A 144,179-nucleotide genomic window follows, 5' to 3' on the forward strand; every position below is an offset into this window, starting at 1 on the left:
TCCCTTACAACATTATCCCTGTCAATAGTTGGAGTAGGATGATTGCAGACTGTCAAGATGTTCATTTTATAGCTCAAACTACATGGCACAAAAATAAATGCAACATGTAAAGTGTTAGTCCCATGTAATAAAATACCCTAGAATTTTTCCAGACATATATATTTGTTTACATCCCTGTGTGCATTTCTTCTTTACCAAGCTAATCCATCCACCTGACAGGTGTGGCATATCAAGAAGCTGATTAAACAGCATGATCATTACAAAGGTGCACCTTGTGCTGGGGACAAAAGGCCACTCTAAAATGTACAGTTCTGTCACACAACACAATGCCACAGATGTCTCAAAGTTTGAGGGAGTGTGCAATTGACATGCTGAATGTTGGAATGTCCACTAGAGCTGTTGCCAAATAATTGATTGTTAATTTCTCTACCATAAGCCTCACAACTGCAGACCTACGTGTATGGCGTCGTGTGGGAGAAGTTGTGAACAGAGTGCTCGCTGGTGGTGGTGGGGTTATGGTATGGGCAGACATAAGCTACGGACAACGAACACAATTGCATTTTATCAATGTCAATCTGAATGCACAGAGATACCGTGACGAGATCCTGAGGCCCATTGTCGTGCCATTCATCTGCCGCCATCACCTCATGTTTCACCATGATTATGCAGTGTTCCATGTCTCAAGGATCTGTACACAATTCCTGGAAGCTGAAAATGTCCCAGTTCTTCCATGGCCTGCATACTCACCAGACATGTCACCCATTGAGCATTTTTGGATACTCTGGATTGATGTATATGACAGCGTGTTCCGGTTCCTGCCAATATCCAGAAACTTCCCCCAGCCATGGAAGACGAGTGGGACAACATTCCACAGGCCACGATCAACAGCCTGATCAGCTCTATGCAAAGGACATGTGTCACGCTGCATGAGGCAAATGGCGGTCACACCAGATACTGACGGGTTTTCTGATCCACACCCCTACCTTTTTTTTTTAAAGGTATCTGTATTTCCAGCCATGTGAAATCCAAAGATTAGAATTTATTTCAATTGACAGATTTTCTGAAACTCTGAAATTGTTGCATGTTGCGTTTATATTTTTGTTCATTGTAAATTATTTTGCTGTGATGATTTATTTAATTAATTATTGTCTTTCACTTTTGTCTCACAACCTATTTAGCTTTCCTGTGTTCTGCTCCCATTCATCATCTGGAGGAGAACCATCTTACTGCAGTTTGAACTAGCCCCTGTCATGTCACTATTTAGAAATTGGGACCATGTCTTTTCTTTGTGTATTTTGTCTTACACAGTCTAGTGCATTTTAGAGTTGAAGAACACCAACTACAGACACATGTGCTTGTTTGTATCACGACACAAGGCGAGACCCAGATGCCACAGGAGGCAGATGGTTTGAGCTCTGGTATTTATTGTAATCCAAGGGATAGACAAAAGGCAGGTCGGGGACAGGCAAGAGTTCATAGCCAGGCCAGAGTCCAAAACGGTACAGGGGGGCAGGCAGGCTCAAGGTCAGGGGCAGGCAGAGTGGTCAGGCAGGTGGGCTCAGAGTCAGGACAGGAAAGGGTCAAAACCAAGAGAGACTGGGGAAAAACAGGAGTTGAGAGAAAAACGCTGGTTGACTTGGCAAACAAGACGAACTGGCACATACAGACAGAAAACACAGGTATAAATACCCAGGAGATAAGTGGGGAAGATGGGCAACACCTAGAGGGAGGTGGAGACAAGCACAAGGACAGGTGAAACAGATCAGGGTGTGACAGTTCGAGCACCTTGAAGACTAAATTCAATGTAGAATCAGTTTAACTGGTGACAAACAGATTCTTTTACTATGGTAACATGCAGTGGGGAGAATTCCAATTGTCCCCGTCAGGAGCCAAGCTTTTGCCATAAAGTTCTCGTCTCTCGACCACACAATCTTTAGATTGCATTTGGCTAAGGCACTTGTCTCTCTTGACATCAGTCATCTACATTGGTGACCAGGGTGGAATCCTTTCGATACACCTATGAGGCCTGGGCACACAAATGCTCCTAGAGAGAAGGGGGAATACGGAAGCATCCGTTGATGACAGTTCTACAGTCTCCATCAGAGGCCCAGGCTTTTGGCATAGATGGTGAAGCTCTCATTTCTGGACCGCAACATTGTAAGATTGTGCTCTCCATGGCACTTGATATACATTGATTGGAATGTTACACTATATTTAGATTCTTCAAATACTGCCTGACACACCTTTGCTGTTTTTCTCCGTACTCAGTAAACGGTAAATCACTAATTGTGATGGTGTTCTTTGTTGGAATGTATGTGCATGAAACGTACATTATGGAAAACAGGTCTCACACTCCGTCATAGTAAAATAATTAATTCATTGGCAAGATTTTAGCACCATCAACTTTTACAAGGTTAGTAGGAAAGTTAATAATTCAAACCACCTCACATTGATCTAAAATGTTGTATTTTTAAACTCAAACATTCATTTCCCAACTGCTTTCTCTATAATCCTACAGGCTCTTTATAATTCTCCATACCTTATATTCCAAGGCATCCGATAGTATGCATGCTGACCACTGGTTATCTTATTTCAGAGCACATTGTACAACTGTTTTTAGAGAGCATTGTATCGCAAGGTATGCTATATGTGAAGGCTATGCCATATTGGCTAATTTGCAGATGCAGCTGTCATTTTTAAACCTCCATTCTAGGATACATGACACACACCATTCTATCTACATGCTTTTATTTCGGGTTTCTATGCAAAGAATATGATTGAAAATGTCTTTAAGACTGTAGCAAGTTACTTGAAATGAGACCGGGTGCACAGACGCTAGGTGAAAAAATTCTTTTGAATCCAATTTGTAACAATAAAATGTGAAGAAATCCAAGGGGGTGTGTAGACTTTCTATAGTGACTGTTAGTATTGGGATAATATTGTGAGGTCCCTGACAATTCCCAGCTTTACTTTTGATCTTTCTTGTTTTTAGGTTTGTTATTTAGTAGGCTTCAAATGTCACAGCTAACAGGAGATGAAATATGATAGTGATGTAAATGGTTTGTCTAGGTACAAACAGAGGCACATGGGAAATGAAAAGGAAAACATACCCAAACTGAAATGCTCCAAACGCGACAGTGCTACACAATTAACAAACAAGGGAAGTGCACTTACTGTTTATGTACAACACTCTATCAGACAAACATCTATAGTGCCTATAGAAAGTCTACATCCCTTTGAACTTTTTTCACATTTTAGGTGGAATTGAAATACATTTAATTGTATTTTTTTTAATCATTAATCCACACAAAATACTGCATAATGTCAAAGTGAAAAGAAAATTATACGTATTTTTACAAATTAATAACTAAAATAGTAATTGCTTAAGTATTTGCCTTTGTATAGGCATGCCTAAATTAGTTCAGAAGTAAAATTTGGCATAACAAATCACACAAGTTATATGGACTCACTGTGTGAAATAGGGGTTGATATGATTTTTTAAAATGACTACCCCTTCCTCAGTCCCTCATACATACAGCATCTGTAAGGTCCGTCAGTCAAGTATTACATTTCATGCACAGATTCAACTACAAAGACCAGGGAGCTTTTTGAAAGCCTCATAAAGGGCAGTGATTGGTACATGGGTAACAATAACAGATCAGACATTGAATAAATCTTTACGCATGGTCAAGTTAATAATTATGTTGTGGATGATGTACAATGCCTTGCTAAAGTATTCATCCCCCTTGGCGCTTTTCCTATTTTGTTGCATTACAACCTGTAATTTAAATTGATTTTAATTTGGATTTCATGAAATGGACATACACAAAATAGTCCAAATTGGTGAAATGAAATTAAAAAAACAACTTGTTTCAAAAAATTCAAAAAATAAAAAACTGAAAGTGGTACGTGCGTATGTATTCACCCCCTTTGCTATGAAGCACCTAAATAAGATCTGGTGCAACCAATTACCTTCATAAGTCACATAATTAGTCCACCCGTGTGCAATCTAAGTGTCACATGATCTGTCACATGATCTCTGTATATATACACCTGTTCTGAAAGGCCCCAGAGTCTGCAACACCACTAAGCAAGGGGCACCATGAAGACCAAGGAGCTCTCCAAACAGGTCATGGACAAAGTTGTGGAGAAGTACAGATCAGGGTTGGGTTATAAAAAAATATCTGAAACTTTGAACATCCCACAGAGCACGATTAAATCCATTATTTAAAAAAGGAAAGAATATGGCTCCACAACAAACTTGCCAAGAGAGGACCGCCCACGAAAACTCACGGACCAGGCAAGGAGGGCATTAATCAGAAAGGAAACAAAGAGACCAAAGATAACCCTGAAGGAGCTGCAAAGCTCCACAGCGGAGATTGGAGTATCTGTCCATAGGACCACTTTAAACCGTAAGCTTAACGGAAGAGTGGCCAGAAAAAAGCCATTGCTTAAAGAAAAAAATAAGCAAACATGTGGGAGACTCCCCAAACATATGGAAGAAGGTACTCTGGTCAGATTGAAGAATTTTTGCATTTTGGCCATCAAGGAAAACACTATGTCTGGCGCAAACCCAACATCTCTCATCATCCCGAGAACACCATCGCCACAGTGAACCATGGTGGTGGCAGCATCATGCTGTAGGGATGTTTTTCCATTGGCAGGGACTGGGAAACTGGTCAGAATTGAAGGAATGATGGATGGCGTTAAATACAGGGAAATCCTTGAGGGAAACCTGTTTCAGTCTTCCAGAGATTTGAGACTCGGATGGAGGTTCACCTTCCAGCAGGACAATGACCCTAAGCATACTGCTAAAGCAACACTTGAGTGGTTTAAGGGGAAACATTTAAATGTTTTGGAATGTCCTAGTCAAAGTCCAGACCTCAATTCAATTGAGAATCTGTGGTATAACTTAAAGATTGCTGAACACCAGTGGAACCCATCCAACTTGAAGGAGCTGGAGCAGTTTTGGCTTGATGTGCCAAGCTTATAGAGACATACCCCAAGAGACTTGAAGCTGTAATTGCTGCAAAAGGTGGCTCTACAAAGTATTGACTTTGAGTGTGGGGGGGGGACATTTATGCACGCTCAAGTTTTCAGTTTTTTTAGTCTTATTACTTGTTTGTTTCACAATAAAAAATATTTTGCATCTTCAAATTGGTAGGCATGTTGTGTAAATCAAATGATACAAACCCCCCAAAAATCTATTTTAATTCCAGGTTGTAAGGCAACAAAATAGAAAAAAGGCCAAGGGGGTGAATACTTTTGCAAGCCACTGTATTAAACTACCCAGACACATCAATGATGCAGTTGTCCTTCTAAACTGAGCTGTAGGACAGGAAGGAAACTGCTTAGGGATGTCACCATGAGGCCATTGGCTATTTTAAAAACAGTTACAGTGATGGGAATAAACTGAGGACGGATCAACAATATTGTAGTGAATCCACAATAATGACCTAAATGACTGAGAGACAAGAATAAAAATATACAGAATAAAATATTCCAACACATGCATATGTATGCAACAAGGTACTAATGTAATACTGCAAAAAAATCCTAGCGGGAAACCTGCTTCAGTCTGCTTTACAACAGATGCTGGGGGCATTAAAGGGATAGCCCCACCTCTCATGTGGATGTGATCTGGTTGATTACATTGACTGAGGTACGTACGGCCAATAAGGAGCAGGCTTCTGTCCAAGTAGCAGGGGAGTGGGAGGAGTTTTGTACACCAGGTCTGCGTTCAGTAACTTTTTACGTTCTGGAACGTTCAATCAAACGGAAACGGTGCTGGACTGAACGACTAATTGAAAAACGGGGAGGGGTTGGGTTGTGGGTTGGGGAATACTACAGCCCCACAGTGGAGGTGTCATAATACCCATAAAACCTAGTGGTCAAACAGGGAAATGGTTCCAATCGTTTTTCCACCATTCATTTTTCCCATAGGGGATTTTAGAAACACTTAAAATAAGGGCTGTGGTTCGTGTAGGTTTACCCTGGTGTGATGTTTTGATAATCATGTAAATCTCTCTCGGACTAGGTGATTTCTATCAATTAACTCATTGTTGGAAAAGGACACGTACAGTTGAAGTCGGAAGTTTACATACACCTTAGCCAAATACATTTAAAGTCAGTTTTTCCACAATTCCTGACATTTAATCCAAGTACAAATTCCCTGTTTTACGTCAGTTAGGATCACCACTTTATTTTAAGAATGTTTAATGTCAGAATAATAGTAGAGAATGATTTATTTCAGCTTTTATTTCTTTCATCACATTCCCAGTGGGTCAGAGGTTTACATACACTCAATTAGTATTTGGTAGCATTGCCTTTCAATTGTTTAACTTGAGTCAAACGTTTCGGGTAACCTTCCACAAGCTTCCCACAATAAGTTGGGTGAATTTTGGCCCATTCCTCCTGACAGAGCTGATGTAACTGAGTCAGGTTTGTAGGCCTCCTTGCTCGCATACACTTTTTCAGTTCTGCCCACAAATATTCTATGGGCTTGAGGTCAGGGCTTTGTGATGGCCACTCCAATACCTTGACTTTGTTGTCCTTAAGCCATTTTGCCACAACTTTGGAAGTATACTTGAGGTCATTGTCCATTTGGAAGACCCATTTGCGACCAAGCTTTAACTTCCTGACTGATGTCTTGACATGTTGCTCCAATATATCCACATAATTTTCCCACCTCATGGTGCCATCTATTTTGTGAAGTGCACCAGACCCTCCTGCAGCAAAGCACCCCCACAACATGATGCTACCACTCCTGTGCTTCACGGTTGGGATGGTGTTCTTCAACTTGCAAGCCTCCCCCTTTTCCCTCCAAACATAATGATGGTCACTATGGCCAAACAGTTCTATTTTTGTTTCATCAGACCAGAGGACATTTCTCCAAAAAGTACCATCTTTGTCCCCATGTGCAGTGGCAGTGGCTTCTTCCTTGCTGAGCAGTCGATATAGGACTCGTTTTACTGTGGATATAGATACCTTTGTACCCGTTTCCTCCAGCATCTTCACAAGGTCCTTTGCTGTTGTTCTGGGATTGATTTGCACTTTTCGCACCAAAGTACATTAATCTCTAGGAGACAGAACGCATCTCCTTCCTGAGCGGTATGACGGCTGCGTGGTCCCATGGTGTTTATACTTGCGTACTATTGTTTGTACAGATGAACGTGGAACCTTCAGGTGTTTGGAAATTGCTCCCAAGGATGAACCAGACTTTCTTTTAATTTTCCCATGATGTCAAGCAAAGAGGAACTGAGTTTGAAGGTAGGCCTTGAAATACATCCACAGGTACACCTCCAATTGACTGAAATGATGCCAATTAGCCTATCAGAAGCTTCTAAAGCCATGACATCATTTTCTGGAATTTTCCAAGCTGTTTAAAGGCACAGTCAACTTAGTGTATGTAAACTTCTGAGCCACTGGAATTGTGATACAGTGAATTATACGTGAAATAATATGTCTGTAAACAGTTGTTATAAAAATGACTTGTGTCATGCATAAAGTAGATGTACTAACCAACTTGCCAAAACTACAGTTTGTTAACAAGAAATGTGTGGAGTGGTTGAAAAACAAGTTAATGACTCCAACCTAAGTGTATGTAAACTTCCGACTTCAACTGTAAATAAACATTTCACTGTTAGTATACACCTTTTGTTTACAAAGCATGTGACAAATAACATTTGATTTGATCAACAACAAAAAAATGCGTTTTGTGTAAACGCGTCTTTCAGTATAAACTGTTCCGCTACGTAGCAAACGTTCAAGCGAATTAAACGCACCTTTGGCCTACAGTTGATCAGACTAATACAGGTTATCTGATTGCTAATGTTTAGGTAGGCTGCTACAACATTTGTGTAAAGAGCTTTTGCTTGTGGCTGGCAGGAGTTAGTTATTTTCCTGTTTGCTAAAATAATATTGGAGGGAAGTGGATGTGACATGTCCGACCTGTAATTTCCGTGAATCTGATTGGTAAAGACACACACACACACACACACACACACACACACACAGTCACTTCCTGACCAGTAAAGGGGTTATTTGTTATTGTAGTTTGGTCAGGACGTGGCAGGGGGTGTTTGATTTATGTGGTTCAGGGTGTGTTTTGTGTATGTGTTTAGGTACAGGGGTATTTGATTTATTAGTCCGGGGTTTGTTAGTCATTGTTCTATGTTAGTATAGTTCTATCTAGTTTTTTTGTATTTCTCTGTTTAGTTAATTGGGGTTGGACCTTCAATTGGAGGCAGCTGGTTATTGTTGCCTCTGATTGAGAGTCCTATAATTAGGAGTTTGTTTTTCATGGGTTTTTGTGGGAGATTGTTCTTGTTTAGCTGTTTGCCTGACGAGACTGTCCAGTTCGTTTTGTTTTGTATACGTATGTTGTGTTTTCCTTCTTCACCAAATAAAAAGAAGATGAGTGTACATTTTCCCGCTGCGTCTTGGTCTCTACCCTACGACACCCGTGGCACGCACGCACACATACACTGCAGAACTTTTGTCAGAAGGACATAGTGTGCGAGTTGACGAATGACAAAGGCAAGTCAGTCTAAAAACAGTAGGCCTACTTTGCACATTTTTTTCAACATTCTTGTGTTAAAATGTCTTATTAAACCAAATAAAACAAATGTGCTGGGGCCAATGCCTGCTTGCCACACATCACCCACTGGGCACACACTGGTTGAATCAACTTTGTTTTCACGTCATTTCAATGAAAATATGTTGGACCAACGTGGAATAGACGTTGAATTGACGTCTGTCTGTGCCCAGTGGGCATTGTCATTCATTTTGAGCCATGCTTAATAATTCACAAAAAGGATTCTGTGTTCACTTACAAAGTATCTTAATGAACACAGTGTGCTATATAATTCCTTTTGGGAATAGGTGTGTGAGTGTGTAACCGTTCAACTGTGTTCATTGGGTCCTCAGTGCTAAACCACTGGAGTGAGAGGGAAACTGTGTGTACTTCCAGGGTTCCTATGAAGACAGAGTGGTTGTGTGTGTGTGTGTTTTTGCGTGTGCACATGCATGTGTGTGTGAGGGCGAATGTGTGTTTGTGTGTGTACGTGTGTGTAAAGGGCGGCTTTCTGGCTACCCGGTGCTCTGATATCGCCACACCCTCCTCCCCTTCCCGGTAACACACACACACACACACACACACACACAGAGAGAGAGAGGGATTGTGTGTCCACGCCCCACAAGCAACAGCTTGAGAGTGTCTACACAAGGAGGCTAGTGTTGCATTGTCACCTTCTCCCTGCACCCACGTTACCTACTCATTTACCTAACGTAGCAGCCTTAAAATACATGCCTAAAAGTAGATCTCCTTCATACTGGTCTTCACGAATATATCAGTGGTAACAGTTGCCCAAAAAGTTACATATTGCAGCTTTATGGTAATATGCAGAATCAACCGCAATCCCAAAACAGGTTAGTGAAGGTGCCGATGGAAAAATGCAAAACCGGATGATCAGGAAAAAGTCCTTCCAATCAGATACACATTTATTTGAAGTCACCTGAAGGCACTCAGCAGAAACCCGAAGACTGGTGCACAGGAGCCTGAATAAAATTATAAATGCCTTTGCGGCAAGTGACAATTAGCTTTTTGAAAGTCCTATATCTTGAAAACTTTATTGCTGAAATGCAAAACATTTTGGGACTGTATCAACAGTGGACTAATAGTTTTTGAGTGGATTATTCCTTTAAGAGCTGTGCCTGCCTGTGAGTGAGCCTATGGCTGGCCCAGTCAGAATGCGTAACCGTTGACAACTTTCCAGCAATTTGACCAAGCTCTTGCAACATTACCGAGCGCTAACACATAGGAAGGAGTGGCATCCTGCCTCTCCAAGGTGACCGGGCGGATTTTACCTCCAGGAGCCACGTTGCCTTCTCAGCCGTCCTGCTATGGTTTGTCTTGTTTTATTGATTGAGGAGGGTTATGAGTTGCTCAGGAAAGGTTAGTTGGATAAATTGGACATGTTAGTGAAAGCACATTGTGGTCTTTTCTTGGTCTTGAGACTAAGTGGGCTTTGGCTGTTATGTGTGCATGAGGTTCAGTAAAGGCATGGTCAGTAATATTAAGCTTTATATTTCAGACAGGCTAGTCCGGTCATCTTGGTTGTCTTATCTGTATTTCGGCATTGTCAGTGTATTAGTAGCAGTAGCGTGTGTGGGTAAAATGTGGTGAAGTCAAGCCAGAAAAAAGCCATATTACAAAAGTATTAAGCCCCCTTGACTTTTTCCAGATTTTGTTACGTTACAGCCTCAGCGATCTACACACAATACCCTATAATAACAAAGTGAAAACAGGTTTTCAGAAATGTTTGCATATTTATTAAAAATAAAAAACCGATACCTTATTTACATAAGTATTCAGACCTTTTGCTATGAGACTCGAAATTGAGCTCAGGTGCATCCTGTTTCCATTGATTATCCTTGAGATGTTTCTACAACTTGGCTGGAGTCGACCTGTGGTAAATTCAATTGATTGGACATGTTTTGGAAAGGCAGACGCCTGTCTATATAAGGTCCAACAGTTGACAGAGCAAAAACCAAGCCCTGAGGTTGAAGGAATTGTCCGTAGAGCTCCGAGACAGGATTGTGTTGAGGCACAGATCTGGGGAAGGGTACCAACACATTTCTGAAGCATTGAAGGTCCCCAAGAACACAGTGGCCTCCATCATTCTTAAATGGAAGAAGTTTGGAACCACCGAGACTCTTCCTAGAGCTGGCCGCCCAGCAAAACTAAGCAGTCGGGGGAGAAGGGCCTTGGTCAGGGAGGTGACCAAGGACCCGATGGTCACTCTGACTGAGCTCTAGAGTTCCTCTGTGGAGATGGGAGAACCTTCCAGAAGGAGAACCATCTCTGCAGCACTCCACCAATCAGGCCTTTATGGTAGAGCGGCCAGACAGAAGCCACTCCTCAGTAAAATGCACATGACAGCCCACTTGGAGTTTGCCAAAAGGCACCTAAAGGCTCTCAGACTATGAGGAAACAAGATTCTCTGGTCTGATGAAACCACAATTGATCTCTTTGGCCTGAATGCCAAGCGTCACGTCTGGAGGAAACCTGCCATGTTTTTCAGTGGCAGGGATGTTTTTCAGTGGCAGGGACTTTGAGACTAGTCAGGATTGAGGCAAAGATGAATGGAGCAAAGTTCAGATAGATCCTTGATGAAAACCTGCTCCAGAGTGCTCAGGACCTCAGACTTGGGTGAAGGTTCACCTTCCAACAGAACAACTACCCTAAGCACACAGCCAAGACAACGCAGGAGTGGCTTTTGGACATCTCTTTAAATTTCCTTGAGTGGCCCAGCCAGAGCCTGGATTTGAACCCGATCTAACATTTCTGGAGTGAAGCAACGCTCCGCATCTAACCTGACAGAGCTTGACAGGATCTGCAGAGAAGAATGGGAGAAACTCCCCAAATACAGGTGTGCCAAGCTTGTAGCGTCATGCCCAAGAAGACTCAATGCTGTAATTGCTGCCAAAGGTGCTTCAACAAAGTACTGAGTAAAGGGTCTGAATACTTATGTAAATGTGATATTCCATTTGTTTATATTTTTGTTTGCAAAAAAATTAAATAAACAGTTTTTGCTTTGTCATTACAGGGTATTGTGTGTAGATTGAGGATGGAAAAAAACAATTGAATCAATTTTAGAATAAGGCTGTAATGTAACAAAATGTGGAAAAAGTCATAGGGTTTGTATACTTTCTGAAGGCACTGTATATACAAAAGTATGTGGACACCTTTTCAAATTAGTAGATTCGGCCACACCCGTTGCTGACAAGTGTATAAAATCGAGCATGCAGCCATGCAATCCCCATAGACAAACATTGGCAGCAGACTGGCCATACTGAAGAGCTCTGTGACTTTCAACGTGGCACCGTCATACGATGTCACCTTTCCAACAAGTCAATTTGTCAACTGTAAGTGCAGTTAATGTGAAATGGAAACGTCTTGCAGCAACAACGGCTCAGCCGCGAAATGGTAGGCCACACAAGCTCACAGAACGGGACAGCCGAGTACTGAAGCAAGAAGCAAGTAAATGTCATCTGTCCTTGGTTGCAACACTCAATACCGTGTTCCAAACTGCCAATGAAAGCAGCCTCAGCACAATAACTGCTCTTCGGGAGCTTCATGAAATGGGTTTCCATGGCCGTGCAGCCGCACGGCTGTAAGATCAGCATATGCAATGCCAAACATCGGCTGAAGTGGTGTAAAGCTCACCGCCATTGGACTCTGGAGCAGTGGAAACTCTGTTCTCTAGAGTGATGAATCATGCTTCACCATCTGGCAATCTGACGGACGATTCTGGGTTTGGCGGATGCCAAGAGAACCCAACCTGCCCCAAAGCATAGTGCCAACTGTAAAGTTTGGTGGCAGTGGAATAGTGGTCTATGGCTGTTTTTCATGGTTCGGCTAGGCCCCCTAGTTCGAGTGGAGGAAGGGAAATCTTAACGCTACAGCATACAATGGCATTTTAGATGATTCTGTGCATACAACTTTGTGGGAACAGTTTGGGGAAGGCCCTTTCCAGTTTCAGCATGACAATGCCCCAAGCGAGGTCCATACAGAAATGGTGTGGAAGAAACTTGACTGGCCTGCACAGAGCCCTGACCTCAACCCCATCAAACACCTTTGGGATGTATTGGAACACCGACTGCAAGCCAGGCCTAATCGCCCAACATCAGTGTCCAACCTCACTAATGCTCTTGTGGCTGAATGGAAGCAAGTCCCCGCAGCAATGTTCCAACACAGTGGAAAGCCTTCCTAGAACAGTGGAGACTTATAGCAGCAAAGGGGGGACCAACTCCATATTAATGCCCATGATTTTGGAATGAGATGTTCGACAAGCAGGTGTCCACATACTTTTGGTCAGGTAGTGTATTTGATCGTATACACATTTGTGTGTATATGTGTTGTGATAATTGCGTTGTTTGCTCTATAAATCCTGTTATATCACAGTCACTAGGCATATGAACTATATGCCTAAGGCCGAGACAATAAGAAGACACAGTGGCAGAATAAATTCAACCACAACTTTGTTTCATCACAAAACCGGATATCAACCTCTGTCCAGTGAAGTTCACAAAGCATATTGCATGTACAGTAACAGACAGGTCAAGAAAGTTTGTTTCTGACATTTTCAGACCACTAAACAACTATTGATTTAGAACCATGGAGAGTTATTGCAAGTTGCAAAGAAAACAGGAGCTGCCTCCATTATTCCAGCACCATTTCAACTACAACATTATAAAAATCACCTCTGTTTAGTCTAATACAGTGACAACTAAAAGATAAAACAAATTGAGTCCAATCAACGTAAACTGAATATGATGTGGCTGTCCATGGTTCTGATGTGTTTGTTTGTGTGTGTGTGCGTTCTTGCAAGTAGAAAAAAACATGGAACCCTACTTGTAGAGAAACGCCAATATCATCCTCCTCTCTTTTATGTTGACATATTGGTCTATGACTCTGTCAATCAATTCAAGTTGTTTCTGTGATAGGAGTGAAGCCAAATCCAAACTGTTTTCCCTTGACACTTTTTTTGGTGCGCCAGGACCATTTACAGTTGAGCTCACTCAGTTTAGCTCGACTCTGATTGGCTATTATTTAACAGAAAAAATTGTCAAGGGAGGCCAAATGCTTGTTGGCTTCCTTTTTATTCAATGCTACAGGTGGCAACAATGTCATACTCTTTACGACCAGACAGCATCACATAGATGGCATACAGAGACAGAGGGGTGCTGTTTCGCTCGCTCGGATGCTTTCCCCGGTGAGATACATTCAGCCTCATGCGAAGTGAAGGAAAATTATGACAACACAGAGACACAAAATATAAATTATTATTATAAAAAAAAAATATTGGTCAATGTTTTGGGGAAGCCTGGCTTCCCTTGGCATCTATGAATACACCCCACTGATTGGTAGGGTGGTATACACACTTAGAAAGGATAATGTTGGACAATATAGAAGTCTATGATTAAGTTCTGCCTCTCACTAGTTACTAGTTGTGCGATGTCTATTGTTCTGCATTACTGTTTGTTCAGAAGACATTGATTGTTATGATATGTACATTGCCATTTGTGCCGGTATTTCAAGTTAACATGTTGTCTGTCCTGGTCCGAGATCTGATTGTACTTTTTCCTAATTCTTTTTTATTGTCAAGCCAAATGTTTTGCATGACAATTCCAGAAGGAGTTGACAAGAGAGCAGAAACACCAGATTGCAACCAGGCTAGTCTCTGTTCTATTTCTGATATCAAACTTTTGGGGCATTCATCATGTGGCGGCTCCCGAGTCGCGCAGCGGTCTAAGGTACTGCATCTCAGTGCTAGAGGTGTCACTACAGACCCTGGTTCAATTCCAGGCTGTATCATAACCGGTTGTGATTGGGATTCCCATAGGGCGGCGCACAATTGTCCCAGCGTCGTCTGGGTTAGGGTTTGGCCGGGGTAGTCCGTCATTGTTAATAAGAATTTGTTCTTAACTGACTTGCCTAGTTAAATAAATAAATGTGTATTGCTTTCTTGTGTTCCAGGTGTGTGGGTTAGATCTCTGCATGCTGATGGTATGTGCTAATAACTGTGTAAAGCCTGAATACAATTGATTGTTAGTCATCCCACATCGCGGTGGGGCCATAATTGCGAACATAAGAAAAACGTGGAGTTTATTTGGATAGTCCCAAGTAGATGCTCTGTAGAATGTCATGATATCAACAAACGATCTGTTAGAATAAGGGTTAGGGTAAGAGTTACGGTTTGGGTAAGGGCACTCCAGTCTCATTTTCACCTCATTTAACACCTGATTTACTTAAGGCAAATCTCAATAGGTGGTCAAGGTAAGTCATGTAATAGCACATGTGTGCTCTACTCCTTTCCCCTTTTGTTCTCTATTGTTCCTCAAGTAAGGGGGAGGCTGATGACATCACCAACTCCCATCAGACCAACTCCTTGAATGCCCTACTCCTTTAAGTTTGTAGTTGTGTCTAAAAAAAAAACACTGTTTTGCTGAAAATATACAGTACCGGTCAAAAGTTTGGACACACCTACTCATTCCAGGGTTTTTCTTTTCTTTTTACTATTTTCTACATTGTAGAATAATAGTGAAGACATCAAAACTGTGAAATAACACATATGGAATCATCTAGTAAAATATATTTTAGATTCTTCAAAGTAGCCACCCTTTGCCTTGATGACAGCTTTGCACACTCTTGGCATTCTCTCAACCAGCTTCATGAGGTAGTCACCTCAATTAACAGGGAGTCACCTCAATTAACAGGGAGTCACCTCAATTAACAGGGAGTCACCTCAATTAACAGGGAGTCACCTCAATTAACAGGGAGTTGAGGGAGTCTCTGCCAACAACACAGGTGTCACAAGTGTTTACTTGTGTCACATGATACTCTTTTGTTCGGAGGTCTTGCCTGACAAGCTGTGAAAATAGCAAGTGAACAGTGAATTCAATTATTTTTGAAAGTCGCTAAACCATTGCAATCCCATTGCTTGACATATTATGATACCACCATTCCTCCTTCTGGTAGGTCCCGGCATCTGTTCATGACCAGAGAATCAGCCTGGCACCCAACTGTGCACTTTGTCTAATAGAAAAACAGGGTCATCATCCCTTAATTATTAACATAATGTAGCTTGAGAAATAACAATCTTGTTTGGGAGATAGTTCTATGCTTCAGAGATGTAGACTGACTGGCTCCAGATTGGAGTCAGGCCGGTGACGCCATTACACTATGTAACCAACTGTGACATGTTCGCTATGGCCCTGAGTTGGTTTGGGTTTGTTGCTGCTAGGTACTACACTCTTATAGTCAGATATAAGTTAGCTTGTACCACAATAGCTGCATCCAATATTTATTTGTGCCCTGGACATGGGTTGCACCTCAGGGGCTAATGTGACTGTTTCGTCCCAAATAAATAAATAAATAAATAATACTGTTTTTATTGTCACATACACAAGATAGCTGCAGTGAAATGTGTTGTTTTACAGCGTCGGCCATAGTAGTAGAGTGTCCCTGAAGTAAATTATGGTTAAGTGCCATGCTGAAGGGCACATTGACATTTTTCACCTTGTCGGCTTGGGTATTTGAACCGGCGACCTTTGGGTTACTGGCCCCACGCTCTAACCTAGGGGTGTCAAACATATGGCCAGGGGGTCCAATCCTGTAAAAACAAACATTAAATCATAATAGTAATACAAAACATTGTGGAGGGAAATGAACTCAATATACTTTAAAATGACTAAAACCAAATCGGAACTGTGTAGAAATAATAATGGACATATATTCATACAGTTTCTTGACTGTCCAGCTCGCTAATAATCCGCAGACAGTCAGGGAGTGTAGAAAATGTAAAAAAATATTTTTTGCTAATTTTTATGGCAAGGGAAATATTACAAAAATTCAGTCCGGTCCCTCTGGACCTCGTTGAAGACCGAACGCGGCCCCTGGGGCAAATGGAGTTCGACACCCCTGCTCTAATTACTAGGCTACCTTATAACTTATTGTGTCATGGAAATACGATGGCATCGCTAGAGTAGGCAAATAATTAGTAGGAAACAACTTTGCCATATTATGATGTTGTCAAATTGACTTTAAAGAGATGGCAATGTTGCCATTACTGTTACTAGTAAAGTTTGTCAAAAATAGCTAGCAATGGTAATGTTAGCTAGCTAAAATACGGTGGTCCCCTCAATCTGAGTTAGCTGGCTAAAGTTATATTGCCTCTACAGTCAATCTTGCGACATCACAATCATGACTAAATGTTTTCCTACTAATTATTTGCCTTCTTTTGAAAGGTCATTGTGTCATCCAAGACTTAAAAAAATAAAAAAATGTCACCTTTATTTAACCAGGTAAGCTAGTTGAGGATCGGTAGGATAGTCAGTTTTACTAGGGTAAGTTTGGCGGCGTGAGTGAAGGAGGCTTTGTTTGCGAAATATAAAGCCGATTCTAGATTTGATTTTGAATTGGAGATGTTTGATATGAGTCTGGAAGGAGAGTTTACAGTCTAGCCAGACACCTAGGTATTTGTAGTTGTCCACGTATTCTAGGTCAGAACCGTCCAGAGTAGTGATGCTAGTCGGGCGGGCGGGTGCAGGCAGCGATCGGTTGAAGAGCATGCATTTGGTTTAACTAGCGTTTAAGAGCAGTTGGAGGCCATGGAAGGAGTGATGTATGGCATTGAAGCTCGTTTGGAGGTTAGTTAACACAGTGTCCAAAGAAGGGCCTAATCCGAGTTGTATTGAGGTAGGCTAATGTTAGCCAGCTATGCTAGCGATGATAATGATGATCAAAATACACTTGACCAGATACATAAACAGCAGTCTATGGTCTAGCTACCGATATACTCACCTCCATTGGGGACCAACGAACTCCAACCACCTATACCGCACGGTAGGGTCCTTCAGCAGGGCATGCAAACAAACCATAGTTGGTGGTACATCCTGCTGGAAGCATGCATTGTTGAACCGGAGAGGGCTTTTCAGTCTCAAACGGCCTTGATCCTTTGAACACGTTGGGGGCGATGAAACAACGGTGCCCCATTCAATGAAGGGAAGTGAAGTGGGCGGAAGGGTGATTTCCACGTGGAGCTTGGCAAAAGGGGGCATGAATTGTTGACATAATTGTAATCCAAACCTCACCTTAATTTACTTGCTGTGACGCACTCAGGTTCCAAACTCTGTCTCAGGCAATACTGACTTCATGACCAAAATTATCCTATTGACACTTTGTAGTAAATTTTGACACTAGAATAAATGTTTCTGACTCATATTGATGACACACAGGCTGTTTCCAAAGGGATTAGTTGGTTTTTAGGGGCAGTCGTTCTTTAAACCTCTAAATTCAAGGTTTACTTTTGTTCTCCTTTACTTGGTCTGTCTCAAGTGTAGAGTGCCCATAATGCATTATCATCGCATCCTTGACTAGACTACTTATTAGCCTTGCCTTAGACAAATTTCATAAGACTAGTTTTCTCATATATAACTATATCCCAAAGTATTTGCTTATCCGTTTCACATACGTCCATGTGCTTTTACGGAGAAAATATAAAGGAGATCTGTATAATATCCAAGTAAATGCCAATAGAAAAAAAGCTCAAACAAATGCAGCTAGTGTATTGTCCAGGTTCAATGTTTGACGTGACTGAGTTGGCTGAAGCTGGCTAGCTAGCTAGTAAGTGACAAGAACGTTATTGATTCTATTTAGAATGGACGACCAGTACTTTTGCATAGCCGGTATGGGAAAATAATTAATGACTTGTTCGCGCCTGTAGCAACGTGACCAAAATAACAAACAAGCAGATTTTTATCTGAACTATATCTTCTGGTGGAAGAATGAAATTGTATGGCGTGCGAGGCAGTGTTATATCTTGAATACAGTCCCAGGTAAATGGGTTGACAACGCCATTTACCTGTGATTGTATTCATGATACAGCACTGCCTATTGTATTACTTAGTTCTAAAAAGTTCTGCCTACAATAATTTCTTGATTCAACGGTTAGAGTGAATTTGAAATAAGTGGGGAACTTTTTCATTTCTGTCTTCTGTAACCTCTTTCAACATCTAGCCCAACACATTATACATTTCTAAAATTTCTGATACTTAAGTATATTTAAAAACAAATACTTTTACACTTTTACTCAAGTATTATTTTACTGCGTGACTTTCACTTTTACTTGAGTAACTTTCTATTAAGGTATCTATACTTTTACTCAAGTATGACAGTTGGGTACTTTTTCCACCACGACCAGATTCAAACCGTTTAAGCGCCTCCCTTCCATTCACCGTATGGCTGGACCAATCAGTGTCCTCTGATAATCTGTGTGGGTGGTTTAGTTGATGACAACATCGAAGTCGAAAATCATAACAACAATGAGGAGCAAATATGTAACGAGATAACAATGAGGCCAGAGATAGCCAGACTTGTAAATTGGGCTAAGGAACAGAAGTTGGGTTTTCTGAAAAACACAATCAGTGTGTGCTCTGCAAGCCATGCAGCGGATGAAGGTGCACCAAGAGTGTGGTGAATGGATAGACATGGTTATGGACAGCAAGGAAGAAGGAGCACCATGCGACTTGGAACAAGTCGAATTGTGACTTGCTTTCCTCTCCGGAGCAGAGCACCCTTGAAAGGAGTGGTAACTGGAGTAGCGTTAAGTCTGTGACATCCACCGTTTGGTGCGACACAGACCAGGTGGAGAGCGTGGTGAAACTGAGAAGATACTGTCTGTACTACTGAGTTTTGATGCAGAGTCTTCACCAGATAAAGTCAAGTTACGATGTGTCAGTTATCCCGTGAGAGCTTTTGTCCCGATTCCATTACAGTGTTTTAGGTGTCAAGCTTATGGTCATGTGGAAGCAGTGTGTAGGAGGGAGATTTTTAGACGTGAGAAGTGTGCAGGAGGACATGAGACAAAGGAATGTGTAGTATCGTTGGGAAACGTTTTGTGTGTGTGTGTGTGTGTGTGTGTGTGTGTGTGTGTGTGTGTGTGTGTGTGTGTAAACTATAGGGGTAGCCATGGTGCTGGAGATCTGAGGTGTCCAATGAGAGAAATGCAGGTTGAGATTGCCAGGATCAGAGTAGTACAGAAGGTGTCGTATGTTGAGGCAGTGAAGAGAGTATTAGAGGAAGATGGGTCCAGGGTGAGGGATCCTAAGAAGACAACAAGAGGATCTTTGTTATTAGGCCAAGGCCAATAGAGTGTGATAGTATGGTGTTTTTTTGGCGTTCATGGCCATGGTTGTCAATTGTACCACAGGAATGTAACGTAAATCACAGAGGACAGATGTTGTGGTGGCAGCTGCAGAGAAGTACTTGTGTGTACGAGATTTTACTGCAGAAGAGTTACAAGACGTTTTGAACGATAGTGTCCCGTCCTCCCAGGCTGCTGGCCTGGAGTAGGATCAGATGGGGCCAAAGTAGTGGAATAGTGGTGAGGTTTTAATGGGTGTAGGGTTAGTTAATATAGTGGTGAGGTTTTAATGGGTGCAGGGTTAGTTAGTATAGTGGTGAGGTTTTAATGGGTGCAGGGTTAGTTGGTATAGTGGTGAGGTTTTAATGGGTGTGGGGTTAGTTAGTATAGTGGTGAGGTTTTAATGGGTGTAGGGTTAGTTAGTATAGTGGTGAGGTTTTAATGGGTGCAGGGTTAGTTGGTATAGTGGTGAGGTTTTAATGGGTGCAGGGTTAGTTGGTAGGGCAATTCATACTACAAAATAGTAGGCTGATACACAACCAATACAGTAGGTGGTGGCATGCACGTATAACATTTGTTTGCGGACCGCAATAATACCAAAGAGGACGAGGAGGTTGGTGTTGATGCTTCTATAGGAGCAGTTATATTGGAACTGGAGGGCATACCTTCATTGAAATAACAGCAAATAACTGCATTGAAGGCTTTTCTCGGGGGAGATTATGTTTTTGCTTTCTTCTCCTGACTTGGTTCGCCAAGAGCTTGATTTACCAGCTAGCTCCACTGGTAGTCAAGAAAATGGGATTCTCGTTGTTGTGTTGCCATTACATGGATTACATGGATGACCAGATCAGAGAGGCTGTGAAGCTGGAGATCACTGTGATGCAGCTCGGTAATATCTTTTTTGCACCATTGGTTAGAGCCTGTAAGTAAGCATTTCACTGGACGGTCTACACCTGTTGTATTCGGCGCACGTGACAAATCAACTTTGATTTGATTTGATATTAATAATGACCCGGACATCCTCCATGGATGTTGCCAGGTTGTTTTTCGGTATCCCAGAGTCTTGGTGGCTGAACGACAAGTGACAGAATATGGCATCAACAGTGTATGGAGAAAACCTAATGGGGATGGTTGTGGATGAGGTTCACGTCACATAAAATGGTAAATATAACTACATCATTTGAATGAGTTTCGCTATGTTGTACATTAATTGGACTCTGCTAGCTATAGTGCATAAGTAAAAATTAAATGTCCAACATATCTGAAAACGTATTCTTATTCTAGAAAACAATGAGATACTTTACAATTGGTTTACCATGTTATTATGTTATATTTTAATGTTATTGAAATATCATAGCTCTTTTGTCGTGTCGATTGCATTAAGAAATATGTGTACTTTTTTTCAATTTGTCTCAACCAGATGTCCCAGACTGTTTCATTCCCAACAAGATGTCCCAGACTGTTTCATTCCTAACAAAATGTCCCAGACTGTTTCACGGCAGTAGCAGTTCACCTTATGTGAAGAGGAGCTGGCTGCATGCCTCTGTGTCACAAATTGTGGACAGATTCGTCATGTTTGGTGACATCACTGACATTGCAACCGGCGTCAGAAATACATCCATGGGCCAACCTCTACAGAGGAAGCGTCTCCCATGCCATATGCCAGGTTGCAGAAATGACTACACTTACAAAGTAAAGCAAGGGAGAACCTTGAGAAAAAAACATCATGACTTGGTAGTACAGTGTCAGATGCATCCAGGGGTGTAATCATTATGCCGATTCTGTTGCAAAACGTTTCATCTGTTGCAAAACCGTTGACTCCAAACTGAAAAAGCGAACGAGAGATATACGGTGTCCGTCATGAATACACCCAGGTCTAGTGAGGGGGACCTAAAGAAATAACATACTGAAGCAAGACTGTAGCTCTGTTGCTCTACAAGGCCTATGGTCCTAGCCAATATGCCTACAGCACCCTTCTACTGACCTTGTAAGTTATTGCCACTCTTTCCTCACGGTTGGCACAGTGTCTTACCTGGACCAGGTTTTGGAATGGGAAGGGAAAGAATATACCCCTTGACTTACACCTGGGACACCTCAACTTCTTCAAGTCATTTTTGAAGGGTCCAACCATGACAGAGGAAGCAGCAGACAGGATTACCAAGTCCATTAGTGTCTTAATTTAGATTTATTAGGATAACAATTAGCCGACGCCAATGGCAACAGCTAATCTTACTGGGGTCCGACACATAACGAAAAAGACATTACAGACAAAAGACTTTACAATTTACATACATTTAAAAACATGAACATGTAGTGTGTGTACATCTATCAGTTCCACATACATGTCAGTACATACACACAACAAGTAGGTCACATGGGGGAGAGGCGTTGTGCTGTGAGGTGTTGCTTTATTTGTTTTTTTTAAACCAGGTTTGTTGTTCACTTGTGCTATATAAGATGGAAGGGAGTTCCATGCACTCATGGCTCTGTATAATACTGTACGTTTTCTTGAATTTCTTCTGGACCTTGGGACTGTGAAAAGACCCCTGGTGGCATGTCTGGTTGGGTAAGTGTGTGTGTAAGTTGACTATGCAAACAATTTGGAATTTCCAACACATTAAAGTTTCTTATAAAAACGATATGTTTTTCCTCAACTTACTTTTTAGCAAACACTCTTATCCAGAGCGACTTAAAGTAGTGAGTCATACATTTTCTTTAATTCTGTTCACCCAGGGGAATCAAACCCACAACCCTGGGGTTGCAAGAACCATGCGCTACCAACTGAGCTACACAGGACTGGCATGCATACCATTAATATTATCCCTCTGATTACAATGAAGAACAAGACATGCCACTCTGTTCTGGGCCAGCTGCAGCTTAACTAGGTCTTTCTTTGCATATGACTGGACAATAATCAAGATAAGATCAAACTAGAGCCTGCAGGACTTGCTTTTATACAAAATACAATGCTCTTCGTTTTAGAGATGGTCAGGAAAAGTTTATTTCTGGCCAGCCATTTCAAAACAGACTGCAAATCTTTATTAAGGCTTTCAGTGACTTCATCAGCTGTGGTTTCTGATGCGTGTATGTTTGAATCATCAGCATACATGGACACACATGCTTTGTTTAATGCCAGTGGCAGGTCATTGGTAAAAATAGAAAAGAGTAGAGAGCCTAGAGAGCTGCCCTGTGCTACACCGCACTTTACATGTTTGACATTAAAGTAGCTTCCATTAAAGAAAACCCTCTGAGTTCTATTAGATAGATGCTGTAGCTCTGAATCCATGATATGGCAGGGATTGAAAAGCCATAACACATATGTTTTCTCAACAACAGGTTATGGTCAATATTATCGAAGTCTGCACTTAAATCTAATAGTACAGCTCCCACAATCTTCTTATTATCAATTTCTTTCAACCAATCATCAGTAATTTGTGTCAGTTCAGTGCATGTTGGGTGTCCTTCCCTATAAGCATGCTGAATGTTCTCAATTTGCAGAAAGTCAGCCAGTCAGATGTGCAGCCAGACTTATTAGCCACTCCTTTTGCCCCATCTCTTTCTACCATACAGTTTTTCAATTCCTCATCAATCCATGGTGCCTTAACAGTTTTAACAGTCAATTTCTTAACAGGTGCATGTTTATCAATAATTGGAAGAAGCATTTTCGTAAATTCATCAAGTGCAGCATCTGGATGCTCCTTATTGATCACATCAGACCAACAAATACTATTAACATCATCTACATAAGAGTCACAGCAAAATCGTTTGTATGATCTCTTAAACACTATTTTAGGCTCAGCTTTTGGAACTTTGGCTTTCCTGGATGTAGCCACTATATTGTGATCACTGCATCCAATGGGTACAGATACAGCTTTAGAACAAAGTTCTATAGTATTAGTAAAAATGTGATCAATACATGTGGATGATCTTGTTCCTGTGGTGTTTGTAAACACCCTGGTAGGTTGATTAATAACCTGAACCAGATGACAGGCACTGGTTACAGTGAGAAGCTTCCTCTTGAGTGGACAGCTTTGATGCAAACCAGTCAATATTCAGGCCCCCAAGAAAGTAAACCTCTCTGTTTACATCACATACACTATCAAGCATTTCACACATATTATTTAGATACTGACTGGCCTATAGTAATGCCCCAAAAGAGAAGGCTTTACATGTGCCAGGTGATCCTGCAACCACAACACTTCAATAACACTTGACATAAGATGTTCCAAAGCATGACAGGGATATGGCTCTCTGTGTGTGTGTGTGTGTGTGTGTGTGTGTGTGTGTGTGTGTGTGTGTGTGTGTGTGTGTGTGTGTGTGTGTGTGTGATATATATATATATATATATATATATACACAGCAACACCTCCCCCATAAGAATTCCTGTCCTGGGTGAACTGCAAACTGTTCTTCAGGTCCCGGACCTCTCTGGTCAGGTCGTCCATTCTTTTATTAGTTGACTCCACCATTATTTGAACAAAACACTTGAAGCTATTTTCTTGTTGTTGTAACAACTGCTTGTAGAACTCAGTTTGTTCATTTGAAAGATCCTTCACCTTAACAGTACTCCCGCCGGCTTTGGTCTTTGTCATTGTAGCACCGAGGGTTACGCTGTTACTCCTCGCAGTTCCAGACAGTGCAGGTCGTTGGAAGATTGGAAATGACAACAACAAACAGCAGGGATCTAGACATTCACAAGCCCGGGACAATCCACGGTCACTGCTGCAATGGCTAACCGTGTTGTGGTCTGCATTCAAGCCCTCCATAAAACCCTGTTAGCTTGATAGGCAGCTGGGCTAACTGCTACGCCAAGCAGCTCCTCTGACCTGGCCTTGGACGGAATGATCACTGGACAGATAGTAGCAATCCCAGCAACTGATGCCAGAAAAGTCGCAGGATCCAAACACAAAAGGTAGCTAGCTAGAAACTAAGCTTTTCCAATAGACTTTCAAAACTTTCCAAAACAAAAAACTGAGCTCTCCTTCATTCCATATTCCATGTTCACCAGGAAGTGACAATAAACAGGACTTGATGGACGCCACAGACGCTGTTAGAGAGAGGCATCAAAGTCTATTGGCATCCATCATGCTGCTCTCCAGACCGGGGACATTCTAGCACTTGTGTGTGTTGTCAGGAATGCAGAGATGTTCAAAACCCAACCAGGTATAGAGTTCACATTCCCTGGTTTTAACAGAAACGTTCTCTCAAAGGTGAAGTACAGTTAATTGTGGGGGGTGGATGAGTTTCAAATTGAAGAAGTAGAGAAATGTTCCCGTTTGATTTGAAACAACTTAGGTACGAGGCTATCCGTGTTGCGAAACAGAATGTAAGCTCGCGAGATCAGGATGGTTTGTACAAGGCAAATTTTAGCTAGCTATGGTTTTTAAAGCGGTACAACAACAAACAATTACTAAATTACAAAATCGTTTTTTTTATGTATTTTGATGCATCAGTACATGTTATATTTACTTCACAATTTGGCACAGTGCAGGGTGAGCTTCCTGTTTGAAGCTTTCTTTGCCCCCCTCTATGATGTCATCAATGAATTTATGTATTTTGATCATGTGGTTTCTCTGCAAGGGCTTAGTAACAGTAGCTTTGGTTGTCTTTTGTCAGGATTAAGCTGTTCCAGTTCATATGAAGTCCCACTCTTTCTGAATTCACCCTATATGAACTGCAAAAAACTAATTCATAAACGTTTACTATTGAGCGAGCTACAATTGTTGAAAGACAACTAAGGAATAGAATTGGCTGGGGAATATAAATTGATAGACTGTTAGTTTTATGATGTTTATAGGATAATTTCAAGATCCAACCATAATACACGGTAAACCATTGACTCATAGTTATATTAATTTTGCAACATGCAACAATCCAGTACAGTAACAACTGTGCTTATTATCTATGGTGACTGCGTAAAGTCTTCAACATCTGATCCGCTGCCCTGTTTTCCCCAAATCTTAAACTAACCCTCAAATCCTTTCAAATAATTATGTCAAATAAAGCAACGTATATAATGTGCCAAATAAACACTAGGCCTAAAGCATAGGCAACAAATGGCAACAAAGGTGAAAATTACACTTCCATGCTTTGATGTGGTCGTGTCCGTGTGAGCTATAAATTTTAGCGGGTCACTTCATTTGAAATGTTCTATTTTTGGGGCGGATAAAACCATGATTTGGTCAAATATCCTTATTCCTGCATAAGTGTTTGCACTGCCCGTTTCTCCCCATGTTAAAGCGTTTGCCCTGTTCCTGTTTCTCCCTGTGTTAGTAGCCTAGATTGAGAGAAGGGGAGGAAGAGAAAAATGCAATTGCACGAAGAAACAGTGGTTTCTAGTTTCCCCTTCCCCAATAATTAGCCCCAATTGAATTCACCTATGTGATATTTTTTCACATCTAGATGTAAGCAAATTAATCTCTATTGAACAAAATAAATCTACAATTATGGAGCCCTATTTTGACAGTAAAATTATAGAAACAATAGCCTAATTGTCATGAAAGGCCATCACAACATTGAATTTTAAAAAGAAACAAGTGACATGATCTCACAGGAAATGTGGGAGTTTCTTAAATGCTCTAGAATTAACAATATTGGTATATCCAGAGACCAAAAAGCTGAACAGATAAACACTTATTTTTTTGCAGGAGGGTAGAATTGCATTGAATCAAATTATTCCTTTCCAATTATTTACCGACTGTAAGGGCAGGTTTTTGTTTTTTGTTCTTAACTGACTTGCCTAGTTAAAAAAAACAGGCACAATAATTTTGAAGGTACGTAGGGCACAGGATGTCATCACATAACTATAAGCTCCACTCCACATTAAATTCTAAATTCCTACTGCTTGCAAAATAAAAATGGTCAACTATAAAAATGTTTGTCCGGACTTTCAAGAATGCTTGAATTGCTTCGCCTTGCTTTTGTAGTTGGCTGGCAAGTTTCACCATCCAATTATTTCAGATCTACAAGAGTGCAAGTTTCACCATGGTACGGACCATGGCGCATGAGAATGATTAGAATATAGATAGGTGGAAGGGCATACGGGCTGTTGCCAATTTATGAATGCGCAATTTGGCTAAATGGGTAATGGAAACACTCAGGAACATCCATCTGTTTTTATAGAGACAAGAAAGTTATGCTGCATTCAAAAGAACTGGGAACTCTGAAAAATACAAGGTCAAATCATGATGTCAGTGATCTTCAGGTTGGAAAGTTAGAGCTCTAGAAATAGGCCTGAGTTCCCGAGTTGGAATTCCGAGTTGGATGACCGTTGAAAAAGATTTTTCCCAATCGGAATTTTGTTTTTCTTCAAGTTCCCAATCGTTTTGAACACACTGAAGTCGGAAGTCAGAGATTTAACTGTCTTGTATCGATTTAAAAACAGTCGATGAAAACTGCATAAAATGGAAACACACCCCAGCAGGCAATTGTCGCATCTGTTTTCTATGCGAACTTTCTAAATGTCGACAGACCTGGGTTCGATCCCAGGCTGTATCACAACCGGCCGTGATCGGGAGTTCCATAGTGCGGCGCACAATTGGCTTTACTTGGCTCATCGCGCTCTAGTGACTCCTTGTGGCGGGCCGGGAGCCTGCAGGCTGACCTCGGTCATCAGTGGAATGGTGTTTCCTCTGACACATTGGTGCGGCTGGCTTCTGGGTTAAGCTGGTGGGTGTTAAGCAGCGCGGTTTGGCGGGTCATGTTTCAGAGGACACATGACTCAACCTTCATCTCCCGAGCCCATTGGGGAGCTGCAGCAGTGAGACAAGATCGAAATTGGGGAGAAAAAGTTCCTCGTGAAGGGGGTGGCACCATACAGAGGCAAAATGATAATGACTATGTTGCTAGAGATTAATGTGACAGAAGAATAGAAACAAAGTAGATTCATTGTTGTAATGCGCCTTTGTGCGCACCAGTCTGTTGGTAGCTCTGCCAGCCTATGAAACCAGTAGGTCGATCTGTTCTAATTATTAGTTTTGGTCAAACAGGGCGAAAATGATCTTCTCCAAGCTGCAAACCGTTCTGCAGCTTTGCGAAGCACATGTGCATCAAGTACGGAAGATGCAGGTTAGACATCCGGCAAAAACAACGTATTGCAAAACGCATGTGCATCTGCTGGGCTTATGGCATAACCCAGCCTATCTCACTGTCTATCTATCTCTCCCACAGCCTAAACCAGGCCTTTCACGCCTCGCCTCATCCCCTGACTCTATGGAGGCATCCCACCTCGTTTCCATGTCATCGCCCTGTGTCTCCCCATCCCAGTCACAGCTCAAGTACATGTCCCTGGGCGTGCTGGTGCTGCAGACCACCTCACTGGTGCTCACCATGAGGTACTCGCGCACACTGCAGGGCGAGGGGCCCCGCTACCTAGCCTCCTCAGCCGTGGTGTCGGCCGAACTGCTTAAGATCCTCATCTGCCTGCTGCTCGTCTTCTATGACCACAGTAAGTCTAGTGATCCATCCATCTGGTTGGCTGGCTGGCTGGCTGGTTGGTTGGCTGTCTGTCTATCCGTCTGGCTAGCTGTCCATCTGGCTGTCCGTCTGGCTGGTTGGCTGTCTGTCTGTAACACAGTCAATGGATAAACAATGACAGCAGAGATAATACTCCTACAGTATCTTTGTCTTTCTAATGACAGCAGAGAGAAGACTCCTACAGTTTCTTTGTCTTTCTATCTCTGTCTTAGGCTTCATTGTGTGGCCATTACATTTCTGTCTGTCTTTCTGTCAGGCTTCAGTTTTTGTGTGTTGAATCGGGTGCTGAAGGAAGAGATTCTCAACAAGCCCATGGAGACGTTGAAGCTGGCCATCCCATCAGGCATCTACACACTCCAGAATAACCTTCTCTATATCGCCCTGTCCAATCTGGACGCTGCTACCTACCAGGTGAGAGATGTGACACCCGTGTGTGTGCATGTGCGTGTGTGCTGCAACATGTATAAGGGGAACAAATGGAGGGACTCAGTATAAGGGGAACACTCAGGGCCTTCATACTCCATTTCATGTCCAATTTCGACTGGCACGAATTTAAATTGATATTCTCCCCAACCAGGTGACGTACCAGCTGAAGATCCTGACCACGGCCCTGTTCTCAGTATCCATGCTGGGGAAGAGACTGGGGCTCTACCAGTGGCTGTCCCTGCTCATCCTCATAACTGGTATCGGTCTCGTTCAGGTAACAAGGCTAAACACACCCGACAAGTCAATAACTCATCATTCCTGTTTGCATGTGTTTTGTCCGATTAGTCGTTGATCTTCGAGTATCCACATTAGGGAGGCAGAAGTCTAAATTGTTCTAAAGTTCACAGGTTTTTCAGGATAATTTGAATAAATCAGTGGTAACATGATGTCCAGGAAAAGTTTATTGAATTTTTACCCAGGTTTATCCATACTGAGTGATGTAGTGTGTGTTTGTCTCCACAGTGGCCTACAGAGTCTCTGGGTGGGCCATCTCCGACGCCTCTGTCTGCAGGCTCCCAGTTAGTCGGTGTGATAGCCATACTGATAGCCTGCTTCTCCAGTGGCTTCGCTGGAGTCTACTTTGAGAAGATCCTCAAAGAGACCAACCAGAGTGTGTGGGTCCGTAACATCCAGCTAGGTCAGCATCACTGGAACCTGTTTGTTTGTTTGTTTGTTTGTTTGTTTGTACATGATTGGTTCATTGATTCATTTAATTCTACATAAATGGTAATCTCTTGGTATGTGTGAATATCTTTCCACTTTCTCTATAGCGATTACACCATTTATATAATTTATGGTCTCTCCATGTAATCCAGAGCTTCTAAAAAAAAAAACGTTAAATCATCGACTTCAATTAAATCGAATGTATTCTCACAACAGTATAGCAACTTTAGGTTGGAGGCACCATCCCATAGCCCTTGTAATTCCAATCCTTAGGCAATGTCCTGGTGCCAAAATGGTGATCTTAGCTCATGAAACCATAAACTATACAAGCATGTAATTATAAACCGTGAAAAGCAATGGAATACTTGACAATTATTTTAGAGTCCTCCCTCAAAACCTCACCCATTTCTCTCTCTCTTTCTCTCTTTCTTTCCCTCTCGTTCTCTCTCTCTCTCTCTCACACACACATATTGATGCACACACACACACATGCGCACACACTCAAAATCACCATATAGTATACGTTGCTTCTACAATTTATTATGTGTATCCTGCTGCTCAGTCACTTTTACCCCTGATTACATAACTATCACCAATATCCCTGCACATTGATATTGGTACTGGTATTGACCTTGTATATAAATCAAATACTATGTGTCACATGTACCAAATACAACAGGTGTAGACTTTACTGTGCAATGCTTACTTAGGAGCCCTTTCCCAACAGTGTTAAAAAGTAAAAAACATTTTCTAAATATGCAAAGGAAAAAGTAAGAAAAGAAGAGAAAAAGAAGAAGAAATAGTAACAGAATAAAATAACAACAACGAGGCTATTTACAAGGAGTACCGGTACCGAGGCGATGGGCAGGGTTACGAGGTAGTTGAAATAATATGTACATGTAGGTAGATGTAAACGTGACAACGAAAATCAGGATAGATAACAGAGTAGCAGCAGCGTATGTGAATAATGTGAAAGTGTGTGTGTGCGGTGTCAATATGCATGTAGTGTGTGTGTGTATGTGTGTGTTGGAGTGTGTGGGTAGAGTCTAGTGAGTATGTGGTAGAGTCTGGTGAGTGTGTGGGTAGAGTCTAGTGAGTGTGTGGTAGAGTCTGGTGAGTGTGAGGGTAGAGTCTAGTGAGTGTGTGGGTAGAGTCTAGTGAGTATGTGGTAGAGTCTGGTGAGTGTGAGGGTAGAGTCTAGTGAGTGTGTGGTAGAGTCTAGTGAGTGTGTGGTAGAGTCTGGTGAGTGTGAGGGTAGAGTCTAGTGAGTGTGTGGTAGAGTCTGGTGAGTGTGAGGGTAGAGTCTAGTGAGTGTGTGGGTAGAGTCTAGTGAGTGTGTGGTAGAGTCTGGTGAGTGTGAGGGTAGAGTCTAGTGAGTGTGTGGTAGAGTCTAGTGAGTGTGAGGGTAGAGTCTAGTGAGTGTGTGGGTAGAGTCTAGTGAGTGTGTGGTAGAGTCTGGTGAGTGTGAGGGTAGAGTCTAGTGAGTGTGTGGTAGAGTCTGGTGAGTGTGAGGGTAGAGTCTAGTGAGTGTGAGGGTAGAGTCTGGTGAGTGTGTGGGTAGAGTCTAGTGAGTGTGTGGTAGAGTCTGGTGAGTGTGAGGGTAGAGTCTAGTGAGTGTGTGGTAGAGTCTGGTGAGTGTGAGGGTAGAGTCTGGTGAGTGTGAGGGTAGAGTCTGGTGAGTGTGTGGGTAGAGTCTAGTGAGTGTGTGGTAGAGTCTGGTGAGTGTGAGGGTAGAGTCTAGTGAGTGTGTGGTAGAGTCTGGTGAGTGTGAGGGTAGAGTCTAGTGAGTGTGTGGTAGAGTCTGGTGAGTGTGTGGTAGAGTCTGGTGAGTGTGAGGGTAGAGTCTAGTGAGTGTGTGGTAGAGTCTGGTGAGTGTGTGGTAGAGTCTGGTGAGTGTGAGGGTAGAGTCTAGTGAGTGTGTGGGTAGAGTCTGGTGAGTGTGAGGGTAGAGTCTAGTGAGTGTGAGGGTAGAGTCTAGTGAGTGTGTGGGTAGAGTCTGGTGAGTGTGTGGGTAGAGTCTAGTGAGTGTGTGGTAGAGTCTGGTGAGTGTGAGGGTAGAGTCTAGTGAGTGTGTGGTAGAGTCTAGTGAGTGTGTGGTAGAGTCTGGTGAGTGTGAGGGTAGAGTCTAGTGAGTGTGTGGTAGAGTCTAGTGAGTGAAAGAGAGACCAGGTAGCCATTTGATTAATTGTCCAGCAGTCTTATGGCTTGGGGGTACAAGCTGTTCAGGAGCCTTTTGGTCCCAGACTTGGTCCTCCGGTAGAAGTGAGAACAGTCTATGACTTGGGTGGCTGGAATATATAGTGTGTTTTGTATTTCTCCTGTGTATTTTATCTGACTCAGCATTGATTCCGTGCTCTTTTTAGGACACTTTTCTATTTATTTCCATTTTGTTATATTGAATACTGCATTGCTGAGGAAGAACTTGCAAGTAAGCATTTCACTGTACTGTTTACACCTGCTGTATCCTGTGCATGTGACAAATAAATGTTGATTTGACCTCTCTCTCTCCCTCCCTATCCTAGGTTTATTTGGCCTGGTGTTTGGTCTAATGGGAGTGTTTGTGTACGACGGAGAGAGAGTGAGGGAGTCCGGAGTGTTCCAAGGCTACAACCCACTCACCTGGACTGTTGTGGCCCTGCAGGTAATGTACATATGCTTATATGTTTTAACTCATGCCATACAAAACTATGAAATAACACATATGGAATCATGAAGTGACCAAAAAAGCGTTAAGCAAATCAAAATATATTTTAGATTCTTCAAAGTAGCCACCCTTTGCCTGATGACAGCTTTGCAAACTCTTGGCATTCTCTCAACCAGCTTCATGAGGTAGTCACCTGGAATGCATTTCAATTAACAGGTGTGTCTTGTTAAAAGTTAATTTGTGGAATGCCTTTCCTTCTTAATGTGTTTGAGCCAATCAGTTGTGTTGTGACAAGGTAGGGGTGGTATACAGAAGATAGCCCTATGTGGTAAAAGACCAAGTCCATATTAGGACAAGAACAGCTCAAATAAGCAGAGAGAAATGACAGTCCATCATTACTTTAAGACATGAAGGTCAGTCAACATGGAACATTTCAAGAACTTTTAATGTTTCTTCAAGTGCAGTCACAAAAACCATCAGGCGCTATGATGAAACTGACTCTCATGAGGACCGTCACAGGAAAGGAAGACCCAGAGTTACCTCTGCTGTAGAGGATGAGTTCATTAGAGTTAACTGCACCTCAGATTGCAACCCAAATTGATGCTTCACAGAGTTCAAGTAACAGACACATCTCAACATCAAATGTTCAGAGGAGACTGCGTGAATCAGGCCTTTATGGTCGAATTTCTCCAAAGAAACCACTACTAAAGGACATCAATAATAAGAAGAGACTTGCTTGGGCCAAGAAACACAACAATGGACATTAGACCGGTGGGTATTTGTCCTTTTGTCTGGAGTCCAAATTGGAGATTTTTGGTTCCAACCGCAGTGTCTTTGTGAGATGCAGAGTAAGTGAATGGATGATCTCCACATGTGTGGTTCCCACCGTGAAGCATGGAGGAGGAGGTGTGATGGTGTGGGGGTGCTTTGCTGGTGACACTGTCTGTGATTTATTTAGAATTCAAGGCACACTTAACCAGCACAGCTACCACAGCATTCTGCAGCGATACCCCATCCCATCTGGATTGGGCTTAGTGGGACTATCATTTGTTTTTCAACAGGACAATTACCCAAAACATACCTCCAGGCTGTGTAAGGGCTATTTGACCAAGAAGGGGAGTGTTGGTGCTGTATCAGATGACCTGGCCTCCACAATCACCCGACCTCAACCCAATAGAGATGGTTTGGGATGAGTTGGACCACAGAGTGAAGGAAAAGCAGCCAACAACTGCTCAGCATATGTGGGAACTCCTTCAAGAGTGTTGGAAAAGCATTCCAGGTGAAGCTGAAGCTGGTTGAGAGAATGCGAAAGATTGTGCAAAGCTGTCATCAAGGCAAAGGGTTGCTACTTTGAAGAATATAAAATATAAAATATATTCTGATTTGTTTAACACTTTTTTGGTTACTACATGATTCCATATGTGTTATTCCATAGTTTTGATGTCTTCACTATTATTCTGCAATGTAGAAAATAGTACAAATAAAGAAAAACCCTTGAATGAGTAGGATTGTCCAAACTTTTGACTGGTACTGTATATAAAGTGTAATATTTGGATTTAAAATCAAAATTGAATACATTTCTTAAAAAAAATAATAATAATAATTTTCCCCAATTTTTGATCTTGTCTCATCGCTGCAACTCCCTAACGGGCTCGGGAGAGGCAAAGGTGGAGTCATTCGTCCTCCGAACAATGACCCACCTAACCACGCTTAACCCGGAAGCCAGCCGCACCAATGTGTCGGAGGAAACATCGTTCAACTGGCGACCGGGGTCAGCCCACAGGCACCCAGCCCACCACAAGGAGTCGCTAGAGCGCCATGAGCCAAGTAAAGCCCCACCGGCCAGACCCTCCCCTATCCCGGACCAATTGTGCGCTGTCCTATGGGATTCCCAGCCACGGCCAGTTGTGACACAGCCCGGGAATGAACACGGGTCTGTAGTAACCCCTCCAGCAATGCGATGCAGTGCCTTAGACCGCTGCGCCGCTCAGGAGGACAAAATGTAATACATTTCAAGTCTATATCTGACATGGTACAAGTGTATTCTTTTTTTTAAAAGCCCATAACAATAGCTGTGGGAAGCAGGGGTGCTGAGGGTGCTGCAGCATCCCCTGAAAAATCAGAATTAAAACCAAATATTAATAAATAAAAAAATATGGGACTTTTTTTTCTCTCACAAAAGCAGTGCACTGGGCCTTTACTAGTCCTGCATTAGCTGACAGATATCCACCTAATTTCCAAATGCTTTTAAAACACAGAAGCCAAATTCAGAAACTATGGATACAACTTCCTCCATGCTCATGCATTATCATAATTCATCTACTCGCCATTAGAAATCCCTGAATTTAATAGCATGTTTCTGTTAGCTTATACATCATGTACTACCCCCCCTCCCCTGTTATTAATAATAATAATAATAATAATACGCATAACAATAACACTATATTTTAGTTCTCAGTGTTTAGTATGATTTTAGTGGCAAAGCAGAATAAGAAAATCCTGATATGAGGTAAACTCCCAGCAGAGCCCCAAGTCCAATGGGTTTATCCTCTGTTGTGTTGATGTTAATGTGTTGATGTTCTCCGTATCCATAGCCAGAATGATTTTGCAGTGCATGGTGATCTAACAGGTTTCCTGTTTCATTCATCAGAGGTGTAGGGAGGGGGAAGTCTGAGAATCCACAAAAATGTAATTATACAGATGATTACCAAAATATGCACACAACAGTATTGTTACCTTGGTTTTTGTGGTGAATGTGAATGAAAAATATATATTTTTTGATAATGGTTTTCATACACATACCTTGTCCATAATGTAGAGGCCTATGGGATATTCATTGAAGAGGTAAGGAAGGAGGATGGTAAATGTGATCTGCATAACATACCAATACAAATTCACGCACCTTTGTATGCCTTCTTGTCTGTATACCTGCAGCTGGTGCTCAGCTGGTGCTCTCGTGCATGCTTCAGTGTTGCTTGCCTCGAAGCGAGCATTTTATTTTGTATTTTTTTACCTTTATTTAACTAGGCAAGTCAGTTAAAAACAAATTCTTATTTTCAATAACCTAGGAACGGTGGGTTAACTGCCTTGTTCAGGGGCAGAACGACAGATTTGTACCTTGTCAGCTCGGGGATTTGAACTTGCAACCTTTCGGTTACTAGCGCAACGCTCTAACCACTAGGCATTTAGCTCGTCTGGTAGGCTCGTGTCACTGGGCAGCTCGTGTCTGGGTTTCCCTTTGTAGTCCGTAATAGTTTTCAAGCCCTGCCACATCCGACGAGCGTCAGAGCCGGTGTAGTAGAATTCAATCTTAATCCGGTATTTACGCTTTGCTTGTTTGATGGTTCATCAGAGGGCATAGCGGGATTTCTTATAAGCGTCCGGATTAGTCTCCCACTCCTTGAAAGCGGCAGCTCTAGCCTTTAGCTTAATGCGGATGTTGCCTGTAATCCATCGCTTCTAGTTGGGATATGTACGTACAGTCACTGTGGGTACGACGTCATTGATGCACTTATTGATGAAGCCGATGACTGAGGTGGTGTATTCCTCAACGCCATTGGATGAATCCCGGAACATATTCCATTCTGTGCTAGCAAAACAGTCCTGTAGTGTAGCATCCGCGTCATCTGACCACTTCCATATTGAGTGAGTCACTGGTACATCCTGCTTTAGTTTTTGCTTGTACGCAGGAATCAGGAGGATAGAATTGTGGTCAGATTTGCCAAATGGAGGGTGGGGGAGAGCTTTGTATGCATCTCTGTGTGTGGAGTAAAGGTGGTCTAGGATTTTTTTCCCCCTGGTTGCACATGTGATATGTTGGTAGAAATTTGGTAAAACTGATTTAAGTTTGCCTACATTAAAGTCCCCGGCCACTAGGAGCACCGCTTCTGGATGAACATTTTCTTCTTTGCTTATGGCCTTATAGAGTTGGTTGAGAGCGGTCTTAGTGCCAGCTTTGCTTTGTGGTGGTAAATAGACGGCTACGAATAATACAGATGAGAACTCTCTTGGTAGATAGTGTGGTCGATAGCTTATCGTAAGGTACTCTACCTCAGGCGAGCAATACCTCGAGACTTCTTTAATATTAGACATCACGCACCAGCTGTTATTGACAAAAAGGCACACACCCCCACCCCTCGTCTTACCAGAGGTAACGTCTCTGTTCTGCCGGTGCATGGAAAATCACGCTAGCTCTATATTGTCTGTTTCTTCGCTCAGCCACGTCTCGGTGAAACATAAGATGTTACAGTTTTTAATGTCCGATTGGTAGGATAATCTTAATAGTAGGATAATTTTATTTTGTAACGATTGCATGTTAGCAAGGAGAATGGAAGGCATTGGGAGTTCCCCTTTGGCTTCTCAGAAGAATCCCCGATCTGCGTCCCCTTTTCCGGCGTCTTTTCTTCATGCAAAAGGTGTGGATCTGGGCCTGTTTCAGTGAAAGCAGGATGTCCTTCTCGGACTCGTTAAAGGAAAAAGTTTCTTCCAGTCCGCGATGAGTAATCGCTTTTCTGATGTCCAGAAGTTATTTCCGGTCATAAGAGACGGTAGCAGCAACATTATTTACACAATAAGTTAAAAAATAAGTTACACAAAATGCAAAAAAAAATTACAAAATTGCACAATTGGTTGGGAGAATGTAAAACATCAGCCATGTTCTTCGGCGCCATCTTTTCAATACAGCTAGCCTACAACATATTGTTATATCCTACATATTCTTACCTCTTTGTTTATTGATATCCATTGAATTGTGTCCATTTTCTGTTTTAGAAAGAAACAAAAATGAAAAGATAGATGGTATCATCATAAAACAATATCAATGTAAATCATACATTACCTTAAATTGAGGAAATATTTACATTTTTCAGTTAAGTGCCTGTACCTGCTGTCCTTTCAAATTCAAATCCAAATGTTTCAGTTGGGCTGTTAGGTTCCTGCAAGAACCCCACCAACTAAGGAGGTTCCTTGATGATCCCCACCTCCTATGGGGTTCTTGGAATAACCTTTTGGGGGCCGTTTTCAGTGCCGAGAACCCTAAGGTTCTTCAAAGAACTTTGAGGATCTTAGAAGAACCCTTGGTTTTAGAGTGTAGTGTAGGCTACCTTTGATTTCTTTATATTACAAACTTTTTTTCCTTTGACTGGATGTATTCAGTGCAGTATTAACTCTAACTGTCAATCGTGTATGTAGGTGGCAGGGAAGTCAGGCGCAGGAGAAACCAAATTGGTTAATCTGGAGTATTTAATGAAAAAACAAACTCAAAACCAAAGTACAAAATAACAATGGGTAACATATACCCGTCGCACACCGATACAAATACACACGTAACATAACATCACAAAACAATCACCGACAAGGACATGAGGGGAAACAGAGGGTTAAATACACAACATGTAATTAATGGGATTGGAAACAGGTGTGTAGGAAGACAAGACAAGACCATTGGAAAATGAAAAACTGATCAATGATGGCTAGAAGACCGGTGACGTCGACCGCCGAGCACCACTCGAGCAAGGAGGGGCATCGACTAACATTGAGCTTATGAATAATGGTATAATAATAATGGTATAATATACGCTTCTAACTTAGGCTATAGGCTACATGTTGTCTTTATTGTTCTGTTGCGCAATTACACACTTGGCCTCCCCGCTGCCACGGCTATTCCTCTTAAATCTTGTGGAGTTTTAAGAGGAATTTTTGGCCCATTCCTCCTGACAGAGCTGGTGTAACTGAGCCAGGTTTGTAGGCCTCCTTGCTCGCACACGCTTTTTCAGTTCTGCCCAGAAATGTTCTATAGGATTGAGGTCAGGGCTTTGTGATGGCCACTCCAATACCTTGACTTTGTTGTCCTTAAGCCATTTTGCCACAACTTTGGAAGTATACTTGAGGTCATTGTCCATTTGGAAGACCCATTTGCGACCAAGCTTTAACTTCCTGACTGATGTCTTGACATGTTGCTTCAATATATCCACATAATTTTCCATCCTTCATGATGCCATCTATTTTGTGAAGTACACCAGTCCCTCCTGCAGCAAAGCACCCCCACAATATGATGCTGCCACCCCCATGCTTCACGGTTGGGATGGTGTTCTTCGGCTTGCAAGCCTCCCCCTTTTTCCTCCAAACATAATGATGGTCATTATAGCCAAACAGTTCTATTTTTGTTTCATCAGACCAGAGGACATTTCTCCAAAAAGTATGATCTTTGTTCCCATGTGAAGTTGCAAACTGTCTGGCTTTTTTTATGGCGGTTTTGGAGAAGTGTCTTCTTCCTTGCTGAGTGGCCTTTCAGGTTATGTCGATATTGTCACGCGGAATGACGCTGGAGAGACAAAGCAGGTACGGGGAGTAAACATTTAATAAACAACTGACATAGACAAGACAGGAACAGCGTCAGAAACAAATACAAAGACAAAAACAATACAACGCAGCAGCAGGGTACAGAGCTGGGGAACTGACAATTATAGGGGAGGAAATAAACAGGTGATGAATGAGTCCAGGTGAGTCCAATATCTCTGATGCAAGTGAGGGAGGGAGGGCAGGTGTGAGTAATGGATGGTAGGAGCGTGTAATGCAGGGTAATCTGGCGCCCCCAAGCGCCAGAGGAAGGGAAGAGCGGGAGCAGACGTGACAGATATAGGACTCATTTTACTGTGGATATAGATCCTACCTGTTTCCTCCAGCATCTTCATAAGGTCCTTTGCTGTTGTTCTGGGATTGATTTGCACTTTTTGCACCAAAGTACGTTCATCTCTATGAGACCGAATGTGTCTCCTGCCCTGAGCGGTATGACGGCTGCGTGGTCCCATGGTGTTTATACTTGCGTACTATTGTTTGTACAGATGAACGTGGAACCTTCAGGGGTTTGGAAATTGCTCCCAAGGATGAACCAGACTTGTGGAGGTCTACAATTCTTTTCTGAGGTCTTGGCTAATTTCTTTTGATTTTCCCATGATGTCAAGCAAAGAGGCACTGAGTTTGAAGGTAGGCCTTGAAATACATCCACAGATACACCTCCAATTGACTCAAATGATGTCAATTAGCCTATCAGAAGCTTCTAAAGCCATGCCATAATTTTATGGAATTTTCCAAGCTGTTTAAAGGCACAGTGAACTTAGTGTATATAAACTTCTGACCCACTGGAATTGTGGTACAGTGAATTATAAGTGAAATGATCTGTCTGTAAACAATTGTTGGAAAAATGACTTGTGTCATGCACAACGTAGATGTCCTAACCGACTTGCCAAAACTATAGTTTGTTAACAAGAAATTTGTGGAGTGGTTGAAAAATGAGTTTTAATGACTCCAACCTAAGTGTAGGTAAACTTCCGACTTCAACTGTACATTGAAGTAGCCTATTATCTGCAGTGGTCACTATGACAATGAAAACACCATGAAAACACTGAATGGTCACTCTGAACCAGTAGCCTATCTGTGCATTAGAGACCTCATAAACAATGTTCCCTCTAAACTGTGCAGGTGCACACACAGAATAAATATTAGCCTGTGCAGAGAAGCATGAGATTGAACTTCACAGCTTTCCCCTTTAGTTAACACTGTCAACGTTTCAATCTACTGTGGGAATTGCCAATGTTAGCCACTTTCACTGAAACATACCGAAACAAAACAAACTGTGCACATGATTTTCTTGTAGACAGAACGCACTGGAGTAGGATTCTATTGCATTGAAACTAACTACTCAGCCCCTACTCTACAGACCAGTGCAGCAAAACCAATCAGAGCCAAATAGACCATTGCCATTTATGGATCTGTGCCATTTTCTTTGAACTAGACAGTGTTTACCGCATGAGTGGTTGCGAGTAGATGCACAAGATCAAAGCAAGAACTGCATGTAGTCATGTGTGCACATTTGTTCATATTCTTTGCTAGTAAGTGAGTTATTAGCCCAGTTATAGCTCATTTCTAGTCAGCAATGGGGGAGTGGCTGCTTCCTACAGGAGAACAAAATGTGTGCATTTCTAGCCATCTTTGAAAAGTGAGCCAGGGAAAAAAAATCTGTCTTAAAGGGGCCGTGTTGTATTTTGAAACAGGCTTGAATAATTTAAGTAGCCAATAGGCATTATTTGCCTGATTTTCTGTAATAATGGTATGGAAATAAGAATGAATTTCATTTTGTAAAGTGATTTCTTGCATCAAAACACCACATTGTTAGTCACCTTGTCTGAAGGACAAGTGGATAAACAAGTTAATGTCTGTCACGTTCTCTATCTTCAAATTCCCTGTCATATATGAGCCAAGGCGCAGCGTGCCGGTAATTCCACATCTTTATTTGAAGAAAACCGAACCAAAACAATAAACAGGTAAACAGCAAGAAACGTAATGCAACTGTGGCGTATACACACAGAAATAATAATAACCCACAAACACAGGTGGGGAAAAGGCTGCCTAAGTATGATTCCCAATCAGAGACAACGAATGACAACCTCTGATTGGAAACCATACTCGGCCAATAAAGAAAAAACAACATAGACATACAACACATAGAATGCCTACCCCATGTCACACCCTGACCTAACCAAACAGAGAAAAACGACTCTCTCAGGTCAGGGCGTGACAATGTCAAACCCTGCATATTTTTTCCAAAAGTCTCACGGAATGTAGGCCGACATTGAACACCACATATTGGCTGAAAAATAGAACATCTATTTCCATGTTAAAATGTTATGGGATGCATTTTCTCCATTGTTTTTGATGGTAGGTCACTCTGGTAGTCCTACATTATGGTAGTCTGGTTGTCCTACATTACATAAAATTGCCACAGTAGCCTACTTGGCCACTGTTATAACTGTAACTTAAAGCGGCTACAGCCTCAGTGTTCACAGTAAGCATGCACCAGAAGTTGCACAGAATTTTCACATCGTTCAAGTTTGCATTCAGCAGACCCTACATTTGCTCAGTGCCGAAATAAATGAGGGGGAACATTACTCATGAATGGTCATGTGTCACTACCTTATTACTAGGCAGCCTGCAGTAGGATGCTTTAATCAGTTGATTGACAGGTGTAGGACTGTAGAACTTTCCTCTAGTGTGGATGCTCACCAAAATGTTATAGTTATGTTGCCTATAGTTTATAATTCTAGTTATTGTTAGACTTATTGGCTTGGTGGACGGCCCGGGCCTGAGTTAACCTCTACCACAACACAACTAACGTTATTATCACAACAGAACTAGCCTACTAGTATGTCTAACTAACGTTATTATCACAACAGAACTACTAGTAGGTCTAACTAACGTTATTATCACAACAGAACTACTAGTAGGTCTAACTAACGTTATTATCACAACAGAACTACTAGTAGGTCTAACTAACGTTATTATCACAACAGAACTACTAGTAGGTCTAACTAACGTTATTATCACAACAGAACTACTAGTAGGTCTAACTAACGTTATTATCACAACAGAACTACTAGTAGGTCTAACTAACGTTATTATCACAACAGAACTACTAGTAGGTCTAACTAACGTTATTATCACAACAGAACTACTAGTAGGTCTAACTAACGTTATTATCACAACAGAACTACTAGTAGGTCTAACTAACGTTATTATCACAACATAACTAGCCTACTAGTATGTCTAACTAACGTTATTATCACAACATAACTAGCCTACTAGTATGTCTAACTAACGTTATTATCACAACAGAACTACTAGTAGGTCTAACTAACGTTATTATCACAACAGAACTACTAGTAGGTCTAACTAACGTTATTATCACAACAGAACTAGCCTACTAGTATGTCTAACTAACGTTATTATCACAACAGAACTACTAGTATGTCTAACTAACGTTATTATCACAACAGAACTACTAGTAGGTCTAACTAACGTTATTATCACAACAGAACTACTAGTAGGTCTAACTAACGTTATTATCACAACAGAACTAGCCTATTAGTAGGTCTAGCTAACGATATTATCACAACATAACTAGCCTACTAGTATGTCTAACTAACGTTATTATCACAACAGAACTACTAGTAGGTCTAACTAACGTTATTATCACAACAGAACTAGCGTACTAGTAGGTCTAACTAACGTTATTATCACAACAGAACTAGCCTACTAGTATGTCTAACTAACGTTATTATCACAACAGAACTACTAGTAGGTCTAACTAACGTTATTATCACAACAGAACTACTAGTAGGTCTAACTAACGTTATTATCACAACAGAACTACTAGTAGGTCTAACTAACATTATTATCGCAACAGAACTACTAGTAGGTCTAACTAACGTTATTATCACAACAGAACTACTAGTAGGTCTAGCTAACGTTATTATCACAACAGAACTACTAGTAGGTCTAACTAACGTTATTATCACAACAGAACTACTAGTAGGTCTAACTAACGTTATTATCACAACAGAACTAGCCTACTAGTAGGTCTAACTAACGTTATTATCACAACAGAACTAGCGTACTAGTATGTCTAACTAACGTTATTATCACAACAGAACTACTAGTAGGTCTAACTAACGTTATTATCACAACAGAACTACTAGTATGTCTAACTAACGTTATTATCACAACAGAACTACTAGTAGGTCTAGCTAGCATTATTATCGCAACAGAACTACTAGTAGGTCTAACTAACGTTATTATCACAACAGAACTACTAGTAGGTCTAGCTAACGTTATTATCACAACAGAACTACTAGTAGGTCTAACTAACATTATTATCACAACAGAACTACTAGTAGGTCTAACTAACGTTATTATCACAACAGAACTACTAGTAGGTCTAGCTAACGTTATTATCACAACAGAACTAGCCTACTAGTAGGTTTACTTAACGTTATTATCACAACAGAACTACTAGTAGGTCTAACTAACGTTATTATCACAACAGAACTACTAGTAGGTCTAACTAACGTTATTATCACAACAGAACTACTAGTAGGTCTAGCTAGCATTAGCGAACTTGAATTAAATAAATATACAATTACACTTACACTTGTATACTTGATTTGTATACTCTATAAATTGACTCCTTCAAATAATTTACTCTGACAAGTTTGCCACCCTCACTCTGCACTTCAATTGTTTGGCTGTGTCCATAGCAACGTTCAAAAATGAGGTGTACCCCCCTGTGTGTGAGGTGTATACTTTTGTTTCAAAGTAGATTTGTTTAAGGCTACCAAGAAACACTGATTTAGCCCACTGCAGTAAAGGGTTAAATACATGTCCTCTCTGTGTTGCTTGTGTTTCCAGGCTCTGGGCGGGTTGGTCATAGCAGCAGTCATTAAGTATGCAGACAACATCCTGAAGGGGTTTTCCACCTCACTCTCCATCATCCTGTCAACACTCATATCCTACTTCTGTTTGGAGGACTTCAACCCCACCAGGTACACATACGCACACACACACTTTGATAAATCATCTGGCCAGGTCCATTTTGGATAAAAGGTTCTTTATCTCAACAGATTTCCTGATAAAATACAGAAGGGAATACAAAAAGAGAGCTGAATTAATATGAGAATGCCCTGAATATAAATGTTCTGTCTATAACTCTAACAACCTCTGATCTCTCTCTCTCTATCTCTCTCTCTCTCTCTCTCTCTCTTTGTGTCTCTCTTTCTCTGTCTCTCTCTCCCTCTCCCCCTAGTGTGTTCTTCCTAGGAGCAGTGCTGGTCATTGCTGCCACCTTCCTGTATGGCTATGAGGCTGAGGCCTGCCACCAGCCACAGCAGAGTCTAGATTGGAGACCCACCACCAGCCATAGCAGAGTCTAGACTGGAGACCCACCACCAGCCATAGCAGAGTCTAGACTGGAGACCCACCACCAGCCATAGCAGAGTCTAGACTGGAGACCCACCACCAGCCATAGCAGAGTCTAGAGTCGACACCCACCACCAGCCATAGCAGAGTCTAGACTGGAGACCCACCACCAGCCATAGCAGAGTCTAGATTGGAGACCCACCACCAGCCATAGCAGAGTCTAGACTGGAGACCCACCACCAGCCATAGCAGAGTCTAGATTGGAGACCCACCACCAGCCATAGCAGAGTCTAGATTGGAGACCCACCACCAGCCATAGCAGAGTCTAGATTGGAGACCCACCACCACAGCCCTTGAACCCCAAAGAAGAGACACACAGGGAAAGAGGGCAAGATGGAGAGAGGAATAGGTTGCTGAGGAGGACGAGGTTCACTTACTCAGGAGGAGCACAACTTCTGGATAAAGAGTGTAGACAGAAGTAGCCCTGCGATGTTTAGCGCACACAATAGATAGGAGTCGCCTGAAACGGAATGACTGAGACCGCCAACACAGACTGGGTTTTGTTTGTCCAATCAAGATGGAGGGCAACATCCGACAATGACTATTTAGCATTTACTAAGCTTTTTATTGAAATTCAAAGTGATTTATGTTGCATGGGGGTAAAAATGGTACAATGCTCTCACCATAGTGACTCCATCAAGTTTGACTCGAACAGGCTCATGAATGTGAATTCTTCACAGTTAACACACACACACACACACACACACACACACACACACACACACACACACACACACACACACACACACACACACACACACACACACACCCTTACAGGCCCATTCATGGAGCTGAAGCTGTTGCCTATGAAGGGTTATGCTCACCTTTGATCTTTCATCTGTGATCATGGAGCCAAACTCACCAAATCATGGAATCATGGGAAAACAGGGACGTTACAGGTATCAACAAAAATGTATTTATGAATCCAAGAATTCACTGACAACGTTAGTTTGAGATAAATATTTGATTTTTATATATTTTATCATGTATTTATGTATTTGGGGAATAAGGGAGTAGGGGAAAGACAGTTTGTAGTATGAATGTATTTTGGGGTACTGACGGTCAATAAGACCAAGGGCATTCAAATGAATTGAATGCCTCACATGTTACAAAGCCCCTCCTCATTTGTTTTTGAGTGCCAGCTCTACCTAGTGGGAGTGTTGGGCCATAGCACATTTACTGCAGAGGGGAGGGGTTGAGACGAATGACTAAAGATGCTGGATGTCTTTTTATTGGGGACAAGGAGGAAAAGGATTAAAGGAAGGAATGCTTTGAACTTGCTGATCATTTCCGGACATTCAGATCCAAAGAATTGCACATCCAGTTGCTGATGTTTGTATGCAAAAATTGCCTTTCATGCAACAACAGAAATTAATAATTAGTGATCAAATGTGAAATATGGGTCTAAACAGATGTTTTGTATTGAAAAAGCCAGTTGTATGTATGTATGTATGTATGTATGTATGTATGTATGTATGTATGTATGTATGTATGTATGTATGTATGTATGTATGTATGTATGTATGTATGTCTGTATGTATGTATGTATGTATGTATGTATGTATGTATGTATGCATGTATGCATGTGTGCATGTATGTATGTATGTATGTATGTGTGTTGTTTCATCTAGGCATGAAATCACAAAGCAGGATTTATTGATGAGCAAAGAGGTAATAAATTGTGTGATGTTTCACAACAACTGGGTCATATTGGGCACCAAACGGAACAAAACAGGCTAAAGACAGGGTGTGACTGCCCGAATTTTTGTGTTGCAAAGCATCCTGCTACGTTGTGCCCTAATGAAGGCGACCCTGGTTCCTGCTTCCTATGGTGTCGAGTTTAGACAAACCAAAACAGTCTCTATAACAACAGATCACTGAATATGTTTGGTGCCTAGTCAGAGGTGCATAAGCTGTGTTCATATATAATCTATTTTAATTTATTTGAGTATCTAACATGGAAAGAGCTTCCATCTTACCCAAGAATGACAATTGTGAATGTGGCTGGAAAAAGATTCAGTTTAATCAATGAACGGCAGCCATTTTGGGGAAATGACGAAAGCCATCATTGTGAAAAATAACTCCACCCTGTGTTTCCTAATCATTTATCCACCTACAGTACCAGTCAAAAGTTTGGACACACCTACTCATTCAAGGGTTTTTCTTTATTTTACTATTTTCTACATTGTAGAATAATAGTGAAGACATCAAAACTATGAAATAACACATATGGAATCATGTAGTTAGTAAAAACGTGTGATACAAATCAAAATATATTTTATATTCTTCAAAGTAGCCACCCTTTGCCTTGATGACAGCTTTGCACACTCTTGGCATTCTGTCAACCAGCTTCATGAGGTAGTCACCTGGAATGCATTTCAATTAACAGGTGTGCCTTGTTAATAGTTAATTTGTGGAATTTCTTTCCTTCTTAATGCGTTTAAGCCAATCAGTTGTGTTGTGACAAGGTAGGGGTGGTATACAGAAGATAGCCCTATTTGGCAAAATACCAAGTCCATATTATGGCAAGAACAACTCAAATAAGCAAAGAGAAATGACAGTCCATCATTACTTTAAGACATGAAGGTCAGTCAATACGGAAAATATCAAGAACTTTGAAAGTTTATTCAAGTGCAGTCACAAAAACCATCAGGCGCTATGATGAAACTGGCTCTCATGAGGATGTCACAGGAAAGGAAGACCCAGAGTAACAGACACATCTCAACATCAACTGTTCAGAGGAGACTGCGTAAATCAAGCCTTCGTGGTCAAATTGCTGAAAAAAAACCACTACTAAAGGACACCAATAAGAAGAAGAGACTTGCTTGGGCCAAGAAACACGAGCAGTGGACATTAGACCGGTGAAAATCTGTCTTTTGGTCTGATGAGTCCAAATTTGAGATTTTTGGTTCCAACCGCTGTGTCTTTGTGAGACGCAGAGTAGGTGAACGGATGATCTCCGCATGTGTGGCTCCCACCATGACGCATGGGGGAGGAGGTGTGATGGTGTGGGGGTGCTTTGCTGGTGATACTCTGTGATTTATTTAGAATTCAAGGCACACTTAACCAGCATGACTACCACAGAATTCTGCAGTGATATGCCATCCCATCTGGTTTGTGCTTAGTGGGACTATAATTTGTTTTTCAACAGGACAAGGACCCCTTACACACCTCCAGGCTGGGTAAGGGCTATTTGACCAATATGGAGAGTAATGGAGTGCTGCATCAGATGACCTGGCCTCCACAATCACCCGACCTCAACCCAATTGAGATGGTTTGGGATGAGTTGGATGGCAGAGTAAGGAAAAGCAGCCAACAAGTGCTCAGCATATGTGGTAAATCCTTCAAGAGTGTTGGAAAAGCCTTCGAGGTGAAGCTGGTTGAGAGCATGCCAAGAGTGTGCAAAGCTGTCATCAAGGCTAAGGGTGGCTACTTCAAAGAATCTCAAATATATTTTGATTTGTTTAACACTTTCTTGGTTACTACACGATTCCATATCTGTTATTTCATAGTTTGATGTCTTCACTATTATTCTACAATGTGGAAAATAGTAAAAATAAAGAAAAACCCTTGCATGATTAAGTGTGTCTAAACTTTTGACTGGTACTTTTTATCTCACTCAACAGTCCCTCTGTGTTTGCATAGTCTTGGAGTGGAGAGAAATTCAGGGATTGTGACATGTAGAGAGGAGAGAGAATGATGGAGTGATAAGAGAGAGAGAAATGGACAGAAAGATGGGAAGGTGTGGACTGAACCTGGTGAGCAGCATAGATGGAGCGTGAATCATGTGACATTGTGTAATATGACAGGGACCCCTCTGAATAAACTCAATACCAGCTCAGACTACTGCCTTAATAGTGTAATGTGGGACTATGGCCCAATCCCAAATAAACCCCTATCCCTTCACCCAAGACACTTTTGAGTAAATCGGAAAGGATTGTAAAGATAAGCAATATGGGTAGGGGCAAGGGTTGGACTTAGACTTGGACATTCATGTTTGTACATGTAGATACTCAACTGACACCAGAAAACCCACACCTTTAACCTGTCCATGTTCTATGTTTCTATGTGAATGGATAAACATGGCGTATTTCAATAAGACTACAATCAGCCCATTTCTTTGTAGAACTTTATGCCAAGTCGGTGTTCTTAATACAATCTGATTGATCTTAAACTAACAGAAGATTTATATAATATGATTTGACTCATAATTAAATCTAACGATGTGTTCTTAAAATGTTGTATGAGCGTTAAAGGCTGTTATATCCATAATTGGCACTGAGGAGATTTTCCAGCTTGCAGGATTTCATGGCCAATGTTAGAGTTCCATTCAATATCCTTAATGTGATGAGCTTATATAAAATGGTATTCTTATTCCAGTCAAAGACCGTTTTCTTTCTCATGCAATAAGATCTACAGTAGGATGCAGTTCTGTGTTCAGTCCACCTCAACGAAACTTCGATAGCTCTGTCCCTTTCTGTCCAATGGATAGAACTCTAATTCAGGACTCTGGCCGTCCAAAAACAGTCCTACTTAATCAAACGCTGATGCAGTGTTGAGTCTGCACCTGAAACCAGTCTAGCTCTGTAGATTTCCGCTGTGCCAATTCCAATGCAGTCCAGTCCAGAGAAAATACCTACAGTTTTTCACAATTTCTTATCATCCATTGAACCCTGACAGTAGTAGGTATGAGTGAAGAGCTGACATCTTGGCAAGATAACTCATAATTTCCCTGCTTTGCGATGGGCCACACTTCCTCATTACCGTGAACCAATCACATCTGTCTTTCTCAGTCTTTTCGACCTTATTTGGGCGGTATGACCACCAGGGGTGCCCCTCTGCGGGGCCTCCACATCAGCACTTGGGCGTCGTTGGCATTGGGTCGTCCCAGGGCATTGGAAAGGATTGGCTCCTGATAGTTGAGGATGTGGGGCTGCTCCTGGTGAGGACGGCCCACTAGGGAGGCCCTGGAGCCAAGGGGCATGTCAGGGTCCACGGCAATGTCCACCCGCATCCGCCACCGCACCGTCTGCAGCACAATGCGCTCCTGGGAAGTGAAAAAATTATATTCGTAAAAGTTAACTTGCATCACAGGAGGTTGGTGGCGCCTTAATTAGGGAGAATGGGCTTGTGGTAATGACTGGAGCGGCATCAGTGGAATGGTTTCAAATACATCAAACATGGTTTCCAGGTGTCTGATGCCATTCCATTTGCTCCGTTCAGGCCATTATTATGAGCCGTTCTCCCATCAGCAGCCTGCACTGAGTCTTGTATAGCAACTGTCATGTAATACGCTGCAGCCCAAAGAGCTTTACAGTTAGCACATAGAGAAGTGTTTCCCAATATGTAGCCTACATTAACTACCCCCGGCCCAAGGCTGCACTGGGCTAGGACAGAAATGAACAGTCCTGGGGGTACTCCAGGAACACCATAGAAAACACTAATTTAAAGGCTTGGTTCAGTCCAAAATGTGTTTGTCAGATGTTTTCAGAACTCAAAGGGATGTTGGAATGAGTCCACATTACACACCATTTGTTGGGTTGATCAAACTAATTAGATGGTGCTAATCATTCCCACTCATTTGGGATTGAGGAACGTATTGTTGGCTCCATACAACTGATTGTGTGGGATGTGGATTTATCTCGAGATTAGACCACTTTAGAGGTTGGGAAACGACGGACAAACTTTGACTTTGATGTGAACTATACCTTTTAAGATAATGAAACAAAAACTAAACAGAGCAGTTCAAGGAAGTCCACGTTCTGAAGCCGACAGTACCTTGGTGACAGAGTTGATGGCAACCAGCCAGGTGATGAAGCTCTGGTCTCGGCTGATGTGTGACAGCATGGCTGTGTTGCTGTTGCTGATGGGCACGGCCCAGGTCACACTGGGGTAGAAGTTGTCGTTCATGCTGACCGTGAGGCGCGACGGCTTGGACGTGGGGCCCGTGAGGGTGACTGTCTCGGTGGTGTTGCCGTACCAGGGGTAGCTGACCCCGTCCGAGTCGCTGATGGCCTTGACCCGGCCCTCGCGGAGCTCTGGTAACTCCCAGCTGGACCTTTGGTAGTGAACAAAAAGATGATATTATTATATCATATCAGGCTACAAAACAGTACAACAGTTTATGATAATGATACATTACAATAGCCTCGCTTAATGGACTATGTTAATAGTAGCCTAGGAAATGTACAATAGCTAGAATTTCAGTCATCCAACGCATTACATATAGACAGAACAGCTCACATTATGTGACAGACGGTACCAAACCTGGATCGTCTGGCCAAGTGACTCAAGACATTAGCACACTGAACTAAAGCCTATTGTGTGTCTGTGTGTGAGAGAGAGAGAGAGAGAGAGAGAGAGAGAGAGAGAGAGAGAGAGAGAGAGAGAGAGAGAGAGAGAGAGAGAGAGAGAGAGTCAGTCAGATTGAATGATTACTGATGGTGACAGCTCAGAACTTACATGCCAATGTCACCATAAGTATTGTAGAACTCCATTTGAGTACAAGCCTGGATCCAACCCACCACCCAGGTTTCATTGCGGGGCACCGGAGGCATTACGATCCCGGCGGAGGCCCTGAAATATGGTGTCTTATACCGCAGCACTATAGGCGAGTTCTCCTCTATCACCGTTGGGCACTGGTCAATGGAGGCCGATACCTCGTAGACTACAATGTTCTCCCTTCTAATGCGCGGCTTGCAGGCGATGCTCTGGATACAGCCCATGGTGCTGGCAAGTAGCACAGTAAGCAGAACAAGAGACTGAGGGAGGAGATGATACCTGACCAGTATGTACATCAGTCCCCTCTCGGATTCCAGCGAGCTTGTAAATCAAGATTAATATTTGAATTGCCCATCACTGATGCAGTCAAATGGCTTAAGAAAACGAAATAGATGAATCATTTTGAATATAAACACAGAGCCAACATTCGAAATCAAATCAATACTGCAGTTGTTTTCAAGCATTTTTTCGCGCCAGGAAAATGGAACGTTAAGGACAAGGTAGGAGAAGAACGAAGAGTGGGGGAAGGTACACTGAACCGCTCCCCCACCACCTTCCCCCGATATGACTGTTGAGTGCCGCACTGCCCTTGGTGCTTATCCCCAGATACTGCAATTGGGTATCCCTCGGGCTGCTGCTTCCTCGCTTCGAGTCCGTCGCCCCCTTCCTTTTCGAGTCCACGCGTCCGGCTGCAGGTCGGTGCCCTTTGATCCTGCTCTTTCTGCTCGGCGTTGTCATGTCAGTGGCGACGGGACAGCAGGTGAGTCAATGGGGGTGTTGGGGTGCCTTTGTTTGGATGGCTTGCATAGCCCTGCTTTTGGTACTGCGCCCTCAAAGAAGATTGTCTTGGTCGGCACAACAAGAAGACTTTGGCTCATATGCTACCCAAACCCGATGATAGTAGGCTAGTTATAGCCTAATAGTATATATGAATCAATGAAACAGCGCGTGGCAGGCTATGGTGCCCTGTCGAGCCAATAACGCTAGGCTATTTCAATGTTTTCTTCTTGCCATTCTTGAGATCAAGGATGAGGGAAGCTCGCATCATGAATGGTGCATTATGAATGATGAGAGAAAGCAGCCAGAGCTGCACAAACGTGCCCGGGACTTCGTGTGATACCCAGCCGCTCAGTTATCCCTTAAATGTTTTGGTGACACGAATCATCCATTTCTATCTCCGTCGACCGATTAACCATTATCCGTCCAACTCCCTCGCTTGGTAGAGCATCATTTAGTCTCGGTCGGTCGCTGTTCAGTTGGGCTAGGTGCTGATGCTGGGAGGACAGACAGCGACAACCAGTGAGGGAGAGGCGTCTCCAGACCCCTGCGTAGACATCATATAGTCGCGGTTAACACCCCGGGGACCCTCCTGTGCTGCCATTGGTTGGCAACGTCAACAGTGGGAAGTGGTGTTGGCTATTGCGGACTTCCCACTGACGTTCATAAACAGCTCTTTCAACCTGTCCTGCGACTCCCTGATCGGTTGTTGTTTTCGGTGTATGACTTTCCGTTTATTGAGTAGTTTATCTGCGAAGGTGCGGAGCGTTGATCGACATGAAGAAGACGCAGGTTGTGTTCGTGCTCGGTGAGACGGCGAGAAAGAGCCATGAAAAGGACCGTGATCATTTGACAGGGCGTTGAATTGTGTTAGGAAAAGAAACCACTAATAGATTTGAGGGGGTCGTGGCAACTTCTGTCGAGTGGAGACCAGCTAAATGTATCAATGTATGTTAGCATAGCCACATATAGAAGAAGGAGCAGTTACCAGTATAACTATGCCAGCACCACACTAGCTAAATAACTATGAATAATAATTATATATATTTTTTCCATCATTACACTTTCGACTAGCAAACTAGCTATGGATAAAGGTTCTACTGAGAGAGGGGTATAGTAGCTGCTAGTGAATCAGTTCGCCAGGTACTATAACTTCGATAAACAACCAGAAATAATCACAATCTATTGTTTTGGGTTTTTGTATCAATTAGAACATGTTCATTTGTAGCTTATCTTTCTTAAAAATAAAAAGTTATTTAGCTGGCTAACTCATTGATTCTGTTTTGTAGTTTACCCCTCAGGAATTCAACGTGGGCTATAGTTCACCAACGACAGACACAGGCTAGCTAGCTTGTTATGTAAAACAGACATGACTTCTATTCTAATCAGTAGCTAGTGTTTTCATGTCTTACATTGAACACACGGTGCCTCTGTTGAGAATGTGTTTATGGTGGTCGGCTTCTAACTACATACAGAGTAGCCTATGCACTGCTATTGACGTCATGCGGATGTGTAGTGTACATCTTATCATGTTCAGCTGTCGTGCAATTCACTTTATGTAAAGGTCTTTTTTTTAATCACCTGCTCTACCCCTCCAACCAATGGGGCACTTGAACAGGGAGGCATGAGAAATCAAGGCAGATGTCTGTCTGGGTGGTGTTTTGCGTCAATAGATAAACTCAAGCAAAGATTTAGTGTCTACTACTGATATTCAGCAGGCCTCCTATGGCTTTCTTCTGTGACAAGTTGTTTCATGTATTTGCCAACTACTTTGATGTGTGTTTTGACATATCAGGGATTGGCATTAAGGGTTGTCCTATTGCCCCGGGCAAGTGACCTGAGCAGTTGTGCAAGTTGAGCCTTCTCTGTGGTTGTCCCATTGAGCTGGCAATTCATTTTTCTCTCCTGATAGCAGCCAAAATGCAAATAAATCCATTAGTCAGATCTTTCTGGTTTCTCCCCTGTGTGTAGGTGAAAATAGCTTCTTAAAATTTTCGGGCATGTGATCATAATCTTTTGGCAACCTAAAAGTATTCCTGACGTGTCTTTAAGACCTTAATGTCAATCCCTGCCCTATATTCATAATTTAGGGCTGTGGCCAAATGAGTTTGAGCAAGCATTCTGTTCCAGCATGAAATAACACCAACCCACGCGTAGTGTCCATTTATTCAGCACAATAAGAGTTAAAGGGCACTAGTGATGCTGACTCGTCTCTCCCTAAACCCCTCCCCTGCTTTCAGTGTCAATGGAGCACAGCAACTCACTGTTGAACAATAACCATCTAGGCATATACTACGTGACTCCTTTATATTTATTCTCTGCTTAGGACATTGTTACTATTGCACTCCTTTTAAAGGATCTACATTACTCCCAGACAATTTCATTCTCATAACCCAATTAATTCGTTAACAAATTAGGCTAGCTAAATTGTTAGGAAATATGTCATGGGGAGATTTAAGGTGACTAAAGTTCCTATTTAGATTAGAGTGATAAACAGAATGTGAATATATTTGTCCTTTCTGTAATACACATGATTTCTAGTGTTTGTGACACTGAAGGTGTGTGTTGATGGTCACTTGGCTTGATGCTGAATGTTATGGATTATTCTCATATCTGTTGATAGTGGGTGACGCCAAACGGAATGTATAAGGACAGAGAACACTGATTATGCACTGTTGTATTGATGACATGCTGTGAACACTGTGTGATTCTGTAGCAGCTGACAGCACTGCCTTTAGTTTTGACTTCCTACAAGCCTCTGGGGCTGGTGTTTACAGAACATTTGGTGAACATTTGGTGCTGTCTGATTAGCATACCGATCAAAAGTTTTACAACACCCAACGTTACTCATTCAAGGGTTTTTCTCATTAAAGGGTGGCTATTTGAAGGATCTCAAATATAAAATAGATTTGGATTTCTTTAACACTTTTTGGTTACTACATGATTCCATGTGTTATTTCATAGTTTAGATGTCTTCACTATTATTCTACAATGTTGAAATTTGTAAAAATAAAGAAAAACCCATGAATGAGTAGGTGTTCTAACGTTTGACTGGTAGTGTAAATGCCTGTCTCCAAGAGGCGGGTGTTTACAGAACATTTGGTGCTGTCTGATTAGTATATAAGGGCCTGTCTCCAAGAGGCGGGTGTTTACAGAACATTTGGTGCTGTCTGATTAGTATATAAGGGCCTGTCTCCAAGAGGCGGGTGTTTACAGAACATTTGGTGCTGTCTGATTTGGACGTAAGGGCCTGTCTCCAAGAGGCGGGTGTTTACAGAACATTTGGTGCTGTCTGATTAGTATATAAGGGCCTGTCTCCAAGAGGCAGGTGTTTACAGAACATTTGGTGCTGTCTGATTTGGACGTAAGGGCCTGTCTCCAAGAGGCGGGTGTTTACAGAACATTTGGTGCTGTCTGATTAGTATATAAGGGCCTGTCTCCAAGAGGCGGGTGTTTACAGAACATTTGGTGCTGTCTGATTTGGACATAAGGGCCTGTCTCCAAGAGGCGGGTGTTTACAGAACATTTGGTGCTGTCTGATTTGGATGTAAGGGCCTGTCTCCAAGAGGCGGGTGTTTACAGAACATTTGGTGCTGTCTGATTTGGACATAAGGGCCTGTCTCCAAGAGGCGGGTGTTTACAGAACATTTGGTGCTGTCTGATTTGGACGTAAGGGCCTGTCTCCAAGAGGCGGGTGTTTACAGAACATTTGGTGCTGTCTGATTTGGACGTAAGGGCCTGTCTCCAAGAGGCGGGTGTTTACAGAACATTTGGTGCTGTCTGATTTGGACGTAAGGGCCTGTCTCCAAGAGGCGGGTGTTTACAGAACATTTGGTGCTGTCTGATTTGGACGTAAGGGCCTGTCTCCAAGAGGCGGGTGTTTACAGAACATTTGGTGCTGTCTGATTTGGACGTAAGGGCCTGCTCAGAAGAGGACATTTAGACATTTTCTCTGCTTCTGTGTTGGTTGGACGGTGTCTCCCTGTTGCAACTTGTACTAAACCAGATAGATTTTTTGATTTACTTTACCAACGAGTGCTCTCCTTTGTGTTCACCTGGACATTCCTATTACAATACAAGTATACACATGTTTTTGTCCTCAGGCCATGGAGGAGACCAGGCAGTTAGATGAGAAGAAGATCCACTTCCTCATCGACGGCTTCCCCCGAAATGAGGAAAACCTCCAGGGGTGGACCACCATCATGGATGGGGAGGCTGATGTCAAATTTGTGCTTTTCTTCGACTGTGGCAATGAGGTAATAGTACGGCTTTGGGGGCAAGGATCTCCAAGAGGAAGGGGAGGGGACGAACAGGGAGGGCAACATATCACATATGACACATTTGGAGTACGACTTTTATTTCTGAAAGTTGCCTCCGAGTGTGAATGTCTTTATTGCTTGGCTGACAGTGTAATCTTTATCCTGAGAGCTCTGTTTTTGTTTGTCTACAGGTCTGTGTCAACAGCTGTGTAGAAAGAGGGAAGAGCAGCGGGCTCACCGATGACAACAGAGCGAGCCTGGAGAAAAGGTAGCGCCCAAACTAATCAAATCACATTTTATTTGTCACCTACACATGGTTAGCAAATGTTAATGCGAGTGTAGCGAAATGCTTGTGCTTCTAGTTCCGACCATGCAGTAATATCTAACAAGTAATCTCACAATTTCACAACAACTACCTTATACACACAAGTGTAAAGGAATGAATAAGAATATGTACATAAAAATATATGAATGAGTGATGGCCGAACGGCATAGGCAAGATGTAGTAAATGGTATGGAGTACAGTATATACATATGAGATGAGTAATGTAGGGTATGTAAACATTTTATATAAAGTGGCATTGTTTAAAGTGGCTAGTGATACATTTATTTCATCAAATCTTCCAGTATTAAAGTGATTATTAAAGTTATTAAAGAGTTGAGTCAGTATGTTGGCAGCAGCCACTCAATGTTAGTGATGGCTGTTTAACAGTCTGATGGCCTTGAGATAGAAGCTGTTTTTCAGTCTCTCGGTCCCAGCTTTGATGCACCTGTACTGACCTCGCCTTCTGGATGATAGCAGGGTGAACAGGCAATGGCTCGGGTGGTTGCTGTCCTTGATTATCTTTTTGGCCTTCCTGTGACATCGGGTGGTGTAGGTGTCCTGGAGGGCAGGTAGGTTGCCCCCGGTGATGCGTTGTGCAGACCTCACTACCCTCTGGAGAGCCTTCCGGTTATGGGCGGAGCAGTTGCCGTACCCGGCGGTGATACAGCCCGACAGGATGCTCTTGATTGTGCATCTGTAAAAGTTTGTGAGTGTTTTTGGTGACAAGCCGAATTTCTTCAGCCTCCTGAGGTTGAAGAGGCGCTGCTGCGCCTTCTTCACCACGCTGTCTGTGTGGGTGGACCATTTCAGTTTGTCCGTGATGTGTACGCCGAGGAACTTTCCACCTTCTCCACTACTGTCCAGTCGATGTGGATAGGGGGCTGCTCCCTCTGCTGTTTCCTGAAGTCCACGATCATCTCCTTTGTTTTGTTGATGATCATCTCCTTTGTTTTGTTGACACACCCCGTCTCCTTAATCATAAGGCATACACCCCTCCCTTCTTCTTACCAGAAAGATGCTTGTTTCTGTCAGCACGATGCGTGAAGAAACCAGCTGGCTGTACCGACTCCGATAGCGTGTCTCGAGTGAGCCATGTTTCCGTGAAACAAGGAACGTTACAGTCTCTGATGTCTCTCTGGAATGCTACCCTTGCTCGGATTTCGTCTACCTTGTTGTCAAGAGACTGGACATTGGCGAGTAGTATGCTTGGGAGCTTTCTATGATCACTGAGCATTGACCTTTTTAATATGAACTGGACCTTTCAAAAGGAGACACGGCTCTTGCTCAATAAAAAAAAATGGTACTTATAAAGCGCCATATGTTGAAATAGCTCTGCCATTTCCTGGTTTCTAAAATTCTAATTTCAGTTAATGCGACACAACAAGCAATGTATAGTGTAGAGAATCATCATGCTATCTAAACCGCTGTGAAATATAGTTTGTCACCAAAGATATTGTATTATTAATATGAAGTAATATGAAGCAAAAACTAAACGAGGTGAAGCATAGAAATATTTCATATAGAACAGATCTATCGTGAATCAGACTTGCTTGTAATGAGAATGATAGGTCTATAACTCACATTTCTATCTGAAATCAGTCAGGTTGTACACAACTAGATAATGCACCTTTAATAATAGTGAAAAAACATTGACGGGCGTTGCTTTTGAGATTCCGATTTTCAGTCCCACCTTGACTCACCCTTAAAAGTAATATACCCTGGAGCATGTTTTAGCTTGGCTGTATGTACTTGGGTCTCCTCTGATTCCTAGGCGCTGGTCAGCCTGTTTCTGAGCCTTCGTTTCCTCCCCTGAAGGATCCAGACCTACCTGCAGTCAACACGGCCCGTCATCTCACTGTATGAGAAACAGGGCAAGGTGCGCACTGTGGATGCCTCGTGCGGTGTGGACAAGGTAAGCAATAGGAGAATACAGCACTGCGCCATTGCAGTCACACATGATGGGCATTTGGAACACACTCAGTAATACACACTCCGTAGTAAACACTCAGTAGTACACACTCATTCACTATGATCTTACAATTCAGTATGAATTCCCTCAATCTGAGCTGTTTCTTTCCCTATTGGTTGTCTCTCTGTTCCCTTGCACCCTCCGGAGGGCAATCACACACTTCTGCCCAGGCGATTGCACATGTACAAAAACACAAACACGAATCTGGTTTTCTCCAATGCATCTCTTTCTCTCCCTCTGTTTCAGGTGTTTGCCAATGTCAAAACCATCCTGGACAAGGAGATTTGAAATTCCGCACACTGCCAACAACTACCATTCACAGCTACTTTTAGTTGCAGCAACAATATAGTTAGTTTATTTCCATTCATTACTTTTTACACTTATAATTTTTTTGGGGGGCCTATTTTTTTGTCAATGTCAAGGGGGGGTATATGTGTGTGTGTGTGTGTGTGTGTGTGTGTGTGTGTGTGTGTGTGTGTGTGTGTGTGTGTGTGTGTGTGTGTGTGTGTGTGTGTGTGTGTTAAAGTGAATGAGATAGGTAGTAAGATGCTCTGCTGAAAAACCTTCCATGAACCCTCTGAGGGGGTTCACTATGATAGTAGTACACTGACTGACAGGTCTGTCATTTTAGTCAGGGGTCTTTGTATACAGACAAGACTATTAGAATTTCTCTGCTCCGCGAGGTGCTTGTTTTTCTTGTCAAGCAGAGGCATATACAGTACAGTATGTTAACAAAATGACATTTTCTGTGATAAAATCTCTGTACATCACTGTCAGTGATAACCTAGACAAGCACATGCTTTTTTCACAGACCAACCACTTCTCTGGACTAGATAGAGAAGGATTCGGAAGAAAAGGACAGACCGAGGGGGAAAGAGAGAGCATCTCAGCTAAATCAATTTAGATACACAATGTTGTCTTATGGGCTTCCCCTGTATACTAATAAAACATAGAAAACACCTGTCTCATGTTGAAAGAAATATGAACTAAGGTAATCGAGAAACAAGCAACCTTGATTGCAGTAGTACAAATTAGTGGATTAAACTGGCATGACTAAGATAGTTGGTTCCAGCACATACGGTGTTGGACCAGTTCGAAATTTAAACTGGGCTTAGTCCTACATTTAAACTCTGTTTATCTGTGAGTGTGCATCACTGCACATGAAAGATTATTTGGTGTTCTCCAGAATGCTGAAATACTGAGTGTCTTTGTGGTCCCATGTAGGCTGTCTGAAAATGTCAAGTCCAATAGATACCTAGTTCTCCATGATCACTTGGCTCTGGCTTTATGCGTCACTACAAAAGTGCACAAAGATCAGCTCTCGACTGAAGTTTTTGTTGTGTTTTATTTGTTTAATCATTGATTACACAACAAAGGAAAAAAAGTACCCGTTTTGTTGAATCTGAGTATGTTACCATGTAAAGTGGGAGAAAAAGTTAATGACAGACAAACCAAATATACCTCCCTCTCGTGTCTGTCTGTTTGTACTTCATTTTTCTTTGACAGGTGAATACTTACTGACGGACCCACTCAAACGGATAATTCCACACTCACAGACAGAAGATCACACTATCTCAAGGCTATATCAGTGTCTCTCAACTGTTTGCTGGCGGTCCCTGGGACTCTAATTTGGTCAGTTCTACAGTGCTCTTTAATGTAAGCGGTTCCTGAGGACAAAAGACCACAGCTTGCTGATCCCTGACACAAAAGAGGCCATAGCTTTTAAGTCCCTGGTACAAAAAAGGTTTGACAAAGTCTTCCTGGAACAATAGAATTCTTCCTCACTGAGATTTTGATATCTGTAACGATATTTACGATCTATTTATTTTGTTTCCGCCACAAGCCTTAAACGGTTATTGTGCTGTAAGTGAAAAACTTTGCCATACAGACCAACTCATGTCACAGAAATCATTCAACATTGTTTACATTCCTTATTATTTCATCATGTGTTATAGTTTAATCTGATGAGAATTTCATTATGCAATTAAATATATAAACAGCCAGGAGAGTAAGTATTATGTAGCAATGGGCAGTTACACTGTACCTACCCATGTAACTCTACATTGTAGATACAGGTCTGCACAGATAGGAATCACTCCCATGTCAGTCAACCAATAAACCAGCAGAGGGCAGACTGACATTACTATTGATTGGCTAGTGTTGAGAAATGCCACATCACCATTCTTACTTTATTAGTTATTTTAGTTTTTCATGTAAATTTCCACTTTTAAAGTGTCACATTCACATACTATTCAGTGAATTAGTTAATTGAATGACATATTGTGATTCCTTGGCCCTCTTGGTTCTTCAAAGAGCACTCATAAACATGTCATTATTTTTGCTTTTTCAACTGTTTGGCCAAATATGAACAGAATCTATCCAAACAAACTTTATTGGCCAAAACAAAATGAAAGCAGTGTTGTCTATCTGTAAATGATCAAGGAGGAACCACTGCCCACCACAGGGACACTGGCCCATATTGGCTCCAATGCTTCTCACAGCTGTGTCAAGTTGGCTGGATGTCCTTTGGGTGGTGAACCATTCTTGATACACACGGGAAACTGTTGAGCATGAAAAACCCAGTAGCGTTGCAGTTCTTGACACAATCCAGTGCACCTGGCACCTGCTACCATATCCTGTTCAAAGTCACTTCAATTTTTGTCTTGCCTATTCCCTCTCTGAATGGCACACATACACAAATGTCTCAAGGCTTAAAAATCCTTCTTTAACCTGTCTCCTCCCCTTCATCTACACTGATTGAAGTGGATTTAACAAGTGACATAAATCAGGGATCGTAGCTTTCACCTGGATTCACTTGGTCAGTTATGTTATGGAAAGAGCAGGTGTCCTGAATGTTGTCTACACTCAGTGTGTCATTCTATCTCATACTGTGGTTAATCCTCTGGGGAAGTTGATGGTATTGTATTGTCACCTGATGCCTTTGAGTGTGTCATTCTATGGTAGATGCAAACTGACACTGACTATAAGACCATGATATGATTATGGGATAGAAGATGGTAATTAGTGATGTTATGCGCATTTTCACATTGACAAATGATACCAAGAGACAAATGTATGTTTCCATAATACATTCCTTTATATTTCACATAAAGCTCTGCAGTTTACAAAGACAAATGTTGATAACATTCCTGAGGACTTGTAGCTTGAGACCTGGTGTACTTACAGCTTGTGGGCTTGAGACAAAAAGCGGACAAAACAAATACAGTACAAAGTGCTGACGTGGGACATTGCGCTAATGAACAGAAAATCTGACAACTCAGTGTAAAGCACCTTGAATACATTGCGTATGCATGTATCCGTGTCGGATAATATATTATTTTGACCAAAAGACAGATTCAATGACAAACTTTCACTAGGTAGAAAGACATAAAAAGCGTCTGTACCTTAGTAATGCAGACATATACTCTGCCAGCAGAGGGAAATCTGGGTAGGTAGTATATTATATATTCACAATAATAAGATGAGAAACTACAAAGAACTGGGTAATATATTATGTAATGTCCAGCTGAACATGCCCCCATATACTATCTATAACAGAACTGTACCAAATGTAACAGTGTTTCTCAATCTGAATGAAAATGTGTCGTACAGTTCTCTAGAAGACGACTGTCCTTCAACTGAAAACATTCTGGAAAAAAGTCACACTTAACTGAAAACATTATTACCCGATAAGAATTCATATTACAAAATTCTAATTTTCAAAATGTATATTCCAATGCAGTAAATTTCACAAGTTCTTAAAACACATTAACATTTATACACAGTACATACTAGATTTATATACAAACATCCATAAAAGGGCTATAAACTATATGAAATATTCACATTTGGAGGAAACCTGTCTGCCAGTGCCAACAAACACAACAATCACTGACAGCGTGGTACAATGACAACATGTTCCTAAAACAACCTAAAAACTGCCAGCAAATCGCACTCCATCGTCCCAGTGTCCATTTAGCAGGCCTTGGCCAAGCCAACGAGCATGTCCGTGTTCGCCCGGCGGTACTGAGCCTTGGTGTTGGTGACCGCGCCGTGCTTCTGACGGAGATGCAGCCTCAACTGGCTCTTGTGGCGAAAGTGAAGGTCACATTTCTCGCACTGAAGAAGAAAAAGAACAAACGCAATGAGTCACTAATTGAATCAAACTGCCTCTCAATGGGTTAATTCATACATTAAACGCAGGAGTAGCAGGAGGACAAAGGCTATAGCCACTATGCATTTAAGCTGAGGCTCTGGGTACTCAGTTTAGGCTATTGATAGGCAGTCACAGGAAGCCAGGAATGGGATTAGAGGAAGCAGTCCAAATGAATCAGATACACACTGGGCCATGTGAAGGGAAAGACAAGGCGTTTACGTGGTAGGGCTTTTCTCCCGTGTGGATCCGTAAGTGGCTCTTGAGGGTCTGAAGATGGCGGAAGTGCGTCCCACAGATCTCACAGGGATACGGCTTCTCCCCCGTATGGATCAGCACGTGGGCCCGGAGGTGAGCTACCTAGAAACCAAATACAGAATTATATATGAATGATATTTGTCCTTCATGAGTGAATGACAGCTCATAGCGGTTTCCTCACCTGTACGAAGCAAGCGCCACACGTTTCACACTTGTACGGCTTCTCTCCCGAGTGGATGCGGGTGTGGGTCTTGAGGTTGGCCGGCCGGTTGAACTGAGCGCCGCAGATGTTACAGCGGTATGGTTTCTCTCCTGGAATACAAGAGGCATAAAGAAACCATGACCCTGATGCCACACAGAACCCTGTAAATACACTGTTCTTAGTCATACGGATCCCACGTCTGACAACACAATGACCTTATTAGTTTGACAGGACAGATATGAGTTAAGATGTAACAGAAGTCTTACCAGTGTGGACAGTCTTGTGGCTGGCGAGGTTCCCTTTGTAACGGAATGCAGCCTGGCATCGGTCACACTTGTATGGCTTATCAGCATGGACCTGGAGCATGTGGCCTTTCAGGGAGTCCGCCTCCGCAAACTTTGCGTCGCATTCGTTGCAGAAGTAGTAACCATTCTCTGCAACGGAAACATTGAGATTTAGTCAATGAAAAGTGTAACAGCATCAATGTAACTATACTGTGTCAATGTTTATTGCATCGGCCCCACTCATTGAAACACACTACTCACCACCGCTTGAGTCGGAGTACTCAGAGTGCAGCTCATTGGTGTCCTCCCCCATGTAGGACCCAGGGGAGCGGGAACACAACTCCAGGTGCTGAGGGGCGTCCGTACCACAGGAGGAGCATCTCTGCTGGCTAATGCTGCGATGGCTGGCCTGTGGCACAAGGATCTCTTCCCAATTCTCGTTGACCATCTCTCCAGTCTGGAGCTCTTCAACGGGTCCCTCTGATCCACTGGTCCTGTAGCGGCCCTGTGGAGGGGAGCAGTCCCCAGCCTCAACACTCCCTACCTGGGACTCTTCCTCCTTCTCCCCAGAGGTCTGGTTCATAACGATAAACTTGTATTTCTTCCAGTTGCGGGCCTTGGGCTCCTGGGAGCAGCCGGGTGGCTGGGTCAGGGCCGGGGCTGCGTTCCTGCTGCAGCCACTGGACTCAGTGGGGGAGTTGGGTTGGCAGTCAGAACGGAGAGGGCTCTGAGGACTGCAGATCACCCCTTTGGTGCAGCCTGGGGACAGGCTGAGGGAGCTGGGCTGTGGGTGCTGGTTCCTGTCCTCCTCCATGGGGGAGGCCCCTCTGTGTTCAGGCCCCTGGAGGCCCCCAAGTGGCCCCGGCTGACGGCTGGAGCAGGGGAGAGGGCAGATGGTAACTGATGAGGAGTCGGATGACAAAGGGTGGTGGATGATGGTGGTCTCTGTGCGATTCACGGTAGAGCAGAGTTTCTGAGAGATGGCGCCCCCTTTGGGAATGTCACTGACATTGCAGGCATCTGACATTTTTCTGATGGGGATGTGTTTTCCGTGGATGTGGTGGGAGCTACCTGAAGCATTGATACCACTGAATACACTGGGGCAGTAGCTCCTCCAGTCTCTGAGGGGAGATATGGATGTGTGGCTGGGGCTGGTCGCCACCCTATCCAGAACCCTGAAAGCAGGGAGGTCCTGAGAGAGATGCATCGGGCTGGCCAGTACCTCCTCTCTCTGCAGACTCACAGACTGCTCTCTAAAAGGGCAGGAAGTAAGGAACAGCAACCATTTAGTTCCAAACTGATACTATTCAGATGTGAATAAGAAAATAGGGCCTGGAAATATTCCCAGAACTGACCAGGAAAGGTTCCAGGCACTAGTAGGCTACAGACCAAGTATAAATAGATGAGCAATTATGCATTTTTTCAATACCTGGACTTGATGAACCTGCGACAGGTGTCCACCACATGTTCCATCTGGAGGTAGGAGGCTGTGTTCATGGTAACCAGAACCAGGCTGTCCTTCAGGGTCAGAGTGGAGGTGTACATGAAGTCCAGCAGGATGGCAAAACCATCAGGGTCAACTTTGGGGTCCAGGCTGATGGCACTCAGGTTACTCTTCAGGGGGTCCGTGAATATGGAGTAAAAAAGTCCACTATCAAAATAAAAAATAAAATATGATTATGCCCCTTCTCTCACAATGACAATCCTATAGCACAAGGAGGATGATTGGCCTAAAAACTGGTAGTTGGTCTTGAACATACCTGCAGGCCACGAGGACCGTCTTGTGAGCGCAGAAGTGCTGACCGTCAATCTGGATAGTGACATCCGTCAGGATATTTCTACTGCGGAGGCGGTTGAAGTTGAGCAGAACATCACCGGCATGGCGGGTAAATTGAATGCAGCCATCTGCCAATGAGGCCATGGTGTCAGAATCTGAGGAAACATGGGAAATACCTTGTAAAATATAGACAATCTGCCAAACACAGATTGTGAGAGTTGCAGGATGATATTAACATAAAGTAAGCAAAGATGTTCCTTTTGATTTTATTTAAATATGTAATATTCTATGAGGACATAGCACTATCATTCTATTCCCATTGAAGTTGGCAGGTCAGAAATATTTACTCAATAGGTGGCGCCATTTCAAAGTCCAACAAAAATAAAAATAATTTGGGGAAAGTGGACCACGTTTCTGCGAGTGAGGCTACAGACTGATATTACTAACCATGTCAACCATAGGGAATAGGCATTGAACTGATGTTCATAACATAGTGACAAGCCATGATTGTTGTGGCCAGTGGGAAAGTAGACTTGTACAGGCTACAGTGAACAAGTTAGGCTATTTGTTGGTGCACATAGCAGGTTACATATTGTTTTTAGACCTACCAAAAACAATATGCTTAAAAATAAAATGTGTACTTTTATAAATTGTGTTTTACTCTACTGCCAATGTTTTACTATAGGCTACATTACTTAGAAACAGTTTGTGAAAAACACGTTTAAAACCAATTTCATCCATTAATAGCCCGTAATAACATCTGCTAAACACGTGTATGTAACCAATCAAATTTGATTGATATTCGGTTATGACCGATTTGCTTTTGGCATATGTCCAAGCCCACGAATACAGACGGCACCTCAAGAGGAGCCCGAGTTTCGCGCTTGGAACGTGTCTCGCATTGAGTACATTCCGTCTTGGGTGCGCACAGATTAGGTTGCTTCTAAATAGGTTTCCTGCTTTTCGATAGGTCTAGAAGTGGAAAGCCACCTTGTTTAACCCCATGACATTTCACACTGGGTATACCCAATTTATTTTTACATTGAAAAGAGAACAACAAAAAAAATGGAATATGGCAAAGTAGACCTATGCGTAAAATAGGGTGTAGGATTTTAGGAGTTTCAAATGCATGTGCACATAGGCCTACACAGAGGCTCCCTATAAGTTTAGAACAAAATTAGTAGGCAGTTATTGATAATAACGTCCCATAAAAACAGATCAAGAATGTACATTTGCGTCAACATATTGTTAGACTTTGTTTCTGACTCACTACCGATCGTTACGGTTTTCGACAGTTTAGCAGTCGAAATCTAACAGCGAAGTGAAACCACCATAAGAGAGGAAAACAGTGCGCAAAGCTGAAAAGTAGTACGCAGTGATCTAACCAGACTGGCTCGCCCTGTTGCGCTACTTTTCTTGCTATTCGTTTACTGATATTTAACGACTATTACAGATAAATACTTTTTGAGAATATTAAATTAATACTACCCCGGAAAAATTACTTTGATTAACTATATAACACAAAGGTAATCTCTCTGTACAGTAGGATAGGCTATAAACCAACTGCACATCAATACTAATATATTATCTCGCGATAATATCTATATATTCGATAAACCAACATGATCAAAAGGTGAGAGCATAGGCAATGAACATATATATAGTTTCGCAATGAAAGACGAACTTCCGAGAAAATGTCTCACATACATGCTGCTCAAGCAGAGCAGATACTAAACTACCTGACCATGCATAAACATCAGCAAGAAGTCTAGTAACTGCAGTCTAAGAAACCCCACTGTTCACAAAACGAAAGAAAACAAAAGTATCTTTAAGATTTTACATTTGATCAATGAAGCCAATGCGCCACAACGCATGTCTACCACTACAAGTAACTTCTGGTATAATACTGTCAAATAATGGGGGAAAAAATCACCTTGTAAAACTTTCCTGGAAACTTCGTGCATCACCAGTTCTGAGAATGCTGTTCTAAGAAACTCAAGGGCTTAATTCTCGGAATTCTACCAGAGGGCCATACCATTTCCAAAAAAGTGAGGATGGTACATGATGTTGTGGATTTCGTTTTATCGTCATTACAGGAAATATATTTGGATATTCAATTTAGACAGTAAATTACACATACTATACTACTGATTCAGATTCGAAAATAAACGGTGATATGGATTTGAACTATGACAACTATTTTATTCTTGCTCTAGTCTCCCTCTAAAGTGGAACTGTCGAAATTCAAGGTCACCTGACCATTATGTAGACCTCGAAGAATTTGAGCTCGTACACGAGGCTTGACACGAGCACGGCCTGCGCATGAGCATTTGATCTATAAATCAGGCGATAGGTGGCTTGTAGTTAGACACTTGTTTTTACTTTTACGGGTAATCCTACCACTAATAATTATGGCCGAACATCGTCGACCTGACTTTGTTGACTTCGTCACGTTCAGCTATCGACCTGGGATTTAAAAAAAATTCCGTGTGCTTTTGTGTGAAAGTGCCAGTGATTACATTCATTTTTGTATTTTGGGGGACTCAATAATGAACGTTATAATCGTTGATGGTTGCGCACGTATGACTTTGGAAATAGCAAAGCACCACAGTGGCAGACAATGTCAAACGTTGTAAGTTAATTGGACTCTGTGTTTATAGTAATAGTTAATAGTAAGCACAGCCAAAAATCTGTTGTGAAGAATTGCCTTTACAGAAATCTCCACCTAAAGGCGTGCGTAAAAATCTTGCGCAAGAGCTCCAACGGCAGCAATGGTTTATGCGCTATAGTAATGCGCGCGGCTCTGTGTGATTTATCTATTTATTCAATTGTATTAATTTGTAATACATATGTTGGAATGGATTTACACTTAATCCCGGTTATTTACTGGTACTTTTACATGAGTTGTTGACATTATCCCCTTGCACCTTCAGTCAATCAAGAGATAGGGACACAAATATTAAATCATCCCTTAAAGGACAATAGCCTGTCCAGTAGGCAGCTTTGAACCACTAAATGAGGTGTGAACTTTCGCCTGTGTTTATGCTGTTTCATCTATTCAACTCAGTGGAGGCTGCTGAGGACAGGACGGCTCATAGTAATGCCTGGAATGGAGTCAATTGTATGGTATCAACCACATAGAAACCACGTTTGATACCATTCCATTGACTCTATTCCAGTCATTACTATGAGCCGTCCTCTCCTCAGCAGCCTCCACTGTTTGAACTTGAGTAGCCTAACCTATTAAGGTGCCAGGTAAAATGTAAACAAAGGTGATATTCTCATTGTGTAGCCACCATCTGTAGTGAACCTTACTTGCTTGAAATCACTGTTTAGTAAGCTACAATATATACTTGAAATGAAGTAACATTGTGTGTGTGTGTGTGTGTGTGTGTGTGTGTGTGTGTGTGTGTGTGTGTGTGTGTGTGTGCGTGTGTGTGTGTGTGTGTGTGTGTGTGTGTGTGAGAGAGAGAGTCTGACTTTCAGATAGGACCTAATGCTGATTCAGAAGCATTGCTCTTCGCAATTTTATTTTTCTTCTCTGATGTTTCTTGTTGATGTGGAGCAGGCATGATTCTTACAGCAATGTTTTCTCTCTAAATCAGCTCTTTGACACCACATCCTCTAGATAAATCTTAAAATCTTCACATGTATGGCAACAGCAGCAACAACTGTGGCTTTTAGATCACGTTTGTCTAACTCAGTTGTCATTTTGAAATGTGTTAACTTTATTAGTAATGAAAGCCTTATTACATTTTTAGTTGAACAACTTGCATTATGACACATTGTGACATAATGATAAAAGAAAAAAAGAGTACAATAATGCTTATTGTAAAGTAAATGCTTGTTGTAAAGTAGTGCTTATTGGTATTTGTAAAGTAAAATACTAAAAGCAATCTATTCGGATAAGCAAATAGCCTAATAATAAGAAAATATTGACATATTTGTATACATTAAATACAATATAATTAATACATGAAATAACACATGGCCAACCCAAACATCCCATTATAAGATACTTACATACAATACAATAGTGCTTTTTTAATCATATATTTATGCTGTCCGTTTAAGCCACTATTGCCTCACTCCAGAATCTCAGAGATTTCATTTTTGGTCAAATGGAGAGAAACGAAGGCCAAAGGGATTCCCAACATGCTTCCTCATTCTGTAAAACAGAGCTAATTCAAGAAGCCATACGCAACATATGGCACTGATGCAATTCTAGCTATGAGTTCTAAAACATTTGGGAAAAGCACTCTCTGGGTTGTCAATTTTATTTGCATTGTAATCTATATTATGATTCTTGAGTATGCTAATCTAGGAGGGAGTGTGGTAACAAACCTGGGCAAGTTTGGCAAAAAATCCCAATGATGTTGCTGAGATGGTAGAGGAAATGGTATAGCCATGTAAAAGGTTTATTTCATAATAGTTACATAATGATGATTCTTGTTTGTTATTAAAATAACATTATTACTTACCATATCCTACCTGTAATTAAAGGGATAGTTCACTCAAATTACAAAGTTACATATTGGTTTCCTTACCCTGTAAGCAGTCTATGGACAAGGTATGACAGTAATCCATGCTTTGGTTTAGTGTCCCTGGCACTGTTTCCAGATGCTAATGTTTTAGCATTTGTGGCACAAAACCCATTCAAGTCATGGGACTGATATTAGCATTTTTTTGCGCATCATGTTCAAATCCTCTATAACTGACTAAGTGACCTTGTTGAGCTTCACAATCAATTTGAGATACTTTTGGATGATTTTTTAAAGCAAGTAACAGCAAAATATGAATTGTTACTACATACTTGCTTAGTTAATAACAAACACCAGCTGAAATGTTAAATGAAATGCTACTCTGTACATAATAAGTCAAGGGATTAAAACAATAATATTTGAATTAAAGCATTTGAAGTGGGAACGTCTCCTCCAGCTGTTCTGAATCCTACATACTTAAACAAAAGGTAAAGAGGTTTAGGTGACTATGGTAACTGATAGTTCTATTTCTAGGACGTGATGTCTCTTCCATAGGCCTATGTTGTCCTCGCTTATCTTTAGTGGTTGAAACATCATGTGGTTTAATCATCTTAGCAGCATTCTTTCGAGACTTTGGTGTAATTGAACATGAGCAAGAAGAAACCCATACATACACTGCTTGTGGTAAATACTTACTCAAGCAAAAGACCAATAGTCAGGGTTTGTGAGGTTTCAAAGTCCCACTGGTGTGCAGTTGTTTTGTCTTCCTCCCACTCACCACAGTGACAGCGAGGCAACCATCTTTCCTGAGAGCTGCAAGATGAACATGCACCAGAACTGTTAATCTTCTGGCCTCTTCCATTCCTATATCAGAGTAGGAGCTAAACCGTAATGTACAGAGAGTCAGGCCAATGGAAAATACACTTGAAGTTAAACGTATGCAAGAGACAAATTGATTTTGTCTCAGACAACATAAGAGGAATCAGTCATTGTTGGTGTTGTTTAGTATCCATTTGAGGCATGATGGATGGATACTAAACAACACCAACAATAATTGATTTCAAGATACAGGAAACTGCATATTTTCAGCTGTCCAGTAGCCCTACTTTGATGAGCATTAAGAAAAATAAGTTTCTCACACTTAACAATGACTGATTCCTCTTATGTTGTCTGAGACAAAATCAATTTGTCTCTTGCATACGTTTAACTTCAAGTGTATTTTCCATGGAAGAGGCCAGAAGATTAACAGTTCTGGTGCATGTTCATCTTGCAGCTCTCATACACTGTTGGTAGGTAAAAAAACATTGGCAGTTCAAAAGAGAAACATGTTACAGGATGAGGCTAGTTTTGTCTGCCACTGACCACATATCTTCCATCACAATGCAGGAAACATCTCATCATGACATTACATCATGTATATTATGTTCATACAAATAGAATATACAATGTGTTTATAATGTTCTTTTATGGTCATGGATTTAGTGTAGTTTAGACAAGACAGTCTTTCTAAATTGGTTGTGACGTTAAGGAGAATGTTCAAACACTTCGAGAACAAAGGTTCAGATTGACAAAAACACAAGGCAGCAATAAGATGTTAACAAAAAATGAGCATACTGTATATTTTACAACAAAATTCCATAGGCCCATCTCTGTTTGATTATATGAAAATGTATAATTCTCTATAGACATTGTTGAGGGAGGTAAACACATTATTGCCTCAGGATATTCTAGATTAGGGACAACAGTAATAAAGTGACATAACAAAACTTTACCTAGGTGCATAGTTACCTGACAGGGGTCAAAGGTCATGTTTGCAAAACACCGGCTCATTCATTACGGATAGTGTGAAGGTAAAAAAGTACAAAGCTTCAGAGCAAGGATTCTGCAGAGAATATTTAAACCTTACAAAATTGGCCAGGATGACAGAATTATTGCATACATTTGAAAGTGATATGTTGTTAAATTCTCTCGATAAAAAAGAACCTCATGAATCCTCAAAGTAGGTCAGATTTTTTTTTTTTTTTATTGGTAATGCTTCTTCTTTTTCTTCTTCTTTTCCAGAACTTTGTGTACCAGGTAGTTATTTAGAAATTACATTACCTAATATTGCATTGTAATTACATTTTGGTTTCTTTGAGATAAGCAAATATATTTGAGTTTGATGTAAGTACCAGAACGTATACATTGTTACCATGGTAATAACAATTAAGTACGAGCTTAAAACCCCCTAGAGTCTATTGTGTCAATCTAGTAAAAAAAAATAAAGTGGTTAACCACATATGTGTAAAAATATATTTCCATATTTCCAGAGCTTTCTTATATCTCCTAGTTATAGGGCAGACACTTCAAAACCTTATTATTTAGGATTTAAAAATTAAACTGAGCTGTAAAATAATGCTTTACCTTTATAAGACAGAAAGCTGGGCATAAACAAAGACAATAATAATAATAAAGAATAACAGGCACACACAAAATGTACATGATAGTGTATCATTACGTAATGCAGAATGCCAGGAGAGGCAAAGGCCTTTTTAAATATTGCATAAGGTTTCATGTTCAACTGTCTTTAACAGTTACTATAGCCATTAAAAAGATATGGCAAAGATAAATTATATTTACTCATGGTAAGCCATATGCAATCTATATGGATTTAACTTTAACCTGCATTGATCGTGTCCTCGGGAGATCTACAAACAGGCATTCATTTGATATATAGGAGGGTAAAACCACCCAGTATATCTCCATGTGTGCACATGTCATGTGAAATGCCACGCCCATAGGCTCTGCATACCTGTGGAGCGTTCACATATTGCCTCAAGGTGATCAAGTGTTCTCCTGTGGTTAAAAACTGTTTGAGCCGCTGTAATAGTTCATCTATTTCAACTTGTTGTTTTGAAGAATATGACCTAGAAATGTCTGAAATAACAGCTGAGTACAACTTTCTTGGCTTATCATAACCCCCCTCCCCCTCAAATAACAACAACAGATGTGTTTGCAGGCATGTGAAATATTGTTAAATTATTAACATGTGCAACTCTGAGAAATACTTTTAAACACTCTTTATTTGACCTTTCATATAGCAAAAAAGAGAACATTTACTGTACACTAGGTACAACAAAGTCGAAACATTAAACTTCACATCCTCTTCCTTCTCATACATCTTTTTATTTACCTTCTATATAGATTTCCCTTGGGAGAAAACAGGAGGCACACTTTAAAGGGGAACTGCCTACTAGAACCAACTTCTCTGGTTATAAACAGCCTATTGGGGCATCAATATGAGTCAGAAACATTAATTACAATATCAAAATTGAATACAAAGTGTAAATAGGACAATTTTGTTCATAAAATCAGTCTTGTCCAAAACAAGATTTGGAAGTGAATGTGTCACAATGGGTATGGATGGGTGGGGTATGGATGGGTGGGGTATGGATGGGTGGGGTATGGATTACTGACATGCCAGCTTTTGCCAATGATGTCCAATTGCCCAGAGACAACAAGATGTGGTCCGGCCCCAGCTGCCATGTGTTGTGGACATCTTTTCAAGTCTGCAAAGCACAAGCACTTGCTCGACATAGGAGTGAAAATGGACTTCTGTAAAGTTGGTGCAAAGTTCTAATGCATTCAACAATATGGCAAAGAATGGATTACATACAACAAACGTACGACATGATGACTGTGACTGGTCTGTGGTGAGTAGCTAGCTATGATACTGTGAATTAACTAGATAAGTACATAGCCTCTGGCTAATGTGTAATGTGATGTAATGTCATAGCGAGGAGATTTGCATAGCTAACGTTGCACCTGACGATAAGATGTAACGTTAGCTGGCTTGCTATCGATCATTTTTCCACTGGAACTAGTTAGCTAAGAAGATCCCTCGGACAAAGATATTGATAACTAAACCAGATTTGGAAGTTAGGTAGCTAGCTACTTTTATGAGAATACGCATGTTGTTTGGGTTAGTACTTGCTCTCAATAACTCAGTCCCTGGTGGTTTTCTGCCTTTACTGTAATGGAGTTGGCAGTCATGATCAAGGTTGGTTAGCACTAGCTATCTAGCATTTGAGGGCTTCATCTGCTGCTAGTGCTAAAACAACATGCCTGTTCTCTTAAACAATCTATTGTGTATTTTCTATGGTAAAAATAAATGAAGGATGGTACTTGTCTAGCCTGAGTACCAGTCTTTTTAGCTAACATGCTACAAATATATGGCAGCAAGCATTCAGCAACGCTACTTACAAAACTTGCATGTCAACAATGAAGTGCTTTGTAAAACTAAAACTACCGTAATTTCCGGACTATTAAGCGCACCTGAATAAAAAAAAAATTGTATTTTGAACATAAATAAGCCGCACATGTCTATAAGCCGCAGGTGCCTACCGGTACATTGAAACAAATTAACTTTACACAGGCTTTAACGAAACACGGCTTGTAACAAAAATAAATAGGCTTTAACGAAACACGGCTTGTAATAAAAAATAAAAAAGTTGCAGTAAGCTTTAGTTGTCTTTTTGCACTGAGTCAATTCCTCACGCTGCTGTTTCCAAAGTCTTATCATCGACTCATTAAGACCAAGCTCCCGTGCAGCAGCTCTATTTCCTTTTCCAACAGCCAGATCAATCGCCTTCAACTTGAAAGCTGCATCATATGCATACGGGAATTTCATTGGTCTAATGAAAGCTTCATGCCGCCAAAAAACTGAGCACGTCACAGAATGTGTTTTTTTGGAGAGAAAAAAAATTGAAAGCGGGAAAAATCCATATATTAGCCGCGTCATTGTTTAAGCCGCGAGGTTCAAAGCTGGGAAAAAAGTTGCGGCTTATATTTCGGAATTTACGGTAGTGGCAACTGAGTTGCCACCACCTTAAACGAGACAAAACCTTAGAAGGAAAACTCCATCCAAAAACTAATTTCATTTTTTTTTTGAAAGTTACATATCTTGAAAACTTGATTGCTGACAAGCAAAACATTTTGGGACTATATCAACAATGGACTAATGAATCAATTGGGTGAAGTTTTCCTTTAACTTTGCTTGAGTATTGAAACACATGGTTGGGATGGTATTGGGCCAGATTTAAGAAACATTCATCTTGAGGTGTTATGAAACATGACATGGTATGTTGTAACACCAAATAGTCAAGAGTTGTGCAACATCTTGCCAAAGACTGGGAGCCCTAACCCGGTAAAGCTTGAAAACATTATTACAGTGTTTCGAGTCCTGTGTAGTACAGAATTAAATCCCTTCTCTTTTGGTGTTGTTTCCTCTCTCTAAAGCTCCTAAACACTATGATGGTTTTCTGAATCCTGTCTAGTGCAGAATTAGATCTCTTCTTCTGGAGTTTCCAAATACTGTAAATGGGAGTTCCTCCTTTTTTGTATATTCCCTGCTCTTATATGGTGTGTTGATAAACTCCTAATCGGTAATTCTAAAAGGTGAAATGTACAGTATTATGCTCAAACAAAAGGACATGAGAATTTTTTGGGGGTGAAATTACAAATAAATATGTTTGTCCAGGATAATAATTAATAAGTATAAAATTACTTTTTCAAGATATGATTGAAGCTTCAGATGCTTTATATTCTATTTGCAAATTATAAAACGACAAAACATTAAAAGGTCTTAAACATTTTTATATTGATAGACATTTTTATATTGATAAAGATCTGTAGGGTATTAAAACTATGAAATAACACATGGAATCATGTAGGAACCAAAAAAGTCAACATTTATTTGATATTTGAGATTCTTCAAAGTAGCCACCCTTTGCCTTGATGACAGCTTTGCACACTCGGCATTCTCTCAACCAGCTTCATGAGGTAGTCACCTGGAAATCATTTAAATTCACAGGTGTGCCTTGTTAAAAGTTAACTTGTGGAATTTCTTTCCATCTTAACGCATTTGAGCCAATCAGTTGTGTTGTGACAAGGTAGGGGTGGTATACAGAAGATAGCCCTATAGAAATGGACATTAGACCAGTGGAAATCTGTCCTTTGGTCTGATGAGTCCAAATTTGCGATTTTTGGTTCCAACCGCTGTGTCATTGTGAGACGTAGAGTAGGTGAACAGATGATCTCCTCATGTGTGGTTCTGACCATGAAGCATGGAAGAGGTGTGATGGTGTGGGGGTGCTTTGCAGCACTCCATCAGATGACCTGGCCTCCACAATCCCCTGACCTCAACCAAATTGAGATGGTTTGGGATGAGTCGGACCGCAGAGTGAAGGAAAAGCAGCCAACAATGTTCTTAGCATATGTGGGAACTCCTTCAATACTGTTGGAAAAGCATTCCAGGTGAAGCTGGCTGAGATTGAGAGAACGCCAAGAGTGTGCAAAGCTGTCATCAAGGCAAAGGGTTGGCTAAGTATAAATATAAATTATATTAAATCAAAATTATATTTTGATTTGTTTAACACTTTTTTGGTAACTACATGATTCCATATGTGCTATTTCATAGTTTTAATGTCTTCACTATTATTCTCCAATGTGGAAAATAGTAAAAATAAAGAAAAACCATTGAATGAGTAGGTCTTCTAAAACTTTTGACCGGTAGTGTAGCCCTAAACATTTTGATTGTAACATTATTTATAATCTCACAAAGTTGCCTGGCAACTGTAGCCTATAATTAGTGCCAAAGTCTACCCTAGGAAAAAAAATATTAACATTATTTAAAATGTTAATTAAAATATTGACAGAAAATTAAATCAATATTTATAATCAATCAATATTTATGCTTTAAACCATTTGCAATTTAAAAACATTTGATTATATGAGAGACAGTCTGCCAAAACATTTTGTGTTTGGCTGCAGCCTTTTACATGCACTGAAACACCAAGAAGTGTTTTCACACCACTCTCTTAACCTCTATGGGCTAGGTGGGACGCTTGCGTCCCACCTACTCAACAGCCAGTGTAATCCCGTGGCGCGATATTCAAATACCTTAGAAATGCTATTACTTCAATTTCTCAAACATATTACTATTTTACACAATTTTAAAAACACAATTACTCACATTGAAGAACCACTTTGGGTGTTTCAGAGTACATCCATTCTGTTTTGAAATATATTCAGTGTATCATAACACTTACATTGGGTTTACATTTAAAAAAAACTCCAAACACCAGATCTCAGCTTAGGTGCACTACTTTTCATGGTTTTACTACACAATGATGGTCTTATGAGTCTTTCTATTTTAACAGTGTGGTGGATTTGCTGATCGGCAGTGTCGTGGGAACACCTCTACCATATCAGGAACAGAAGGCTGAGGAAGTACGTGGCCAGACACCAGTCCCACTTCAGGTTGGTCACTTTTGATCTGGTCATAGGTCAAAATACTATCCCTTGTCTGTACTGGAATTCACCTAACAACCACTGATAATGTAATCAGTGCTGTGTGTACCAACTCTACCTTGTTTTTCTACAGACGGAGGACAGGAGAGATGGTTTGTCATGGAGTCCCCTGACTAAAAGACAGGTTTATACAGATGTCTGGGAGAGAGTGGAGTGTTTCTGAGAGGATTGTTTCTGTCTTTAAAAAATGTATTATGATTGACTGGGCCTGGCTCCCAAGTGTGTGGGCCCCTGCCCAGTCATGAGAAATCCATAGATTCGGGCCTAATGAATTTATTTAAATTGACTGATTTCCTTATATGAACTGTAACTGTGTAAAATCGTTGAAATTGTTGCATGTTGCGTTTATATTTTTGTTCAGTATACATTGAACACATGGTTTCCATGTGTTTGGTGAAATTCCAATCACCACATTTTGGCCATTATTATGAGCTGTTCTCCCCTCAGCAGCCTCCTGTGTTGTGCAATGTCCACATGTAGCCTACACTATATTAGGGAAAGATCTAACAGTGGACATAAGGAGAGACGAGACAAATCAAGCCAGTTATAGAAAACTGTGTTGACAGCTGAAGACCAGATAATCAACTGGCAGTTGTTGGTATCGATTCACAGTAACGTGATCATGTGATTACATGACGTGACAAAACTTCAAGTTGGAAGCTACTTTTTTAGCAAGGTGTTGTAGGATGTGTGTCTCATGACACACATTCCAGACACTGGTACTTCTTGCTATCTTGCTATAGCTGTGATTTGTCAGAGAAATATCAGCTAGCTAGATAGGCTAGCCAGCTGTAGCTATCCCCAAGCTATACTAGCTAGCTAGCTAGCTAGCTTCTGTCAGATTGGCTAAACACAAGGTTTAGCGCAGGCTTTAGCCTACACATAGAACTGAATCAGCAGATCATCTTGAGATGGCGGGTCACTCAGGAGGGGACAAGTCTTCAACTTCAGAACTTCTATCCATAGCAAAGCTAGCTCAGCTTTCCTCACTGTAACTAAGTTACTCACTACTTGTTTGTTTGTTGTAATTGAATGGCAAAGACACACCCAAGAAACACCCAAATTAAACCACACCCCAAAGACAACTCTTGTTTAGGATTCAATTATGGCCGCTGCATTTCTTAATGAGCACCGGAAGAAACACATGCAGTTCACCTTTAATGCCTCATGATGCAAGAGGCAGACTGTGACTCAATGAAAATTCCTAGTAAATCTGGCAATCAGTTAAACCATAAAAGTTAACGATTTTCCCCATGATATATCACATTCTATCTGTATCGAGTGAACTTTTAGCTGTTTTATGTAGCAATCTGCAGTTGCTACATCCATTTTTGGACTTGTAAATTAATTATATGTACCAATTGATTCTTGAAGAATATAACATAGTTAAACTGTAATACCCCATCAGAACCCAAAATATAAGATAGTTTACTTAATTTTTTTAATTTGATTTATTTCAACTTTATTTAACCAGGTAAGCCAGTTGAGAACAAGTTCTCATTTACAACTGTGACCTGGCCAAGATAAAGCAAAGCAGTGACACAAACAACACAGAGTTACACATGGAATAAACAAACGTATAGTCAACAACAGAAAAGAAAAATCTATATACAGTGTGTGCAAATGAAGAAAGATTAGGGAAGTAAGGCAATAAATAGGCCGTAGTGGCGAAGTAATTACAATTTCGCAAATAAACACTGGAGTGATAGATGTGCAGAAGATGAATGTGCAAGTAGAGATACTGGGGTGCAAAGGAGCAAAAAATATATAAATAAAATAAATAACAATATGGGGATGAGGTAGTTGGATGGGCTATTTACAGATGAGCTGTGTACAGGTGCAATGATCTGTAAGCTGCTCTGATAGCTGATGCTTAAAGTTAGTGAGGGAGATATGAGTCTCCAGCTTCAGTGATTTTTGCAGTTCGTTCCAGTCATTGGCAGCAGAGAACTATATTGTTTGTTTAAATGTAAACAAACCCCGTATTATCGGCATGGTCAACAGCGTTGAAGAAATATATTACCTTCAACAGTGTTATCTTGTGATCAAACCATCAATGTTTTGTGATTATTGGTGTTTTAAAAATGTTAGCTAACGGGTTAGCAGTTAGCATGTTTGACATTACAGTGGAAATACTACTACTATCAGCTTTTTGAAAAGTGGTTTAGCAAAAAAAGAATACATTCCGTATTATCGGCATACGGTCCCCGGTTATTGATCACCTTAATATACTGCTCAAAAAAATAAAGGGAACACTTAAACAACACATCCTAGATCTGAATGAAAGAAATAATCTTATTAAATACTTTTTTCTTTACATAGTTGAATGTGCTGACAACAAAATCACACAAAAATAATCAATGGAAATCCAATTTATCAACCCATGGAGGTCTGGATTTGGAGTCACACTCAAAATTAAAGTGGAAAACCACACTACAGGCTGATCCAACTTTGATGTAATGTCCTTAAAAGAAGTTAAAATGAGGCTCAGTAGTGTGTGTGGCCTCCACGTGCCTGTATGACCTCCCTACAACACCTGGGCATGCTCCTGATGAGGTGGCGGATGGTCTCCTGAGGGATCTCCTCCCAGACCTGGACTAAAGCATCCACCAACTCCTGGACAGTCTGTGGTGCAACGTGGCGTTGGTGGATGGAGCGAGACATGATGTCCCAGATGTGCTCAATTGGATTCAGGTCTGGGGAATGGGCGGGCCAGTCCATAGCATCAATGCCTTCCTCTTGCAGGAATTGCTGACACACTCCAGCCACATGAGGTCTAGCATTGTCTTGCATTAGGAGGAACCCAGGGCCAACCGCACCAGCATATGGTCTCACAAGGGGTCTGAGGATCTCATCTCGGTACCTAATGGCAGTCAGGCTACCTCTGGCGAGCACATGAAGGGCTGTGCGGCCCCCCAAAGAAATGCCACAACACACCATGACTGACCCACCTCCAAACCGGTCATGCTGGAGGATGTTGCAGGCAGCAGAACGTTCTCCACGGTGTCTCCAGACTCTGTTACGTCTGTCACATGTGCTCAGTGTGAACCTGCTTTCATCTGTGAAGAGCACAGGGCGCCAGTGGCGAATTTGCCAATCTTGGTGTTCTCTGGCAAATGCCAAACGTCCTGCACGGTGTTGGGCTGTAAGCATAACCCCCACCTGTGGACGTCGGGCCATCATACCACCCTCATGGTGTCTGTTTCTGACCGTTTGAGCAGACACATGCACATTTGTGGCCTGCTGGAGGTCATTTTGCAGGGCTCTGGCAGTGCTTCTCCTGCTCCTCCTTGCACAAAGGCGGAGGTAGCGGTCCCGCTGCTGGGTTGTTGCCCTCCTACGGCCTCCTCCACGTCTCCTGATGTACTGGCCTGTCTCCTGGTAGCGCCTCCATGCTCTGGACACTACGCTGACACAGTAAACCTTCTTGCCACAGCTCGCATTGATGTGCCATCCTGGATGAGCTGCACTACCTGAGCCACTTGTGTGGGTTGTAGACTCTGTCTCATGCTACCACTAGAGTGAAAGCACCGCCAGCATTCAAAAGTGACCAAAACATCAGCCAGGAAGCATAGGAACTGAGAAGTGATCTGTGGTTACCACCTGCAGAACCACTCCTTCATTGGGGGTGTCTTGCTAATTGCCTATAATTTCCACCTGTTGTCTATTCCATTTGCACAACAGCATGTGAAATTTATTGTCAATCAGTGTTGCTTCCTAAGTGGACAGTTTGATTTCACAGAAGTGTGATTGACTTGGAGTTACATTGTGTTAAGTGTTCCCTTTATTTTTTTGAGCAGTGTATTTTGTTCAATTACAAGATATATCCGTTTACTTTTGTTCAAAAAAGAGATAGAAAGTTGGATATTAAATGATGTGTGGTCTGTCGCGCAGTCGAATTTTACAATATACAGTGTGTCCCACAAAATGGGGGACACGCTCTATATTACTTTTTTGAAAACTCTCAAAACCTAACTTACATAAATTGCAATGAAAATCGGTGGTCAGGTAGCTAAAAGGGTGATTTGTCGTAAAGAAAAGGTGATTTGATCATCAAACCACTAGAGAGTGTCCAAAGTTAGGGGGTGTCCGATGTTGGGGGAAAATTAGCTATAGCCTCAAAACCTGATTAAATCTATAATTTTGATATCATGGATGGCCAGTCCTTGCAGCCATAGCTGTCTATGATTTTCAGAATGGTGGTAACATTTCTCCAGCCCCATCCCTCAGCTTTTTATCAAAACAGGTGCAGGGAGTATGTTTTGCTATTGTTTCAGTTGCTTATTGCCGCTTTTTGGGACCTAACAGAAATTTGAAGTTCAGCAGAGGCCGGTGCAAAGTACTGACCGCTGCATAACCACTGCATAATCTCTCCATGTGCACAATGTATACACTCAGCAAAATTTCTAAGCACGCACACAGAACCTGGGGTTCAAGTACCTTTCCTTGGTTGAGCAACTTGGTTGATGCTATGTAGAAAACATCCCACTCGAGAAAAAAATGTATATCACGTTTGTTAATGACTTGATGTCAATAAAAAACAACTGATGTTGATCTGGCATCTTTGCCTGGTGAGAAATCAAACAAGTCCAATGGTTTTCTCCTCAATTCAAAATTGGTAACTAACTCAATAACATTGGTTTGGCCTTTCCTCCAAATAAATACATGGTTTGACAAAAGCAAAAACCTATAGATGTTTGTAGGTGTAACTAAATGTAGACATTTCCAGGTGAAAGAAGTGATTGTGTGGGGAGCTGTGGTTAGGGGGTAACACTCCCGGCTCGATGCACATATAAGACTCCCTGCCGGAGACCGGGGTAGTAATCCCTGTGTGCTCCCTCCTCTTTGTGTCTTCCCTTCACATACAGTGCATTCAGAAAGAATTCAGACCCTTTGACTTTTTCAACATTTTGGTTACATTATGGACCTTATTCTAAAATGGATTAAATAGCTTTTTCCCCCCTCATCAATCTACACACAATACCCCATAATGACAAAAACAGGTTTTTAGAGATGTTTGCAGGGGCTCCCGAATGGCACACCAGTCTAAGGCACTGCATTGCTAGAGGTGTCACTACAGACCCTGGTTTGATCCCAGGCTGTATCACAACTGGCCATGATCGTGAGTCCCATAAAGGGTCGCACATGCAGAGACTTACCCGAAAGCCACACCTGTCCTGTCTCGCCTGTGTGTTTAGGATGGTTGTCCTGTTGGAAGGTGAACCTTTGCTCCAATCTGACATCCTGAGCAGGTTTTCATCAAGGATCTCTCTGTACTTTGCTCCGTTCATCCTTCCCTCGATCCTGACTTGTCCTCCAATCCCTGCTGCTGAAAAACATCCCCACAGCATGATGCTGCCACCACCATTCTTCACCGTAGGGATGGTTCCCTCCAGATGTGACGCTTGGTATTCAGGCCAAAGAGATCAATCTTGGTTTCATCAGACCAGAGAATCTTGTTTCTCATGGTCTGAGAGTCTTTACGTGCCTTTTGGCAAACTCCAAGCTTGCTGTCATTTGCCTTTTACTGATGAGTGGCTTCCGTCTGGCCACTCTACCATAAAGGCCTGATTGGTGGAGTGCTGCAGAGATGGTTGTCCTTCTGGAAGGCGCTCTGGAGCTCTGTCAGACCTTCAATGCTGCAGACATTTTTTGGTACCCTTCCCCAGATTTGTGCCTCGACACAATCCTTTCTTGGAGCTCTACAGACAATTCCTTCAACCTCATGGCTTGGTTTTTGCTCTGACAAGCACTGTCAACTGTGGGACCTTGTATAGACAGGTGTGTGCCTTTCCAAATCAATTCAATTTACCACTGGTGAACTCCAATCAAGTTGTAGAAACATCTCAAGGATGATCAATGGAAACAGAATGTACCGGAGCTCAATTTCAAGTCACATAGCAAAGGGACTGAATACTTATGTAAATAAGGCATTTCTGGTTTTAAAATGTCTAAAAACCTGTTTTCACTTTGTCATTATGGGGTATTGCGTGTAGATTGATGAGGATTTTTTTTATTTAATCCATTTTAGAATAAGGCTTTAAACGTAACAAAATGTGGAAAAAGTCATGGGGTCTGAATACTTTGTCTATCAATAAAGCATAAAAAAAATACGGAAGGAGAGTGACTCTCCACTTCCACTCCTTAAAAAAAAAAGTGATTGTGCAAAATTATTGATTGATAATAAAGACTGGTTCAAAACCCTTGAACTGACCGTTATGGCACGTAGACTAAATACCACAGTCCAGTAGTGCAGATTACATATTAGGAACTTCCTCATGTAGAGTGAATTCCATAGACTAGTGCAGAATACATATTAGGAACTTCCTCATGTAAAATTAATTCCACAGTCTAGTAGTGTGTCAGGTTACTCCAGAGAGAAACCGGATACTATCACATGACATGTAATAAGCAAGAGGTTTCTGAAATATGAACTCAGCTCATCTGTGGGGTATGAGAATGGTTTTGTAACCCGTCGTTACTATGAGTGTGAGCGTATTATTTCTCCTAGACTTAAATCTGCACGACATTTCCTGTTGTTCAAAACCCACAATCCTGTTGCTGCTGCTGTTGTTGTTGTTGTTGAAACAGGCGTGTCGACAATGTGAACTTGTGGAGAATACAAAAAAAGCATGACATCTGGTGGCAGTGGTAGGATGTGTGACGCTGCTAGTTATTGTCTTGTGATAAACAGAGAGAAATTAAGTCAATCCCTGTGATCACTTAAGGCCAGGTGGATGAATTATTTCACTCAAATAAAGTATAATAAGAACAATTTTGTATTTTTCAGTTCAAAAATCAACCATTTGTTTTAAATACTTATTTCACCTTTATTTTACCCAGTTAAATACAATGACATTTTTATCATCCAATCGAATGACTGTTCACTAACGTTTTTGGTCAATAAAGCTCCTGTGGGAGAAAAGTTATCGAACAGGTGGAAGAAAGAGCCCATTGAACTGTGAGAGCTCCATTCACGAGATGAGTAGAAAGCGAATTTGGGTTCAAATGGCGAAATTAGTGCCTGAATAACAGAGCTTCAAACTGCTCAAGACTTGAATCAGGTCACCATGTCACGAGAAGAGTTGATGAGTGGATGTTCGCAAGATCTAGTAGTGATGCAGTACCATAACAGCGCTGTATATTTGGATAACCCCTGGTCCTTTAGCAATTACATAAAACACATGTTATTTCAAGCCAGTCTGAGGTCAAGTTCAAATGACCTGACTGTTAACTGTATTAGGGGGCTTTGTGGGCATCCCCAGATTGTGCGTCAGGCCTGGACTTGGAACAGTTCTATAAATAAGGGGTACATGTGTTTATGGAAATGAATGGTAGCTTTGTTGGCTGTTACACAGCTTGTAGGGGTCATGTGTTGGCGTGTCATGCTCTCTTGGAAGGAACAGTGTGTGTGTGTGTGTGTGTGTGTGTGTGTGTGTGTGTGTGTGTGTGTGTGTGTGTGTGTGTGTGTGTGTGTGTGTGTGTGTGTGTGTGTGTGTGTGTGTGTGTGTGTGTGTGGTGTGCGCCTGCCTACATGGGAGAGTCTAGAGCAGGGCTCCAACCCTGTTCCTGGAGAGCTACTCTCCTGTAGGATCACTCCAACCCTGTTCCTGGAGAGCTTCCCTCCTGTAGGGTCACTCCAACCCTGTTCCTGGAGAGCTACTCTCCTGTAGGTTTTCACTCCAACCCTGTTCCTGGAGAGCTACTCTCCTGTAGGTTTTCACTCCAACCCTGTTCCTGGAGAGCTACTCTCCTGTAGGTTTTCACTCCAACCCTGTTCCTGGAGAGCTACTCTCCTGTAGGTTTTCACTCCAACCCTGTTCCTGGAGAGCTACCCTCCTGTAGGTTTTCACTCCAACCCTGTTCCTGGAGAGCTTCCCTCCTGTAGGTTTTCACTCCAACCCTGTTCCTGGAGAGCTTCCCTCCTGTAGGGTCACTCCAACCCTGTTCCTGGAGAGCTTCCCTCCTGTAGGGTCACTCCAACCACAGTTGTAATTTACATGATTCAGCTTTATCAACCAGTGCATTATTAGAACCAGGTGCATCGGATTAGGGTTGGAGTGAAAACCGACAAAACGGTAGCTCTCCAGGAACAGGGCTGGAAAGACCTGGTCTAGAGAAGTCTCGGAATCAAGCCATCAAAAATCAAAACTTGGTTCCAACACGTGGAAGAAAGAGTAGAAGTCAGAAATGTTGGAATCATAGCTTGGAAAGATTAAGAAAAGCCGTTTCCACAATTGGGACAGAGGCTGGGTTCATTACAAAATGCTCCCTTTGAAAAGTAATTCACACAGATGTAAAATCACTTAATTTGAAATGGAACCCAGTCTCTTGTTCAGTCACCATGGTGCCACCTGGTGGGTTATAAACTTAGGCAGAGCATCGCAAGATATTAGATGCTAGATGTTTTCAAAAAATCTAAAGTAGTCTAATGTCAAGATGAATCCACGTTCCACACACGTACACTTTATACACTATTATCAATATCAAATAATTTCTGAGTAACAATAAAGTACCTTACTGTGATTATTTTTGACAATTTTAATTGAAAACAAAAAAAAATAGCTTCTTAGCAAAGAGCAATTTCTCAAGCAAGAATTTTCCCAGGACTGTCTGGGAGTGGTCTGAGTAGGGGAGGGGAAAACTGAAAAGTAGCTGTTATTGGCAGAGAGGTTTGGAACTCTCTTATTGGTCTATGAACTAATTTACCACATGTTGAGGTCACCATGGAAAGCCAAAACTCCATCCCACTAAAACAGGCAGAAATTGCAGGTAGTCTTTTCAAACAGCTCTTACACTAAAAGGGCATTATCATAATTTTCACAGTATTATTCCAACGTCATAGTGTGTAAATATATATAAAAACACGGGCAAATCCCATTTTTTACTGCATTGGGCCTTTAACGTTCCAGTTGTTTTGTTCCCTTTGTCCTATTGTGTCTCTCTGAGGTGTGGATATTGTGTCTCTCTGAGGTGTGTGATTGTGTCTCTCTGAGGTGTGCGATTGTGTCTCTCTGAGGTGTGCGATTGTGTCTCTCTGAGGTGTGCGATTGTGTCTCTCTGAGGTTTGCACACACAAACAAGACAAGGAGGAATGGATCAATTCTTGGCCATAAATTGCTCAAGATATTCAACTAAGGCCAGGATTCAATCAGATCAGCATTAACCCGCAATAAGCGACAAACGCATAGCATATCAGTGCGGTGTTATACTTACTGTGGACATTGCCACTGGATGCACTGAGTTGCATTAGTAGAAATCCCATGCAGCTGCATTACAAGTTTAAACACTGGAATGTGTGATGTAATCTATTCCTCGATTAGGCTGATATAAATCCCTATTTCGTTTAATGATTTTCAATTTGAGTGTCATTACTTATATTTATACCACAGCATTGATGAATACTCCTTTCTGATTGGCTAAAAGGGCATTCTAGAATGGACATTAAAACCAGATAATGGGACAGTTGAAAAAGATATCGGAACACCTTGCAATTGTTCTGAACTGCTAACATGGGTGGCATATAAGAACGGGGTGGAATATAAGAACTTACCCTCGTTTTCTCACCTGCTGTTTTTCAGCAACAATTTTCAACAACCATCCACCTCCAACACCTCCAGCTATAATAACCTTAAGGCCAGTCATTGAAACTCCTTTCCCCTGTCTGTCTGTGTGTGTGTGTGTGTGTGTGTGTGTGTGTGTGTGTGTGTGTGTGTGGCGGGGTTCGATGCCAGCAGCCCTGCATTGGGCTACCTGCCGTCACTTCATCTGACTGAGGATCTTCCCTCCGAGATGAGGCAAATTCCCCAAACTATTTAATAAAATGTCATATTGCATTCCGTCTTTGTTGTTCATTCCTTTAAGTCTGTACTCGACTTGGTTATTGGGTGAATATCACTGAAAACCAGGGGTTGAAACCACTTTCAATCGATTCGTTCTGAAAAGAACCATAATTGTTTCGTTCCGTTTCACTGCTCCGGCCAGCAAAATACAGTTCTGAACCGGTTCGAACCCTAAAAAAGTAACAGTTCATTAGCTTGACGTTAAATGACTTCGCCAATAAGTGCTGCTAGAGCAGCTTGCTATGGAGCAGGCAAGCCATAGTTGTATATTTGCGTGATGGACAGACAAGTGTATGACATAAGATGTAACACATTTTTCAGGTGGGGAGAAAGTGAGACAGGGTAGAGGAGAAGGCTTGGCTTGAAGCGCTGGGCATCTTGTTATGACATGCATTATCTGAATTTGTCCCACAGAATTATGCCTACAGAGGGGTGGCGTCTATGGAGGAACTTTGTATGTTTTTGAACTTCCGAGAGTTGGCTTAACGTTCAGGGCTCCCGATTGGCGCAGCAATCTAAGGCACTGCATCTCAGTGCTAGAGTCGTCACTACAGACCCTGGGTTCGATTCCAGGCTGTATCACAACCGTTTGTGATTGAGGGTCCCATAGGGCGGCGCACAATTGGCCCAGCGTCGTCTGGGTTAGGGTTTGGCCGGGGCAGGCTGTCATTGTAAATAAGACTTTGTTATTAACTGACTTGTCTAGTTAAATAAGAATAAAATAAAAGAACGTTGAGCTAGCTAACAAGCTTGTGTGTGCAGAATTAAAACATGTCTTCACTTTTTGTAGTTAATAAATCCAATGTGAAACGTGATGACTATAGTATCCGTAACTAGCATTGAAAAAGTGAATCCATTTTTCCCTAATTCAAAATTTCTGCCTAATTTCTGAATCACGCTTGTATCGTCAGTATGCTACAGTAGCCTATGCTTTGGAGGGGGAAGGTCAGGTAGCCTACGCACATACTGGCAAAGATTTTCAGCTGGCAGGCAGACACTGGAAGAAGTTTCTGAGTGACAGAGTAAGGGCTTTGCATAGGCGCCTTTTTGTGTTTTTTTTGTGTACACTACACCACTGGCCCTTTGTGTTTTACAAAAAGTGCTCTCCTACATGAGAGCACTGGTATTACGGTTGCTGTCCTTTCAGAATTACGAACCTGTCACACACTGAAGGTCTATAGGTTCACCACTGTACTAACCTGTCACACTGAAGGTCTATAGGTTCACCACCGTACTAACCTGTCACACTGAAGGTCTATAGGTTCACCACTGTACTAACCTGTCACACTGAAGGTCTATAGGTTCACCACTGTACTAACCTGTCACACTGAAGGTCTATAGGTTCACCACTGTACTAACCTGTCACACTGAAGGTCTATAGGTTCACCACTGTACTAACCTGTCACACTGAAGGTCTATAGGTTCACCACTGTACTAACCTGTCACACTGAAGGTCTATAGGTTCACCACTGTACTAACCTGTCACACTGAAGGTCTATAGGTTCACCACTGTCACTGAAGGTCTATAGGTTCACCACTGTACTAACCTGTCACACTGAAGGTCTATAGGTTCACCACTGAAGGTCTATAGGTTCACCACTGTACTAACCTGTCACACTGAAGGTCTATAGGTTCACCACTGAAGGTCTATAGGTTCACCACTGTACTAACCTGTCACACTGAAGGTCTATAGGTTCACCACTGAAGGTCTATAGGTTCACCACTGTACTAACCTGTCACACACTGAAGACCTATAGGTTCACCACTGTACTAACCTGTCACACACTGAAGGTCTATAGGTTCACCACTGTACTAACCTGTCACACTGAAGGTCTATAGGTTCACCACTGTACTAACCTGTCACACTGAAGGTCTATAGGTTCACCACTGTACTAACCTGTCACACTGAAGGTCTATAGGTTCACCACTGTACTAACCTGTCACACTGAAGGTCTATAGGTTCACCACTGTACTAACCTGTCACACTGAAGGTCTATAGGTTCACCACTGTACTAACCTGTCACACTGAAGGTCTATAGGTTCACCACTGTACTAACCTGTCACACTGAAGGTCTATAGGTTCACCACTGTACTAACCTGTCACACTGAAGGTCTATAGGTTCACCACTGAAGGTCTATAGGTTCACCACTGTACTAACCTGTCACACTGAAGGTCTATAGGTTCACCACTGTACTAACCTGTCACACTGAAGGTCTATAGGTTCACCACTGAAGGTCTATAGGTTCACCACTGTACTAACCTGTCACACTGAAGGTCTATAGGTTCACCACTGAAGGTCTATAGGTTCACCACTGTACTAACCTGTCACACACTGAAGACCTATAGGTTCACCACTGTACTAACCTGTCACACACTGAAGGTCTATAGGTTCACCACTGTACTAACCTGTCACACACTGAAGGCCTATAGGTTCACCACTGTACTAAGCTGTCACACACTGAAGACCTATAGGTTCACCACTGTACTAACCTGTCACACACACTGAAGGTCTATAGGTTCACCACTGAAGGCCTATAGGTTCACCACTGAAGGCCAATAGGTTCACCACTGTACTAACCTGTCACACCTATAGGTTCACCACTGTACTAATCTGTCACACTGAAGGTCTATAGGTTCACCATTGTACTAGCCTGTCACACACTGAAGACCTATAGGTTCACCACTGTACTAACCTGTCACATACTGAAGACCTATAGGTTCACCACTGTACTAACCTGTCACATACTGAAGACCTATAGGTTCACCACTGTACTAACCTGTCACACTGAAGGCCAATAGGTTCACCACTGTACTAACCTGTCACACACTGAAGACCTATAGGTTCACCACTGTACTAACCTGTCACACACTGAAGGTCTATAGGTTCACCACTGAAGACCTATAGGTTCACCACTGAAGGCCTATAGGTTCACCACTGAAGGCCTATAGGTTCACCACTGCGCAAACATGTCTATAATAGATGTAAAGACTGTTAAGATAAATGTTTCAAGAAAGGAGTGTATGCATTTGGCCTGGTGAAGCAGATTTATGCGCTGACTGAATGGAAGCTGATAATGAGTTTTTTATTCCGCTGGTCTCGGGAAAGAAATTAAGAGTCCTCACTGTCCGACACCGAGACAAGACCGAGACACTCAGTATGTGGTCTCGAGACTGGACTCAAGACCGGTCTCGAATACTACAAAACTGGCTGAAAGTTACTTATTTTTAAAATATATTGTTTTGTAATTTTTACCCCCTTTTTTGTTATTACGATTTTGTCTCATCGCTGCAACTCCCCAACAGGCTGAGGAGAGGCGAAGGTCGAGTCATGCATCCTCCGAAACATGACCCTTCAAGCCCTGCTCCTTAACACTCGCTCGCTTAACCCGGAAGCCAGCTGCACCAATGTGTCAGAGGAAACACTGTTCAACTGACGATCGAAGTCAGCCTGCAGGCGCCCAGCCCGCCACATGGAGTCACTGGAGCCCGATGAGCCCAAACCCTCCCCTAACCCGGACGACGCTGGGCCAATTGTGCGCCACCCTATGGGACCCTCAATCACAAACGGTTGTGATACAGCCTATGGGACTCCCCGTCACGGGATCGAACCCCAGGCTGTAGTTATGCCGCAAAACACTGTGATGCAAGACAAAGGAGCTGATCGTGGACTATAGGAAAAGGAGGGCTGAACAAGCCCCCATTAACATCAATGGGGCTGAAGTGGAGCGAGTCGAGAGTTTCAAGTTCCTTGGTGTCCACATCACCAACGAACTATCATGGTCCAAACACACCAAGACAGTTGTGAAGAGGACCATAACAACACCTTTTCTCCCTCAGGAGATTGAAAATATTTGGCATGGGTCCCCAGGTCCTCAAAGTTCTACCTACAGCTGCACCATCGAGAGCATCCTGGCCGGTTGCATCACCGCATGGTATGGCAACTGCTCGGCATCTGACCGTAAGGTGCTACAGAGGGTAGTGCAAACGGCCAAGTACATCACTGGGGCCAAGCTTCCTGACATCCAGGACCAATATACTGTACTAGGCGGTGTCAGAGGAAGGCCCAAAAAGTTGTCAAAGACTCCAGTCACCCAAGTCATAGACTGTTCTCTCTGCTATCGCACGGCAAACGGTACCGGAGCGCCAAGTCTAGGACCAAAAGGCTCCTTAACAGCTTCTACTCCCAAGCCAGAAGACTGCTGAACAATTAATCAAATGGCCACCCGGACTACTTACATTGACCCCTACTTACTTTGACTAACCTGTACCCCCGCACATTGACTCGGTACCTGTACACCCTGTATATAGCCTCGTTATTGTTATGTAATTTTCTTGTGTTACTTTTTGATTACATTTTTTTACTTTATTTACTAGTTTATTTAGTAAATATTTTCTTAACTCTATTTCTTGAACTGCATTGTTGGTTAAGGGCTAAGGGCTTGTAAGTAAGCATTTCACTGTAAGGTGAAAACGTTATGGCCAAATCTATTGAAATCAACTCAATTATTTGATTTGACATAACTTAAAGGTGAATTAGCCACTTTTTTTAAACAAGTGCCACATATGCCCCATCACTCTCCTAGCTATCTGTGGCTAATGTTAGCTGACGTTTGCCACGAGTAAGCCTAAAGAGTTGGATTTGCATGTTTTGCAAGGAAGCTTTAAAGTGATCCCAATCAAGAGCTTGTTAACATAGTTTAGAATGACCCTTGCTTAACCCGCTTATCCTCTTACCTAATAAATCTAATAATAGAAAAGTGTCTAAATAAAAGTGATTGAGTAACTGCCCAATGTGCTTGCCTGCTCAGAATCACTTCCCCATAACATTATTCCTTCAAATGTTCAAATAAGCTATTACTTTGCAAAACCATTAGCTAACCAACTTGAAAGCCAGGTGGTTACAGAGCAAACTATTGAGCTATCCACCAACTTCTGTCCAGTCAAGCACAGTGTCTACTTCAGTTATTTATTATTTCAGTGAGCTTGTTAGCTACTAATTAGATAACTGGAAGATCCTTCCCATAAGTAGTGCACAAGTTGGCTGTGAAAGGATATCTAGCCTTATGCTGGTCCTGGATCAGCAGTTGGATTCCGCTCAATGATACCAAATTAACCTGACACACTCACAGTTACCTCACATGACCCTCACCAAGAAATCAAGTTACCCAATCCATTGACCTGAACTTAAATGGAGTTCTAAGCAATTGATTTCAACAGTATTATAAATTGGCCATATTTGATTTGACCAGAAATGTAATTGTAGAATGAAGGACTACATCAATGTAAAACAACAACAGCAACCCAATGTCCACATACATGTCAAACCGGAGCTAACTGAAACACCTGTCTTTGTGCTGAGTTTGTATTTATTATGCTGCCAAAGCAGCAGCTACTCTTCCTGGGGTCCAGCAAAATTAAAGCCGTTTATACAATTTTAAAACATTACATTACATTCACAGATTTCACAACACACTGAGTGCCCTCAGGCCCCTAATCCACCACTACCACATATCTACAGAACCAAATCCATGTGTATGTATAGTGCGTATGTTGTCGTATGTGTGTGTGTGTGTGCCAATGTTTGTGTTGCTTCATAGTCCCCGCTGTTCCATAAGGTGTTGTTTTATCTGCTTTTTAAATCTAATTTTACTGCTTGCGTCAGTTTCTTGATGTGGAATAGAGTTCCATGTAGTCATGGCTCTATGTAGTACTGTGTACCTCCCATAGTCTGTTCTGGACTTGGGGACTGTGAAGAGACCTCTGGTGGCATGTCTTGTGGGGTTGCCAACATGTCTAGATCAAATGCAACACAACTTGTTTACAGGATGTCCTTCACTCCATTTCTAGGGTCACTCAAAAGGCCACAACACAAAAACCTACCTACTGACCAGTGACGTGCGGTGAGGTTGGTGTCTGGGTAGGCACTGGCTACTATCTAAGCCAGATTTACTCACAAATAAACCTTGATAAAGCCCAAGTTCTCCACACAACAGATAGCTCCAACAACCAGAGTAACATACAGTAGGCTATTAACTGAAATTGACAAACAATTTCCACCAAATGTAAATAGTAATGTAGCCAAGATACACAAGGGATGGTTGTTTCCTGTCATGAATAAAGTCACGTCTTGTAGAACTCCTGTATGTCTGTCTCATCTTTCATTATAGTTGACCTTCCACTCTTTGAACACTGCAAATGTCTCTTCCCGTCCCGTGTGGCTCAGTTGGTAGAGCATGGTGTTTGCAACGCCAGGGTTGTGGGTTCGTTTCCCACGGGGGGGCCAGTACGGAAAAATAAAAAATAAAATGTATGAAATGTATGCATTCACTACTGTAAGTCGCTCTGGATAAGAGCGTCTGCTAAATGACTAAGATGTCTTCCAACTTGGAAAGTTGTTTGAGGTGCAGTTTAGTGTCCATTTGTCAGGTTGTGTGTGCTTACCCCAGGTTTACACACACAACATGTTAATTCAGTTCAAAGGATGCGAGCGCCAAATTATGTAGAAACGGCCAAATGTGCAGAGCTTACCCCCCAGGTTTACACACACAATATGTTTAGCCAATACGCATGTGAAAAATGCAACGGATGAAGCTACTTCAAGCTAGGCAAAGCAGTAATTATCAGCCTACGCGCGTATCAACAATTTAAATGGATGGAAAGGACAGCGTGAATGCACTGGCGCCTTTTCTTCTTCGTCAAGGTTATGGCAGACTACACCTATTGGTGTATTAGCGCCACCTACTGTACGGGGGGGTCGAATACCAGCTATTTAGTCCAGGCCTATATGCAGGACTATCAACCATGTATTAAAACCAACAAAGTAGCTAGGTTTCCATCCAATTGGCGGCAGATTTTCCCAAAACTGCAAACACTGACCAATTTGGCACTCCAGGCAGGCTAGAGCAAACACTCAAATTATTTTCAAGATTTAAAATAGTATTCGAACCCAGGTCTGCTAATAACTGTAGTTGCATATTTAGGGGTGTTTGTTATTACATTTGATCTAGAACATTACATTTCACTTGTCGTCTTGTCTATCACTAGAATCATCATATTCTCAAAGAGAGCCAAACAAGCAAGGAGACTGGAGAGGTTAGCAATTAAAGTGGACGAGAACAGACAGACAAACTCGGGCCACTGAGAGTTTAAAGCACTGCCATTGTCCACTTAATCCGTTTAGTACATTGTCCTGAATATTTTAATGATGTAATTCGATGACAAACCAGTGAGCGTGGGATGGTGCTCACTGGGAAGGTTACTATGAATGAAGTCTGTCGTCAAGCAACACCACTAAGTTGTTTGATGAGATGAGACGTGCTTGCACAAGAAAGCAGGTAAGTCCAGTCCGCATTTTACCAGGAAGTGGAAAGCGTATCTGTCACATGACTGATGTCACAGATAGGCTAAGTGTAAAGCCATCTGTGATCTCAGCATTAGATCTCAGCATTAGACTACCCACTGACCTATAAAAAGGCCCAGCTGATAATTGATCCCATTTCAGTGAGCCAGTGAAATACAGTATCCATGCTCAGCATGTTTGGAGATGAGCTGGCTTTGCAGTATACAGAACAGGAGGTTGGTGGCACCTTAAATGGGTAGAACGGGCTTGTGATAATGACTGGAGCGGAATCAGTGGAATGAGTTTCCATGTGTTTAATGCCATTCCATTTGCTCCGTTCCGGCCATTATTATGAGCCGTTCTCCACTCAGTAGCCTCCACTGAAGGTACTACAGCCTGCTACGGTACACGCTAGCCTACATAGATGTATACTATAGAAGTGGAGTGGGGAAGCGATGCAGGGCTCAGACGAATAGAACTGATCGTAGTCTAGCTATGGCAATGCAGATGACGTTCAGAAGAGCATGTGCGTTGGTATTCATATTCAGTTTGTTTCTATCACTGAAAAGTGACAACATATCAAATTAGAAAAACATGTTGGTTGATACACTGTTACTTTAATTGCATTCACTCTTAAGTTTACATAAAAGGGATTTTCAGGTTACACAAGGATGGTACACTCTTCATGACGTCACAGCCGGCTCCCACAGATTAGACCTTAAACTAAGGTTAATTTACCTGTCAGAAATACATTTATAGCGTGGTTATAATGTCAAAATAACAACTGTTGCAAATAGTTACATCAATCAGTCTGTCATTTCACTAAATGTTCATAAATTAAACAACTGATTGTTCTGCCAGGATTAGCCAGCTATGCTATTGCTATTGCTAGCATTAGTTACAGACAAACTAGTGTAGTCAAGGCATTACTGTCACCTAGAAAGAATAACATACTTTTGTCCCCCCTCCTGTCTCTGTTTGCCCATTGGATGTCTATGCTTTCTCCACTTGGGGTTCATGCTGGTCTGTTTGGTTTGACACTTTGTATAAGTCTAATGTTCTAGAAGCTGAGCTGTCATGACCCTTCATCATGCCTGTCCCTAGGACACTCATTAGGTGCTTCAATTGTTACAGAGTTACATCAATTCAGTAAAATGTTGATATCCTATCAGAAAAATCATATGACAACATAGCCCATAAACTACTATTGAGTTTAACTTCGGTAAGTACCGAAGATTGAATCACTGTAAGTGGTTTGAACTGATCAAAATGTGACCGTCTAATATTTGTGGCCTTTCATGCATTTTATATGGGTTCATCCTCGTTACTGCACAGTTTACATAATCACTTGCTTTTGGGCATTGTGTGTCTAAATAATTATGGCCTTTCCCTCCTAATTAACGTAAATAGTAATGCATTTAGAGCTAATTTGTCTAATCAAGCAATGAATAGGGAGACGGTCTCTCATGAAGGCATAATTGAACAGTTTAGACAATATATGACAGTGATATGGATTCAATTCAATCACTGAATGATCCAAATATGTTCATTGACATTAGCTAGGTTTCCATCCAATTGGAATCTCAGCGCATCGTACCACCATTAGGTACAAAAACTTGACGTACCCAGTTGCAGCCCACTTTTTGGAAGCGAGCCACTCGAATTCGTCCCTACATTATATCGGCATCGAACACCCTCACCCTCCCTAGGAGAGGGGGTGACCTTGAAAATGTATTGTTAAAAGGAGAGGCTGCCTGGATCTTTAATTTAAAGACCATTGCTCCCCTCGGTCTCAAAGTAGATTTTGATCTGAAGCCAATCTTGTGATTATTGTGATTTTGCTATTCATTGTAAATGTTTGTAGGCCTATGTAGCCAAATTGTATATGTGATCGCATGCTATCCATTCATGTTTTTTGTATGTTCTATTTATATCTGAAAATTAACCAACGAAATCAGGCCACACCCGGCCATGATTACAGACACCTGTGTGTCCTTTGACACTATATAAACTAGTCACCCCGCAGCGTTTGTCATTACACCCTGATGAAGACAGCTTGTCTGTTGAAACGTTGGATATTAGGTTATTACATTATTGCATCTGAGCTCCTAGAGTGTGCAGCTCTAATTTTCTTTTCCATCCAATTGGCAACAGATTTTAATGCGAATATTCTAAAATCCCAATAAAAAAAATATGCGCATTTTCCCACCAGTAATGTGTTTCCATCAAATTTACTTGTTGCCGATAAAAGTATGTGATGGTGTTCTCACAACAAATGTTGCGTTATATAGTGAGTGTGCCCGGTACTGGCACGTGCTCTCTAGCCAACATCACTATCTGCGCGCAGCTGGCTAGAGCACACAACCTACATGATGAGATTATTATGGACCCAAAAAATCTAGATTATTTTTATTTGTCAAACTGCAGCTAAAAATGGATTATCATGTCACCATAATAAAAACCTTGATATTTATAGAAAAGGCGCATCAACTTTACACTATTACCACCCAGTGAAGTTCATCATAATTTATTTAATCTGTAGTTTAACAGCGTGTTTTCCGTCGTAGTGGTACTGGGATGACTGTACTGGAATGACCATACAATATGTCATCGCGTTACTTCGATATGATGCTTATTATATAAATAATTGCGCATTTCCACTGACATTTCTTGCATAATTCATTTTACCCGTACAAAAATATATCACCTTGCCTAGAGTATTTTGTTTTGTCAACATTTGAAAACTTTACCGAAACGGTTTCTGTTTCCATCAGGCCTGTCGTTACATTTTTTTATATGACATGTACTTTATTCGTGTTAAAAGGTTGGATGGAAATGGTTTGTGATTTGGAGAGTGAGTGAGTAAATTAGGTACAAACATCATTGGTGAGGTGGTATTGTTGAATGTGCAAACTAATGAGCAAATGTCATGGTTGTAGTAGGAAGGAGCAGACCAAAGTGCAGGGTGTGTGTCGTTCCATATTTTATTTTCACTGTGAAACTATGCAATACATATAAATAAACTGAATAACAAAACAACAAACCGTGAAGCACAGGTGAAACATACACTAACTCAAAGACAATCTCCCATAAACCCAGGTGGAGAAATCCCTACTTAAGTATGATCTCCAATTAGAGACAACAAGGACCAGCTGCCTCAAATTGGAGATCATCCCAAACAAAACCCAACATAGAAATACCAAACTAGAACCTGACAATTTAGAAATAGAAAACATAGAATAGAACAAAGAACTACAAATCTCGAATGCCCACCCAAATCACACCCTGACCTAACCAAAATAGAGAAACAAAACGTCTCTCTCAGGTCAGGGTGTGACAGCAAAGGGAAGAAATTACAAGCTTTAAGGCATGTAATCAGGTTTAGAAGATATTCATTAAGCAAACACTTTCAAATGGGGTTTCAGTACACATAATTCACAAATAATTATGAATGAATCACTTTACACTAAGGATTTAAGGGATTTTTTTCTAGCTTTATGTCAAGACAACAGTTGCTGTGAAATTAGGTTGATCTCAGGTCATTACCTGGTGACCTCTTCAAATCAAATCACATTTTATTTATCACATACACATGTTTAGCAGATGTTATTGCGGGTGTAGCGAAATGCATGTGCTTGCACTTTCTGCAATGTCAGATTCTTGTTTCACAATTTGTATTTATTTTTTCTTCACAAGGTGCGGGGCTCGGAGGCCTGGTTGCCACAACATGAGCGGTTAGCCGTTAGCGGCGTCATGACTCACAAAGGACTGCATTGTACTGTAATTAAGCATGAATGTTCACAATCTCTCTAATTTTTCCTATGACCTTTCCCACTGGCTCACTGTAGCTTGCTATTTATTCAACTGTCTCTACGTTCAGTTACTCTTGCTTATTCTAAGCCATACAGATGTAGAATCTTAATTTGAGCCAGTTTTCTACAGCAGGAAAATAATTGTGCAGCATTAGGAAAGGTGCATTATAATTAATGGACATTTGTGTAAGGGTTGTTACATTTTTCATAGGGCAAATCAAGTCTGCAATTTCAAAGTGGAAATTACAAACTTTAGAAGCCATTTTAAAACTCAAATACACCACAACTTTGCATTTCCTGCCGTGCAGTAAAATTCTCCACAACAAAAGAGTGATCAAATTAAGATCCCACATCTGCACATGCCCAGTCTGTAAGTAGTCAGGAAAACCCGACCCTAGGCAAAACAGTCACTGACTAGGGTCTGGTTTCAATGATGGACTCTTTATGACATGGAGGAACCACGTCACTGCCTACATCACTACTTTATCCACTTTAATAAAATACAAAATAGTAGCTAGCAAGACTGAGATCACAGAGGTTATTTTTAATGAGTGTATTTCACAAGTGGCTAGTTTGCATCAAGTACGTTAACTAAAACCACTGCAAAGGTTTTGCCTGCAAACGTAGGTTTTGAATCGCAACTTTCTGGCAGATCTGCCTTATGATTTGTTGGGAGATTCCCCAGATTTTTTTGTCCTTATCGACATAGACAGTGACATGGTTGGAGTCCAAAGGAGTCCATTGAAAGCAGATCCTAGTCACTGTGTTGCTCTAGGGTCGGGTTTTGGAGACTAGACTGTAAGGGTGATTTTTGTTTGGCTTATGTAAACTATCACTCAGATCACCCTACAGCTAGCCAAATGTCAGTCAATGAATGCCTTTGGAGCTGTTTTTAACCTAATGGCAGGTCGGTGGATTTCTGAAAAGCTATTTTAGCTCTCTGGTAGTCATGGCCTTCAATGTAGTTGGGTAGTGTGATGGGTTATGTAAACACTAAAGTTGTATCACGTTTCACAAAGCACACATTGACACTACTGTTGCATATGCAAATATGGCTAACATTGGTCCTGCAGGAAAGTGTTTTAACTACACTATGTTGGCTCAACTTTTGGAAACTGTTCTTAATATAAATCAATGGCGAACCTTTCAAAGTGAATGGTTCGAACTAGTGATGCACGGGTTGACTTGGTTATATTCGCATGGTGGATGGGTTTAGGGTCATTAAATATTATGTGGCTGAAGGACAGGTGGCGAGCGGGTTGAATAAAGAGAAACAATACCTTAAAAAATCCAAAATTGTATAATTCTTGTGCACTTTATATAGGCTACATTGAGGTTTTTATTTCATTATTTTAGGTTATCTGGTATTAGTGCATAAACCTAAGCTTCAGGGCTTAACTAAATGTGCCAAAAACTCGCTGTTGGCTGGGCTCCCTGCCTGTGCCATTAAACCCCTACAACTCATCCAGAACGCCGCAGCCCGTCTGGTGTTCAACCTTCCCAAGTTCTCTCACGTCACCCCGCTCCTCCGCTCTCTCCACTGGCTTCCTGTTGAAGCTCGCATCTGCTACAAGACCATGGTGCTTGCCTACGGAGCTGTGAGGGGAACGGCACCTCCGTACCTTCAGGCTCTGATCAGGCCCTACACCCAAACAAGGGCACTGCGTTCATCCACCTCTGGCCTGCTCGCCTCCCTACCTCTGAGGAAGCACAGTTCCCGCTCAGCCCAGTCAAAACTGCTCGCTGCTCTGGCACCCCAATGGTGGAACAAGCTCCCTCACGACGCCAGGACAGCGGAGTCAATCACCACCTTCCGGAGACACCTGAAACCCCACCTCTTTAAGGAATACCTAGGATAGGATAAAGTAATCCTTCTAACCCCCCCCCCTTAAAAGATTTAGATGCACTATTGTAAAGTGGTTGTTCCACTGGATATTATAAGGTGAATCCACCAATTTGTAAGTCGCTCTGGATAAGAGCGTCTGCTAAATGACTTAAATGTAAATGTAAATGTAAATAGCCTACAGTACACAGCCAATCGCCAAATAGTTATTTTGGGAAGGGGTAAATCTACAGAGGCAAAAATGAAATTTTTGAAGTTTAATTGAATAAAACAAAAGCTGCGAAAGAAGAGTTGAAAATAAAGAGAAGGGAGGGCCAGAAAAGTAACGTTTGGAAAAGATTTGGGGAAGTGGTAAAAGAGGATGATAGCAGTATTATGTGTGATGCTTGTGAGGCGCTATACAAATTTAACAGTCACAAAACGAGACTTCAAATAGGCGTATGGCATGTCAAGGGAACTGTAGCTTGCTGTTTAGATGGGTTAAATGGAAACTGAAATCTGGACACTGACTGTAGATCTATAACCTCTCACATAGCCTTAATGATAACTCCTGTAGAATTAAGCAATTCTTACAGTAAAATGAAGAAATAAAAGTAGGTTAAATTTGGACTTGGGAACAGGAGTGAAGAAATATGCTTTTTTCTTCCTGCATCTTAATAGAATGCAATGCTCAGTTAGATACCATCTGTAGAGCTTCCATCTTCATCATAAAACCAACATGAAAGGTGAGCGTTTTTCAACCACGTAAAATTTGCATCGAAGTCGAACTGAAATCTTATCAGAAACACATTGGGTCATTTTCACAGCTTTCTTTTTCTCTCCAGTCCCTAAACGTCTTTGCTCCATGAAAGATTACAGAGAGAACGTTGTCAACTATACATGTTACGTTTATATTTTGTTCAGTAAAGTGTTGGTCCCATGTTTCATGACCTGAAATAAAAGATCTCAAAATGTTCCATATGTACAAAAAGCGTATTTCTCTAACATTTTGTGCAGAAATTTGTTTACATCCCTGTTAGTGAGCATTTCTCCTTCGCCAAAATAATCCATCCACCTAAAAGGTGTGGCATATCAAGAAGTTCATTAAACAGCATGATCATTACACAGGTGCACCTTAAACTGGGGACAATAAAAGGCCACTCTAAAATGTGCAGTTTTGTCACACAACACAATGCCACAGATGTAATTTTTTTTGAGGGAGCGTGCAATTGGCACGCTAACTGCATGAATGTCTAACAGAGCTGTTGGCATATAATTGAATGTTAATTTCTCTACTTTAGTGAATTTGGCAGTACGTCCACCCGGCCTCCACTTCCGGCTTCTTCACCTGCGGAATTATTTGAGACCAGCCACCCGGACAGCTGATGAAATTGTGAGTTTGCACAACTGAAGAATTTCTGCACAAACTGTCAGAAGCCGTCTCTGGGAAGCTCTTCTGCATGCTCGTCATCCTCACCGGGGTCTTGACCTGACTGCAGTTCGGCGTCGTAACCGACTTCAGTGGGCAAATGCTCACCTTTGATGGCCAATGGCAGCTGGAGAAGTGTGCGCTTCACGGATTAATCCCAGTTTCAACTGTACCGGGCAGATGGCAGACAGCGTGTATGGTGTCATGTTGGTGAGCGATTTGCTGATGTAAACATTGTGAACCGAGTTCCCCATGGTGGCGGTGGGGTTATGGTATGGGCAGGCATAAGCTACAGAAAACAAACACAATTGCATTTTACCAATGTCAATCTGAATGCACAGAGATACCGTGACGAGATCCTGAGGCCCATTGTCGTGCCATTCATCCGCCGCCATCACCTCATGTTTCAGTTTGATAATGAACAGCCTCATTTCGCAAGGATCTGTACACAATTCCTGGAAGCTGAAAATGTCCCAGTTCTTCCATGGTCTGCTGTCACGACTTCCGCCTAAGTCGGTTAGCCATCGCTGATCCACCTTTGATTTTCCATTGGTTTTGTCTTTGTTTTCTACACACCTGGTTTTCATTCCCCAATTACATATTAATGTATTTAACCCTCTCTTTCCCCCATGTTTTTTGTGCGTGATTGTTTTAATGTTCATTTCAGCTCATGATGGCTGGTATTTCGACGGGTGCTGTTTTCATCTGTGCGTAATATATTTACCGTTTGTATTTGGTCAAGTGTATTTGTTACCTTGTGCCTTTATTTTTGAGTAAAGTATGTTGCTCACTCATTCTGCTCTCCTGCGCCTGACTTCATGCACCAGCTACACTCACCTTATGACACCTGCATACTCACCAGACATGTCACCACCCATTGAGCGTGTTTGGGATGCTCTGGATTGACGTGTACGACAGCATTTTCTAGTTCCCGTCAATATCCAGCAACTTCGCACAGCCGTTGAAGAGGAGTCGGACAACATTCCAAAGTCCACAACCAACAGCCTGATCAACTCTATGTGAAGGAAATACTACTGCACTGTTGGAGCTAGAAACACAAGCATTTTGCTACACCTGCAATAACATCTGCTAAATATGTGTATGTGACCAATAACATTTGATTTGAGATGTGTCACACTGCATGAGGCAAATGGTGGTCACACCAGATATTGACTGGTTTTCTGATCCACGCCCCAACCTTTTTTTTAAAGGTATCTGTGACCAACAGATGTATATCTGTATTCCCAGTCATGTGAAATACATGGATAAGGGCCTAATGAATATATTTAAATTGACTGATTGGCTTATATGAACTGTAACGCAGTAAAATCTTTTAAATTGTTGCATGTTGCTTTTATATTTTTGTTCAGTGTATATACAGCACCAGTCAAAAGTTTGGACGCACCTACTCATTCAAGGTTTTTTGTTTATTTTTACTATTTTCTACATTGTAGAATAATAGTGAAGACATCAAAACTATGAAATAACACATATGGAATCATGTAGTAACCAAAAACGTGTTAAACAAATCACAATATATTTTATATTTGAGATTCTTCAAAATAGCCACCGTTTGCCTTAATGACAGCTTTGCACAACAACAAATATTGTCTTTGTTCTCATACTATTATTATAGTCTGTGTAGTTGTACATATACAGATGGAAACACAATATAATTACATTATTATTATTACTACTACTACAACTGGTATGTTATCTTTCAAAGTGAAATTATTGATCATATCTGACATGATTGCGTAACAAAAATGGTCATTTTTACAAAAGTATCTCTAAAAGCCTTGATATTCATCAGTCCACGGTAAGACAAATTGTCTATAAATGGAGAAAGTTCAGCACTGTTGCTACTCTCCCTAGGAGTGGCCATCCTGCAAAGATGACTGCAAGAGCACAGCACAGAATGCTCAATTAGGTTAAGAAGAATCCTAAAGTGTCAGCTAAAGACTTACAGAAATCTCTGGAACATGCTAACATCTCTGTTGACGAGTCTACGATATGTAAAACACTAAAGAATGGTGTTCATGGGAGGACACCAAGGAAGAAGCCACTGTTGTCCACAATAAACATTGCAGCACGTCTGAAGTTTGCAAAAGTGCACCTGGACGTTTCACAGTGCTACTGGCAAAATATTCTGTGGACAGATGAAACTACAGTTGAGTTGTTTGGAAGGAACACACAACACTATGTGGAGAAAAAAACGGCACAGCACAGCACACCAACATCAAAACCTCATCCCAACTGTGAAGTATGGTGGAGGGAGCATCATGGTTTGGGGCTGCTTTGCTGTCTCAGGGCCTGGACAGCTTGCTGTCATCGACGGAAAAATTAATTCCCAAGTTTATCAAGACATTTTGCAGGAGAATGTAAGGCTATCTGTCCGCCAATTGAAGCTCAACAGAAGTTGTGTGATGCAACAGGACAACGACCCAAAACACAGAAGTAAATCAACAACAGAATGGCTTCAACAGAAGAAAATACACCTTCTGGAGTGGCCCAGTCAGAGTCCTGACCTCAACCCAATTTGAGATGCTGTGGCATGACCTCAAGAGAGCAGTTCACACCAGACATCCCAAGAATATTGTTGAACTGAAACAGTTTGCAAAGAGGAATGGTCCAAAATTCCTTCTGACCATTGTGCAAGTCTGATCCGTAACTACAGAAAACATTTGGTTGAGGTTATTGTTGCCAAAGGAGGGTCAACCAGTTATTAAATCCAAGGGTTCACATACTTTTTCCACCCTGCATTGTGAATGTTTGCACGGTGTGTTCAATAAAGTCATAAAAACATGTATTTGTTTGTGTGTTATTAGTTTAAGCAGACTGTTTGTCTGTTGTTGTGACCTAGATGAAGATCAGATCAAATTTTATGACCAATTTATGCTGAAATCCAGGTATTTCCAAAGGGTTCACATACTTTTTCTTGTCACTGTATATGGCAGGCACTACAGACAATCACGGACTACAAAAGGAAAACCAGCCATGTCATGGACACCGACGTCTTGCTTCCATAAAAACTAAATACCTTTGCCCGCTTTGAGGATAATACAGTGCCACCGACGCGACCCGCTACCAAGGACTGTGGGTTCTCCTTCTCCGTGGCCGATGTGAGTAAGACATTTCAGGTCTGGTATACTTTAGCGCCCTCTAACACAACTGGACTTCGAAGCCAGTTCCACTGGTGGTAGTGGTGGAGTAGGGGCCTGAGGGAACACAGTGTGTTGTGAAATCTGTGAATGTATTGTAATGTTTTTAAAATTGTATAAACTGCCTTTTGCTGGACCCCAGGAAAAGTAGCTGCTGCTTTGGCAGCAGCTAATGGGGATCCTTAATAAATACAAATACTGAGGCCCCACAAGGGAGCGTGCTCAGCCACCTCCTGCTTCACCCATGACTGCGTGGCCATGCACGCCTCCAACTCAATCATAAAGTTGCAGACGACACAACAGTAGTAGGCTTGATTACCAACAAAGACGAGACAGCCTACAGGGAGGAGGTGAGGGCTCTTGGAGTATGGTGTCAGGAAAATAACCTCTCACTCAATGTCAACAAAACAAAGGAGATGATCGTGGAATTCAGGAAACAGCAGAGGGAGCACCCCCCTATCCACATCAATGGGACAGCAGCGGAGAAGGTGGAAAGTTTCAAATTCCGGACAAACTGAAATGGTACACCCACACAGACAGTGAGGTGAAGAAGGCGCAACAGCTTCAGGAGGATCATCTTCAACAGCCTTTGGCTTGTCAGCTAAAACCCTCACAAACTTTTACAGATGCACAATTGAGAGCATCCTGTCGTGCTGCATCACCGCCTGCTACGGCAGCTGCACCGCCCACAACCGCAGGGCTCTCCAGAGGGTGGTGCAGTCGGCACAACACATCACCGGGGGCAAACTACCTGCCCTCCAGGACACCTACAGCACCTGATGTCACAGGAAGGCCAAAATGCTCATCAAGGACAACAACCACCCGAGCCACTGCCTGTTCACCCCGCTACCATCCAGAAGGTGAGGTCAGTACAGGTGCATCAAAGCTGGGACCGAGAGACTGAAAAACAGCTTTTATCTCAAGGCCATCAAACTGTTAAACAGCCATCACTAACAGAGAGGCTGCTGCCTACATACAGACTTGAAATCATTGGCCACTTTAATAAATGGAACACTAGTCACTTTAATAATGTCACTTTAATAGTGTTTACATATCTTGCATTACTCATCTCGTCTGTATATACTGTATTCTACACTATCTATTGAATCTTAGCCTATGCCGCTCTGTCATTGCTCATCCATATATTTAAATATTAATAATATATGTAGAATTGTTACATATTACTTGTTAGATATTGCTGCACTGTCGGAACTAGAAGCATAAGCATTTTGCTACACTCGCAATAACATCTGCTAACCATGTGTATGTGACCAATAAAATTTGATTTGAGATGTTGAGGGTCAGCTCAGCGTTTTGGCTTGGAGGAGAAAAGTTATTTAGGCAGGCCTGTGGCATCAAGGAAAACATTTAAAGTTATCTGTACCACAAACTACATTATGGACTGCCTACATACAGTATAACTTCCAGTAGATTTGTATTACAATGGTCATTTAAAGGCAGGAAATACATTTCCTGTAAAGGGGTCAGTTGTGTACACAGCACATCAGCCCTCTGTAGTTGGGCACTGTTCTCATGGGATTTCTCTGATCACACTGTGATTGGACACAAGTTATATAACATGGGCCCCTCCCCGTTCACCGTTACAATCCCCATTTACTATTAATCACTCATAGTCACCATGGCCTCTCGGTTTGTTTCAGTAACATCTGTGTGACCCCACACCCCTAGGTCTCCCCTATAATTTCTCATCAGAATGACTGATTTTCGCTTTAATGTCTAGCCACAACTTCACAATTTGGTTTTACTCCCTAGCAACTATAACTAGCCTTTTATGCATAATTATCATCAAGTAGCTCAGTAGCGAGAGGTCTAATGTCCAATAACATCCATCCCCATTAAGTACACACTTTAAACTCAGACTGGAAAAGACCTAGCCTCGGGCTCATTAGTTCCATGACACTCTCTGTCTGAAACAGCTACAATGGGTCAATAGCAATCAGCGATCACTCTCGCAAACAAAATACCACCTTCCTGTCAGTGCCAGATCAATTCAATAGCAACTTCATCTATGTTTAGTGCGGGTTGCAAACTCGATATCTATCCCAGGCTTTTTTCTTTAACACACAACAACAAAAATGGTACCTCTATATCAGGAGAGTCCTATCTCACATATGGTATAACTGCCCAACTAGCACAGAGATATGACAGTATTTTACCCAGAGGAGACTGGTGGGAGGAGCTATAGGAGGATGGGCTCATTGTGATGGCTGGAATAGAATTAAAGGAATGGAGTCAAATGTGGTTTCCATATGTTTGATACCGTTCCATTTATTCCATTCCAGCCATTACAATGAGCCCGTCCTCGAATAGCTCCTCCTACCAGCCTCCTCTGATTGTAACTATCCTCAACATGAAAGGGAAATCTAGTCAGTTGCACAACTGAATGCATTCAACTGAAATGTGTCTTCCGCATTTAACCCCACCCCTCTGAATCAGGCACATTGAGCTTGGTAGATACAGAGAGCATTGTGTTCAACACTCCTGAGCTGTTCACACCGCATGCGTGGCCCATCATATGAAAGTGAGCCATACAAATCATTTGTATTGGGATGCCTCTACTGGTTCTAAAAACCCTGAAAGCCCAGCAATGTTGCGTTGCCAGCAGGACAGTGTAGCCAGCCCCCTTAGATTTTTCCATTTGAGATGAATCACTTTGAGCCGCACACTTAGTGACCCGTGGGTTTATTGCCTGAGATGGGCCTTGGCAACAGAAGCTCTCTAGAGTTTCCAGTCGATGCTGAAGGGGCTCAGGCTCAACAGTAAACTGCTGTTTACCTGCACACGCTCTCTTTTGGGGTTTCTGAGAGAGCACACCTACAGAGAAAGATGAAGAGAAAGAAAGTCACAGGCAGCGACACACGTGGTACTGTTACACCACCCTTCACAATGACCATTGTCATTCGCAGGTGGCTTTCTCTTGTCCCCCTCTCCCCCTCTCGACGTTCCTCAGAGCACTGCTTGATCTGCCCACGTTGCCTGTAAATTGAATCAGTTGGGAACACTGTGTACACATTCCGCGCAGCGTGAACTTAGCTGGCTCCCGGAGCTTCCTGCCACAGCAGCTCCTATTAACTCATTGAGGTTTCTTCTATCGCCCGCTAACCCTTTCCTGACCTGAGAAAAGCTGAATGTTTACAGTACGGAATCCATACGATCTACACATGATTTGTGTTAGGAAAAAAGGGGACCTTGGTGAATGATTAGCTTGAGCTAGGGTCAAAATGACTGTAACATGTTTGGCTAATCTTTCTTTACATGTTGTGTTGTAATCTTTAGCATGGTAGAGTAGCGACAGTGGTGACCCGGTGCTTAAACTGTACTCTCAAAACAATGCCATGGCAGCCTGGTTTCACCCATTCTCAAGATATAAATATCACAGGAAGATATATTAATCTATGCTACTTACCTCTTATGTCATACGACATAAGAGACATTTCCATAGCCAGTGCCTGATTACACCAAGGTTGCACCTGCTGTGTTTTGTTGAAGCATATCTTCTTTCACGGTTTTCGCTATCACTAAAGATTTTCCGTTAGCGTTTCTGGTATGGATAAATCGACATTGATGGATACAGTATGTGGATATTTTCAGCTCCAGGTACATTCACATAGGCCTAGGAGATGTAAAAGTTTCTTGCTGAAGAGGACATTTAAGTAGAGAGGCACAGAGACACTGCACTACTTCATTCTCAGGTTGATAGCCTGTGTCCTTTGAAAGTTTTCTGACTCAACCGAAAAGAACTAGATAGATATGAAAAGAATCTATTGATAAAAGATCATCCATGTCTTTGGTTTTCTGTGTCCCATGATATGAGCCACATGCTGGCGGGATGATGTGATCAATTAGAGCACAGCAGAGCAGGAATATGCTTTTAGGGGACATCAGTGTTCCATGTAAACAAGGACCACCTTGTTAAAACAATCACTGTAGTGTATTTTAGTATACTGTGACAAAATGGTATGAAGCAGATGAAAGAGGCACACATACACGCACACACAAATGCATGGATGCACGCACTCACGCACACGCACACACACACACACACACACACACACTGCTGAGCAGATGAAGACAGTAACTTCCCAGCTGAGGTGAATAATCACAGTTCACTGCATAATGCATGACACACACGTTGCCGTGGTAACCTCCATCCTCTCCCGGTGTACATCGTGATCCCGCAGCTTGTTCAGGTCAGGGGAGTTCATGACGCTGTTGAGAATGAGATGAGAGCTTTGTGGACATGCTGTTTGCTGGAGATGCTGCTGTTCAGATTGTCTTCCACCCTTCCCCAACCCACCCCCACTACTCCAACTCGCTGAGAGACGCAGAGTCAATTGCAATCAACATCAACCGAGCATGATCTCATTAGTTTGTCTTAACGAAGATGATCTCGACTGCGAATAACTCTCCGTGTTGACTCATAATCAGCTTCAAATAAAAAATACCAACAGTTGAAGATGATCTGAAGTCAGAGAGGTTAAGGTCTGTCTTTCCAAGTTGCCATGATCTTATATACATGTTTTGACCTATGTGAGTTGACCTCTAAAAGCACACATCTTTGCTCATGCATAGGTTATCTGTTTCCTGCATTGCTGATTCTTTAAGCCTAGTTCTCCTTTTGTTGGATCCTATGGGTCCTAACCCCACTATCTTCTGCAAAGTCAGATCACTGGCTTTGCAGTGAGTTTCCATTACTATTACTATTACAAACTGCAATGGACCATAACCGGTGATGTCTCATACAATTTCATTTGCGTAAATACAGTTTCTGTATGTAACTTTTCGATAATGAAAATGCTGCTGTTAGCTGTGTATGTGCTGGTGACATTCTGTATTGTCACCCGAAGGTCAATTAGTCAGTTAGTTGATTAGTAAATTAGTCAAAACCATGTGGACTCAACGAAGCAGAGATACTGGTAATTATTACCGTTCTAATCAGGCCTTCCAGTGGCCAGCTCTCTCCTCTTAGCTTCTGTGCCATCCCAGTGTTATTGTTATGGGTCAGTCACTTGATTTACAATCCTTGGTCCGTGATGACGATTGGAGGCCCGAGACACTAATCAACTAGTACACTAATGTGAACTAATCTCACTTCTTGTCAAAGAGAGATTCCTGACAGGTGTTTCTGCCTGGTTTAACCCATGGACTTTGGACTTAATGCCAACTCTCTCCAGTGTACCGGTGAACCGGTTAACCCTTAGTGGTCCCACATACTCTTTAGCCTAAATGCCAACACTCTCCAGATTTCCAGTCCCGTGTGAAGTTTTCATTAGAGGTCACGTTAGGTGAGCGTTGAGGAATACAAACCGTCCGTGAAGCTTGGATCATCAGATTTTAAAGTGTTAATCCAGAAGCAGCGTCACCACAGATTCTTCTTCAGGAAGTCTGCTGCTGGAGAGAGCTTTGGAGATGATCAACTCGTTGGCGGCTCCGTTTCAGGTGGAAGCTCAGTGGCAGGTGGAAGCTCCGTTTCAGGTGGAAGCTCAGTGGCAGGTGGAAGCTCAGTGGCAGGTGGAAGCTCAGTGGCAGGTGGAAGCTCAGTGGCAGGTGGAAGCTCAGTTTCAGGTGGAAGCTCAGTGGCAGGTGTATGGCAACAGGCGAGGATCAGACGTAATATGGGTTCATTTACATAATGGCTTGTGCAATGGATTTAGAGTATACATGGCCTCTTGCCCTACAGTCAAAAACAGTATCTTAGTCTTTTTAACTAGAATGAATGTCTTACTGAAGTCATGATGGTACAGTACAAGCCTTTGCCATTCTATCTCATTATTGACTAATTCTCTTGAATTCACAAGAACCTTATTGGATACGTAAAAAATTCTTTACTTCAAGAAATGCAGGATTCCTTATTTTGTCTCTTTCCAAAGAAGTCGTTTAAACAGTCGATAAACAGTGCTGTCTGCGAATGCACCAATGGCCTCTTTAGGCTACTCACATTGAACAAACTGTTCCCTGAGCCTTGAACGACCTCTTTGAGCTAAATTATGGTATCTCTCACAGACTGAGAAGCATTGATTATCTTTTGGCAAAGAGAAGGGTTGGGCAGCGGGGTTCTATGGTCTGGATGTAATTCAGAGGAATCTATTTCTCATCTCATGGCCCCGCGTGACACAGTTGTCCACATAGAAATAGAATGAACAGAACAGGCTTGGAACCTCTAACCCTGACAATATGACTGGTAAACATTATATGTCTATGGTTGTCTGTGCTAATTCACGCTTGAGGGTAATAGGATGAAATTATTTCAAAGTTCCAAAGCTCCGTCACACATGAATGAATCAGAGCTGTGTGTGTCTTTGATAAGAAAAACGCTTGATGTGTGAGGCACCCATTAGATTTATATCTAAATTCAACATAGTTTTCTGACAAAGAGTTAGTCCTTTCTCCTTGCTTTTGAATGAAGCTATACTTGTTCAAAGTCTATATGATACAGTGAACAAGTATATCTTCATTCAAAAGCAAGGAGAAAGGACAAAATCTTTGTCTGAAACTTTGTCGAATTTAGATATAAATCTAATGGGTGCCTCACACATCATTTTCTGAAGCGGTTGATACATTATCGTTGGGGCAAATCAAGTCTGACATTTTTAAAGTGTAAATTACAAACTTTAGAAGACTTTAGAAGACTTTAAAACCTAATTTTCCTGCTGTGCAGGACAATTCTCAGCAACAAAGTCGAATTAAGATCCAACATCTGTACTATTTCGAGTGCGTCTATAAAATGGCATGGCAACATGGATGTTGATGATGCAATGGATTTCCATTTGTCATTTAGGTTTGACACATACCAGACACACTGTGCCATGCAGTTGAAATGTCTGCATTTGCGAACAGCACAGCAGCACAGCTCTCGACCTGCAGAGGGATTGCATTAGTAGGAGCTGGATGTAATCCAGGTCTGATACACTTATGCAGAAGTGGGTAGCCTACCATGCCTTGTGTTAAGTGCTGCTGTGGGAATGCATTTCGTCAGTCTAAATGCCTGTTTCGCTACTATCAATAAAAGTCATGGAACGATTACAGTCATATCTTGAAATTAAATTGACCCCAATGTAAGAAAATAACCTACTAATGTGAAGGAATTACTGTTACTAAACTCTGTGGGAACTCAGATAATTTACCTCGGAGATAGTCGTCAATTAGCACACTTTGTTCATCCTGCTTATCTCCCCGATGCTGTTTAGCCTTCTGGGATCACTTGTTTAAATGGCCAAGACGATAAATACTCAACACAAATTATCTCTAGTCGCTCTTATCGCCACAGGAGGGGCGTGTGATCCAATCACCTAACTTGGATCTCTGCTGCCCTCTAGTGGTCTTTTACCTGCAAGGCAATTCCTGGGTGAACATACAGCATCTCCGTGGCGGCAGGTATGGTCACGTATGGCGTTTTCTTTGGAGATTGCTTTGCCGTTATCACTGTATGGGAGTTTTCTAACGTATCAATTCTTGACACTTTATAATCCTTTACATTAATAAGTATTTATGAAATGAATGCTAATACATATTTATTTATGTTTATGAATGCTTCATAAATTATTATGAATGTAATAAAATCGTATAAGTTGTTTATGAATGCTTATTCGTGAGAGAGAGAGAGAGAGAGAGAGAGAGAGAGAGAGAGAGAGAGAGAGAGAGAGATTGATTGGGTTGCTACATGGTTTTCATGATATAAACCCTGAAATGATGCCCTCAGACTTACTGGCCTTTATAGTATAACTTCTTTGATCTCTCAAGGATGTCTGTCCCTTTTGGGCTTTAAAAGACTATTTTACCTGATGGACAATGAACATCTAGTACAATACTAAACATAAATTATAGGTGGCGCCAGAGGGTGGTGCTGTCTGCTAAGGAATCAGTGCAAAAGAGAAAACCTTTGGGTGGTTTGTAAACTCCCCCTCTAGCCGCAGCCCCCAAGCACCTTAGTTGATTTGAAAGGAGTTGATGGGTTTGAGAAATATGGCTAGCATTCCACCTATCAGGTTAAAGATAACAAATTCCTCATACCTATCCAACTTTTTCAGACCTCTAAGAAGTACATAGGAGCTAGGGCCCTGGAGCTAGGCACTGTTTCTGGATCAGTCTATAGCCAACCTGATCTGTTCTTGTGACCCCTTTCAGATCCAAAATTGGCAAGGAGGATGTTTCGGGTCATGTGCGCTTCCTTTATAGTCCCATCCATACTGTTGTACTGGACAGTTAAAGAGGCACAGCTGCACCTGGAAAACTCAACTCAGGTTTAAACATTAGCCTAGCGATAGTGCTAAGAACTTACACAGCATTATTTCAATAGAAAAATCACAACAATCTATTTTTATATCACTTTAGTTATTTCACTATAATTACCTGCTCTAACATTCATAAGTAAAGTTGTGTCAGTGGATTGAATTCTAACATGGGTGGATGTGGTGAATAGAGGTGACTTTGGATGGCTGCGGCTAAATTCAGAGGACAACTCCCTCTCCCAGCAGAGAGAAGGTTCCAGGAACATGTAAAGGCAGGTTGTTGGAGATATGAAGAATGCCTTTTGGTTTAGTCACTCCCCAGCATCTTGGCTCTGTTAGGATGACCGGGCGTGCCGTGAAATCATAACCCTGGGGTTACACATTTTACCACTAAGGATTGTTTATTGAAACCAACGACTGTATTGAAACCCATTCCAAAGCTAGTATCTGGAAGAAAGTTACCGATGATTTCCTTGGAGAGGAGTAAAGGTTTTGCCTACAGTATGTTGGAACATCAAGGATGAGAATGTTTATTCTTTATTTCACTAGTTTTAGTCTAAATGTGGATACAGTTGAATAAACATGAATATTGTCAATAATAATACATAATTGAGAGTGGGATATACATGTTCATATCTATTGAAAATTCAATGGTGATTTTAAAATATAAATTATTTTCTAGAAATTCCTCTCAAATGTTCTAAAGACCCTCAGAGGCATGTTACTGCAGGCACAAGGTATATCCGCACAAATCAGGTCGGGACAACTCCCTTTTCAAAATAAAACGCAGGAGCTAACGGGAGACAGGAGAACTATAGATCTAATTTAGTTACTGTGTTACGCACTCTCTGCATTTCATAATACCTGACCTCTACATAAAAGAAAAAGCTATTCTGTGATAACACAGGCAAAAAAACATCCGATATCAAAACTATTATAAACACTTACCTTTAAAACAACAGCAAGGTTTATTTGTCTATTATCACACAGAACTTAACAAAAGGTTTATTTGTCTATTATCACACAGAACTTAACAAAAGGTTTATTTGTCTATTATCACACAGAACTTAACAAAAGGTTTATTTGTCTATTATCACACAGAACTTAACAAAAGGTTTATTTGTCTATTATCACACAGAACTTAACAAAAGGTTTATTTGTCTATTATCACACAGAACTTAACAAAATCTGGTAAAAAACAAATGGGACATAATTTGATGTGACTCAGAAAATACAATGTAAACAAAACTATTTAGGAAACTCTTACATAAAAAAATTGCATAAAAGTATAGTAACTACCCAATCCTATTTATTTGTTTGTAATATTCTAACCCACAAATGCACAGTAAAATAAATCACATTTATATATCAGCAGTGGTAGAAAAAGTATCCATTTGTCATACTTGAGTAAAAGTAAAGATACCTTAATAGAAAACGACTCAAGTAAGCCACCCAGTAAAATACTAATTGAGTAAAAGTCTAAAAGTATTTGGTTTTAAACATACTTAAGTATCAGAAGTAAAAGTATAAATCATTTCAAATTGCTTATATTAAGCAAACCAAATGGCAAAATGGTCTTATTTTTTATTTGTTTGGATAGCTAGAGGCACACCCCAACACTCAGAAGCATTTGTGTTTAGTGAGTCCGCCCGAGCAGAGGCAGTAGGATGACCAGGGATTTTCTCTTGATAATGTGTGAATTTCCTGTACTGCCAAGCATAAAAAAATGTAATGAGTACTTTTGGCTGTCTGTATGGAGTAAAAAGTACATTATTTTCTTTAGGAATGTAGTGAAGTAAAAGTTGTCAAAAATATAAATAGTAAAGTACAGATACCCCAGAAAACTACTTAAGTAGTACTTCAAAGTATTTTTTACTTAATTACTTTACGCCACTGTATTTCAGTCCATTTTTGAGAAGATACTGCTCACAGCATTAGCAAGCTACAGTGCATTCGGAAAGTATTCAGACCACTTTTCCACATTTTGTTACGTTACCGCCTTATTCTAAAATGTATTAAAACCCCCAAAAATCCTCAGCAATCTACACACAATAGCCCATAATGACAAAGTGAAAACAGGTTTTAGAAATGTTTGCGAATGTAACAAAAATAAAAACAGAAATATCTTATTTACATAAGTAATCAGACCCTTTGCTATGAGACTTGAAATTGAGCTCAGGTTCATCCTGTTTCCATTGATCGTCCTTGAGAGTTTTCTACAACTTGATTGGAGTCCATCTGTGGTAAATTCAATTGATTGGACATTATTTGGAAAGGCTCCTGTCTATATAAGGTCCCACAGTTGACAGCGCATGTCCGAGCAAAAACCAAGCCATGAGGTCAAAATAATTGTCTGTAGAACTGCGAGAGAGGATTGTGTTGAGGCACAGTTCTGGTGAAGGGTACCAAAAAAATTCTGCAGCATTGAAGGTCTCCAAGAACATAGTGGCCTCCATTATTTTTAAATGGTAGAAGTTTGGAACACCAAGACTCTTCCTAGAGCTGGCTGCCCGGCCAAACTGATCAATCGGGGGAGAAGAGCTCAGACCATGAGAAACAAGATTCTCTGGACTGATGAAACCACGATTGAACTCTTTGGCCTGAATGCCAAGCGTCACGTCTGGAGTTAACCTGTCACCATCCCTACGGTGAAGCATGGTGGTGGCAGCATCATACTGTGGGGATGTTTGTCAGCAGCAGGGACTGGGAGACTAGTCAAGATTTAGGGAAAGATGAATGGAGAAAAGTACAGAGAGATCCTTGATGAAAACCTGCTCCAGAGCGGTCAGCACCTCAGACTGGGGCGAAGGTTTACCTTCCAATGAATGTCCTTGAGTGGCCCAGCCAGAGCCCGGACATGAACTTGATTGAACATCTCTGGAGAGACCTGATAATAGCTGTGCAGCAACACTCCCCATCCAACCTGACAGAACTTTTTATTTAACCTTTATTTAACTAGGCAAGTCCGTTAAGAACATATTCTTATTTACAATGATGGCCTACCAGAAGGCAAAAGGCCTCCAGCGTGGACGGGGGCTGGGATTGAATTATTATAATTTTTTTAAATATAGGTCAAAACACACATCACGACAGCAGACACCACAACACTACATAAAGCGAGACTACGACAACAACATAGCATGGCAGCAACACATGAAAACACAGCATGGTAGCAACACAACATGGCAGCAGCACAACATGGTACAAACATTATTGGGCACAGACAACAGCACAAAGCAGCCACAACTGTCACACGAAGCAGCCAGAACTGTCAGTAAGAGTGTCCATGATTGAGTCTTGGAATGAAGAGATGGAAATAAAACTGTCCAGTTTGAGTGTTTGTTGCAGCTCGTTCCAGTCGCTTGCTGAAGCGAACTGAAAAGACGAACGACCCAGGGATGTGTGTGCTTTGGGGAACTTTAACAGAATGTGACTATCAGAATGTGGAAGATGAGGGCTGCAGTAGATATCTCAGATAGGGGGAGTGAGGCCTAAGAGGGTTTTGTAAATAAGCATCAACCACTGGGTCTTGCGATGGGTATACAGAGATGACCAGTTTACAGAGGAGTATAGAGTGCAGTGATGTGTCCTATAAGGAGCATTGGTGGCAAATCTGGTGGCCGAATGGTAAAAAACATCTAGCCGCTCGAGAGCACCCTTACCTGCCGATCTATAAATTATGTCTCCGTAATCTAGCATGGGTAGGATGGTCATCTGAATCAGTTAGTTTGGCAGCTGTGGTGAAAGAGGAGCGATTACAATAGAGGAAAGTCTAGATTTAACTTTAGCCTGCAGCTTTGATATGTGCTGAGAGAATGACAGTGTACCTTCTAGCCATACTCCCAAGTACTTGTATGAGGTGACTACCTCAAGCTCTAAACCCTCAGAGGTAGTAATCACTCCGGTGGGGAGAGGGGCATTCTTCTTACCAAACCACATGACCTTTATTTTGGAGGTGTTCAGAACAAGGTTAAGGGCAGAGAAAGCTTGTTGGACACTAAGAAAGCTTTGTTGTAGAGCGTTTAACACAAAGAGCTTGAGAGGATCTGCAGAGAAGAATGGGACAAACTCCCCAAATACAGGTGTGGCAAGCTTGTAGTGTCATACCCAAGAAGACTCAAGGCTGTAATCGCTGCCAAAGGTGCTTCAACAAAGTACTGAGTAAAGGGTCTGAATACTTATGTAAATGTGATATTTCAATTTTTTTGATACATTTGCTCAAATAAAAAATAAACTGTTTTTGCTTTGTCATTATGGGGTATTGTGTGTAGATTGATGAGGGGGGACCAATTTAATACATTTTAGAATAAGGCTGTAATGTAAAAAAACGTGGAAAAAGTCAAGGGGTCTAAATACTTTCCGAATGCACTGTACATCTCAAACTACACACAAATACTATTTTCACACTACTGAGCCGAGCTAAGCGGGGCCGAGCTGAACAGTGCTGTCCTCGTTACGCATCCGCCATAGTTGCTGGAATCATGAACGGTGTGAAAAGAAAATATCAGAGCCAGCACAGTGCAGTTTGGGTTGAATCGATAGTGTGAAAATAGTAATAGAGTACTGTATGCATCATGGATATATTGCTTGCTAGTAGAGTGTCTCACAGTAAAACAAGCAGAAATGAAAATGCCAGAAATCATGAATCAAACCAAACCAACCATCAAATCAACAAAAATAACTCCAGCTTTGACCCTAGGTAGTGCTGTACCCTGAATAGAGAGTGGATGGATGGAGGTGAGTCATGTTCAGAGCAAAACAGAGGAAAACAGACTTAAATGGAGTGAAACGGGAAGGCACTACCCGACCAGAAAGTAAAGGCTTGTTTTCGATTTTTCCGTTGCACAACAGTTTGAAACGTCTACCCTAATGAACACGACCCTGGTCTCCTGGATATCCCCAGGCTCTAGACGTAGTCTCTGCCTGGCGGGGCAGCAGAGTGGTTCGGGGGGTAGCGGGAGGACTTTCCGGAGCCTTTACTGGAGCAGTTGCAACAGAGGAAGGCTCCACCTATGATGGTGAGGCAGGCAGAACCCCAACCTACGAACAGGGCCTTGCCAAACTCATACCTGCAGATAGACATTTCAATAACAATATCAATCAACAACTAAATATTGATTATGGTAAGTTATGTATAGAGGCACAACTGCAACCTTGAAATATTGCGTATCTACAATATTCACACAATCGTAATATATTGCATAATTTACGCAAAACCCAGCTAGGTTATGATTCTCCCTGAAGACAAACAAAGCCTTCCTAGTCCCCTGTCAAAATGATGATGACAGCACACCTGGAATTTGTAGGAGTGAAGGGGTCGTAGAATTCCTTTGCTATTCTGTTCCCGTACCAGGAAGTCCCCACCAGAGCACATAGACCTAAGTGACAGGAGGACAACATCATAGGAAAAATCATCAATAGATATTTATGTAGAAAGAATCTGGTTGAAAACAAATGTGGGCTTGTAATGCAGTATGAGATGACAGGGTAGGCAGATGAAAAATGGCATCAAGTTTAAAAGTAAGTACCCCCTACTATTTTTAAACATGTGGGTGAGGTACTAACTACAAGTTAGCATGACTTCCAGTGTGTTTTTTCTTTAGTCAACACCTTTGTATAACACTTTCTTTGGTGTGTCAAGTCGGGAACTGTTTCAGCAACAAACAAAAAAAGAAGAACAATATTCATGCAAATAGATGAATAAAGATCTATTGCATGGCACTGTGTGGACTATAAACCCTACCTGCGATAATGATGACGATTCCTCCAGTCAGGGCAACTTTGCCCTTCTGCTCCTGGTCCTCAGCCAGACAGGTGGTACACTTCATGCCCACCATGGCCACCAGGATGGCAATGCCAGCCAGCAGGATGGCACCCACCATGAGACCTCGTGTGCCCTGCACCATCCCTGGGGGCAAGAGAAAGGACAGAAGACACGATCAATCAATAATAGAATTTCATATTTGATATTTAATGATTATGTCATTACTATGCCATTACATGTTATTACATACGTCATAGGGCCTACATATAGCCTAGCTACTGAATAACATCAGATTGCCTAAAGAATATTATATTCTCAATGTATTCAGAGCTAATAAAATTATAATAGAAAATGGATAATTGGGCAAGAATGCAAATGTATTATAGCGTCTCATAGCCTAGCTACTGAATAACATCAGATTGCCTAAAGAATATTATATTCTCAATGTATTCAGAGCTAATAAAATTATAATAGAAAATGGATAATTGGGCAAGAATGCAAATGTATTATAGCGTCTCATCACCTTGAATGTAAAAAAAAAAATGCAGTTTCAATTGACAAGGAAAATGCTGAATGTTAATTATAAACTGGGTGGTTCTAGTGGTGAATGCTGATAGGCTGAAAGCCATGGTATATCAGACTGTATACCACGGGTATGACAAAACATGTATTTTTACTGATTTAATTAAGTTGGTAACCAGTTTCTAATAGCAATAAGGCACCTCTGGGTTTTGTGGTATATTGCCAATATACCACGGCTAAGGGATGTATCCAGGCGTTCAGTGTTGCGTTGTGCGTAAGAACAGCCCTTAGCCATGGTATATTGCAATATACTGTACCACACCCACTCGGGCATTATTGCTTTCTTTATTAAAACATTCTTCAAACATTTGTTAAGAAATTGGATTTTGAATTAATATGGACTTCAGATTTCCATTTTATCAGACACTGGCGCACAATGGGGTTGTGTTTTAAACCTGGTGTAGATAGAGCTCAGGTGTTTTCCTCTGTTACCATGGGGAGCAGGCATGATGGTTATCCTTGGCATTCTCAAGACTTGTCTGTACATGCATGAGATCTTCTGTAGCATGGGGGGATACGTTCTTAAACCTCGGTTTATTGTAGGGTAATGCATCTTTTCAAAGATCAGATTCATTTACTTTAATGGTCACATACACATATTTAGCAGATGTTATTGCGGGTGTAGTGAAATGCTCGTGTTCCTAGCTCCAACAGTGGAGTAGTATCAAGTATTTTATGAACACTTTACAGATGTGGATTCATTTATAGGCCTTCTGGTGCTAAGTTTTGAACCATGAAAAAGGCTTGATAAGTCGTTTATAATTGTTTTTATAGTACTGTAAAGCATGAAACATAAATGCAAGTAATAAATTACCCGTTAGTTGGAGCAGTGAATCGTACACTTTACACTGGATTTGACCAGTGCTCTGTGACACACAGGACTTCCAAAGCCCCTCGTACATGGCTTGCGCCGTTATGATGTTGTCCCCAGCATAGGATGACAGTTTCCACTCGGCCATGATCGTGGATGCTATCAACCCGATGAAGCCAAGAAAAGCCAAGACGAATCCAAGGAGCTGTATCCCCGCGTTTGCCATTTCACTAAATAAATGGTTAATAAATTAAAGATAAATCCTCAATAATATAGGAGAGATCAATTGGGTCCACTCAGTATTCACAGAAAATCCACAGAAAATCCCAAATTCCAGAAGGGTCCACGAAACTTCAGGTATAGCCAGAGAGGAAGAGATGAAGCGAGAGGGTTTACTCCGCCCAAAATCTCTCCAGGAAAATAAGACCACGAAGTGAGGATTTTTTTTATGGCCAATGAGAGATTGTCGGATTTGTTCAATAAAAAATGGAATTGCTAATTTGCTACAGAGCCTTATTTGATCGAATATAAGTTTCGTAATGGTTAGGTTATTACGAATGCACTGATATAAGTGGACGCACGTGGCATTTCGGCAACTTTGAAAACAGTTATTCTATATCGGAGTTCTGCATAGTCACACGCGTATCTACCCTCTCATTGGCTAGAATGGTCCCACGTGATCTCGCCTCCTCCCGCTGCCTCCATCTTTGAGGATATGTATTTTCCATTGTTGGAGCGGTCACTTTACTTTCTTGTCAATATAATAGAACATCTTCGATATATCAGTCTGCGCTTGGTTGGCAGTTTAGCGTTTTTTGTATGTAATCTTATTCTGGAGGCAGCTCCGCAGAGTGGTCACTAGATGGCACAGCCACAAAGTCATAACATCTGATTTTAAACCTTACCCTAACTTTAACTTTAACCCTAACCTTAACCACACCGCTAACCCTAATGCCTAACCCTTAAATCAAGACCAAAAAGCGTTTTTTGGTTTTCAAGAATTTGTACAATATAGCCAATTTTGACTTTTCAGCTGGCCCATCTAGCAGAAATCACTCAGTTCTGTCTCCAGGACAGGACTCATCCCAATTAACGTCAACCTGCGCTTATTTGGCGCACTGGTAAAGGTGTAGTTTACATTTTGTAATTTAGTCCGGAGGTCTTCAACCTTTTCTTGCCCAGGGACCCCCTCCCAGGCAAACCGGCGACCCAGGGAGACCCCACCATACGTTTTTATCACATATCTTGTCTTATCACCAGCTTAATGGTAATAGCAAGGATAAGCAGGCTAATCAACATTTAAAATGAATAGATTTGGGAGATCGTTTTTTCATTATTTTGACCTACCCACATTATCATTGGAGGAAGTGTAAACTCTAATATAGCCTGCTAGCTAGAAAGGTAATTCCAAACACATTTTCGATAAGAGCAGCTGTTTTGCTGGTTAAACGAAGGTATGCCATGGCAAAACATGTATGTTGATGTTAAGAAAGCTTACCAGCATTCAGCCTTACTGGTAGCCTATTGACAGCTGCTTTTTCAAAGCCTATGTCAGATACTCCAGTGAGTGTAATTGGCTTCAATGAGTGTAATTTGCTCAATATTAGGATTGACAAATAAAGTTGACATTATTAGAACGAAGATACTTCGTTCTCCTCTTTTCTACTGTTATTCAAAATGTGTTTATTCGGTTGTTGCTCGCGATATTCATAAAAACACATACATATATATTGTCGGACCCCACTGCAGTACCTCCCTGATTTAGTCTACACACAGTGCATCCTTTGGGGCCACCTGAAGGAATGTCCTGGAGTTCCATTCATTTTGGAAAAGGGTTGTATTGCCGCTTAGTGGAAGTTTTTTGTCCTATTTTAAAAGGGCGCAGTGAAGTGTGACACCAGTTTCTTTTACAGGTTTTTATTTATTTTATTTAATGATCAAAAGGTTTTATTTAGTTGATCAAGAAAATGTAGTCGTAGGCTACCAATGACTTGATAGAAAAAGCACGTTTCCAATGGTATGCTAAGTCTATCAGGTATTTGATCATAAATGAAGGTAATGAATGAGAAAACACAACATAAAAACAAAAGACACACAAACCTGCTTTCATAAAGACCTAATCGAACAAATTCCATCAGAACCCTATAATTCCATACATGATGACAGAGGGCATCACCACAGAATCGTATTCATATAATTAATAGAACACTGATGTTATTCTAATGATGTCACAATAAGGAAAGGAATCATTTGAATATGCCTTCAGAACTCTACAACTACAACGAAGACAGCGACTTTGACACAGATCAGTTTTTTATTATTCCAAATTCGACAGATTTAGCTTTAAAATATGACTTCATGTCAGTTGAGAATTTCTCCATTTACATTACATCTAGAAAATATAATTGGAAAACATCATTTTGTGTAGAAAAAAAGGATATCTTACATAATAAAGTTAGTGAGAGAAATTAAAGACTATGATCTTAATTTGATCACACTGTTGCTGAGAATTTTCAATAATTAAAAAGGCTTCTAAAATTTGTCATTTCCACTTTAAAATGTCAGACTTGATGTTCCCTAATGAGAAATGTAGCAACCCTTACAAAAAATGTCCATTAATTATAATCCACATAATAATTCAAATTTCCAGTTGTTGCAGGATTATTTTCCTGCTGTAGTCTAATGACTCAACAAGAAATACAATTTCAGGTAGAATATAAATTCCAGTTTTAAGTAAGAAGTCACATTTTTCTTATACTGTTCCAAGGCAAATTGCACTCAAAAGAGATTCAGCTGGGAACCATGACGGTGTCACAAGCGTTGAAATGAGTAGATCAAGGCGCAGCGTGTATAGTGCTCATATTTAAACTTTTAATGAAGACACTCGAACCAAAACAATAAAACGACTGACAACAGTTCCGTAAGGTACACTGACAAAACGGAAAACAACTACCCACAAAACCCAAAGGAAAAACAGGCTTCCTAAGTATGGCTTCCAATCAGAGACAACGATAGACACCTGCCTCTGATTGTAAACCATACCCGGCCAAAACATAGAAAACAAAACATAGATATAGAAATCTAGAAAAAGCCCACATATAAACAGAAGACCCAAAACCACCCAAAACAACCACCTGTCACGCCCTGACCACTCTACTATGGAAAATGACCTCTTCCAAGGGTCAGGCCATGACAGACGGCAGTTGTCCAGTAACGGTTTAGTAAAGTCTCACACTTAAATTATCATCCAAGCCAGAACGTCTTGTTTTTTTTCTTCTTCTCTGCTACTGTTTGTAATTGAATGTAATGAGCAATGTACTACGAGTCACTTGGTCTCTGGTAAAAGTGTTTGCACATGGCCTGGTATAAAATAATACTTTGAGATGGACATTTCTCTTCTGCTTCCTGAACCCAACATGTCTGACACACACACACACACACACACACACACACACACACACACACACACACACACACACACACACACACACACACACACACACACAAGGCTGATTAGGCTGATTCAGAGGGCAGTCACAGTGCAGCGCCCAATGACCAGTGTAGAGTGTCTCCAAAATGGGCCCCCTATATCTACTGTATATCATACCAACCACCTTGAATCTCAGCAGCCCCATTTGATTTCGGAAACTGCCCCGTCCTCGTCCCCTGTGAGCTAATGATTGAATGACAGAATCTGTCCAACAGCCAAAGGGTTTGTCTTGCCTAATGTAGGTATGTTGTGGGTGGATTTGCACAGTGTTGGACTCAGTTGGACTCAGCCCTCAAATCCACAAGGGAATTTATTTCCTTTGCTTTGTGGGAATTCTAAACACAGATACAAAACACAGGTAAGTTATGATTGGTTTTCTTGATTATGAGATTAAGAAACAGAATATCAAACAGTCAGCAATGGCCCTGCTATGTCTTAAAAATTGTTAGCTAATAGCATGACTTTCTGTGAAATGCTAAATATCAGGGAGGCTTTTCTAGAGGGTTGATGTCAACATCACAGTCAGCATCTAGCTGAATTGTAATTCCCCTCACCCAATACATTTGGAGAAAGTGTTCCATTTTGCCCACTGTACTCAATGTGCTCACTCAAAGAACAGAGGTATCTGAAATACTAGAATATACATTTCATTCAAATCTCTTCATTCTATTTCTACAGTGAATAATGTGGAAAGACTTTGGTTCCATGTTATGGCTGATGCTCCACCTCTCTTACCAAGGGAACACTTCCGACATAAATTGTCCTCCTAGATGCCAGTGTTTCACGCCGACTAAGGTGATGTGTTCTGAGGAGAGCATGAGAAGCATGCCCACGAACATCTCCACAGAGGTGAAGGAGTTGGTCATTATGACGACGGGAATGACGCACCTGGGCTCGATCACGATGCAGTACAGCCGCCATCTCACCAAGCTGGTCTTCTTCAACAATTTGCTGCGGGATGTCTCCACCATGGCCTTTGATCGCTTGACCGGGCTCGAGGAGCTGGAGATCAGCGGCAACTCTTTACTGGATTGTTTGAACCCAGGTACTTTCAGCAAGCAGAGAAACCTCACCAAACTTTTGCTCAACTTCAACAGGTTCAAGTCACTGAATGACGGCCTCTTCAGTTCGCTTCAGAAGCTGAGGACTCTTCAGCTGAAGGGCAACATCATCTCCCACCTGCCCAGGCAGCTCTTCCAGAACCTGAGTATTCACACTCTTGACTTGTCCCTGAACATGCTCACAGGGGTGGACAAGGAGCTCCTCAGCGGCTTGTCCCAGCTAGAGTCCCTCAAACTGGGCTACAATATGATCAACGTCCTCTTGCCAGACACTTTCCACAACATCTCCCACGTGAAAGAGCTTTGCCTGCAGGGAAACCAGATATCTTACCTCCCTCAGGGTGTCTTTTCACATTTACAGAAACTAGAGGATCTGAACCTTCGCAGCAACTTGATCACAAATGTGAGCTCTGGAACCTTTCCCGTTGGCTTGAAAGAGCTGGATCTCAAAGGCAACAGGCTGGTTCAGCTTTCGCCTGACTCGTTCGGCCGTCTAACCAGTCTCACACACCTGTTTCTGTCAATGAACCAGCTCACTAACCTTCCAGAGGACGTCTTTCGGAACCTGACGAGCCTGCAAAACCTGGACCTCTCGGAGAACCAGCTCACATCGCTGCCGGGAACTATCTTCCAAGATCTCACCAAGATTGAAATCGTCCACCTGCAGAATAACAACCTGAGCTCTCTGGAGGCCATGCTGTTTGAGGACCAGGCCTTCTTGGAGCAGCTGTACCTCTCAGAGAACAACCTCCAGACCCTTCCTCGGGGCTTCTTTGACCCGTTCTTACACGAGAATGTGATGAGACTGCGCAGGAACCCCTGGAGCTGCGACTGCCACATGCTATATCTGTATGACTATGTGGCGGAGCACGGTCACATGGTGGAGGACCTGAGTAATGTGTATTGTAAAGGCCCTGAGCCTTTGAGAGGACAGGGTCTGGTCTCCTTAGAGAGGGACCAGCTGGTGTGTCCAGGTAATTTCTCTTCTAGAGCTAAAGCCACCCCCTTCCAAGGCTTGGAAGAGAGGCCACACCCTAGCAAGTGTACTGTCCAGTTCATCAACGATAACATTACTATCAAGTGCAAAGTGACTAAATGTTCCCCACTGAGACTTATGGTGCATTTCAAAGAAGGGGACGGCACCACGTCTGAGTACATCATGAAAAAGGACTGGGCAGAATCTTCACAGTGTAGCAATGGGACTATAACTCTCACTGTGTGAATGGTGTTTGTCAGTGCATTGGCTGAAGCTTTGCAATAACTTCTCTATGCAGATTGGATTTTCTTTATCCATCTATGTACATCATAGAGTTTTATCAAACACACAATATTTTATATGCCAACATACTGTATATGAGATGAGAGTGAATTCCACCTGAATTTCATTTAATTTTGAAGGTATTGGCTTTGAATAATTTATAATATGATGTCTTGCGGACACAAGCAGTATTGGTATGGGCTTAAACAAATCTCTCCTACTGCCAATGTCAATATTGTACAGACTTTTAAACTAAAAACTGATAACCAGGCTGACAGTGTTTCCCACTCATAGCTGAGAGATAAGAGAGGTGGATGAACTATCTCTTGTGAGGTTCAAAGTTCATCCCTAGAGTTCTAGAGACTATGTAATGAACATAGTACCATCCACACAATCATATACTAATAGATATATCTACTGCAATGTATGCTCTTGCCAGCAGATGACTCTATTCCTCCATTGACTTCACTGGCCATGTTCCTTAAGTTTACTCACACTTTCGGCACCACTGTCACTTGTAGATTATCTGTAGATTCTCAAACATCAACACACATGTTTAGATGTAGTAGATGGTAACTCTATTGACATGCAACAACAAATTCACATGCTGCTTTCAACCACGCCAGCAATGAACTTTGTTGTTTTGTGTAGTTGATTAGTCTGAATGAATTTAACTGACAATCAGTGTATGGCTAATTGAACATCTCTAAAACTATCAATCCTCCTGTGGAAGACAATATAATTAATGTGGTAACCTTGTTTCTCTCCATTTTAAAGTAATCAATGCAGTTAACATGTGGATATGATTTTTTTTTTTTTTAATCTAAGCAGTAATCCATTTGGAAATATATTTGAATAACTCTTGTATTATCCTTTATTATAAATAATTTAAATAAGAAAGACCCTGCAAAAGATCAAACATGTTATAGGGAAATCAGAGAAAACAAAATTCTGGAACACAAATCCAACAAACATAAGCATGGGTGCAGGTGCATACAAATCTCCCCCATGGAGATCAATTTAAGAGCTTCTCTCACTCTTTTATTCTGGGGTTTAAAAGTTGATCGAGACAAACAAGTCGTCCACAGAGACTTGTCTTCACACCCCTCTGCCCCTGGACACAGGAGAAGATGATAGTACCAGGGAGAGAAAAGAGAGAGATGAGGAAGGAGGGGGGAGAAGGGGAAAGGGATGAGTGGGGCCCACAGATGGCAACACCTTGAATAAAGCACTCTAACCCCAGGGTTTATAAGGGTCAGGGGTCATCGGGTCAATTGTGTCCTTGGTCTGAGCTGACATCACAATTCAAATGACAAAGTAGCAGCGTCCAAAGTTGGCAGGGATGGCATGAAACAGAGTAATCCTCACTTGACCAAAACTAAGAGGTAAACATGAATTGTTGGGAAATATTTGTCCCAATACACATATCTAATGATCACCAAATGAGCACAATATAAGTACTGTGGTGTTCACTCAAATATCACTGGTCCTATAACCAGGGCCGGCCCTAGCCTTTTAGGGGCCTTAAGCGAGATTTGGTTGGGGAGCCACCCAACTAGCGTTAAAACTTTTTAGAGGTCCCCCTCTTGACAGAGGAGAGAAAAATGAAAGTTTGAAAGTTCATTTCCTGCAATTCTACACATTTTCTCATGGGGCGTAGTTTTAAAGCTAATTTCCTTTAATTGTACCCATTTTGCAATGACTTATGCCATGTTAATACAGTATGGTATCTGAGTGAGAATGACTAACAAAATCATTGAGGGCCCCCTAGAGGTAAGGGTATGTGCCCTGCGAACCGGTTTGTATTTGGCAATGATAACTGCAAGTTTAGATAGCTGGCTAGACTAACTACCAACTACTGCTGAAGCACAGCCGAATTTAGAAATTGCGCTTGGTGTACTACTATTCTTACTCTCAATAGAAGTTCCTAAAATTGGGGCCCTAAGCAACCGCTTTTGTCGCTTATGCCTGGGGCCAGCTGCCTATAGCTTTGGTGCACAACAAGTCTATTCAGCCATTAAGACGAAGCTGGACACTAACCCAAAAATACAAATGGAATTTGAGGTTTAGCATTTTGTTGATTGAACACAAATCTAGAATTAATTTAAAACTTGTCTTTTCAATCAATCAGCTACTCGGTATGGAATGCAGAGCAGCTTTGCACCGGTATGAAGTTTGTCCCTTTATTTACACCGGTATAAAGTTAACCATCTTTATTTGCACTTAGGGACAGTTATAACAGGTAAAATACTAACATCAACATAAATCAATCAGACTGTAAATTAGCTTGATTACAACCATACAGCTAATAACCCAATCAGCAGCTGCAATGACTGATGTCCTGAGGAGAGGTCAATTAGCCAGATCGGGACCCCTCTCTTATATCCTTTCTCCTGTAACTTTAATAGAGTTATCATCACCATCAAATCAGTCATTAAGATCCATTAGACCATCACTGACAGTTACCAGATTAGCAGGGGAATAGAAATGATGGAATGGTAAATTTACAGCAGTGGGGAGGGAGTTAAGAGGCTGTGCTGCTGTCCTGCGAGGCTGGTTGAAAACCACCTTTTAACCCCCAGTCCTTCACTTATAGGCTAGTTAGTGCTGGGCACCATACTTCACACAGCACCTCTTCAGCTGGAAGGGTGGGGATTGTATGGAAGGGATGCGGGATCTCGAAGTGGGGGCATTATCTCCCAGGACACACAATGTCCAATGACACAAATGCGCTGAGAGGTTTCCCACAGAGTTTAGGACAGCCAAGGAGAGGAGAGTGGCTGAGAGGGAAGACCAGAGCTCAGAGGACAAAGGGGATAGTTCGTCTGAGATCTACAACCTGAGGAGAGGGGTTTGGTTATGGCCATCATTTGTGGTCAGAGGCTTTGAGACGATACACAACTGGGGCAGTTATAGCCTCTGGGGCAGTTGTAGACTCCGGGGCAGTTGTAGACTCCGGTGCAGTTGTAGCCTCTGGGGCAGTTATAGCCTTTGGGGCAGTTGTAGACTCTGGGGCAGTTGTAGACTGAGGCAGTTATAGCCTCTGGGGCAGTTGTAGACTGAGGCAGTTATAGCCTCTGGGGCAGTTATAGCCTCTGGGGCAGTTATAGCCTCTGAGAGAGTTGTAGACTCTGGGGCAGTTCTAGACTGAGGCAGTTATAGCCTCTGGGGCAGTTATAGCCTCTGGGGGCAGTTATAGCCTCTGGGGCAGTTGTAGACTGAGGCAGTTATAGCCTCTGGGGCAGTTATAGCCTCTGAGGCAGTTATAGCCTCTGGGGCAGTTGTAGACTCTGGGGCAGTTGTAGACTCTGGGGCAGTTGTAGACTGAGGCAGTTATAGCCTCTGGGGCAGTTATAGACTGAGGCAGTTATAGCCTCTGGGGCAGTTGTAGACTCTGGGGCAGTTATAGCCTCTGGGGCAGTTATAGACTGAGGCAGTTATAGCCTCTGGGGCAGTTATAGCCTCTGGGTCAGTTATAGCCTCTGGGTATCACCTTTGTTGTGAGAGTGTAATTGTAACAGGTTCAAGTCAGGACATCATAGAGATAAGACAAGGTCATATATCAATTCACTCGTATAAAAGACAATAGGTCTACATTACAGGATAAAACCATTTTGCAAGGTAGTAATGTTTTATATCTACAATGTTTACCCTCATCATCTCACTTACAGTCAGTTGTCGACCGATTCAGTCAATGGCGGATTGAGAGCCAGCACTGTGGATTCAGTGCCATTTTAAACATTTTGGTTATTTAGCAGATGCTCTTCTGTGCCTTGCTCAAGGGCACATATACCTATTTTTCACCTAGTCAGCTCAGGGATTCAAACCAGATACCTTTCGGTTACTGGCCCAATGCTCTTAACCACTAGGCTACCTGTCGCATTCTGCCACAGGTCTCTCCCTCATACTCATGCACCATGATACAATGATGAGCCACATCCCCCCCCTAAACACAAACAGGCCTGTTTACCCTTCATTCCTGGGGGTTAATATTCCTCCCTCTTTATGCATCCAAACACCCAAGGCATGAGACAATGAGTTTCGCTGACCAAATTAGGAACAGCTGACCTGATGCTGATGTTAAGTGGATGAGGAGAGCAGGCCCAAATGGTAATCCCTTCTAGCTGCACTGCTCTTCACCCAGTCTCCTCTGTGGGAGGATAACAAGAGAATTTAAGCTTCTTATCATCAAATTACAATTATTGAGGAAGAATGAATCAGCAGCCCTGGACAGAGGGACCTGAGGGACCTGCTCTTATAACGGAGATCCTGGTTTTGTTTGTGACACTTGGGACACTCCAGATGGAGTGTTTGTTATTATGCATGCAACTCATGCTTTGTTGTATCTCAATGGAGATTCCCCATTTCAATGTTTTTATTGTTGTTTTCAATTATACACTGAGCAAAAGTATAAACACAACATGTAAACTGGGTCCCATGTTTCATGAGCTGAAATAAAATATCCCAGAAAATGTCTCTCAAATTTTGTCCACAAATTTGTTTACATACCTGTTAGTGAGCATTTCTCCTTTGCCAAAACAATCCATCTGTCATGACTTCCGCCGAAGTTGGTTCCTCTCCTTGTTTGGGCGGCGTTCGGCGGTCGACGTCACCGACCTTCTAGCCATTGCCGATCCATTTTTCATTTTCCATTGGTTTTGTATTGTCTTCCATCACACCTGGTTCCAATTCCATCAATTACATGTTGTGTATTTAACCGCCTGTTCCCTCCCATGTCCTTGTCCGTAATTGTTTGTTGTAGTGCTTGTGCACGGTATGCTGGTAGTTACTGGGTTTTGTTTGACCCATTTATTGTATTATTCTGTTGACGGTGGTTTATGGTTATTAAACACAACCGTTGTAAATAAGTTTCCTCTCTCCTGCGCCTGGCTTCTCTGCTGCCAGTAGCATCGCATTACAGAATTACGGACCAATACTATGGAGTCAGCAGGAGCAGGTACCCCGGTTATAGGGGTGGAGGAGCGCGTCTGGGAGCACGCAGCAATGCCCCAACATCTTGGCACCGCCATTGACCGCGTTGTCCAGACAATGGACCGCTGGGAGAGACAGGGAGTTCTTCCACCGCCTCCACCAGCACAACCGGGGTCTCCCCTGAGCGCCCCTCTTCATCCTGGTCCCAGTGGGATTTGTCTCTCCCTGCCCCAGGAATACGATGGGAAGGCTGCGAACTGCCAGGGGTTCCTTCTACAACTGGACCTATACCTGGCCACTGTCCACCCGGCTCCGTCGGGCCGTGAGAGGGTGTCCGCCCTCGTCTCGTGCCTCACCGGGAAAGCCCTGGAGTGGGCCAACGCCATGTGGAGAGAGGGAGATGCAGCGTTGGAGCAGTTTGAGGAGTTTACCCGCCGTTTCCAGGTAGTCTTCGACCACCTGCCCGAGGATAGAGCGGCGGGTGAGCGCCTCTTCCATCTGAGGCAGGAGACGAGGAGTGCCCAGGAGTTCACCTTGGAGTTTAGGACCCTGGGATGGAATGACAGGGCCCTGATCAACCATTACCGCTGCAGTCTGCGCGAGGAAGTCCGTCGGGAGTTGGCCTGCAGTGACACCACCCTCACGTTTGACCAGCTGGTCAAACGTGAGGGTGGTTTGACCAGCTGGACACCCTTTCCTCATCTGGACTGACCACCGCAACCTGGAGTACATCCGAGCAGCTAGGAGACTTAATCCTCGTCAGGCAAGGTGGGCCATGTTCTTTACCCGTTTTGTGTTTACCCTGTCTTACAGACCAGGTTCCCAGAATGTTAAGGCAGACGCACTGTCCCGGCTGTATGACACAGAGGAGCGGCCCATGGATCAGACTCCCATTCTCCCGGCCTCCTGCCTGGTAGCGCCGGTCGTGTGGGAGCTGGACGCGGACATTGAGCGGGCGTTGCGTACTGAACCCGCTCCACTCCAGTGTCCCGTCGGACTTCAGTACATTCCGTCTGCTGTCCGTGACCAGTTGATCTATCTGGCCCACACATCACCCTCCTCTGGTCATCCGGGGATCGGTCGGACGGTGCGCTGTCTGTCTGGGAAGTACTGGTGGCCCACCTTGGCTCGGGATGTGAGGGTTTATGTTTCCTCCTGCTCGGTGTGCGCCCAGTGTAAGGCTCCTAGGCACGTGCCCAGAGGTAAGCTACATACATCACTTACCCGTTCCACAACGGCCTTGGTCACACCTGTCGGTTGATTTTCTAACGGATCTTCCTCCCTCACAGGGGAACACCACGATCTTGGTCATTGTGGATTGTTTCTCTAAGTCCTGTCGTCTCCTCCCTCTGCCCGGTCTCCCTATGGCCCTACAAACTGCGGAGGCCCTGTTTACACATGTCTTCCGGCACTACGGGGTGCCTGAGGATATAGTGTCTGACCGGGGTCCCCAGTTCACTTCGAGAGTCTGGAGGGTGTTCATGGAACGTTTGGGGGTCTCGATCAGCCTTACCTCTGGGTTTCCACCCCGAGAGTAATGAGCAGGTGGAGAGAGTGAACCAGGATGTGGGCAGGTTTCTGTGGTCCTATTGCCAGGACCAGCCGGGGGAGTGGGCGGCGTTCATGGCCTGGGCAGAGATGGCGCAGATCTCGCTCCGCCACTCTGCCACTCCTCCACTAACCTCTCCCCCTTTCAGTGTGTATTGGGGTACCAGCCGGTTCTGGCACCGTGGCATCGGAGTCAAACCGAGGCTCCTGCGGTGGACGAGTGGTTCAGACGTGTGGAGGAGACCTGGGAAGCCGCCCATGGTCATCTCAAGCAGGCCACGCTGCGCCAAAAGACCAGCGCAGACCGTCACCGCAGTGAGGCCCCGGTGTTCGCACCAGGGGACAGGGTCTGGCTCTCGACCCGAAACCTGCCCCTCCACCTGCCCTGCCGGAAGCTGGGCCCGCGGTTTGTGGGGCTATTCAAAGTCCCGAGGAGAGTAAATGAGGTATGTTACAGGTTACAGCTTCCACCCGATTACCATATTAACCCCTCGTTCCATGTGTCTCTCCTCAGGCCGGTGGTGGCTGGTCCGCTCACAATATCACGATGAGCGTCTGCTAAATGCCAAAAATGTCAAAATGTCAATGAGAAAGAGAGTGATTCTCTCATCGTGAACCCCCTGCGTCTCCATGGCCAGAAGAACAGAGTGTAGTAAACAGGCGCACTTTTTATTCCGGTCAAAATGACAGCACAAAAATAAAAATGTGCCCAAAACACGGAACATAGACAAAAAGTAATGCGCGTAACAATATCCACAATATCAAAATACACGTAACACAAATAATCCTACACAAAGACATGATGGGGAACAGAGGAATAAATACATATGAATTGATTGGGGAATGAAAACCAGGTGTGCAGGGAACAAGACAAATCAAATGGATACATGGAAAATGGAGCGGCGATGGATAGAAAGCCGGTGACGTCGACCGCCGAACACCGCCCGAACAAGGAGAGGAGCCGACTACGGCGGAAGTCGTGACACTCATGTTTTGAGGAAGCGTGCAATTGGCATGCTGACTGCAGGAATGTTCACCAGAGCTACCAGAGAATTGAACGTTCATTTCTCTACCAAAAGCCGCCTCCAATGTCATTTTAGAGAATTTGGTACATCCAACCAGCCTCACAATCGCAGACCACGTGTGACCACGCCAGCCCAGGACCTCCACATCCAGCTTCTTCACCAGTGGGATTGTCTGAGACCAGCCACCCGGACAGTTGATGAAACTGTGGGTTTGCACAACCGAAGACTTTCTGCACAAACTGTCAGAAACCGTCTCAGGGAAGCTCATCTGCACGTTGTCCTCACCAGGGTCTTAACCTGACTGCAGTTCGGCGTCTTAACCGACTTAAGTGGGCAAAGGCTCACCTTCGATGGCCACCGGCACACTGGAGAAGTGTGTTCTTCACAGGTTTCAACTGTGCAACGCAGATGGCAGACAGTGTGTAAGGCGTTGTGTGAGCAACCGGTTTGCTGATGTCAACGGTTTGAATAGAGTGCCCCATGGTGGGGTTATGGTACGGGCAGGCATAAGCTACGGACAACGGACGCAATTGCATTTTATTGATGGCAATTTGAATGCACAGACATACCGTGATGAGATCCTGAGGCCCATTGTCGTGCCTTTCATCCGCCGCCACCACCTCATGTTTCAGCATGATAATGCACAGTCCATGTTGCAAGGATCTGTACACAATTCCTGGAATCTGAAAATGTCCCAGTTCTTCCAGGGCCTGCATACTCACCGGACATGTCACCACCCATTGAGCGTGTTTGGGATGCTCTGGATTTACGCGTATGACAGCGTGTTCCAGTACCCACCAGTAACTAGTAACTTTGCACAGCCATTGAAAAGGAGTGGGACAACATTCCACAGCCTTATAACTTCTATGCGAAGGAGATGTGTCGAGCTGCATGAGGCAAATGGTGGTCACACCAGATACTGACTGGTGCTCTGATCCACGCCCCTACATTTAGTTTTTTAAGGTATCTGTGACCAACAAATGCATAGCTGTATTCCCAGTCATGTGAAAGCCATAGATTAGGGACTAATTCATTTACTTCAATTGACCAATTTCCTTATATGAACTGTAACTCATGTTGCATGTTGTGTTTTATATTGTTATTCAGTGTAGTTTGTAGATAGCCAAGTCAATGGGGATTCCAATGAAGAGTTTAGGAGAAAGAGTTGTAGAGGTTCCAAGACAATATTGGAAAGATAATCCCTCCTTTTTAAAACAACAACGTATCTATCATACTGCAAATAATTATTAGACAAAATCATGGTGGTACTCCTTAAATTTAGAGTCCTTAGGTGCTACATCCAATTTTGGACTTATAAATGAATGATATATATCCATTGATTCTTGAAGAATATAACTTATAAATAATGTCTCATGAGCTTAGTTCAACAGTTGTACCCCATCAGAACCCAAAATATAAGCTTGTTTTACTCCAATGTTTGTAAACAACGTAAACACCATAAAGCCTCAAAACATGGTTAAAACTACACATTTGATATCATGGATGGTCAGTCCTTGCGTCCATAACTCTGTCTATGAACTTGAAAGTGGTTACATTTCTCCAGCCCCGTCCCTCAGCTTGTTACCGAAACAGAGGCTGGAGAGCTGTAAGGATTCCAGCTTTAAAAGACTACGATGTCTGTGGAGGCGTGATTGACATGTTGATGGCTTCTTTCAGCAATCTAAATAGGAATATCCATATGTTGTGTCCAACTCCTATGGTCATTGTCGTGCTAACACCATATGAGTTGGACACAAACAACACAAACAGATCTGGGACATAGGCTATAATTACCATGCTTCAGGTGGGGATCCGACAAACAGATACAAATCATATGATTATATTTTAATAAGAGCATGATCACATGATCAGAAAGTCCTGCTTCTAGTCAGGATGACTTTTGGACCACAATAAGCCAGGATGCAACAGGCCTGCAATATTTTGGGCAAGGCATCCACAAGTCCCCATAAACACCCCTAAAACCCCCTCTAAACCACACCTTGGGTCCGTGATACGTACACACCCCTAAAACCCCCTCTAAACCACACCTTGGGTCAGGGATACATACACACCCCTAAAACCCCCTCTAAACCACACCTTGGGTCAGGGATACGTACACACCCCTAAAACCCCCTCTAAACCACACCTTGGGTCAGGGATACATACACACCCCTAAAACCCCCTCTAAACCACACCTTGGGTCAGGGATACATACACACCCCTAAAACCCCCTCTAAACCACACCTTGGGTCCGGGATACGTACACACCCCTAAAACCCCCTCTAAACCACACCTTGGGTCAGGGATACGTACACACCCCTAAAACCCCCTCTAAACCACACCTTGGGTCAGGGATACGTACACACCCCTAAAACCCCCTCTAAACCACACCTTGGGTCAGGGATACGTACACACCCCTAAAACCCCTCTATACCACACCTTGGGTCAGGGATACATACACACCCCTAAAACCCCCTCTAAACCACACCTTGGGTCAGGGATACATACACACCCCTAAAACCCCCTCTAAACCACACCTTGGGTCAGGGATACATACACACCCCTAAAACCTCCTCTATACCACACCTTGGGTCAGGGATACATACACACCCCTAAAACCCCCTCTAAACCACACCTTGGGTCCGGGATACATACACACCCCTAAAACCCCCTCTAAACCACACCTTGGGTCAGGGATACGTACACACCCCTAAAACCCCCTCTAAACCACACCTTGGGTCCGGGATACATACACACCCCTAAAACCTCCTCTAAACCACACCTTGGGTCAGGGATACATACACACCCCTAAAACTCCCTCTAAACCACACCTTGGGTCAGGGATACATACACACCCCTAAAACTCCCTCTAAACCACACCTTGGGTCAGGGATACATACACACCCCTAAAACCCCCTCTAAACCACACCTTGGGTCAGGGATACATACACACCGCTAAAATCCCCATACAACTTTTGCAAGCCTTCTCAACGGTCACCCTCGGATGCCTCACACATGGTCCTTCAGTCTCCTGTCCGCCTGCCCCGTCAGAAAGACCGACAGCCTAAAAGGCCAAGGTTGTAACCGAACCATCCTGAGTTATGGGGCTGTCTTACTTTGAAGGGACACCTGCAGTGAAAGTGTATCTTTATGGCACTGGCCATAACCCCATATGGGCAGAGAGCCAAGCGTAACAAGAACAGGAGTAGAAAGGAACCCTCAAACGAGACCGGCAGACACCAAAGCCAACATCTTTGAAGATCTGGTAGCTAGTGATGAAGTGCAGTAGTCATATCCTTGATTTGAGACATGTGACATCATTCCACAGCAATTGTCGTCTCTACAGCGAAAAATTCAACCATTCAGATGTCAGATTGTCATGTTGCCACTTGACAACATTGTTTAAAAGCTAAGTAAACACGGCATAGGACCTTCAAAAAGTGTCTCAGAGTAGGAGTGCTGATCTAGGATCTGTGTTTGCCTTTTGGATAATAATGAACAATATTATATGGACACTAATAGTCAGCGACACATTATGCATGTATAACTAGAGAATTCTAGGCATTCATACCCAAGCATGAAAGGGTTTGCTGGCCTGTGATGATACACATTCATGTATCTGCACAACCTTCACGTCCAAGTATGTAAGTCCTTGAGAATAATTATCTTGTTTTCAATAACAAGCTCATAACTCAAAGACAAGAGAATAGGATGGGTTGACGAGGGGCCATTCTCTAGTTCACAAGTATCTGAATTCATTCACCACTGATGTCAAATGCATAATCTATGGATTTGTTTAGCGTCACCATTGCATGTGAACTATTTGCCCATAGAGTTCACCCTTGGAAAACATTGTTACAGCCCCCAAGAAAAATACAGGCCAATTCACCATAGAGGCAGTCACAGCGGAGGTTTCCGATACATGTCAGGAAGATAGGTTTCCCATAGCAGGGTTCCTGTCACCATGTCACTGTCTTTGTGACCAACAACTCATCCATCACAGATTACACTGAGGGGCCAGGCCTGAGCTAACTTAAAGCTTGTCATACTCCCTTTTAGAAGGTATGGGAAAAACGAGCATCAAACCCAGGGGGCGAGAGGGACGGCCTGGAAGGCCCGCAATAGAAGAAAAGAGGCAGGAAGGAGGGGAAAGGAGAAGAATGAGACTGGCTGGGCCAATGTCTTAGCTAGCACTGGTAAACAGTGTTGATATTTCTCTGAGTAGAGTGACCCTCAGCTGTTGTTAAATCCCGGGCCGGCCTCCACCCAACACCAGTCCAAATGCATCCATTATACTTCAGGTGGTCCACAGGAAGGAGTTGAGAGAGGAGCTGGCGATTGGCTAGAAGAAACTAAAATCTGAGCAGAGACTCAGTAGTAGCCCTCTTGTCTCTGAAGAGAGTAGCCTGGCCTTAGAGGAGTCTTGGGACCTACTCAACAATGAGCCTCTAGTCCCAGCATGGTGAAAGTGACAGCATGGTCCTCCCCCCTGCGGACCATTAAACCTCTTCCTGGATAAACAAGAGCTGGGTCCTTTATGAAGAGTGAGAGGGCCACACAGAGAGGAGTCATTGAGCCATTGAGGGGCCTGCCTTTGTTTTTGTGTTGTGGGGCCCTTTCTCAAAGGCCAGTTCTGATCAGGGAGGCTCTATTTGGCTTTTAGGGCTCTTACACATTGCCAGGATGGTATGTTTTGGTCAAACAGAGATGTACTGTAAACTTAATTGACTGCATTATGAGCAGGAGTGGGTTTGACTGACATTATTTGGGAAGAGAGAGGGATTTTGCTGTGTTTCCAAGTTGAAAATATGCTGAGTTAGAAAGTTGTTCGATAATGAAAATACCTTTTATGATGAAACGTAATTATGTTACTGAGCCACCAAAGTTTAAAAAAGCAAATTTATTTAACCCAAAGGTGTTCAGCCATTTTCTAGGGGTGATATCTTAAAAGTGTGACAAAGATGCCCAATTGCACTGTATCACTTCAAATACTACACATTGGAAATGATTTTCAGACAAGTTTGTAATGCAGACTGATGTCTGCACTCTTACAATAAGACCATGGAGGTAAATTGCAGATTTTTGTTATTTTTTTATAAATCAGTTCAATCACAAACACTCAGATTATTGCTCTCTCATTTTCCACCAGCTCTACCTTCTTCATGTTGTCAAAACGGTGTCCTATAGTGACAGAGGGACTAGAATATTTCAGACTGCATGTTGTATTGGAGCTGTCCAGTCCAAGCCTCGTCCCAGATCTGTTTGTGCTGTCTTGCCAACTCATATGGTCATTGTCATGCCAAACAGAGTTGCAAGGCAACACAAAAAGATCTGGTTCTAGGCTAGTCCAGTCCTGTGAGGCAGCGTGACAGGCACCTGTGACCCCTGGTCAAGCTCTCCTTATGGCCCTCTGTGGGAGCATTCAACCCTGGACACACACTGGACACACACTGTGCTAGTCACTCCATTAGCTGGGTGCCAGACCGTTAAATAGACAGCAGCGCTATTCCCCGCCTGTCGCTAAGATAAGCCGCCAAGATCCCATGTGCAAACATGCACTTCCTGTATGTAAATCAAATAGGGGTTCAGGTCACTTTGAATAATTTAGCTATTAGTCTGATTTGCACCATCCAGTTACATTCAAAATGCATTGTGATTTTTGGGAGTATCCTTTTTAGCTTAATGACAAGCTTGACTCACAGTCACGAGTGTCAGTCATGATTTGAGCGGAGCATTGTCACACCTTCGGGAGCCAAACTCAAGTTACCTTGTTTCTGTATCATTTCTTACCACTACTTATGTAAAAGCATATCTACTTTTTTAAGAGAAATATTCTAAAGAATGAAGAGCACATAATAAAACTCCTGAACCTCGTGAATTTAATGTAGTATACTTAAGCAATGAGGCCTGAGGAGGTGCTGTTCTTATGCACAACGCAACGCAGAGTACCTTAGCCGTGGTATATTGGCCATATACCACAAATCCCTGTGGTGCCTTATTGCTATTATAAACTGGTTATCAACGTAATTAGAGCAGTTAAAACAAAATGTTTTGTCATACCCGTGGTATACGGTCTGATATACCACAGCTTTTAGCCAATCATCATTCAGTGCTCGAACCACCCAGTTTAAAATGTAGCTTGACATTACTTTTGTTGTCGTATACCCCATTACTCGCACCCTAGATCTGTCCCCTCTGGTAACCTCTACCCGGAGCAACAGCATGCATGGAGGGGGTCACCATAAAGTCATTGCATGTCACATGTATATAGTCATTGGGTATTGGTAACAAGCTAGGAACATTTTGTCTGGCCCTCCCAACTTTCTCCCTACCCTCCCTCCAGAACCTCTCTCTGTTCTCCCTTCTCTCTCTCCACCCTCCCTTCCTCTGGAACCTTCCCTCCCCATGTTCAGCTCCTGTCCTGTATGTCAAGATTTCCTCTGTGGCAGGCAGCCCTGCTCATGTGCGACAGACTCACCACCTCCCCCACCCCTATCCTGGCCGTTGCCTGCTGGGCTGAGAGTCGTTCTCACAACCTCTCAGGTTCCTCACCTCATCTAAGAGTTATTTTTTCCAGCCGGGGGAAAAAAAGAAGTAGAAGACAGATGAGGCTAACAGGGATGAGATGGGAAGATAACACTAGAGTCAGAGCACTAGAACATGGCCATGGGTTGGTGTGTCTACAGTACAGGCTTGAATGTTAATTCATAGAACTCTTGCATGCCCCTTCACCGATCAATGATAGCTCAGAGGTGAGGTTGGGTGAGAAGGAAGATTTTTGGTTTGCTCAGCAGAAAGAGCTGTTCTGTGTTCGGTGCATAGTCCAAGATCCGATAATTCTGTGTTTCATTTATTTCTGTGGTTAGATCAGCCTTAATAGGGTATTCAATCACAGAACACCCACATGACAAAATACTAGTATACTATGGTTAAATACTATTGTTTTGATTGTGTTGTTTTTGTGGACTTTACTGTGGTATTCACTATAGTGTTTTTGCAGACTAAAGTCCCCAAAAAACACTACAGTGAATACTTTGCGGACATTACTATAGTATACTGTAGTATTTACTGTAGTGTTGCGGACATGACTATAGTATACTGTAGTGTTGTGGACATCACTATAGTATACTGTAGTATTTACTGTTGATTTTTTGCAGACATTACTGTTGTATTTACTATAGTACATTTTTTTTATTATCTTTGACATAGCAGTGGGAGCTTTGTCCTCAACAAAATATTCAAATAGCACATTTTCCATAACCTGTAAATAAGTAGGTAGGTAGGTAGGTAGGTAGGTAGGTAGGTAGGTAGGTAGGAATGAGGTCTGAATGGATGGTTCAGAGCTTCTGCTCTTTTCTACAACCTGTAGGGAACACAATATGTGATCTATACCTGTCATGTAGGTTTCTCACTTATGAGCTGAACAAATTGGGATATGGGGGAGGGGAATGGGCAGGGTATATGCAAATGAAATACTGTAGTATATATTATAGAAATTACTGTAGTGTTTTTATGGACTGTAGTATTTACTGTAGTGTTGTTGCGGTCTGGAGTATATTGTTGTATTTACTTTAGTATTCTACAGTATACTATATATACACTACCGTTCAAAAGTTTGGGGTCACTTAGAAATGTCCTTGTTTTTGAAAGAAAAACACATTTTTGTCCATTAAAATAACATAAAATTGACCAGAAATACAGTGTAGACATTGTTAATGTTGTAAATGACTATTGTAGCTGGAAAGGGCAGATTTTTTATGGAATATCTACATAGGCGTACAGAGGCCCATGATCAGCAACCATCACTCCTGTGTTCCAATGGCACGTTGTGTTAGCTCATCCAAGTTTATCATTTTAAAAGGCTAAGTGATCATTAGAAAACCCTTTTGCAATTATGTTAGCACAGCTGAAAACTGTTGTTCTCATTAAAGAAGCAATAAAACTGGCCTTCTTTAGACTAGTTGAGTATCTGGAGCATCAGCATTTGTGGGTTCGATTACAGGCTCAAAATGGCCAGAAACAAAGAACTTTCTTTTGAAACTCGTCAGTCTATTCTTGTTCTGAGAAATGAAGGTCATTCCATGCTAGAAATTGCCAAGAAACTGAAGATCTCGTACAACGCTGTGTACTACTCCCTTCACAGAACAGCGCAAACTGGCCCTAACCAGAATAGAAAGAGGAGTGGGAGGCCCCGGTGCACAACTGAGCAAGAGGACAAGTACATTAGAGGGTCTAGTTTGAGAAACAGACGCCTCACAAGTCCTCAACTGGCAGCTTCATTAAATAGTACCCGTCTAAACATAAAATAGTACCAGTCTAAACATCAACAGTGAAGAGGCGACTCCGGGATGCTGGCCTTCTAGGCAGAGTTCCTCTGTCCAGTGTCTGTGTTCTTTTGCTCATCTTAATCTTTTATTTTTATTGGCCAGTCTGAGACATGGATTTTTCTTTGAACGGTAGTGTATATATATTCTATAGTAAGTACAACACATGCTCAAGATATATTACTGTGTAGTATAGTACTCTACAGTATACTACAGTTTACAACATAATTCTAAGTACTGTGGTATTCTATAGTAAACTGTAGTAGTTTTTCATGTGGGTATCATTAGGGCAAGGATAGACAATTATTTTAAATGTAGTTAAGAAGTCACAATTTTCAGGTGTTAAACATTGCAATTTCATTTGAAGAATTTATTGATTTCCTGAAGGATGGCATTTGAGGGCATTTGAATAATTGTTGTTACACAACAATAAAACATGATCATGACATCACTGAAAATATATCTCATGGAAAAGTGTATTCTCCATCAAAGAACAACAACATGTGAGTAAGCATCACTCTTGACTATTGCTTTGAACAGCCTATACAAAAATATACAAAAACTCATATCAGAAAAAAATGTGTTATGGTGCATAAAAGTCCTTCAGTCTAATGACCCTACCATGGTCTCCACACGGAGTCTGCAGTGATGGGAGGTACAACAGGTGACACCGCCACCGCAACTGTTGGATTGCCCGGTAGGGCGTTTGGCACGCTCATATGCGCAAGGGCAGCGCTTGGAATCAGAAAGGCGAATTGTCCATCTGTCGCTGACACAATCTGAAGTCCACTGTATAATTTTGCCACTTCTGATGTGAAGTTGATTGGCGAGCCACTTTTGCAAGGCATGATTACATTCGGAGGCGACGCACTTGGGATTTGCACAATGGCTTGGCCAAGCGTTGGATGCGCTGGATGCGGAGGGTAGGGGAGGCTCTGGCGATGAGTTGAGTAGTTTACGGTGTTGATCTGTGACACACAACCGGCTAAGTGGCTGAGAAGTTGGGACATGACCTCCATGTTCACCCCTTCACACGTGGACAGAAAACGGGTGACTTCACTCATGCACTCGCTGAATCCCGCTCTGTACTTGCCAAGGACTGATGGATCCGTGCTTATAGCGCCTGTAAAGTGAAATAATATGATGTATTTGAGGATATATTGTTCAGAAAATCCTTTAAATGTAATTATATAATACTCAGTAGGTCTATCAATAGGTTTGATGGACTTATGCATATAGTACTGTGGGAACAGTCACAGATGCAATTTAAACATGCACGTCTAGAATGAAACCTACCAGTCATTTGAAGACGCTGCATATTCCTTAGGTGCTTCACAGTCATCTCAAGGATGTCCGCCTTCTCCAGCTTCGAATGCCTGGAGCTCTAAATAGACATCAAGAAGAATATTACACATGATTAATTATCTATTTGAGCTTCGTTTCAATCCATCAAATTAACATAATTATAGAAGCATATGTCGTAGAGGTACATTTCTATGATTATAAAAGCTTTTTTTTAAACGTACATCTTTCTTTAGAGCGTCCAGTATGAGTGTCTTGAGCTGTCCAAGGCTTTCGTTGATTCGCGCGCGTCTTCTCTTCTCCATAATTGGCTTAGAAGACTTGAAATAAAAAAACAAACATGATTATTAGACATGTAACTTATTGATTATTAGACATGTAACTTATTAACAACAATTGACATATAAAAAAAGGAATCGTTTTATTTCCGTGCTTTTCTGTAGGCCTACCTTTCTGTGCTCTGAGGCAGTCCTTAGTTTATCTGGATTTCCATTTACGCCCGACGGAGTGGCTGCAACAGAAGATGGGGAAGTTTTCTCCAAAATATCAGCCGGCATCTTCAATTTTTAATATCCCACAATCGTCCAGTCAACTTCAGCAAATCATTTGTCCCAAAATTGTTCAATTAAGTCCAGCCTATTGAGGAATATTCAAACACCGGCCATGTACTTTTTTTCTGACCAACGCTGTTCGTTACAGGTGTTTATTACAACGTGCTGAGGCTACATCCTGCAGTTAACGACCTGCCAATACGGTGTTGATAACAAGTCAACACTGTCACTTTCACCTCCGGTCATATTTATAGAGGAAGCTGCACGCGAATGGCTCGTGTGAATCGTCCCAAAGTTTAATTCTCCAACCTTCTACCAATGAGCGCGCGGGACACGTTGCCAGGGGGTCGGTTGGCTTCCATTGGCTATCTGTTGAGACGGTGGTCCACAGCAGAGATAGGCTACTACGTGATCAGAAACTTCCAACAGGTTCAATTTGATGAAACGTATTGATATAATATGAAGGTTTCAGTTGTCATAGTTATTTGTAACAGTCATTGAAGGTGAATAAAATACATATATTGGCCCGTTCCCCAGTTTAATTGATCCTAGAACAAAAACTCTAAATAACAATACGTTTTTGTTGTACACTATTGACAACCTTGACACACACGCACACACACAGTTTTTGGCTGTGTTTACACTGGCAGCCCAGTCAACTATACTTCTGATATTTTTGATATTTTTGCCACTAATTGGTCTTTTGACCAAACAGATCAGATCTTTTCCCCAATTAGATCAGAATTGGGTTGCCTGTGTAAACACAGCCTTTCTCCCGCACACACAAGTACACTCCCCTACATACAGTGACAAGAAAAAGTATGTGAACCCTTTGGAATTACCTGTATTTATGCATAAATTGGTCATAAAATTGGACCTGATCTTCATCTAAGTCACAACAATAGACACAGTCTGCTTAAACTAATAACACACAAACAATTATACTTTTTCATGTCTTTATTGAACACACCCTGTAAACATTCACAGTGCAGGGTGGGAAAAGTATGTGAACCCTTGGATTTAATAACTGGTTGACCCTCCTTTCACAGCAATAACCTCAACCAAATGTTTTTTGTAGTTGTGGATCAGACCTGCAAACAGTCAAGAGGAATTTTGGACCATTCCTCTTTACAAACTGTTTCAGTTCAGCAATATTCTTGGGGTGTCTGGTGTGAACTGCTCTCGAGGTCATGCCACAGCATCTCAAATCGGATTGATGTCAGGACTCTGACTGGGCCACTCCAGAAGGCATATTTTCATCTGTTAAAGCCATTCTGTTGTTGATTTACTTCTGAGTTTTGGTTAATTGTCCTGTTGCATCAACCAACTTCTGTTGAGCTTCAATTGGCGGACAGAGCCTTACATTCTCCAAAATGTATTGATAAACTTGGGAATTAATTTCTCCATCGATGATAGCAAGCTGTCCAGGCCCTGAGGCAGCAAAACAGCCAAAACCATGATGCTCCCTCCACCATACTTTACAGTTGGGATGAGGTTTTGATATTGGTGTGCCTTTTTTTTCCTCCACACAGTGTTGTGTGTTCCTTCCAAACAACTCAACTTTAGTTTCATCTGTCCACAGAATATTTTGCCAGTAGCGCTGTGGAACATCCAGGTGCTCTTTTGCGAACTTCAGACATGCAGCAGCAGTTTTTTGGACAGCAGTGGCTTCTTCTGTGGTGTCCTCCCACAAACACCATTCTTGTTTAGTGTTTTACACATCATAGACCCGTCAACAGAGATTTTAGAAAGTTC

General features: G+C 42.1%; 7 protein-coding genes and 2 long non-coding RNA genes across 9 annotated transcripts; 5 read left to right on the forward strand and 4 right to left on the reverse strand.

Moving 5' to 3' along the window:
- Nucleotides 1–9,395: 9,395 nt before the first annotated feature.
- LOC106598841 (UDP-N-acetylglucosamine transporter-like) lies at nt 9,396–45,061 on the forward strand. The gene is made up of 8 exons (XM_045714506.1): nt 9,396–9,906; nt 27,879–28,155; nt 28,441–28,595; nt 28,762–28,884; nt 29,133–29,307; nt 31,856–31,974; nt 43,219–43,352; nt 43,613–45,061. Exons 1-8 carry the CDS (start codon nt 9,904–9,906, stop codon nt 43,737–43,739), a joined length of 1,113 nt encoding a protein of 370 aa, XP_045570462.1. The 5' UTR covers nt 9,396–9,903; the 3' UTR covers nt 43,740–45,061.
- Nucleotides 45,062–47,311: 2,250 nt separating this feature from the next.
- On the reverse strand, nt 47,312–51,615 carry LOC106598847 (protein FAM78B). Its single transcript, XM_014189859.2, has 3 exons — nt 50,248–51,615; nt 49,564–49,843; nt 47,312–48,832 (listed from the first exon to the last, which is right to left on the reverse strand). The coding sequence occupies exons 1-3, from the start codon at nt 50,580–50,582 to the stop codon at nt 48,590–48,592; spliced, it is 858 nt and encodes a 285-aa protein (XP_014045334.1). The 5' UTR covers nt 50,583–51,615; the 3' UTR covers nt 47,312–48,589.
- LOC106598849 (UMP-CMP kinase) lies at nt 50,870–58,036 on the forward strand. Its single transcript, XM_014189860.2, has 5 exons — nt 50,870–51,046; nt 55,167–55,319; nt 55,514–55,590; nt 57,463–57,559; nt 57,863–58,036. The coding sequence occupies exons 1-5, from the start codon at nt 51,023–51,025 to the stop codon at nt 57,902–57,904; spliced, it is 393 nt and encodes a 130-aa protein (XP_014045335.2). The 5' UTR covers nt 50,870–51,022; the 3' UTR covers nt 57,905–58,036.
- A 2,654-nt stretch (nt 58,037–60,690) lies between these two features.
- On the reverse strand, nt 60,691–66,240 carry bcl6 (B-cell lymphoma 6 protein homolog). The gene is given in 8 exon segments (NM_001140313.1): nt 60,691–61,735; nt 61,992–62,129; nt 62,209–62,339; nt 62,496–62,663; nt 62,775–63,766; nt 63,943–64,164; nt 64,274–64,445; nt 66,224–66,240. Coding segments are annotated over 7 exon segments (1,956 nt in total). The 5' UTR covers nt 64,435–64,445; nt 66,224–66,240; the 3' UTR covers nt 60,691–61,591.
- Nucleotides 66,241–72,271: 6,031 nt separating this feature from the next.
- LOC106599182 (uncharacterized) lies at nt 72,272–77,447 on the forward strand. Its single transcript, XR_001327371.2, has 3 exons — nt 72,272–72,463; nt 75,971–76,070; nt 76,195–77,447. It is a non-coding gene; the product is annotated as an uncharacterized lncRNA (long non-coding RNA).
- A 35,237-nt stretch (nt 77,448–112,684) lies between these two features.
- On the forward strand, nt 112,685–113,169 carry LOC123741608 (uncharacterized). Its single transcript, XR_006769063.1, has 2 exons — nt 112,685–112,742; nt 112,780–113,169. It is a non-coding gene; the product is annotated as an uncharacterized lncRNA (long non-coding RNA).
- Nucleotides 113,170–116,016: 2,847 nt separating this feature from the next.
- On the reverse strand, nt 116,017–119,549 carry cldn1 (claudin 1). The gene is made up of 4 exons (XM_014189862.2): nt 118,937–119,549; nt 117,520–117,684; nt 117,070–117,154; nt 116,017–116,845 (listed from the first exon to the last, which is right to left on the reverse strand). Exons 1-4 carry the CDS (start codon nt 119,157–119,159, stop codon nt 116,683–116,685), a joined length of 636 nt encoding a protein of 211 aa, XP_014045337.1. The 5' UTR covers nt 119,160–119,549; the 3' UTR covers nt 116,017–116,682.
- Nucleotides 119,550–122,653: 3,104 nt separating this feature from the next.
- On the forward strand, nt 122,654–125,607 carry zgc:153913 (carboxypeptidase N subunit 2). Its single transcript, XM_014189863.2, has 2 exons — nt 122,654–122,781; nt 123,102–125,607. Exon 2 carries the CDS (start codon nt 123,108–123,110, stop codon nt 124,704–124,706), a length of 1,599 nt encoding a protein of 532 aa, XP_014045338.1. The 5' UTR covers nt 122,654–122,781; nt 123,102–123,107; the 3' UTR covers nt 124,707–125,607.
- A 15,309-nt stretch (nt 125,608–140,916) lies between these two features.
- LOC106599183 (transcription factor HES-1-B) lies at nt 140,917–143,230 on the reverse strand. The gene is made up of 4 exons (XM_014190300.2): nt 142,323–143,230; nt 142,098–142,193; nt 141,868–141,955; nt 140,917–141,694 (listed from the first exon to the last, which is right to left on the reverse strand). The coding sequence occupies exons 1-4, from the start codon at nt 142,428–142,430 to the stop codon at nt 141,189–141,191; spliced, it is 798 nt and encodes a 265-aa protein (XP_014045775.1). The 5' UTR covers nt 142,431–143,230; the 3' UTR covers nt 140,917–141,188.
- Nucleotides 143,231–144,179: the final 949 nt, after the last annotated feature.

The sequence above is a fragment of the Salmo salar genome, chromosome ssa03, assembly GCF_905237065.1.
Source record: "Salmo salar chromosome ssa03, Ssal_v3.1, whole genome shotgun sequence".
Lineage (NCBI taxonomy): Eukaryota > Metazoa > Chordata > Actinopteri > Salmoniformes > Salmonidae > Salmo > Salmo salar.

Bases quoted from the DNA above. Each gene is read 5' to 3' on its own strand.
- LOC106598841 (XM_045714506.1), top strand. The intron at 28,596-28,761 runs GTGAGAGATGTG...CTCCCCAACCAG, and splicing joins TGGACGCTGCTACCTACCAG to GTGACGTACCAGCTGAAGAT. The intron at 28,885-29,132 runs GTAACAAGGCTA...TTGTCTCCACAG, and splicing joins CTGGTATCGGTCTCGTTCAG to TGGCCTACAGAGTCTCTGGG.
- LOC106598847 (XM_014189859.2), bottom strand. From the start codon at position 50,582: ATGTACATACTGGTCAGGTATCATCTCCTCCCTCAGTCTCTTGTTCTG. The intron at 49,844-50,247 runs GTAAGTTCTGAG...TCACTACCAAAG, and splicing joins ACTTATGGTGACATTGGCAT to GTCCAGCTGGGAGTTACCAG. The intron at 48,833-49,563 runs GTACTGTCGGCT...TTCACTTCCCAG, and splicing joins CCATCAACTCTGTCACCAAG to GAGCGCATTGTGCTGCAGAC.
- LOC106598849 (XM_014189860.2), top strand. From the start codon at position 51,023: ATGTCAGTGGCGACGGGACAGCAG. The intron at 51,047-55,166 runs GTGAGTCAATGG...TTTTGTCCTCAG, and splicing joins CAGTGGCGACGGGACAGCAG to GCCATGGAGGAGACCAGGCA. The intron at 55,320-55,513 runs GTAATAGTACGG...GTTTGTCTACAG, and splicing joins TCTTCGACTGTGGCAATGAG to GTCTGTGTCAACAGCTGTGT.
- cldn1 (XM_014189862.2), bottom strand. From the start codon at position 119,159: ATGGCAAACGCGGGGATACAGCTCCTTGGATTCGTCTTGGCTTTTCTT. The intron at 117,685-118,936 runs GTAATTTATTAC...TCTTGCCCCCAG, and splicing joins TTCACTGCTCCAACTAACGG to GGATGGTGCAGGGCACACGA. The intron at 117,155-117,519 runs GTAGGGTTTATA...CCTGTCACTTAG, and splicing joins AATCGTCATCATTATCGCAG to GTCTATGTGCTCTGGTGGGG.
- zgc:153913 (XM_014189863.2), top strand. From the start codon at position 123,108: ATGTGGAAAGACTTTGGTTCCATGTTATGGCTGATGCTCCACCTCTCT.
- LOC106599183 (XM_014190300.2), bottom strand. From the start codon at position 142,430: ATGCCGGCTGATATTTTGGAGAAAACTTCCCCATCTTCTGTTGCAGCC. The intron at 141,956-142,097 runs GTACGTTTAAAA...ATGTCTATTTAG, and splicing joins TGGACGCTCTAAAGAAAGAT to AGCTCCAGGCATTCGAAGCT. The intron at 141,695-141,867 runs GTAGGTTTCATT...TTCACTTTACAG, and splicing joins GCAGCGTCTTCAAATGACTG to GCGCTATAAGCACGGATCCA.